Source organism: Populus alba, chromosome 8 (genome assembly GCF_005239225.2).
Source record: "Populus alba chromosome 8, ASM523922v2, whole genome shotgun sequence".
Taxonomy (NCBI): domain Eukaryota; kingdom Viridiplantae; phylum Streptophyta; class Magnoliopsida; order Malpighiales; family Salicaceae; genus Populus; species Populus alba.
Genome location: NC_133291.1, coordinates 3,579,892 through 3,701,787, shown reverse-complemented (window position 1 = coordinate 3,701,787; position 121,896 = coordinate 3,579,892). Strand labels below are relative to the sequence as shown.

General features: G+C 35.4%; 13 protein-coding genes and 3 pseudogenes across 19 annotated transcripts; 9 read left to right on the top strand and 7 right to left on the bottom strand.

Moving 5' to 3' along the window:
* Positions 1-286: 286 nt before the first annotated feature.
* On the bottom strand, positions 287-4,771 carry LOC118052263 (BTB/POZ and MATH domain-containing protein 3). Its single transcript, XM_035063182.2, has 4 exons — positions 4,009-4,771; positions 2,338-2,686; positions 1,808-2,084; positions 287-671 (listed from the first exon to the last, which is right to left on the bottom strand). Exons 1-4 carry the CDS (start codon positions 4,389-4,391, stop codon positions 457-459), a joined length of 1,224 nt encoding a protein of 407 aa, XP_034919073.1. The 5' UTR covers positions 4,392-4,771; the 3' UTR covers positions 287-456.
* Positions 4,772-6,834: 2,063 nt separating this feature from the next.
* LOC118052264 (probable methyltransferase PMT11) lies at positions 6,835-13,853 on the top strand. Its single transcript, XM_035063183.2, has 9 exons — positions 6,835-7,677; positions 8,211-8,360; positions 8,453-8,723; positions 9,309-9,419; positions 9,847-10,006; positions 12,270-12,527; positions 12,623-12,745; positions 13,017-13,094; positions 13,209-13,853. The coding sequence occupies exons 1-9, from the start codon at positions 7,042-7,044 to the stop codon at positions 13,414-13,416; spliced, it is 1,995 nt and encodes a 664-aa protein (XP_034919074.1). The 5' UTR covers positions 6,835-7,041; the 3' UTR covers positions 13,417-13,853.
* An 841-nt stretch (positions 13,854-14,694) lies between these two features.
* On the top strand, positions 14,695-17,017 carry LOC118052265 (large ribosomal subunit protein eL33w). Its single transcript, XM_035063184.2, has 5 exons — positions 14,695-14,838; positions 14,969-15,004; positions 15,491-15,719; positions 15,810-15,852; positions 16,770-17,017. Exons 1-4 carry the CDS (start codon positions 14,807-14,809, stop codon positions 15,849-15,851), a joined length of 339 nt encoding a protein of 112 aa, XP_034919075.1. The 5' UTR covers positions 14,695-14,806; the 3' UTR covers position 15,852; positions 16,770-17,017.
* Positions 17,018-20,357: 3,340 nt separating this feature from the next.
* On the bottom strand, positions 20,358-22,472 carry LOC118052266 (protein phosphatase 2C 37). The gene is made up of 4 exons (XM_035063185.2): positions 21,903-22,472; positions 21,476-21,799; positions 21,065-21,170; positions 20,358-20,969 (listed from the first exon to the last, which is right to left on the bottom strand). Exons 1-4 carry the CDS (start codon positions 22,326-22,328, stop codon positions 20,653-20,655), a joined length of 1,173 nt encoding a protein of 390 aa, XP_034919076.1. The 5' UTR covers positions 22,329-22,472; the 3' UTR covers positions 20,358-20,652.
* Positions 22,473-30,191: 7,719 nt separating this feature from the next.
* On the bottom strand, positions 30,192-33,406 carry LOC118052267 (tropinone reductase homolog At5g06060). The gene is made up of 5 exons (XM_035063186.2): positions 33,044-33,406; positions 32,716-32,923; positions 31,788-32,004; positions 31,583-31,689; positions 30,192-30,556 (listed from the first exon to the last, which is right to left on the bottom strand). Exons 1-5 carry the CDS (start codon positions 33,127-33,129, stop codon positions 30,374-30,376), a joined length of 801 nt encoding a protein of 266 aa, XP_034919077.1. The 5' UTR covers positions 33,130-33,406; the 3' UTR covers positions 30,192-30,373.
* A 2,270-nt stretch (positions 33,407-35,676) lies between these two features.
* LOC118052268 (uncharacterized) lies at positions 35,677-37,187 on the bottom strand. The gene has a single exon (XM_035063187.2). It carries the CDS (start codon positions 36,946-36,948, stop codon positions 36,034-36,036), a length of 915 nt encoding a protein of 304 aa, XP_034919078.1. The 5' UTR covers positions 36,949-37,187; the 3' UTR covers positions 35,677-36,033.
* Positions 37,188-44,238: 7,051 nt separating this feature from the next.
* On the bottom strand, positions 44,239-46,751 carry LOC118052269 (thylakoid lumenal 15 kDa protein 1, chloroplastic). The gene is made up of 8 exons (XM_035063189.2): positions 46,564-46,751; positions 46,387-46,491; positions 46,076-46,171; positions 45,875-45,947; positions 45,401-45,462; positions 44,947-45,028; positions 44,580-44,640; positions 44,239-44,496 (listed from the first exon to the last, which is right to left on the bottom strand). Exons 1-8 carry the CDS (start codon positions 46,687-46,689, stop codon positions 44,445-44,447), a joined length of 657 nt encoding a protein of 218 aa, XP_034919080.1. The 5' UTR covers positions 46,690-46,751; the 3' UTR covers positions 44,239-44,444.
* Positions 46,752-50,557: 3,806 nt separating this feature from the next.
* LOC118052270 (AT-hook motif nuclear-localized protein 15) lies at positions 50,558-52,684 on the top strand. Its single transcript, XM_035063190.2, has 2 exons — positions 50,558-50,766; positions 50,872-52,684. The coding sequence occupies exon 2, from the start codon at positions 51,468-51,470 to the stop codon at positions 52,473-52,475; it is 1,008 nt and encodes a 335-aa protein (XP_034919081.1). The 5' UTR covers positions 50,558-50,766; positions 50,872-51,467; the 3' UTR covers positions 52,476-52,684.
* A 7,331-nt stretch (positions 52,685-60,015) lies between these two features.
* LOC118052271 (probable phosphoribosylformylglycinamidine synthase, chloroplastic/mitochondrial) lies at positions 60,016-64,683 on the top strand (annotated as a pseudogene).
* A 4,529-nt stretch (positions 64,684-69,212) lies between these two features.
* Positions 69,213-72,200, top strand: LOC118052272 (ribulose bisphosphate carboxylase/oxygenase activase, chloroplastic). Of its 2 annotated transcripts, none has more exons than XM_035063191.2 (7): positions 69,213-69,373; positions 69,971-70,293; positions 70,426-70,531; positions 70,653-70,738; positions 70,864-71,339; positions 71,488-71,769; positions 71,896-72,200. In XM_035063191.2, exons 1-7 carry the CDS (start codon positions 69,329-69,331, stop codon positions 72,003-72,005), a joined length of 1,428 nt encoding a protein of 475 aa, XP_034919082.1. In that variant the 5' UTR covers positions 69,213-69,328; the 3' UTR covers positions 72,006-72,200. The 2 variants fall into 2 exon arrangements, with proteins under 2 accessions (XP_034919082.1, XP_034919083.1); XM_035063192.2 differs by having other exon boundaries at positions 71,488-71,803.
* Positions 72,201-76,645: 4,445 nt separating this feature from the next.
* Positions 76,646-79,169, top strand: LOC118052273 (L-type lectin-domain containing receptor kinase S.4-like; annotated as a pseudogene).
* Positions 79,170-83,064: 3,895 nt separating this feature from the next.
* Positions 83,065-87,938, bottom strand: LOC118052274 (uncharacterized). Of its 4 annotated transcripts, none has more exons than XR_012170485.1 (4): positions 86,304-87,938; positions 85,854-86,236; positions 85,234-85,435; positions 83,065-85,138 (listed from the first exon to the last, which is right to left on the bottom strand). XR_012170485.1 is itself a non-coding variant. In XM_073410814.1 (4 exons), exons 1-4 carry the CDS (start codon positions 85,885-85,887, stop codon positions 84,785-84,787), a joined length of 477 nt encoding a protein of 158 aa, XP_073266915.1. In that variant the 5' UTR covers positions 85,888-87,937; the 3' UTR covers positions 83,065-84,784. The 4 variants fall into 4 exon arrangements, 1 of the variants encoding a protein (XP_073266915.1); XR_012170484.1 differs by having other exon boundaries at positions 85,854-86,378; positions 86,642-87,938; XM_073410814.1 differs by having other exon boundaries at positions 83,065-84,834; positions 84,948-85,138; positions 85,854-87,937.
* Positions 87,939-88,866: 928 nt separating this feature from the next.
* On the top strand, positions 88,867-89,671 carry LOC118052383 (thaumatin-like protein; annotated as a pseudogene).
* A 1,913-nt stretch (positions 89,672-91,584) lies between these two features.
* LOC118052275 (pumilio homolog 1) lies at positions 91,585-99,388 on the bottom strand. Of its 3 annotated transcripts, none has more exons than XM_035063194.2 (9): positions 98,279-99,386; positions 95,470-96,860; positions 95,216-95,357; positions 94,939-95,046; positions 94,411-94,623; positions 94,188-94,298; positions 93,231-93,425; positions 92,713-92,887; positions 91,585-92,042 (listed from the first exon to the last, which is right to left on the bottom strand). In XM_035063194.2, the coding sequence occupies exons 1-9, from the start codon at positions 98,882-98,884 to the stop codon at positions 91,999-92,001; spliced, it is 2,985 nt and encodes a 994-aa protein (XP_034919085.1). In that variant the 5' UTR covers positions 98,885-99,386; the 3' UTR covers positions 91,585-91,998. The 3 variants fall into 3 exon arrangements, 2 of the variants coding, with proteins under 2 accessions (XP_034919085.1, XP_073266878.1); XM_073410777.1 differs by having other exon boundaries at positions 95,470-97,056; positions 98,279-98,416; XR_012170468.1 differs by lacking the exons at positions 91,585-92,042; positions 92,713-92,887 and adding an exon at positions 93,942-94,024 and having other exon boundaries at positions 93,285-93,425; positions 98,279-99,388.
* Positions 99,389-110,509: 11,121 nt separating this feature from the next.
* Positions 110,510-112,905, top strand: LOC118052276 (glycerol-3-phosphate acyltransferase 5). Its single transcript, XM_035063195.2, has 2 exons — positions 110,510-111,241; positions 111,771-112,905. The coding sequence occupies exons 1-2, from the start codon at positions 110,693-110,695 to the stop codon at positions 112,686-112,688; spliced, it is 1,467 nt and encodes a 488-aa protein (XP_034919086.1). The 5' UTR covers positions 110,510-110,692; the 3' UTR covers positions 112,689-112,905.
* A 4,866-nt stretch (positions 112,906-117,771) lies between these two features.
* LOC118052277 (probable E3 ubiquitin-protein ligase RHC2A) lies at positions 117,772-119,578 on the top strand. Its single transcript, XM_035063196.2, has 2 exons — positions 117,772-119,121; positions 119,178-119,578. Exons 1-2 carry the CDS (start codon positions 117,917-117,919, stop codon positions 119,341-119,343), a joined length of 1,371 nt encoding a protein of 456 aa, XP_034919087.1. The 5' UTR covers positions 117,772-117,916; the 3' UTR covers positions 119,344-119,578.
* Positions 119,579-121,896: the final 2,318 nt, after the last annotated feature.

The window sequence follows — 121,896 nt, the reverse complement described above, 5'->3', positions numbered from 1 at the left end:
AAAAGGACTGGAAGCCTGCCACGATGGGCAGTTGGTTTTTTATTTTATTATTCTTTTATCTTTCCCATTTTTCACTGACTATCATCCATCGAAAGCTTTCCAGCAGTCATGACAGCATAAAGGACGAACAAAATGTGCGGTTTTTCAGAAGTAACCAAGCTAGGCAGCAAGAAAGAGACCAGTTCCTAGTTAAAATAGATCCAAGACAATGGGCAAGCTCAAGGGTTCTAGGAGGGCTATAGTCTGGTCATCTGTCTTAAAGAGGAGAGAGAGGGAAAAGAACACGTTATAAAAACAAAACCAACAAGCATTTTCTAGCAAAACTTGCAACTACCAACACTTTTGATCATACACCATACAGGAATCAGGACGAAATTTCGATGTCAGTCACACCTATCGCTAGATCACATTCCATAGAGGACGACAGAATTACAATTTGCAAGCAACTATCTACATCTAAAACCGCCTCCTCAAACGCCTGCCATTGGGATTTGCTGATTCTGCAGGAGCCCCATCCGCTAGATCAACCCCAAGTAAACTGCTGCCACTCCTCTTCCTACCTGACAGAAGACTTGAGTTCTCATCTCCGGAAGCAAGTGTCTTCAGCAACTCACATAGCATTGACGGGCAGCTCTCCTCCAAGTGTCGGAACCCTTCTGACTGCATTACAGCTGCAGAAGAGAAACAATGATGATAAAATTTTCAGCAAAACATAGAAATGTGCAAATGAGAAACCAATAAGATAAAATGATCGGTTTCATTCCTGCTTTATGGGCAAATGCACTCGAGTAAGAATGTAATAAATTAATAGCAAAAGGGTTCCTTTTTTGGAATGGTATACTGTTTGGCTAGTGCTCTTTCATAAGACAGAATGACTTAGATTAAAAGGAAAACTGTGAGCCATCCAACATGATCAACGTGGAAGTTATTGGTGGATTCTATCAATCCAACGACTTATAATGTTCTTGTCATACATTCTTCTTGTTTTTTCTTGTCACACAGCAAGAACTGTCATGAACATATGCTTCCAACTGTGGCAAAACTTTGGCCAAGCAATTCTGTCCAGACCAGAAAACTGAGTAATTACATATTTTCCACACCCAACCATGCAAAAACAAAATCCTCCAAAACAATGATGCTCTAATGCATCTCCCTGGGCATTTAGAACATAAAATTCAATGAAAAGAAATGGCTGACGTGGACAGTTTTAGTACACCTGATGCTAAAAAGAAAATAAAAAAATTGACCAAAGGTTCAGCCATATGATAAAACTCCTATAATCTCAGATAGCCCTGCTATTTTATCTCAAGCATGCACTGCATTATATAATGAAATGATAAATGATATATGATATATGGAACTTCCAGGATTCAACTAGTATTTCAATCAATAGAGAAAATTTAGCATCTAAAAAAATCATCTAGAGGAAAACACATACACAAGCATATGCACCTAAAGAAATTATCCACCAATAATTGCATCAAGGCTCTCAGAAATGGAATGCCCAGGTCAGTTTAGGCATAAAGGAGGAAAAAGAAATCATGTACAAGTTACTTTAACGTAAAGGCATTGCAATGACGCAGTTGCATTGTTAAGATCTAAGCATGATGCAACTAAACATATTTCTATTTCAAGGAGCAAACATCACAAACATTTAAAACTTTCAAGGTGCTCTATTCCTGGGGTGCTAAGCATCTTAAAATTTTAGATAATGAAAATCTTTGTATTTTTATCCAGATAAGACGCAAAACCATAAAACTGATACAATTTGAATTTGCACCACTCATAACCTACAAACAACACGCACCTCCCAAGTTCACTGGATTTGCTGCAAATTTCAAACAGATGGCCTTCAGTTGCATGCACTGATGCTGCTCAGCCAATGCCAGTGTTGTTGCCACATTCTCAGCACTGAGATCCTCACACAACTTTGCTTCACATAACAATTTCAATCGATCTAAATTGTAAAGGTCAGAGACAGCCAACAGATGCTGCACCATATTGGTGGATGTGCACATTGATGTCGAACCAGTTATTTCATGTGCATCAGGAAGTTTGTCTGTGTATATAAACAGAAGCATTGCCTGAAAACACAGAAGAGCCCAATCAAGTCATACCTGCTACTTTTAAACAAGTGACCAGAACAGTGTTCAAGAAATTTGTATAAAGAATAAAATCAAAGTTGGGGAATAATAACATAGGTCTAGAATGCAATATTTCGATATGGTGAATTTAACAGGAAAAAAAGAGAGTTATCCTTTTCTTTAGACACATAAAAATGCATCCTGTTCTCTTTCTTCAAATGGTGATAGATAGGAATTAGGACAGGATCCTTACCTTGAATATCAAGGGATCAACATCCTTCACTACTACTTTATCCATGTTAGGATCCCCGACAAGTCCAAAAAATTGAGCTCTGAAAACAGGTGAACGAGCAGCAAGGATCAGCTTGTGAGCTCTAAATGTTTCGTCACCAACCTGGAAATCTATGTCACAACCAGATTCAGACTCCAGTAGTTCTTTAAAACCCCGACCCATGTCTGAAGGTGGAACTGAAATGGAGTACTGTTTTGGTCCTTCAAGACGAGTTCTGACAACTCCAACAGTGCAGTTCATGATAAGGCAGTCATCCTTCAGATAATCAGAAGTTTCCAAGGTTGTCCTTCGGAAGAAACGTTTGTAACCCCTGAAATGCCAACAAAGTGTCATGAGTGAAAATATTGAGGTGTTTGGTGCACTCCCAGCCCAATGCCGCCCAACTCCCCAAAAGAAAAGGACAAAGAAGAGATGAGAGTGCACTGATTAAACTTCTATATGACATTTACAGGCACTAAAAGCAAGCAATCAAATTTTATAAAAGCATAATGTAAATAATTCTAATTAAGCTCCAAAACTACTGAAATTACAAGAAACCAATAGAGTAACACCACATGGATATCTCCTCAATCCCAGTGTCACAGGCATGGATCAATATACAGGTTTGAGGAATGCAATACATTGAAGGCCAAAACTCATCTGCTCACTTAACAATGTACAATTGCAATGCCCAAAGTAAAATTCCAAACCACCTGCAGGTTAAAGGTTCAAAGCTACAGGCATCTGCATGTGAAAGTGGGAATCTTGGCATTTAGCTTAATAGTGAGAGGTATGCGAATTTGTAAGGTAGCACTTCTGGATGTTTTCAGTTATAGTACTGTATTATTCTTCGTCTGTCCATGTGTAAACCTTCTAGGTATGGGAGATATAGGTTCTTTTTTCTTAGAACTTAGGATCTTAATTTCCAGTGCATGTTATTATAGATTAATTGGGATCTGTCAAGGAGAGCAACAAAAGAGCTACAAGGAAATGAACAATATATTCTATCTTGACTCTGACTGCTATCGGCCGCAACAAAATCTTTCATAATTCGATTTTGCTTTTGAGAGGAGGAATCATATGCCACCTGTTTGAAGGACAAGAAGATTAATACCATATGTAATTGGACATCAGATCTTTCATAATTCTAAACTCGGCCACAACAGTAGCGGCAGCACTATTGCATGCTATTTTTCAGTAAGCAGAGCTGTCATTTTGCAATAGCAGCAGTCATTTACTAACACACGATATCATAGGACACGACATGCTTTGACTAGCATACCACATTCCTACACTGGCACCACGTTCAAACACATAGCAGTATCTGATAGAACCAAAATTACTGATTAGATCAACTATGTAAGCATAAGATCCAAACTTTCATCTACCATCCATCAAACTCTGGGAGTATCTTATTCGCACTACCTAGAACAAGCTCGTATCGACAGGCATAATTTTTTATTATTATTCTCTTTACATCATTAACTCCCGAGCCAAAAGTCCAAAATCCCATCTTTTAACCCGCAAACTACAGGTACATTAATCAAAATCCAGTAATACTTAATCAAATATATAAAACATAATAAAACCAAGATTAACCAACCTAAACAAAGGAAACAGAACCGAACAAAATTAGAAAAAGGAAAACACTACCACATGCTGCCTCTGTACTTCAATGAATAAGGTCCACTCTCCAACGCACGATCGAAATGACTATGTACTTTATGCTTCCCTTTCCCACTCTGATCCACCAGCGTCAACTCGAACAAAGCCCTAACATCCGTTCCTTCGCTCGCTAACGCAATAAAAACTGACACATACATCGAGCTATCCTCAGGGTTTTTCCCATCTGGGTAAAAATAAATCGCCCAATCATAACCACCCACGTTGAAAACATCACTCGGTATGCATCTCCCAGCTCCCATTCCTTTCGCTAATGAATACCCTTTTATCGTAAACTGGTGAGACCCATTCACCGTCTCGTTTATTGACTTCGAACACGACTCCTTGTCTACATCTCCCTTGAAATCGTCCATGATTTCATCGAAATAGAGCAACCATGGATACAGTTACGATTTTTAGCCGTGAAGTCAGGCGAATTGAATCAATTGATAGCAAAATACGGACTTTAAAGGGAGGAATTGTAGGGTATTCAACAAACTGTGCTGTTTGTTGAAGGTTAGGGCAAACCCTAGAATTAATTGATGGTGAAATTAGGTTATTGTTTTTTTTTTTTAGGATTCGAGGAGAAGGAGACGGTGGGGGGGTGTTGAAGAGAGATAGGGGAAATCAATTGAAGGGAATTGGGAGAGGTGAACGGTGAATTTAGCCGAAGAGCAGGTGGTTGCCAGATCGATGGAGGTCTGTTAATGAGAGGGAGTGAAAATAGAAAAAGGTGAAAATGTAGATTCCGTTGTTAAAGCTTGGAATTTAAGAGAGAGAGAGAGAGAGAGACGTGGCGAGTTTGAATTTGTGGTCGGGTGTTTTTTTTTTTTTCGTGCGGGTCGGGTGGGGCAGGGCGGGGTCAAAGTTTCTACTCTCAAAAAATTTGTTGAAAAGGAATTTATAAATTCCTTTTCGACGTTGGGCCGTGTCCGTGGGCCCTTTTTCCTTTCTCGGCCTTTTCTTGTGTGTGGATCAGCGCCCCAGCGGCCTAGATCGGTTGCTACTATATAAGTAATCAAATGTCATTAGATACTCCTTACGCGCCATAAAAACCTCTCGTTGAAACTAATTCCATTTTTAGTTGCTTTTAGTTATCATTTATATCCAAATTGATGTGCTGTCCTTGTATTTTTCTATAGCTTTCTTTCTATGTAAATCATATATACATTTAAATTGTAAGACGTTAATTTCCTCGTTTTCTAAAAATATATATAATTAATATATTTTTTTTTGAAATAGCGACATGTTTTTCTTCTTCTTCTTTTTTTTCCTTTCCTTTTCTCTCTCTCTTTTTTTTTTGTAGTATTTTTTCATATCTTGATACTGGTTTTGCTAATGATTGAACTTATTTATTTATTTATTATATATAAAGCTATTATATACTGAAAAAAATATCTTAATATTAAGTTTGTATTTATTTTCATGATATTCAAAAAAAAGTTTGTATCATTCTGATAAAATAGAGCCTATTATATATTTATTTTTTTTGTTTTTACCCGAGTACCCTCACACTCTTTTAAAATGTGAGACTAATCGAGTTCGGATTTTATGGATGCTCATTCTAATAAGTGCGCTTTCTAAGGATCGAACTTATGTTCTTACCTTTGCAGGGACATAGCAGTGCCTTAACCGCTAGACCAACACTTCATTGGTAAAATAGCTTATTATATTGTTAAATAAAGAATAGTTATGAAAAAAATTATTATAATCTAGACTTCGTAATTTATTTTGAACTTTTTTATATTGACATCATGACTTTTAAAAAATATCCCAATATTAAGTTAATGCTTAGTTTTTTTAGGCATTTGTTTGTAATGTCATTAAATACAAATATGTTTTTTTTTTTTTAATAATCACTAAGAGATAGATCTCATGATTTATTTTGATTTAATTCACTTGTGATTATTATAGTCTCATAAAAACACATAATATTAAGTTGATGTTCAATTTTGTAATTATTTATTATTTATTATGTAATTAAATAAAAACAACTTTAAAAAATAAAGCTAATAAATTTATTAGAGTTCGTGACATAATTCATAGACTTAACATGTTATTTTAGGTTAATTCAATTGTTATTGTTTTATTTTTTTAAAAAAATAATGTCATCTTAACAATATTTTAAAAGTTAAATCATATTTTTACTAATTGTTCAAGTTTGTTTTTTTTTAACTCGTCAAGTCGTGTAGGTCACATGAAAATATTTTTTATATAGTTAATTACAAAATTGAACATCAACTTAATATTATGTGTTTTTAATTCAATTGTCATTGTTTTATTTTTTTTAAAAAAATAATGTCATCTTAATAATATTTTAAAAGTTAAATCATATTTTTACCAATTGTTCAAGTTTGTTTTTTTTTAACTCATCAAGTTGTGTAGGTCACATGAAAATATTTTTTATATAGTTTAATTTAAATTTTGAGCTAGATAATAAATATAGTAGAGAGATTTTAGATTTGATCCAATAAATAAAGTTTAACAATACTATCAAAAGATTTATATATATATATAAATTCTTGTCTCATGAAAACGTAGCGTGGGAAATTTCTTATCATAACCTAATCTCCATTGTCCAACAAAATTGATTAATTAAATTTAAAATTACTTAACAATCCTATGTCAAATATTCTCAATCCAGTAGCGTTTTGTTACAAAAACGATTTATTTCCAAATTAATTTGAATCTTATATATTTTCTTACAATTTATTTTCTCTCACATAGAAATAGAAAAAAATTAAAAAATAACAACAGGAAACTAACTGAAGGACCAAAGTTATATTTTTCTAGCACTTGCAGTTGCACGCAATCACTTTCAATCATCTCGATCGATTAAACAAGCACTTGCAACTTGCAAGCTCACTCTTCTTCCTGTACCTCATCTTATTCACAACCTGTCACTAGATCACTGACCTATTCTCGCCAGCTCACCCTCGCACCAGTGCGGGCTCAGCGCGCTCGCATTCTCAGATCCTATAAAAACCGCCGCCGCCGCCGCCGCCGCCAACACATCAATTAATCATGAAACCACTCGCCAATACAGATCTCATTAAAACCCCGCTAATCCTAAAAATCACAGCCTTCACTTTAATCTCAATCACATTTTTCTACCTTGGCAAACACTGGTCCAACGGTGGCTACCAGCAGCTCCTCTTCTTCTCCACACCACAAAACTCCATTTCCATCTCTCCTAACAACGACAGGCCGTTCAACATTACCCCTCTAGTTTCCCTAAACCAATCTGATCAACCCCTTACAGATCAAGCCACAACTATTTCTCCACCTCCCGATGAATCTCCACTACCCGATCCCAATCGGACGTCTGGGATCATTGATTCTGATGGAAAAATGAGTGATGATTTTGAAGCTGGGGAGTTTGATCCGGACATCGCGGAGAATTGGGGGAACGGGAGTGAAATTGAGAGTGGAAGTAAGGATATTAGGTTCAGGGCTGAGAGATATGAGTTGTGTCCAGTGAGTATGAGAGAGTATATACCTTGTCTGGATAATGTGAAGGCTATTCAGAGGTTGAAATCGACGGAGAAAGGGGAGAGATTCGAAAGGCATTGCCCGGAGAAGGGGAACGAACTGAATTGCTTGGTTCCCCCTCCTAAAGGATACCGGCCACCAATTCCATGGCCGCAGAGCCGTGATGAGGTATTGGAATCGAACTGGGTTTGTTTTGTTGTAGAGAAAATGGAAAGAAAAAAAGTATTTTTTTCCCCTTTTGTTTTGATGTCCTCCAGTTTTCGTTATTAACCGTGTACAAATTGAGGGGTCGTTCTTTCGTGTTTGCCAAGACAGTGAAGCAAAATGAAAGAGCATGGGAAGTTGTTGATCAAATTTCTTGATCCTATCCAATTTTTACAGTGCGATTGCTGACTGTTCATGCACTAGCTCTTTTTATGAACTTAGCGCAAGTAAACAAGTGGTTATTTAGGGTAGCTACACCACTCTTTTTGTAAATTTATTACAGTAGAAAGCAATTTTGTTTACATTGTGATGAGCCGTGTGGAATATATGGAGTTGTGTTCTATTTCTAATGTGATATACTTTACTGCATTTCCTGATTCAAGACAGTCAGTCTGTTCTGGGGGGTTTTGTTTGAAAACACCCTGATGCGCAATAGCTAGGACTGATATATTTTTGTTTTCACCGGAGATTCTTAATTAAATGCCACTTCCCTACAGGTATGGTATAGCAATGTTCCTCATTCGCGATTAGTTGAAGATAAAGGGGGCCAAAACTGGATTTCTAAAGCGAAAGACAAGTTTACGTTTCCTGGCGGTGGTACACAGTTCATACATGGGGCGGATAAATATTTGGACCAGATTTCTGAGGTATGCCAATTTTTTTATCCTTTTTTTTTTTGGGAAGGAAATAATATTCATATCCTGCCCATCTGTTGTTTATGATATTGCTCTATTTGTAGATGGTTCCAGACATTGCATTTGGTCGTCATACTCGAGTGGTTCTAGATGTTGGGTGTGGCGTGGCAAGTTTTGGTGCCTATCTGCTATCACGGAATGTTATGACTATGTCTATTGCTCCCAAAGATGTTCACGAGAATCAAATTCAATTTGCTCTTGAGCGTGGTGTACCTGCAATGGTGGCTGCATTTGCAACTCACCGTCTTCCATATCCGAGTCAAGCATTTGAATTGATACATTGTTCAAGATGCAGAATCAATTGGACTCGGGATGGTATATAGCTTCTGTTTTGACTAGTTTTGGTCACAAAATTGTTTCAATGAACTCATAGAATAAGAGAAGAAGCATTGTTTGTATCTACGTTTCAAAAGTTTTTTGAAAAATTTTGAAAATTTTTTATTTTTTTATTTACTTCAAATTAATATGTTTTTAGTGTTTTAAAATCATTTTGATGTGCTGATGTCAAAAATGATTTTAAAAAAAATGATAAAACATCATTGGCATATATTTTGACACGAAAATTTATTTGAATAGCAACCGCAACCACGCTGTCAAACAAGCTTGAACATGTTTGAAATGCCACCCACAACTTTCCAACATAATTTTAAAATCAACTGCAGTTTTATATGCACTTGCTCTACACTCCTCTGACTATGTGAAGTTCTCCCATTCCCTTGCTGTTTTATTCCTCCCCAGGCCAATTGTGTACATATTGTGTGAGGTTATTGTATTTCTTAACGAGTTTGTGTTGCTAATGCACATCTCATGCTTTTAAGGTTTTGTACCTTTAAAAAATTTGCATTTTTCATCTTCGTTCTGGAATTCTGATAGTCTTTATTTTCAAACATTATGATGAAGATGGAATTTTGCTCCTCGAGGTCAATAGGATGCTTCGGGCAGGAGGATACTTTGCTTGGGCAGCACAACCAGTTTATAAGCACGAACAAGTCCTAGAGGAACAATGGGAAGGTATCTATTTAGTTTCTCACTTTGAAATTGCATGTTAAAAAATCAAAGGTTTTGCATTCTTGATGACCTCTTTTGTTTCCCTTCAGATAATCCACACGAGTTTTGTTTTCCCCTCCTGTTCTGTGTCTGTAATCTAAATGTACTGAATTAATTTAATTTTTGATTTCTTTATGTGACAGGCTAGTTTTTTTGAATAACGAACTTTGTCCAATCCAAAAAAACAGCATAACAACCTCAAACAGAAATATGTGTCGTGGGAGGGTTGAAACTACATAAGTAATGAATGCATATAATTACTAAAGAATGGCGGGATGATGTTTGACTACATATTGGTTGAACTAGTTTATTAGATATGTTGTGCCCTCATGCCATTGATAGGTTGTTATATAACTGTATTTAACTACGTTATGTCTTTCTATATTTTCAGAGATGCTTAATCTTACCACTCGTCTTTGCTGGGAGCTTGTTAAGAAGGAGGGGTATATTGCAATATGGCGAAAACCCTTAAACAACAGCTGCTATCTAAGCCGTGACACTGGAGCAAAACCTCACTTGTGTGATTCAGATGATGACCCTGATAATGTTTGGTAAACTTGTTTCACCTAGAACTGCTTTTATTGTTTTCATAGCATAGAGAATATTTAGCTTGGCTGGAAAAACTGTTGTTATACAGGTAGATAGCCTGAGATAATCTGACCTTTGCTGCCATGGTAGTATAAAAACAGAAATTGGAGAGGAAGAAAACACAAACATTTACTGGATTAAAAAATTAATGGAAGAGTAGAAAAACAAAACTCGCAACTCTTATTTGGAATGCAATTGGCTGTGGTCTTGGATATTTTAATTTCCTTGGTTACCCTTACCTGGGAAGAATTCTTTTGGAAAGGTGCCATATGTACTTGTATCTTACTCCTACTCTTCTACTTCCCCTTAGCCCTTGAAGAGTGAGTTTTCTTTATTGTTTTAACAGCGATGCTTAACCTCATGTCAACTCTTTTTTGATCATTTAGAGCAAGTTTCTACTGAGAAATCACTTGCAAGTGGATATCATCTTTATACTTTTCACATTGCTTTGTTCAAACTAAAAAACCCTGGTGATCTCTTTCATGAAAGATCTCCTGCAATTCTCTCTTTTCAAATGATGAATTTGTTAATAACGTGAAGAATTTAACTAAATATTAAGTTCGAAAAGATGCAGCAATGACTTTCTGTTGAAGCTCTTCCACAATGATTTTTTGGGTTAAAATTCTCCAACTCCTTTACTAGGGATGTGCTGTTCACTGTCCGAAGAAGTTTCAAATTCTCGTTATGTGGCTTAGATAGTATAACTATCTCTTCACTTTATCATGTGAACTACATATAGTGTGTTATTGTAGTGACTATTTTGCCATTTAGGTGATTAAAAGATTTAGGCGCACAGGAGGCTTTTTTAGCAGTATAAATGAGACATCCCTTTTAGAAACTAGAGCTTTCATTTCGTGTCCCATTACTCTCCAATTTTTCCATTGAATACACTAAGAGGAAGAATGGAGGTGATTTATTGCCATTTAAAAAAAAGGTGATACAGCTCTTTGAAAGAAAACGAGGTAAGATTATCAGGCATGTTGCTCACTTTCTTATTTTTATTTTCCATAACTGTCATACTGACAAACCTAATTCATTCAAAGAAGAAACTGGTTTCCCTGTAAAAATCTTCTTGGTGAAATGATGAGTTTGTCAGAATGAATCTCATAAACAAATGTTAGTTCATGCAGTCAATGAAAGAGAAGTTTAGTTTGTCACTTATTCTGTACAATTTAGTTTATTGCAAACCTAATCTTTTTAGGAACTATCGTACTTGAGAATTTTACTACTAGTTATAAATCTTAGTATACTCAAGAAAGTAAATATCAATTAGGGCTTCCTATTATTTATGGTTTTCCTTTTCCTAAGTAGTTAAAACTGCTAGTACTTTTGATGCCTATTAAAGAAGCACCAATTCTGTGTAGAGTAATGCTACCAATAACAATACTTATGTTCCTAACAATGTGTCTATCTGCAATAGCTACTCCAAAAATGGGAAAAACTACATTAAATTGTGGATCAACCTCTTCATAATTTTAAAACTTTCTTATGTTATAGATGCCACATCTATGAATGCCATACATTGCAAGGACATGTTAGCATACCTAACATTACTCTTCTATGTAATACGGAGCACCTCAATATGTATTTTTTTTCTTGCTACAGTAAAAATCTCATTCTTCCTAATTTCAAATTTTCCTGCCTGCCTCATTGTGAATCCTTTTTTGGTCACAGGCCTAATTTATCCTGTGTCACTAATGAAGGAAGCATTTTCTTGAATTAGATGAGTTTGTCTGAATGAAACTCGTACAAATGCTAGTGAAGGAGAGGTTCATTTATTCCTGGTTGCTGTCTTCATTTCTTCATTCTGAATGAAATAATTCAGCCTTAACTGATTTCTAACCTGGATAGTTGCCTGTACCTTCTGGTTGTCTCTTATCATGATGGCAGACTTGCATCTAGTTTGGTTGTTGTTGATAGATGTAATTTACTTGATGCAAATTACAGCTGTTAAAGTTTTTTGTTTTCTTTCTGTGGTTTGGGGGAATATATCTTTAGGAAAAACTAGAGAGAACATGTTTAGAACTGTTAATTTTTCTTGACAGATGTTACGTATTTAGAACTGTTAGCCGAGCAGCTGAGCCCCTTGGGCCCATCGGTTAGGGTAGCTGCTGTTAAAAAATTGATGAAGAATTTTATACAATCGTTCTTGCGTAAAAGTTAATTTGCTTATTCTTCTGAGTTATCCATTTATCATCTCTTATAGCTTTCATTGTATGATGTTAGGTATGTTGATCTGAAGGCATGTATTAGTCGACTTCCAGAGAATGGATATGGAGCAAATGTTTCCATGTGGCCTTCCCGCTTGCACACTCCACCTGATAGACTCCAGAGCATACAATACGAGTCATTCATAGCCAGAAAAGAGCTATTAAAGGCAGAAAATAAGTTTTGGTCTGAAACAATAGCTGGCTATGTCCGTGCTTGGCACTGGAAGAAGTTTAAACTAAGAAATGTAATGGACATGAAAGCTGGCTTTGGAGGGTATCCCATCTACTATTCATCTCATCTTACACTGTTCCATTACAAAAGGTTATTTTAATTTGTCATATTTATGCTTTGATTGTTGATTTTGTTAGATTTGCGGCTGCATTGATTGAGCAAGAATTTGATTGCTGGGTTTTGAACGTGGTTCCAGTAAGCGGGTCCAACACCTTGCCTGTTTTATATGACCGTGGACTCCTAGGAGTTATGCACGATTGGTACTGTTCTAAACTGTCAGAGTAGCTGATGCATATAGTTTATTGGATCCTCATTTTGGAAACCATTTCTTGATCGTTTTCGTAAATATTAACATCTGAAAATAATGATGCATGCCTTTGACTGTTCCTCCTTTCCTATTGAATTATCCCCCTTCACTGATAAGAAATGCATGCAATGTTGAATTGATTTTGTTTAAAAGTTTGTTCACAATTTATACTTCTTGAACTTTTTCAAATGAGCTTCTGTTGCTCATGATGTTTCATATATCAGGTGTGAACCATTCGATACGTACCCAAGAACCTATGATTTATTGCATGCAGCTGGCCTCTTTTCTGTTGAAAGGAAAAGGTATGCCTTATTCTTTGCTCAATTTGTGACTTGCCCAAGATCTTATAATCGAGGTTAAGCAGGGGGTTTTTCCTTCTCCTTCTCTTTTTTACGTGGTTTGTTTCTTTGACTCAGATGTAATATGTCTACAATCATGCTTGAGATGGATCGCATGCTCAGACCTGGTGGTCGAGCATACATTCGTGACTCTCTTGATGTCATGGATGAACTTCAACAGATAGCTAGAGTCATGGGCTGGGAAGCAACTGTGCGTGACACATCTGAGGGTCCTCATGCAAGTTACAGGATCTTGACATGTGACAAGCGCCTTTTGCGTCCTTGAATAAATGTAATCTAAAAGCTAACAGTGATTTCTGGAGGTAGCTGTAAAGGATCAGATCAACCCCATGTCTCACTGGAGAAAGATGGCTAAGAAAGGCTGGATTTCCAAGGAGGAAGGATTGTTTTTATTTTACAGTGATTAGGACTGTGGGCGGCTGAGATTCATTGACTTCACCCCTTGTTGTTTGAGGACTTGCCCTGTTGTGATCCTGCTATCAGAACATGGTACCCGGTTCATCCTGCCAAGAAGGGGAGCCCACTGTCTGCGTGTCTAGTGTAATTGTTGCAAAACACAATGTCTATAGTAGCAGAAGACCTTCTGAAGTCAAAACCAGCTGTATTATCTATTCTTTACTAACATTTGCTGTAGAAATATACACAAATACTCAATCTCTAACTTCATCCCCTTTTGGAATTGTAATTTTTTTGTCAGTGTTCTATGCTTTTCTTAAAATCCGATGATGAAAAAGGAAGGTTACTGAGCAACCAATTTTTTTGTCAGTTCGTTCCCCTTTTCTTAAACATTTGTTGTAGAAATATACACAAATCATTCGTGAGGTTTTAAAAAAAAGGGCCACTGCAAACACAAAGCATTATCCATGGCCGCTTTCCCAGAGGTATCCTTCTCTTTTAAGAGAATTTGGGGCAAATCAAGCCTCGATAAGATTCCTCATTTTACATTAATTAAATTAAACTACAAGCTCCGTCGCTTCCCATTTGTCATCATAAAGGGTTCAGTCTTGGAATAGATGTAGCGTTAAAAGATGCCTTGTCCAATTTCCTTCCTGTCATATCTCTTCACAGAATCACACACACTCTTTTTTGTCAGGAAAAAAAAAAACTACATATCCTGAAATAAATCTGTTCCCGTGGAGCTTTATTTTTTATCAACTCCTGCGCGACCAATTCCCTGGAATAAAAATAAAATGCCTTGGGACATAAAGAACTTATTTGTTTTTTAACAAAAAATAAATTTTTTTAATTTTATTTTGTTTCAAATTAATTTTTTTAAAGTTTTCAAATTATTTGGATATGCTGATACCAAAAATAAATTTTAAATAATTAAAAAATATATTATTTTAATATATTTTAAAATAAAAAATAATTTAAAAAATAACACTGGACTCCAAATGCCCCATTACAAATGATTTTTGTTTCTTACAAAGGGCCACGGGAAAAAAAATCATATTAGCCCACTGGAAAAAGGACACCATAAGCCCATTAAGATTATTTCTTGAGTTAATGTTCGATCTAAACTCTAAAGGCCCAACCACGTGTTTGCGCTTTATAGAAACAGCAGCTATTAGGGTTTTACGTTTCCACTTCCCAACAGCTTCACAGTTTAAGCCACTTTTAGCGAGAGAGGGAGCGCATAGACTCGGAGTTGCAAAATGGTGAAGGGACGCCAAGGAGAGCGAGTCAGGTTTGCGATACTTTCTTTAATGTTTTAACACGAAAAGAATCAAAATTTTAATTTTCAGTTAATAATTTGTTATTTAAGCTAATAAACAATTGCATTTTTTTTTAACACTCTATATTTTCTTTTTCTTTAGGCTTTATGTCAGAGGCACAATCTTGGGTTACAAGAGGTAATAACTATAGCTTAGCTTTTATATTCTGTGAATTTATTATGTGTGTTTTCTTGATGTGTATTTTATTCACTCTGTTTGCTTACGGAGAAATCTGAATAAGAAAAGAAAGTTAAGGGCATTTAGGTTACGGGATTGGTTGTTTAGAAGCTATCATGTTTGATTTTGTTGTGTTAAATGAAATATTGGCATCAGGTTTGATGCCAAGTAAGTGCTGGCATTTTCTAGTTTATAGAGAATGTTTTGATCTTCTTTTGAAAGATAAGCAAAATAAAACATGTTTTATCAGTTCAAGATTAGTGGTTTTAGCTATAACTATATTTGCAGCAATTTGAATTGACTAAGTACAGTAAAGAATAGGATGGATTCATTGGAATTATTTCATTCAAGTTTCAGAAATTGAATATAGTTTAACAGAAATGGAATTAGGATTTTGTTTTTGTTGTGTGGATTAGTCTGAGATTAAAATATTGTTTTGATGGCTAGGTCGAAGTCCAACCAATATCCCAACACATCACTGATCCAGATTGAGGGAGTCAACACCAAGGAAGAAGTTGCATGGTATGCTGGTAAGCGCATGGCATACATCTACAAGGCCAAGGTGAAGAAGCAAGGATCCCATTATCGCTGCATTTGGGGCAAGGTCACAAGGCCTCATGGAAACAGCGGTGTTGTCAGAGCTAAGTTCAAGTCTAACCTGCCTCCAAAGTCCATGGTATTTTTTTTAAAATAGCTGTTGTGATTGGTATGTCATAGTTTCTGGGTACTTGGCTTTTTGTGTATTAAATATGTGTTTCATTTGCAGGGAACTCGTGTTAGAGTTTTCATGTATCCGAGCAACATTTGAGGTACAGATAACTTTATATCATCATTATGACTCTCTTTGTACGTGTTAATCTAGATGAGTAGTTCTAGTATAGCTTTGCATGAATTTGAGTGCTTTTGTTATCCATGTTTTTTATTACTGTAATGTCTTGTTTCTTCATTTGAATTTTCCTCTTAAGGTCAGTGTCTAACTTAAAAGTTTGATGGTAACGTACCTAATAACACTTGGTCTGCTTTTGGTTGTTTTGTGGGGAATGATTTTGAAGATTGGATATGGTTATCAACTTGAAATATGATTTTCTCACAATGAATCTATTGGCTTTTGGAGATGGATTGTAATGCTCTAATGATTCTTCATTGCAAATGCATCTCTTTGGGAAGTGAATGGGGTGGGTTAAATCGTATCCTAAACACACCAGTGCTTCATTATCCACCAAAACTGTCAAAATGTGCTTCTGTTCTATCCAATTGGTACTGTACACAATCTTATTACATGGTTGTCCAATGTTGCGTTGCAGGTGTATTGTAGTGTGAGCATTTTACATGCATATACATAATATAAGATGATCAAAGGGCTCTAGTTTTTTTCTGCCTCTCTGTTGGTCACCCGAGTCTTGTCAAACTTGTACTGTTTGATCATACCTTTCTAGTAGTATATTAATTTCATTCTTTTATAAATGGACGTGGTTTCAGGACACTGTTGTCATGTGTGCGATACTGATAGAGCTCAGCTTATGTTATTCTTTTGGATTCATTTTATTCCATTGCTAACCATGCTCGGATAACATAAGAAACGTGTGTATTTTAATCCCCCGTATAGCGAGTCCACTTTTTAGTTTTATGCCGTGATTAGTTAGTGCTCGCTTTAGTTTCATTAACGTGATGGTGTTGCGGCGTCAAATACCATGGTTCTGATGTCCATTATTTTTTCTTCTTGCAGTTCCTCAGGCGTTTTGGCAGGTAGCAGCGTGGGCTCGTTTGTCGTCTTGTATTACTTATTATAAGTTTAAATATCGCTCGAGTTAAGAATGATGGGTGGACTTTGTTGCTAATTCCAGTCTCTGTTTTCCACCATTTTGTTCTTGATGAGAGTGGTTTTGTTATCACCATTAGGCTTTACCTCGATTCACACATCAAGTTCTTTGATATGATGAACAAATATGAGGCGCGCATTTATTTCCTTGATAATTTCTTATGTTATAACACAATTTCGTAGGGCCAAAGTGGTCAAGTTCTGAGAATGGACAAAAGCATGGCACATATTTTGCAAGGAAGCACAAAAAAAAAAAAAAAAAAAAAAAACCAAGGGATGCCAATTGTTATAATCTAATTTTGATACCTTTTGTTTTTATAATAATTTTTAAAGGGAGGTTAAATTTGGAATTAAATGATTGATTATTAATTTTGATCAACAGAAGTGATTTTTATCTTTTTTTATCTTTAATTTTAATATGAAATGATCAAACTGCATTAAACTAAAATCAATTTTTAATATAAACTGCTATTGTCACGTTGTCGTCATCATAATCGATCAATTTTTAATATAAACTATTATTGTCACTTCATCGCCATAATTCTTCATCAATATTTCATTACAAACTTTATTGTTATATTCTTTACATCACTACTAGTTGAATGATGTAAAAAAGATTTCGAAATAAATTTATTTTATATAAAACAAACGTCTCCTAAAAGAGTTAATTTTGAAAGTAAAAAATATTGGCTGAATTTTCCAACCACGTTTTGATTTCAAACCGAAGGTCATTTATAGCAAAAATACATCTTTTTTTTATCAGAAATTAAAAAAAAAATGATAACTACAAATAAATTCATAAAAGTTCTACAAAACATAAACTCTATCAAACGACACACAAGCTAACTATAGATATCTGTGAAAGTAGGGGACGAAAAACAAAGCAATTAGAAGCTTATTATTATTGAATTTCATCTTCATTTTGCTTTTGCCTGCTGTTATCCCCCAATTGTTGTCGGGTTGGTTGCAGGAAAGACATCAACAACAAGAATCGATCGTTCGCTCTCATAAGATGTATCAGGAGTTTTTGCTCTTCGATGAAATGCATTTATTACTAGAATCTGATGCTCCATAATTCACTTCTTAGATCGTTCAAATGCTTATTCCCCGTACAAGTTCACAGCATTGTCTATCCATAAGAAGCATGAACTTTTATCCCGAGTAGCATAAAACTAAAGTAGTTAAGCTCAACATGTCAATTCCAGCACAAACCTGTTACGATTGTGGTCAGAATTCATGACAAGAGGCTTCAGAAATTTGACATCGTTTCATCTGATGTCTTAAATTTGATTTCCTTTTCCTTTTCTCCCCTTTGAGAATCAGAACATGCTGTCTTTGGGGAATGGGACACGATTCTGTTCAAAAATCAAACCCTCCTGGATGAATTGACAGTACAGTCGCTGTCTTTCGCAAACTGATCTTATCAGAATATCCGGTGCGGACAAGGACTACAGAGTATAGAGGATTAAAAGCGTCAAAGAGATACAAAGCTGAGGCAAGCAACAAGCAAACGGCAAGAGAAATATTGAGAACCTTCTTTCTACCGAACAACAGTGTAAAGAAGGAATGATGCCATATTCCATGGCTTATGAAAATCTTGGACTGCGTTTTTGCGTTCGTTCGTTCTTTCTTTCTTTTCTTTTATTTTTGATGAATCAGAAGACAGTATTATTGGAAAAGCTTAAAGAAAACAACAATGGCCCGGAGTGTGCTCCTGATTTTAGCACGGTACAAGGAAATCCAAAACTCAAATGCTAATCTCAGAAAAAACGTGATATCTTGTATTTACTTATGCAGGAGATTAAGCTAAGGGCTCGATTGGTATTATACGTGTTTTTATTTTATCTATATGTTTTCGTATTAAAAACAGATTATTTTTTTGTTTTGATAAAACATGTAAAATGTCCACCGTCTGCTGTCAGGGTTTTTTAAACACCAGAATAAAGCCATCTTCAGAACAGGAAGAAAGTTTTATGTTTCAAAGTTCTCAGAAGTTAAAAAACAAGGAAAACGGCAAATAATACCAAGCAACCTCTTGAGTAATCCTGCTATTTGATGTTCAATTCAGCACAGTCACAACATGCTCATTGTTTCTCTTGAGCACCGAATCCACAAAACTTTACTCGTTCAGATTTGTTCTTATTTTAGTTCGTCGGCCTGGAGAGGAAACCAGGGGCGTCCACCACAGAAACATCATACAAGTAGTTGAACAGCAACCACATCTCTGATGTCGGGCATTCCTTTTTGATTGTGTTCATTACTGGAAACTTTCGTGTGTGTGTGTGTGTGTCATTGGCAGATCAGTTTGTCACTTAGGCAGAGAAAGGTGGCCGAACGTTGACCTCTCCTCCTGAGGTCTGGCTTTATAGTGACTGGCCACGAACTAGTGTTCTGAATGATAGTAATGCCATGAAAATGAGCAATAGCGTCCCGTTATGGCCAACTTCCAGATGCCAAAGAGTGTACTCTGAGTCATCCAAAACCAGGCAAATGGCTGACCACTGACAGGTCTCCTCTCAAACAATAAGCTCTGTACCATCATGTTTCCAAAGTGCAGAGACGCGATGGAGACCCATTTAGCTAGCTAGCTTGTCATTGGATCGGGATTTACTGTTCTCCGAGTGCAATTTTTAAAATATAAAAAAAAATATATATTAAAATAATATTTTTTTCATGATTTTTTTCATTTTTACACTATAAAATATATTAATTTAATTGTTTTTTCAAAAAAATTCAAAAAAAAAAAAAAAGTGCAAGCACCACCCTAAACCGCCGTACTAAAATAAATGGCCCAGACTCATGCCGCACATCATGCGCTTGATTCACTGATCGAGTCAAAATAATTTACTTTTTGGGAAGTAAATTTACTTGCAAGAAATCAATTACGGAATGAGTGTCTTCAAGACAGGTTGTGCCATCATCATCAAATCAAAACCAAATCTAGGACAGCAGAGAGAACCGAGACAAAATGCTACGTGTCTGCTGATGATTGTATGTCCAGGTGAGCCCCCCACATCTTGTCAAGAATTTAGAATCAAATAATGGAACACGATATCCACCCTTCCATGTACCCCAAGAGGAACTTAATTATCATCTATCCATCCACAACATCCGCATTATCTCCAAAGTGACCCCCTCCTCCTCTCTCATGTTAATTTTCCTTTCCGAAGTTAAAAGGAGCATAATCAATCATAATTAACGGGGGATTATTTTAAACCAACAACCGCACAAGAGGAAACTTGCCGGTTTCCGGCGGTAGCAATCGACAGAAGCAGAGTTACATGCATGCAACATCATTTTTAATCGCATGAGTGTTTTTCCTTGGATCAAGAAATAACCATATTTTTCATAAGGTCATCCCCGCCTCCTCATTTCTCCGACGTGGGGGGAAACAGTAAGCATTTTCACAGAAACTCCTGGACATTTATAGGATATGATCAGACGTGGAACACTGGCACCGGGAATTTACAATCATGGAACAGAGAAGGAAAACTGTTAAGGAAAAAAACTGATTGATTCATCGAGGAATAAAGAGTCCCCCTTAGTTCTTATACACAATTTAGAACCACATTCCCCGCCTCCTCAACCATATTCATATTCCTGCAAGTTTTTGCAGCCTATTAATAAAACTAAACATTCGCGTCAAGCTCAGGAGAAAAACCCATGTAAGATTTCCTTTTCCCTTCGAAAAAGGAAACTAGAAAATACAATAAAAAACCGAATGGCACTGCCCTCCGTATTTTTCTTTAATTGATCTAAATTACATTTTTTTTTATCTACTATTGTGCTGTTAATGTTGATTTCTTCTCAAATCCACAACAACAACACTTATATTGTCCGTGCTGTGCCTAGCCAAGGCCAACTTAGTCAACAGAGCTGACGCATCTGAGCAGGCCTTATCAGAGCTCCCAAGGGCGCCATTAGAACCTGGTGGTGAAGGTGGCTTTTGGGCACGGAGGCACATTCGCACAACCCCACAAGCAGTGTCATTTGACACCACATCCCAGAGTCCATCACTTGCCAATATCAAACACTCATCCTCCTCCATCCGTTCCGTCACAGTCACTTCCGGTTCCGGTATGACGTAGGGCTTCAAGTAATTATCACCTGATGACAAGCCAACAAAACATGAGTACATGAATCAAACAGAAACCAGCCACAATTTGACGGGGGTGTAATAAATCCACTGCAATGTTAATTACCTATGGCTCTAGACATGGCCAAAACACCAAGAACTCTGGGGCCATCCCAGTAAATTACACGCCCACCAGCTTCTTGGATTCGAAGCAATTCATCTGGTCGATCAGGCTGTAATTACAGATATAAACAGAAGTTGGCAAAATAAAATCGAAATAAAACCTACATCATGATTAACAATAATATTATAATCAGGTCCTAAGAATTAAAAATGTGTTCGGCACACGCCGATTCCTAAAAAGTTCCTTGCTATCAACAATCAACAAAGCTAAAGCTCAAACCTTGACCCACATCCGCACGCCTAATTCTTTTAGTGGAAACAACATTTCTACTTGTTCTTTAACATGGTTCATAAATAAGCACTCCAAAGAAAAACTAAAAGCATGGATCAATTTAAAGGAAATGATTAACCTCACCTTGTGATCAGAGGAGAGAGGAATAGCGACACCGTTTCGACAAAGCACGGCACGAGAATCGCCACAGTTGGAGACAATAATCTTCTCAGGCGTCACCACAGCAACCACAGCAGTAGATCCAACGGCGTCGCCTTGTGGCGTCTGTAACCCACACCTACAACTAGAACTATTTTCTCCTTCAACGCACCAATTACCCACTTCTTTATCCATCTTTACAAAACTTCTCTCCATAGTTTCCTTCCATTCTACACTTTCTTCTTCTTTAAAACCTTCAACTTCTTGTTTTACTATCTCATGCAACCGATCTCTACACTTCATCGCCACCTAAATTAAAAATAACGCACCAAAATCAGCACCATAAAATAACATGATAAAAAAAGAAAAAAGGAGACTGGAAAGCAATTTGAGGGAGGAAGTTCGCTCTTACATGTGAGCAACCATGACCGTCGAAAACACCAAAATACGAAGTGTTTTTTGTAGTATAAGAAGTGTGTATCGAAACGGCGTCTTCCATATCTCTTCTTCTACCACAAACAGAAGTCATGCCGAATTTAAGAGCTTCTTTCAAATTCACAGATTCTGGTTTACTTGAATCCGAGATGCTATTGTTTTTATTTTCTTCAATTCTTTTGCAGTTTTCTACTGCGTTACCACAATCACGTGAGATGGGAATGGGAAACAACTCGGGTTTCTTCCTTTTCGCCGGAGCGATATCCAAAATCGTTGACGGTGGAACAGACACGTCGGAAACCAACCGGAGTTCTAATCTCCTGCGTCTTGATGCTCGTGACCTTGACTCAACTGCTGCAGCTGCTTCATTCTCAGCAACAACTCCACAGCAAATCCCGGCCATTAGTTCAAATTCACAGGCAATAAAAATACTTAATGAGCAAAAACAAATCAACTATCTCCAAAATCCTCAAGTAATAATTAAGTAAGGGGGCTAACAGAGAGAAATGAAAAGAGACGATAGATCTTTCTTGCACAGAGAGAGGAGCTATAAAATGGAGGAGGGACTTAAAAAGCGAGATGTTTTCACCTGGGGGCCACAATGACATGACGGGCAGGACTGCCCGTCACCGTCACGGGCAAGAAGGATCCGACATGTACAGATGGCATGACATTGATCTACTGAATACGAAGGTGCTGATCTTCACCGTCCATTTTTCTCTTTCCTTGTAGTAATTCACCACGTGTTCACCTTTCTATCGAAATATTGACGTGTCCCAATAGAATACGAACACACGTTGTTGCAGCTACCTTTGTTTCCTGACACGCATGTGGTCCTGAAATCTTATTTTAAGTATGATTTTGTTTATTTTAATAAATTTAGTTTGGTACTGTTTAAACGGAGGTCTCGTTTTCTAATTGCACAGTCTCCGAAGATATCACCACGTGGCAGAGATCTTCGAATACGAGATTCGTGTCTGATTACTCTCTCTGCACACGCGCTCCGCGGGTTACGAGTAAGGACACAGGTAATAAGTGCACGGCCTTTTTTACGTTATTGCAATTTGCTGTCTTGGTGCCCTGCACTTGGTTTTAGATCATGAGCCATGATCCCATGCGGCCACCGAAAAGAAGACGATGCTCTCGTGTTGTAGAAAACTTCCCACGTGACACATGGGTGATATTTTCATGGTTGTCCATATTTTATTAGATCATCTTGTGTAATTAAAATTCTTAAATTATACAGGACCGTATTTACAGCAACAGTCAGCTTCTAGTATAAGAAACAAATTTGCTCCAGTGAAATTCATCTAATTTCAAAAATCATCAAAAAATTTAGGTGTCAGTGCATTTTTATAATCAAATTTAAATTAATTTAATATATTAAAAATATTGTTACGATTATTTTTTAAAAATATTTTTCATTAAAAAATATATTAAAATTATATTTTTTAAAAATATATTTTTAACAGCAACACATCAAAATAATCTAAAAATATAAAAAATTATTAATTTAAAATAAAAAATATATATTAAAATTTAATTTTTTTAAAAAATACTTTTAAAACATAAAAACAAATAATAATGTATTTTTTTTTCCAGCAGGAGGTTGTAAAATTAGAATGCAAACATTTTTACATTTCATCAATAATTAAAAACATAAAAATAATATTTTGAGCTTAAATATTTATATCATGTGTTGATTTGATTAATTGAGAGAACAAAGTTTGTGATTGTAATCAAGTTTTTTTGTATTTAGATACCAAGGCTTGAATACATGAAAAGTAAGATTTATAATAAATCACAATGTGAGGGAGTGGATTTTTTTTTAATCGAATAAGCAAATGAATCTTGTCTTGTCTTAGAAATAAAAGTTGTATTTTGTTGTGAATAAAAAAATATTGATTTTGTATTGGAATTTATATTTTTAACACTCACAAACTTCATATCTGGATAGCATAATAATTCTATGATATATATATATATATAAAGCAATTTCATACAAAATTTGTTAAGAAGTTCTGGCATTCTATTAAAAAAAAATTAGAATAATAATGAATTACTTGAATATAAGAATGGGGCACTGATGATGATGATTCACTTATTAAAAAATGATATTTTTTTGAAAGTATGATAGTATTTTTTTTTTAAAGTGTTTATTTAAAAAAAAAATTATTAAAATAATATATTTTTAATTTTTTAAAAAATTATTTTAATATCATCATTTCAAAATAATTTAAAAAATAAAATTAACCGATCTTTATCTGTACCACACTCCTAATTTGTGGCAAAGTGTTTTTTTTTTCCTGGAAAGTAATAATTACCGGTATCTTTGTCACAGCAGAGGTAAACTGGTGGGGATGATATGCTCCCCTGCCTGCTCTTGTGCTGTCTAATAGAGCGTGATACAACGCGCGAGATGGTGCATCGACCAGTGATCAATCTGGTGTAATCGCTTTATTCTGGTTGTTACAGTTGTTCGATGAAGGGGTCTACAAAACGAGGGAGATTTGGACACGTAATGTGCTGCATGTCAACATCAATTGACTCTCCGTTTTTGCAGAATATCTTAATGTTTGGTAACTGTATAGCAAGACACGTGTCTATCAAATGACGTGGAGCTGAAGGGGAAACGCCCCTCGGTTTTTGAGCATAGACATGTCTCCAGCGTTCACGCTTGCCTTTCCATTAAATTTTGCCGTCCTCGACCAAATTTTGGATAGGTACCCACCTTCCAAGTTTTATAATCACAGTTTTGAAATCTGCCTGATTTGGCAGGTTGATTCGGACTCAATCATCTTGAAATAAAAACTGAGTTGGTTGAAAGAAAAAAAAATTATATAATTTGGTAGGTTAATTTGATAACTTGATTAAAATTGTAGTTATAATTTATTGATTTTTTTTATTAAAATAATATTTTTTTGATTAAAAAAAAAATAACCTAAACATCTGACCTGATCCAAACCCGGAACTTGGATCTTGAATTGGCCGGCTACATGTCTAAAAATTATGTTTATAAATGTTTCCACCTTCTAAAAGATAAATAGAGACATTAAAAAATAAAAAAAAAATAAAAATTGGAGTCAGGTATAGCTTCAAAATTATCCTTTTCAAGTTGGAACAATTATAACGTTACGTGAGTTTTCGAATTTGATTCTTGTTCGAGCAAAAAAATAAGATGCGTCCTTGTATTGATTTGTCATGCCGTGATTCATGTCACGAGGGAAAATAAATAGAAGGAAGAGTTTTATTATTATTATTATTATTATTATTATTATTATTAATAATGTGGATATTTAATTAGTTTGTATATATTTTAATTAAATTTTGGATTATAAAGTTAATAACTATGTAAATCTTTAATAGCTCTTAAATTTATAAAAATTAAACCGATAATTCTAAAAAAATAAATCTAAAATTTAACTAATTAAATTATACTTCTTAATATTAATAGAATGAAGAGTTTCTGTACTGTTGATGCAAAATATCTCATATTATGATGGGATATCCTCCATCATACTCTCTTGTGTTTGTATTTTTTTTTTTACTATTATTAATATAAATATTTGAATTAATTTATGTGTGTTATAATTATCGCACGGATTTTAAAATTAATAATTTTTAAAAAATAAATCTAAAATCTAACTAAATAAATTACATCCCTTAAAATTTATGCTTCCTTTTCTTTCATTTTCCGTGGCCCGTTGATTGTTGCAACAAAGCAATAACTTCTGACCCTATATTATGAACAAGAGGCGGTGTTATATGCTTTTTGTATGAATTTTTTTTTTAGTGTTTTTTTTATAATTTTAATATAATAATACTATAAAAAATATTTTTTAATATATTTTTAATACAAAAGATATTTTTATAAAAATATACGGTACCATTACCGAACATCTTTTGACTGGCATCCTTGATTTTTCGAAACTCCGTGACAATTAATGTATTTGAACTCGCAGAAAAATCCCTGATAAAAATAACTTTTAGAATTTAATTTACCAAACATTATTTTATTAGATTTTAGATAAGAAAAAAAAACCTCGGAAACTTATAAAAAAAACTTGCTTGCCAAACAAGCTCTCGATCCATATAGCCAGGAAAAAGCCTCGATCTTAAATCGTGTATGCCTGTGTTGCCGAGGAAGCCGCGAGAGGACCCGAGACAAGTCCTCGCACCATCCATAAATTAAATTATTTATGTAAATACAAACCATTTGGTGCCGACCACCGTGCACGGGACATGGGCACCGGAGAATTTCTGATAAGGGACGGCCTCGATCTGTGATTTATATAATTGTTTACATTTCTTTAAATCCATCTGCTTTCTTTGTCTAGATCTATCAGAACTTCAGCTAATCGATCGAGATATGAAAAATTGATGCATCTCAGTAGATTGAGGTCTCATCTATAAAAATATAAAGATATAATTTTTTTAAAAAATAGCATGTGCATGTGCATTAAATTTTCAGAAGACGAGTTAAAACGTGACATCCACTAAAATAGGTCCGTCATGACACTCCCTCTGCATCTCAGTTTCAACGACTCTCTCGAGTTTTCAAAAGATCGATTTTTAAACATATTTTTTTGATTAATTTTTCGAACCAGATAAAGATCTTAAAACAATAGCTTTAAAAAATATAAACTTTAATCTTTCTAAAACTTAATTCTTTATTGTTTTTTTTTCGATCATTAAAGTCAGTCATTGCTTAATTAAAGTTTAATGTCTCTGTTTACTTTTCAAAACTAACGATTAGGATTATAAACTTTCGCTATAAGTCATGAGCAAAAAAATTAGAAAGAATCGAACAAGATTTGGAGATGGATTACGACAATTGTGTAATTTGAAATCTGAGATCCCATCAACCCACAGTAATTATTCACACCAGCCCTTGAAAAAACAAAAGAAGCACCTGGTATTTAAAGAAAAAAAATACATTAGTTTAATTAATTAATTTATCTGTTGTTCTTATTGGACTTACGGTATATAATTACTGCATTACACCTGTCCTACGTTCATTAAAAAATATAAGCAATGTTTTTTCCTTGCTTGCATGTTATAAAATACTTCAAATAATGATTAAAAATTCAATTAGTGTATTTGGATAAATTAATTAATCACTATAAACATTAATAAATGAAAAAAAGAAGAAGTTTGTATGGCTTGTTTGACAAAGCAAGCAAATAGTAAACTGGCCCCGTAACTTGAATGGTCATCTAGTTTTTTTTTTTTAAATCATTTATCATTTTAGTCTTGTCTAGCTATGCCTTGAATGTGAAAATAAAGAATTGCCGAATGATTAAACTGGAAAAAAAGAGAGTTGAGGGAGCTTAAAACAACAAACTGGTTGCATGATTTCAATGGTGATCTGTTTATATATATATATAAAAAAAACTCATTTGTCATTTTAGTCCTCTAATTCTGGTTTAAATGTGAACATAAATAACTGCCAGAGAATTTTTTTTTTTTAAAAAAAAAGAGGAAGCTTAAAACAATAAATTAACTACCTCACTTGAATGGTGATCTGTTTCTTTAAAAAAAAAAAAAAAACTCGTTTGTCATTATTGTTTTATATAATTATAGCTTATTGTAAAAATAAAAAACCATCGAATGATTAAACTATAAAAAAATAAAGGGGTGAAGTGAAAAAAAAAAATGAACTATTATAATTGGGGTAATAAACACTATTATAGTCAGTTAACCCTATTCCATAATTTTTCTTTTTCCTTTTCTTTCCTTGTTCTCTTCCTGACTTGACCTTATTGGGTCTTGGTCAACCACAAATGAGATTAAATCTATAATCAATTTTAGAACTATAGCTTTGTGAAATAATTTAAATTGAAACTATACAAATATGTCATACTATATTGATCACATTAAACTTTAATCAACAAATAAAATTTAGAATCCAAGTCAAAATATGATCCAACTCATACATATTTTTTCTAAGCTAATATAGTGCCATGACCAGTCAAATCAACAATTCACACCAAGGGCCCAGTGAGGTCTGATAATTTATTTTAATAAATTTATTTTTGCATCTTGATATAGACTAAAAATAATTGTAAAGAAAAACCCTCAAAAAGCTCAGGTGTGCGGGCCTAGCGACGAGCACATCTGGGCAAATGAAAAAAAAGCTGAAGTTCGCATGCTTAGACCTTGTATTTTTTTTTAATTTTTTTAATAGGTGGGTGAAAGCCTTAGGCCTTGTACATTAAAAAAAAAAACAATTTAAGGGATAGATGGCATGGATATTTTATTTTAAAAAATAATAATTAAATGATGTGTCGTTTGTCTATTCAAAATCTAGTCATCACGTTGATGGCCAGAAAAATCATGGCAATGATACTTGTGTCTGAAAATATTTTTTTTCCAACCTTTTTTTAACTAAGAAGTACCTTGTAAACACCCTCACAACACCTATAAATGAATTTATCAACCAAATAAACTAAAAGACAGCCTAGATTCATTAAATTAAATCAAGTTATATTTTTCTTCCTTGATCTTGATCTAATTTTTTGAGGTAATATCAAAGTTTGAAACAACAACTAATCTAACTCCTTTCATCAGATATAATATGTGGACACCAACATCAATCAATTTGATGGTCAAATATGTAAAAATAACTTTTTTTTTCTGTGTAGAAATTTGATAAAAATTTGTTTCTCCCTAAAACTAGGGACTTAAAAACAATTAAAATGAAGTTGTGTATCAAAATTGAATTTAGAAAAGTATAAAGAACCAAAAACTAGGGATTAAAGAATATTTTTTTATGCCAACTTTAAACACATCGTCCATTTTAAGTGTTTTTTTCTAAGTTGGTCCCATGTTTTTTGATTTTTTTCCTAGCTAATAAATTTGATGCAATTGGATGCTAATTTTACAATTAAAGAAAACAACTGAGAAGAAAAAAAAAAAACCAAAGTGAAAAAAATTGAAATGGCAGCACTTTCGAAAACACCCTTCTAATTTAATATATTTAGTTATTTTACTTACCCGTGAGTTCTCTGACAAGCTCACCTTAATTAATTTTTTCATGTAGTTGCTGATGAAAATTATGATTGTTTTCTAATTTTTACTTTAAAAATTTATTTTAAAATCGTATATTAAAATAATTTAAAAATAAAAAATGAAAAATAAAATATCTCGAACTCTTCACAGAAAAACAAACAGTGCCGAAAACCACCGTGAAAACCGTGGTCCAGGGTGGTACAATCACTCACCATCAAAAAATTGCCACGCACAACATAAAAGCTGTCAAGCATGATCCTCAACACTCTGCGAGGGGTGACGCAACACAAACCGGCTGGCAGGTGATTGAGAAAGCATGCATGACTAGCCAACCACTAACTTTTTTATAAACAGAAACCGGCACGGACCTCTGGCTTGCTTTAGCCATGATTGGCATTGCCGCCCAACTGTTTTATGATTTTTTTTTTTGTTATTTTTATTGATTTTTTCAGATTATTTTAAAAATAAAAAATATTTTAAAAATCAATTTATATCTTACTCCCGAAGGTACTGTCTTAATTTCTTTACATAACCAATGTTAACGTAAGAAAGCACCCAATGCCCTCGAGCACAAAAGTACGTAAAAGCAAGAGAATTGTGCTATTTCAAGACACGTACGTGTGATGCGTGCTTGAATACTATAGGGCATTTCAAGCTTTAGGTTGGCCTTGCAATTTACGTAGGTGTGTTATACGGTGAGATAAATTAAATCATATATGGCTCGGAACTTCTTGAAGCTAACCAAGAATAAATTGAGGTTTTTTCCAATGTATCTGACTAAAGGTATTGGTGTCAGTTTAGAAAGATATTTGGTAGCTTTCGTGGCAGTAACATTGTTAATTACCTAATTGATGTATCTAGAGCTCGAGTACACAAGAAGGTTTTGGAAAATATCAGAATCCATTTTTTATTACAAGAATGCAAGGGTGATTCGTTGATTTTAATTGCTTTCTTGCTCTTTTTCTTTCTTTTTATATATATTTTTTCCATGTCACTGAATATCTGGGTCATGTGGGGAATTCAGCTTGTAAAATTTTACAGATAAAAATTTAACAATAAAAAAATATAAAAATTTCAAATAAAAAATACTTTAAAAAACTAATCAGTAAAGAAAAAGCTTTAATCTTGGATTCAAACCCAGAGAAAAGGCTACCTGAATGCGTAGCCCAAATATTTTGGGCCCTCGTCTTTTTTTTAAAAATAAAAATCGAAGACCGCATATCTTAATCGCAATGCCGAAAAATCTAGGGGCAAATTTTGAGCAAAGTTAATCACCACCATTTATCAGAGAAGGCTGAGAGCTGAAAATATAACACGAGTCCATACAAAAGGTCCTGATTAAACAGAAACACAAGGAAGTGACAGATGTGCTGTGCGATAGAATGCTACACATGCATCGCTGTTCGAGGAAAATGGTTGTTTCTCTCTTAATCTTGTCTATACCGGGTTAAATCCATTCACAGTAAATCCCCCATCAACAGAAATAACTTGTCCGGTGATGTAAGCAGCAGCAGGCAGGCAAAGGAATCCCACCAGGGATGAGACTTCCTTTGGATCCCCAACGCGCTGGAGAGGGGTTCGAGAGATTATTTTGTCTAGAAACACCTTGTCATCGAGCAACTGGAAAAAGAAGGAACCATATGATAGTTAGAAGAGTCTCTGTAAAACCATCCATTCGGATCATGTGTGTGTGTGTGCAAACACCATCCCCTCACAAGACTATGCAAAACTGAAGATAGTTTTATGGCTTGTTTCGTAGAAATGACTAATGAGTAACTCATGAAATGTTGTCACAAAAACGATGTTGAGTGGATAATAAAGCTAGAAAAACTGAATTTCTGACGCAGCCCTCGCAGTGGGATCTATGGATCAAAATGTGCGCAATATCAGGTCTAAAGATCACATAATTTAGTTCGATTACTGCTTGGTAGATGTTGCCAGACAGACCGATGGAACTCTAGGTAACTAAGATGCTCGATCATAATAGATCTGAACCATCCAGACAATAATCTTGAGTTTAGCATCAGATGTTTGAATATTTATTTAGTGATTGAGGTACACGGGCCCCTTAAAAAACCTGTCTAATCCATGATACTCGAGTAGAGATCTATCAACAAGGGTTAACGCGAGGACATTCAGTTCAAGAGGCATCATGACTTGAGGAACCGCTAGGGAAATAATTGGGATTCTTAAGAGTAATAGGTGGTTTTCGGAAATTATGTGTTTCCAAAGATCATCAAAAAGCTAGGTTTATAATTCCTACAAATATATATGCTGTTGCTAGATATTGACTGCAATTTAACTTAGCTAGCAATAAAAATAAGTTTGACAAAACGTATTTTTAACAGGAATCAGATGCCTGCTTGCTGCTTACCAATCTCCATTTACTAACTTCAGACCAATCCAGGACCGAATTAAATATATTCATTTGGATCTGGTGACTTCCACTACTTGCAGCATAAAACAATGCCAGTAGTCTTAGATGGTAATACTTCAAAAGGATAATAACATAGAATTACTAGGAAAGTTCCATCCACGTGCATAAAAAATGTTCCCAAAGAGATTTTGTTGACAAGCCTTTCAAGTTTATTATCTTAAAGGTTGAGGATAAGTAAACAGTACTGTAGGCAGGTTAGAAAATCGTACATTTTTCACAAGCGAGGTTTTGATATACCAGGGTGCAACACAGTTGGTCCTGATATTGTCTTTTGCCCACTCACAAGCCAGATTTTTTGTAAGTTGATTTATTGCACCTGAGAAAAAGAAAAATGGAAGAGAACACTTTTAACTCCACAACCACCAAGATCTCACTCAAACTTAGTGTGAACACTAGCTTTCAACAGCCACTCACCTTTACTTGCTCCATAAATTGATCCGCTACCTATATGCAAAAGACCTGCAACAGAGGAAATGAACACAATGCTTCCTGCTCCAGATGCTTTTAAAAAAGGATGTGCAATTTGAGACAAATGGTATGCAGATTCAAAGTTGGTTGCTAAGAGTTTTGAAAATTCCTCAGCAGAATAACCAGTGGTTGGCTTCCTGATATTTGTACCAACATTGTTTACCTAAACATAATACATCGCGCATATTAAATCTCTGAGAAAAAGAAGAAAATAATAACAAGCTTTGCAATGATTCTTACACATGATAAGAGCGGATAATTATCTACTGGCTTCTATAAAAATGGGATTCAAAACATGGCATTGGAAAGCCAAGGAAGTGAAAACATGAACAGGCCGAAGAATTAGAACATCATCACAATATCATGGGTCGTGAAGCAGCATTCATTTATTAAAAGTACAATAAACATTTGGAATAGGATTCGGGACCGTTGTGGTTTATTTCTCTTGGAAGCAGAAACTATGCCTTTCAAGAATCCAAAATACAGTTGAACAGTAAAGCCTTGACCTGACCGCTAGCCCCACACAATAGCACGAGAATTGGGCAGACATATAACACAAAATCAATCCTATGTGATTTAAACAATGGAATTTATTCATAAAATTAACGATCTAAATTCATATGCTTCCCATTTACTAGCCACCTTAAATTCAAAACGGGTGAAATATAAATCTCGCCAAAGAGGCAAGGAGGCGATGGATGCCTAAAGGCAAGGTGCCGCTTTTACCTACCCCTTTAAAACAATACAGCTAATGAGTCTAATCGTTGTCAAACCACAAGCCTAAATGATGTCTCAAACAGTTCACTGACAACATCCAATTTCAACAGAAATTGCAAACCAATTTCACAGATCTGGTTTTAACGGGGTTACCTACCAGAATGTTGAGTTTGCCATGAAAAACAGAACCAACTTCCTCGATAAGCTTCTCTCTCTGGACACGAGAAGATGCATCACAAACTGAACCAGTAACCACAAAACCTTTAGCCTCCCATTCTTTCAAGCACTTATTGAGCTCTTCCTCGTTTCTTGAACACGTATGCACCCTCGCTCCAAACCCTGCAAGTTCCTCCACTGTTGCATTCCTAGTAAAAAACACAGATAATACAGTTCAAAGACTAAAAAAGAAGACTTCGAAATCCATGACGTGAGAAATAATGAGAATTTGAAACTTTGTTATTGGAGATAGATAGATTGAGAGAGACCCGATTCCACGAGTGCCACCAGTGACAAGAGCAGTCATTCCATGGAGAGACCATCTCGAGTCTTTGAATCTGCTGCTCTCTGCCATTGCAATTGATTTTCCCTCTCTCTGTTTGACAGTGTCTTTATGGATTAGGAAACCTTCGATCGTACAGCGTCAATCGAAAGGGGATGATTTTTTTTTGTTTTACAAAATCAATCAGTATATAAAAATATTTAAAAATACTAAAAAGTTTAATTTAAAACAGATACAAAAAATAATTTTTTAAAATTAAAAAGAATAACACCAACTCTATATGTCACAGTGAGCATTTGCATGAATAATTCAAAGGAATTGGCCTATAGGTTAAGAAATTATGCTTTATTTTTCTGACATTTTGGACTCAAATCTCAATGTCAATATCCGAAAGATTTTATTAAAGAGGTGTGCTTGTAAGATCCTCCGAGGAAAAAAAAAACTAATCTTAATTAACAGGTAAATTAATTAGAAAATACCCTTTCAAGTTTTTTTAAAAAATAGAAAAATAAAAGGATATGGTTCGATGAATCAGGCAAGGGTCGCTTTAGCGGCTGCGAGTACCAAGTCAAACTCATCCGCCCAACAGTTATTCGATGAGATTCTGACACGTGGAGCCCCATAAAAATATGGACCGGGCTCTGCTAGGTGAACTGAGAGGCTAGACCGCAGTCGTAACCATGGCAGGGCTGGACGAGCCAGGCTGAAATCAAACACAATATACAATTAAATAAAATTGGGCCAACCATGTCCCGTCCAACCAAATCTGACGCACAAGCCTCTTAGATGTCCACATCAGCAAATGGGCCATGGAGTCATTAACAGAATGACAGCCCTTTGCATTGCCATGCACGTGTATCCTGGAGCCACCAGCCACAGGTCCCCCAGCTGGCGGGGTTGCTGTCTGGATAAATTCTCTGTTGAGAGACTGCCACGTACTCCCTGTTCAATGTTCCGTAAATTGCATAAAAATGAGATTTACAGTGTCTAATAAAATTTTCCTTCTTGAAAATACCCGACCATTCGAAGACCTAGGCACTTCCTCCGTTCCATGACATTTGTTTGTATGCAATATATGAAAAAAAATATTTTATTTTACAAATACATATATAGAGCAATAAAATTGCAGTACCAATTATAGAGAATAAAATTCTACAAATTAATTTTAATTTAACATGGAGTAGAGGTTTAATTTTATCAAGTATTTTTTTTTTATGCGTTTTAAAAGTATTTCTTTTTTAAATTAACTTTCTATTGTTTTTAGATTTATGTTAGTATTAAAAATAAAATAAATATTATTTTTAAATATTTTTAACTAGAAAATTATCAAAGAAAGCAACTAGACCGGAAAAGATAGTACTCTCAGTTATCACAGACTCCAAGCCAGCAGACTAGAGTAGAACCTGCAATATATCCAATAGGAAATGCTGTCAAGGGACATAAAAGGACACTAAATTAACAGCACAGGATGACCAAAGGAGCAAGCCATGCATAGGGTTTTTGAACACTAAATAGCTCTTCCAAGAATCCTACACAAAGTAAGCTAAGCTCTGAGAGAGAGAGAGAGAGAGAGAGAGAGAGAGAGAGAGAGAGAGAGAGAGAGATCCCATTCCTTTCTATACATTCCTATAGTGAATCTCTGAAAGCAACAGAGAAGCAGACATCATACGCCCATGTGCACCTCTCTGAAGCCTGGTTTATGGCTAGGCAACTTCTTTCAGCTCCACGCCAGACAAAACTCTCAACCAATCCTCTTAACCAGCTGCTACTTCATAGAAACCCAACCCAAACTTTTGCTGTGCTGCCATTGCTTTACTGAATTCCTATCCTAGAATCAACCCGCAGACAGGTCTAGCATAGGGTTTTATTTAAAAGAATGATAACTTCCTAGACAATTTTAGGCTTCTATAGGGTTTGGTCGTTGATTGTGAATAAATACAACAGCAACAGGTACATACAAAACAAAAGGAACGTATAAATAGTGTTTTCCTGATGTGACATAGACATGTCGTAGTAGTAGTAGCAAACTAGCAATTCCCTTTGATTTCTCGTTTTTTTTTCCTTGTCTGTTTGACTAGACGGGCAATACCCTATATTCTATTCAATTTAATTTGACTCTAAGGGAATCGGTTCAAGTTTTTGGACTTTGTTTTTTGAGATTTTCGAGAGGAAAGAATAAGAAGACAGGAGGTGTGTGGATTGAATACAGGGACGGGGCAAAAAGGTGCTGGTGTAATAGCTGGTTTTTTGGTGAAGGTAGAAATTATAAAGGTGAAAAGGGAAATCATGTCCCCTGATGTTAATCCAATGGTATGTAGCTGAAGTGACTTAACTGTCAGTTCCTTTTCCCCTTTAAAAACCCACAGTTAAGGTCATTTCTCTATCTCTCTTTATTCTCTGCTCTGAAATTGCAGTTAACGTCTAATTGTATTTAGTGTGCAAAAGAAGATTCACCCTGGTTTCCTTACAATCTTGGTTAAACTTTTCAGACAGGACCACGCTGAGAAAATGAATTCCAAATTAATGACCAGCATATACGTTTACAAGGTGGGTGGGTTCCATAAGGCAGAAACCCTAAAACAAATAATGTCGCGGAGAATAGGAATTAAATGGAAGTGCAAGGCACTTAAGAGAGATTATCTCAATTCTTTCTTTCGTTTTTACTGATAGGCAAAAACCCATGAATTGGAACTGATAGAAAACAAAAGATAAACATATCAGATATGAGATGTAAAAGAAAGGCTTTTCATTCCTTTCAAATTCGATATGATCAGTACTACAAGAGTTGTTTCAAATTTGATATTAGCACAAGAGTTGTTCGCTTATAAATGATTAGATAATAGCTAGCAAAGCCAGCTAGAGAAAAGGGGAAAAAGAGGAAGTGCCAAATTAAGAAACACTGTTTTCTTAAATTTCTTCTCATGTTAACATGTTTATGTGCCCTTCAACCCGTACAATTGCACTCTACTACCACCACTACTTCACCTTTGGCGGCTCACCGAGCCGGAGCTCAAGATCTATGTCCTCCATGGAGCTAGAATTCGGTCCGATTGCCTCTGATTGAGTATATCCATCATATGGACGTGGCTTCATCAACAGCGAGAGCACTGAAACATTGGTTTTAGGCCCTTTGCAACTGATTGCCTCGTTACCACAAGAATCAGGAGATGATAAACTCTGGCTATTAGTAGCAGAACTCAAGCCCATAAATAAATCAGTTGCAGCGAAATTATGATGTCTCGAGCATGTAGAATCTAATTTACCTTGATTCTTTTCTGCATCAGGTTTTGATTCTGAATCATTCAGAAGTCTAACTGCCAAAGAATGATCCGACCCTGATAAATTATTATGGAGATGAGGATACCCTTTATGCTTTTCTTGTTCGAAGTAAGAAGAAAAGGGAGAAACAAAGGCATGATCACTTAAATTTTCATGAGGGGACAAAGCTGAAAACCTAGAAGAGGAAAGAGTTGATGCGATATTAATAGTTCCAGAGACAGAAAGTTTAGGGTCAAGATCATAATTATCTAAAGTGCAAACCTCAGTTGGGAAATGAGATCCCAGTGATTTAAGTGACCTTCGGATATGATTCTGATGTCGAAAAACATCATTATGAGGACCAGGAGTAAGAGATTGCTTAAGCCTAGCCCTATCCCTCCTATGAACATTCATGTGACCACCTAGGGCTTGAGCTGACCTGAATTCTCTTTTACAAAAACTGCAAGAATAAGATCTTGGAGGCCATATGCAACCACCAAGATGCCCAGATGCATCTTCTGCAAAAGCTTTCTCTTCCAACGAACATTTGGAATTGGAGTCCGTTGCTGCTTCAAGCTGTGACTTCAGAAGTTGTTTCCTCTTCATCCACAACCAGTATTGAGCTTGCTCCATGGTGATTTCACAAAAAATATTGAATGGATCAGACTGAAAGGAAAATAAGAGGTGGCTAGGTTCTGAATAGAAGCTTTAATACAAGACAAGAGGTTATAATGGAAAAAAACACAACTAGAACTGCAATTCTGTACTCACTTACTATTGAATACATGAAAGCTACTTGAGAATCTATTAAAAGCTTACAAGCTGAAAAGTCTTCTTTTTCTAGGTTATGACAGTGGGTTGCTCCTCTCATTTGGCTCTTCCATTGAAGTTATACTGTTGTTTTTTGGCTAGTATATATATATAATACAGTCACTGTTAGTGGGTATTATTTTTGCAATTTTTTGAAATTTGACATTTAAGTACCTGTTCAACATATTTTTTTCACACGCGTACGTAGAATAACTACCGGTCATTAATAATAGAGAGGAGAGATTAAATTATAACATTGGCTACAATAATATATACTACCTAGCTCTATCTGTTTCTTTTTTTTCAGTATTTGGGAGTTTTTTTTCTTCTAGAGAATCTAAAAAAAAAAAAATTTACGGAGGAAAAAGGGTTGCGAATTAAGACGTGGTCCAACGAACCACAATATCCAGACAATTGGATCGTTTCGATGAGGGTTCGTACGAGAAGAAATGGTAGGGAATAGGAATTTCTTCAGTGCACTCAACGTATTGCTGTGCTTCTTCGCGTGCGCTCTGATCTGTTCACATCGATCATTTAAGAAATTACCAGAGAGCTTCTCGTGAATTTGAGATGGAATTGTCCAACGCCTTAAAGCGTTTTACTGTTAATGATTTTGACTTTTGCAACCCAGTACTCCTCCGATCCTCAACTGGCATTAAGTTTAAATTTTTTTGATGCTATACGGTTTTGTAAACGGAAGACCACATTCCGCTCTTTTTTATTTTCTTAAATTGATAAAACCAACTATTATAAAAGTTTTTTTTAATTGAAAATATTCATTGTTAGAATCATAAAGTAGAAGCTAAGCTTAGAAAGCATCCAAATAAGAAATCATCTTGGTGAGACAATCTGTACTCATATATGAGTAAATTTTCTTAACAGAATATGAAGCCAAGGAATTCCGTAGACTAACGTTCTTCATCCTCATTCTGATTTGATTGAATGTGGCGTGCAGACATCCTTGTCGGTGCGATTGCATATATATATATATCGTTCTTGAGATTGTGGCAGGCTCTCTACTGAAGTAGATTTTGATCTCGACAGCATTGTTGGAGTGGCGCTGTATGTTAACAATGCCTTGGAATTACTTCATCAGATACTCTTGTGAAGCTCATTCCAAAAGGAGTGATATCTGTGTTTTTCTTGTTATGTTTATGGAGGTAAATTGTAGCAGAATAACTCTGGATCCCCAAACAGTGATGAATTAGCTTCTTCATTTTAGCTAGGTTGGAGACGAATATTTCAAGAGAGTTAGAAATTCAACATGACATGCCATGTTTTATGCGTTTCCACTCCAGTTTGCGGAGAGATTCATATGGACTGCTTGTGCTTAAACATTATACGTGACAAATCATTTCAAAAGAGCTGATCTATGGTTGATTAATAAGCTGCGGTTCCAAGAAATGGCTATATATTAGAGATCATTGTGTGGCTTTTAATTTTCATGGAGCTACCTGCTTTCGTCTTTTTCATATGGTCTGCGCGCGCTTAAATCAAGAAACATATCATGAAACATATATAGTATCTTGCAATTCTATTTAGTACGAGTTAACTGCATAAACATCAAGCATTTTCGTGAATTACTTGGCAGACATCCATGTATAACATCAAGCTCACCGATCATTGGACCAAGAGTTAGATTTTCACTGTTGTTTTGGGAGTCACTTATATTCGGTCTCTTCTCATAGCCTCTTCCCCCTACTCTATATGCAGAAGAACCTGGGGAGACTCAGGTGCCAGCATGTCGACCATCTGATATATATATTGTGGGTGTCATCAAGTCGCAGAACGATCGAGAGAAGAAAGGATCGATGAGAATTGAGGCAATGAAAATCTGGCTTGCTCTTTATTAAATATTGTAACGTTTTAAAATAATTTTATTTGTTTGCTTGCTTGAATGTGTGATGTAAAAAAGCTATGAGAATGTTACAATATTTATTTAGTAGTATGGTTGTGATTGTTTTTTAAATAATTTTTTATGTTAAAATACATGTCAATAATATATTTTTTATTTTTAAAAAAATCATTTTTGATATCAGCACATTAAAATAATTTGAAAACAACAAAAACATATTAATTTAAAATTAATAAAAAAATAAAAAAATTTTAATTTTTTTTAAAACTATTTTTGAAATACAAAAATAAATAAAAATAGCTTAGGATTTCAAATCCATCATCAAATAACAAAAACCCATCATTTAATGGTTACTACTCTCCAAGCCTTGCAACTCACTATATGAAACCGAACAGTTTTTGTCGGTTTCATTATACGTGAACTAACAGTCAAAGAAAGCTCTATCTCCATTGGGACTAAACCAGCAGTGATAATAATAATAAAAATAAAAAATCAAACGAATCTGGATTTAATTTAAATGGGGTTATAAACAGGACATTTGAGAGCTGACAAGCCACCAAATTAAAGTATTGGGCGGATCATTTTGCTAATATCCACAGGGGTCGATTAGAAAATATCAAGTGGGTTTTTTTGGCATTATTTCATCCCGAGTAAATTGAGTGAGTTGCCTTAAACGAAATCGAAAGTTTATTATGACAACGGTGCTGATCGAGACCAGTAAGCATGCATGTAATAGCGTTTATATATACCAGTAGGAGCATTTTCTTTCTTTTTTTTACTTGGATTTTTCCAATCGAGCTTAATGCGACTGGATGCTCGGATTTGTCACGGATTGGCATCGAATTATATAGCCCTAGCTAGCTACTTATATTTTGGTTAGGGCACACGTATTATTAAACACGGAGGACCTATTCAAGCTACTAGATTTTTAAATTGTCGACATGTTATTTCATTATAAATTATGAAAGGAATTCGGGAACTCTGAAGACTAGTTATCTCCTGAAACATTGCCTTGGTGAGACAACTTGCGTGAGGGAGAATTCCCTGCTATAATATACAGTCATACCCCATCTCAAAACACTTGTCTTTCTTTATTTTTTGTCCAAGTCAAGACTGCGAAATTCCGATAGCTTAATCAAAGGGTGAATGGACATGCATTGACGTGTGACAATGTGCAATCATTGACTATAGAATATAAGACTACTGCTTCAGTAAAATACTCGTAAGATTGTCTTTGTATATAGTAGATATGTGCTTGCTACCTAAAATGTCTTGATTCTCAACTTGTGGAAGAAGTCATCGTAATAAAATACATTCATAATTTGTCTTCAAAATCATGTCTTGATTGCAAAACAACAAATAGAGATGGCTTAAAATAGACTTTTTTTTAGATAAATATAATTTTGAAATGATAATGAAGCTGAAACCATAAAAATATATAAAAAATCGCCGACTGATAGCAGAGTCGTGAATGGTGTCTGGTGTGTGACATGACACTCGATGAAAAAGCAAGTGATAACTCATTAGTTTGGTGGGCTTTTCTTTCAGCAAAGGTTCTCAAATTAAAGAAGTCTTTTTGGGCTAGAGATTAATCGACAAAGTAAATTTGCTCACATAAATACAACTTAAATTCAAAACCTTTATCTTATGTCGATATTGATATGGAGAAATTAGTGGGAAGATGTTCTCTATGTATAATGCCTAATGAATTCGTGTCTAAATTTATTTCAATTCCTTTCAGAAGGCTTGCTGCATGCAGAAATGGACATGTAGGGTGGCTATCTTTGCGATGTTTTAAGTCTCGCTTGTTTCGGCCTTAATTTGGCCTCTCGCTGCATGCCCAGAAGTTGAGATTTTTTTTTGTCTTGAAGCAGAACTGCAACTATTCTTTTCTTTTCTTGTCTTCGTATTCTCTTCATATTTCAAAATTAATTTAAAAAAATCACGTCAACCAATCAAGATTATAAAAGAGGAGGAAAGGAACGACTTTTTGTACGAACCTCGACTCATCTGCAGTGACAAGCTTGTGGGCTTGTGAGATGGATAGGCTTTGCCTGGAATCTTGGGCTTAATATTACGTTGCAATTTTTCAGGTGTTCCAGTCACATGGGCTATGGGCCCCGTGTCTTTTGGGATTCCCTTGTGCCAGGCTGGACCTTGCCATCTTCATCTCCAGTTGCCAACAGCGGAGATAAGATCCCAGGATGTGCATTCTGTACGGTCCAGCAAGGCTGCAACAATCTAATTCATTGTTTTTTTAGATTAATGTAGATGTTGCGTCAGCTTGTGTGCATCTTAATTAATTTTACAGGTTCTGAAGTTAATATTTATATAAGTCACTAGTGGCTCTAAAATTTGTGATACTTAAACTAGTAATTTTTAAAAAGCAAATTCAGAGCCTGATCAATTGAGTTACATCTTTTAGAGTTAATCTAATTCAGTTAATTTAATAAATAATTGATTAAATGTTTAGTCTATCATTTTAAATAATTGAGATTAGATTTACACATTTATAATTAAATTTTATCGTGGAAGAGTATTTATCAAGAATATTATGGTAAAAATCCTCAAGAGTCATTGGAAATTCCATGGAAATTAAACCTCCTGATTTCAGCAAAATATGTCGACAATGACTAAATTGCCTTAACGAGACTAATTATCTTTTGATATTATTATTGATCAGTAAGTGCCTGTCACTAGAAAAGTTGGTTAATCTAAATCAAATTAAGGATGTTTAGATTATTATTATAATTATTTTTTAAAGTATTTTTTATTTATAAATATATTAAAATAATAATTTTTTATTTGTTTAAATTTTTTTTAGGTGATGAGTTTTTTCAATATCTCTATCATATCCAATCCACTAAATCTCAGCATAAACTCCCACGAAGAATAGTTTTTACTTTAATTACCCGCGCGATGCCGCGGATCAATTATTTTTTAGGATCTTTTAAAAGTTAGAGTCTCAAATTTTGTTGCATCGCCTCATTAAATTTAGGTTAATCCTTATATCCCTTCGAATCATGTATACTTGAATTCGCATCATGAAAGTTTGATAATTAAAAAGAAAAAAAATAAACTAATGGGTTAACCCAGAAGGGTTAACTTGTCAAACCAAGGTTAACCTGTCATCCGTGTATTAAATAGAAAGGCATTTCAAAGACATAAAAACAATAAAAAAAAAAATAAAGGCATCACTAAATTAATTAAAAAGAAAAAATAAAGAAAAACTCTAAGAAAAACTAAATAGAAAGAAATTTAACATTAACCGGGAAAAAAAAAAAAAAAAAAATTTCATTAACTCGTCAAAACCAAGTTAACAATCCGTGTCATAAATTTTGGTAACCAAATAAAAAAAAAATGAACACCTAGGATCTGTGTCATGAAAGTCTGATAACTAAATAAAAAATATTTAACATTAACAAACTAAATTAAACATTTATGAAAATAATAATAAAAAAATTGACCAACCGAAATTAATTGGGTTCACTCGTGAAACCAGGTTAACCCGTTCGGATATATGTCATGAAAGTCTAATAACTAAATAGAAAAAATTTAACATTACAAACTAAACTAAACAAAAAAAATTATTAAAAAGAATAAAAAGCAAAAAAAATAAATTCTATTTTAACTTGTCAAAGGTTAACCCGTTAAATCCGGTAAACGTGTCATAAAAATCTGACAACTAAATAAAAAATGTTTCGGACAACTTTGTTTTACTGTGGACTGCAAAAAAAAATTTGAGTGTTAAACTTAGAATGCGTGTTATAAAAATCATTAACAAATAAAAAAAAATAAAAAATGAAGAAAAAGAAAAGCAAAAAGTAAAAAAAAAAAATCTGAATTAATTGGGTAACCCTCAAACAAGTTAACCCGTCAAATCTGGAATTCGCGTCATGAAAATTATATAACTGCATAGAAAAAAAATTTAACGGGTTAACCCACATATTTTAATTAAAAGAAAATTATATAAAAAAAATAATTTGGTAACCCGTTAAACCCGAAATGCGTGTTATAAAAGTTTGAGATACTAAAAATCAGCTCAGTTACTTAAAAAAAAAAAAAAGGGATAGCTCAGCTTTTACTGTGGACTGCACTGTGCAGTCCACAGTAAAAGACTGATGCGTTTTAGTTATATTTCAATTTGATTATGTAAACTTAGATTTGAAACATATTGGCACCTGAAGTTAAAATAAGATTATACTGTCAATTCTGGAAACAGAGAAAAATGTACCTTCACGGACATTAATTCTCGCCACTCTTAGTAAAGTTTCTCTGGGTGCTTTATCTAGCCGTATTATTCTCTCCAGTTGCCACGTATGATTTAGAATATGAAACCCAGTAATAAAGTATTAACAGGTCGTCATTAGAGCACGGCCAAAAGATTTTTTTCAAAGATTTCGTATGTCACATGGAAGTGTCATGCTGTAAACACTTAGACATCGAAATCTTTACACTTGTTCGTTTTACGAGGTCTATTCTTTTCAGTTAGAATTTGGACAGTTCTACCTTCACAGGGAATGTCTGGCTGATGATTGCCTGGCAACCTTTTCAATTCAACATGGAAGTGATTATCATGCATTCCGACTTAAATTACATGAAAGAATTTTGAATAGAGCAGTAGCTTCGTTTTCCTTTCTGGATTGTTTGGAAATGGCGATTCAAACCTTGGTGTTGTGGTGCGAGATTTCCACAGAACCTAAGGATAAAATATAAGATTCTGCACCAGCTCCATTCCTAAAAGTCATCAACATGATCAATTGAAGAATTCTTCTGACGTGGAACGATACAAAATGCTTCATGTGGGTGGAGCTTCCACTCTACACGAGGCAGAGAAGGACTAATTGGAATTCATTTGAATGCAGCTGAATATGCTAAGAACCACCGAAGGGAGATAAAAGGTGAAAGGAAAGCATTTAGCAACTTTTCAATGATTTAAAGTTGAATATAAATGCCACTAGGTGACTTGTGTAATAATCGGATTGAAACATATCTCGAGATGGTGACTGCCAGAGTCCTCCGGTGCCATACTGTGCAAATTCCTCAAATTTGGTAGCGCCATTTTCACGTTCAATTTATCATTGGAACACCATGAACCTTGTCTAGAAATCTTGGTTTCTTTCCATAACAAGAGGTTTCATTGCGAACAATTGTTAAGTGGGTGTTTTCTTTAAACAATTTCATGGCAAACAATAAATGATCACACAAACATGCTTGATTTATAGAATCCTCAATTACTGGCAAAGACTCCATTGAGGTGACAAAAGAATCCGATATATTATAGATGTTTAATTCATTATACAGATACATGTATACCTCTTATATAGATGAGAATAAAAGCAAGGCTATAGATATTTTACATACAACGAAGTTATTGCAAACCTGAGCTCAAACGAAAATTGCAGCTGTTACAGATGCAGTGAAGCCGCTCCCCTGTGTTTCATTTCTTCAGTATGAAAAGAAACTAGTTGCAAAGCAATGTATCGCGTGTTGCATTTCCAGTAGTTGGATTCACCCTGATGAGAAATGGATGTATTTAATGTGGATCTATTCAAAATTGTTAGACAACTTGATTTTTCAAGCAATACATAGGTCTTACCCATCTGCAAATTTACACAAGTATTCACGTTGGTCCTCTCTTAAGGGCACATCTGTGAAATCTGATCACACATGAAGTCAATCAAACAATAGAAACATACCAGTTATCACACTCAGAGTCTCTCCCCTGGGGCACATTTAATCTCTAATGGGCATCTTAGGATGGTCATAGAAAGACAAACTTTAGAGCTAGCGTTTATCACCCAAGCATGATTTTTTGGTTCCTAGCAAGTGTTTGGCTCCTAAAGAGATGACATAAGGCACAAATAGATTTTGCTTTGCTGCTAAAGAGAAGACTCGACTTTTATATCATGACCTCTTCAACAGATAGAAGTTCTTGATATTAAAACCAGTGGTGCTACACCTACCAGCTCCTGTTATATTTGATCCTCTAAAAGATGTGTTGCCAGTAGCAAGTGCACCTTCCAAGTTAGCATTGCTCAAATTTGCCTGCAGAAAGAGGTGGAATCAGCATTAAGACATCACCAAAGCATGCATGAAATTATAGAATTAAACTAAATTCTTTAAGCTTCAACAAATTATTCTAGACTGCATCAGCTACTACAAGGCCTGCAGGCTGGTGCTGTCCAGTAAATTGAATGTGCATCTGAAAACACATTTACATCGTAAGGCACCCAAAGAAAGTTGCTGAAAAGGCATTCTATCCCTAAGATAACACGTAGTTGGATAAATAACGGCATGATACCACTTTTGTCCTGTTACTGTTTCAGAACATTCTCTATCCGTATATGCTGAAATACTTCTCGTATTGTTATTAGACATCTAAGTTAATAGCTTTCAGAAGCTGTATAAAATGACCACCTTTGTCACATTTGCCAATGAGAAATCTGCACTTCTAAGGTCAGCATCTGAGAGATCAGCCCCTGTATGACACACCAAAACAGAAAAAAGCAACAAGAAACCATTATCCAGGAAGCATAAGAACAAAATTATATCTTCCAAACCAGCTGCATTATGCATTAGCTAAATTTGACGAGTTCTGAATAGCAGTAGCCACATCATACTTAACATATCTTGAAGGCCAGAGTTATCTATTTGAACGTATAAGAAAAAATTTCTTCGTCCACCCAAAACAGAATACGCATACATTTCATACTGATAACACCCGCTGACCATCCATTTATGTTAAAACATTCTAAGAAGGCATGTAGATGCAAAACTTCCTTCCAGCCTATGTTTACATCATGGTTTGGAATATGCAATGTCTATCAATAAGTTTTCAATCCCCAACCATAGAATCCTAAAATAGAACCAGTATAGAAGGTTAAGAAAAACCTGTTAAATCAGCATCGAAAAAACTAGCTCCCAACAATTTTGCACCTTTGAAATTTGCTTGTCTTAGTATGGACTGAAACGGACAAAAAATTAAAAACTCGATCATTCCATTAGGAAGAAATTAACCAATAACAAACTCACTTAAATTTGAATATACAAGTAAAAAGAGAAGGAAATAAAAAATCTAACTAAATCATATACCGTCTTAAAATCTTGCTTAATCAAAGTCCTGCCACTAAAATCCTTGCCAGTAAGATCCTGACCCCTCGTAACTTCAGAACCATACGGTCCTCCTCCCTTTACATAGCTCCACAAATTGTCAAATCAATAATTTAAAAAAATAGCAGCAATCAGTTCTATTTCTTTTCTGGGTCCCCTTTAATTAACGAAAAAGACCAGCAAATAAGTTAAAGTTCTTTTATTTACAACAAATTTCTCATCAACTAAAGAAACACTAAAAAGCAAACAGAGTTAGACAAATAAAGAAACCATGAATCTCCCAACTTCGTTACCTTGAATGCAAGTGCAGGATCAGTAAAAAAGAGAGAAGCAGAGAGGATAGCAAGGAATCCTGTCTTTGCAAAAACTTCCACCAGCTTCTTGTTTGGTATCAATGCCTGTTGTTGAAGAAACAATGAGAAAGTGTGGAACCGAAAAAGAAAAGGATGAAGAAGAAGAGTGTAATGTACCTGTGGCTTATCACAGAGAGAGAAGGATAGAGAAGGCAAGTGTGGGATTGAGAGGGGAGGTTTGGTTAGTGAGAGATAGGGTTTCGGTGGGATTTTTGTACATAAAATGACGTTAAGAAGAGCCATTTCCTTTTTTGATCTCGTAATTTCTGTTGTCTGCTAAGAAGGCAAGTCCATGCTCTATTTTGTTCTGTTCTGATTGATGGATATGGATAACGAGAATAATGGGATTGGATGTAAGGATATCTTCTGGTGTGATAACTTTTGCAAAACCATTCTGTATACTTAAGCACTAATCTTTAGCCACGTAGTTCTTTCTTTTCTTTTTGGGCTAAAAGTTCACAAATCTCTAGGCAAGGTGAGAGGGCGTTTAGTTATTGAAACAACCCTCCTGTTTTGGCCCATAGCTATAGAACCAGCCAAGATTTGTAAAGGATTTGCAGTGGGCTGGTTTATCTGTTATGCGTAAGGCCCAATGGGCTTATTTTGATCACGATCGTTGAAAGTCATTTTTAAAGTATGCCTGGGTTCACAAAGGGCCATGCACCCTCTCTAACCACTCGATGGAATATAAGCCTCCATTTGTGCCTCTTATTTTAATATTTTCAGCATAGAGCACATTTTGTATCGTGGTGTTTTTCATTTAGAAAATATTTTTTATAAAAAAAATATTTTTTAAAATTTATTTTTGAGAGTCTAAAAATACTAAAATAATCTAAATTAAAACAAAAAAATTAATTTTTTTGAAACATTAAAACAAAACGCCTCTTCAAAAAGACACTATGTGTTATTATAATTGTGAATTAGAAAGCCAGGGAAAAATATGGACATCTTATGTGTGTATAAAATGGCAGCTACCCATTTATTTTTATCATTATTAAAGTAGTAGGTATTTGGACTAGCTTATATATATCTTAATTAATTTTATAAATTTTAAAATTAATGACAATATAAACTTTTAATAACTTTAAAATTTATAAAATTCAAACTAATAATTTTAAAAAATAAATTTAAAGCATGATAAATTAAACCACCCTCGTCAGAGTTATAGCTACCGACTTTACTATTTACTTGAAAAGGAGATCAAATCATCAAACCCAATCTGATATTTTTTTTTGGTTGGGTGAGAACAGGTATACAGAAAGGACAGTGTCATGAATTAATAGAAATGATAAGGAAACACTGTTGTAACAAAATTCTGGAGCGCAAGGAAGTACCAAATTCCATCCTAATTTTGGACGTCCATCATTACTCAAGTTGAGAAGCAGGAAAACGGCTCCGATGAGTCTAATAAAAGGTGGTCACAGACAGAGCAGAACTTTAATTGAAATGGGCCCAGTCGAGAATCAAGTTGCGACCTTTGCTTATCACTTTGGGAACACAACCGGAAGGAAACCTTCCAAAAAAAAACAAACAAAAATTAAGACTGCTAGACACGTGTGCACCGCTTTTGCAAAAGATAAAGGGAGCGATTAACGTGTAAAATACAAGCAAATGGCGAAAAGACACGTCAACAAAAGCTGTGATGAAATATTATATTTTGTTATTATATTTTAATTGATGTTGTGTTTTTATATTTATAACATCTATTCAAATTTAGGGTTTTACCCGATAGCGTTTAATTAAAACGGTTGATTGGTTAGTGAGGAAAATCAACATTGTCAAAACTGCCGAAATTAAGGTTTCAGGACAAGAATTTTTAAATATAAAGATTTAACAGCTTGAAATAGCAATTCCATTTTACTTTAAGAAAATATCTTATGAAAAAATCATGTAAATTTTTCAGCATAATCCTAAAGATTTAATAAAATATTACAGTTTTTTTTTAAATTATTATTTTAAAAAAATATATTTATAAAATATTTTATTAATTTATAAATATATTTATAAGTAATTCACATAATTTTATCTGAGGAATATAACATTTAATTTGAGACAAATTTTTACTTAATTGTTTAGAATTACATGTAAAAAATATTGTGTGAATAATAATTTTTTAAGATTTTAATTGAAGTTAGTTTTTTATATTTACAAGTTTTACAAAAATTATATTTTTTTACTCGTAAAATATTTTTTTAAAATATAATTTTCATGTAGAATACTTGACCGGTTATAACTATATCCAACTAGCCAACCTTATTTATTTAAAAATCTTCCTTCTGAAATATGATAGTTATCTTTTACGTGTTTGAGAATAGGAAATTTTAGTAGTGACATTGCAATAAAAGCATTACTTCGCTATTTTTTTTTAAAGTAATATCATGACGTCAAAAATCATAATTTAATGTACTAATTTTAAAAAAAATCCACTGATAAGGGGGTTAAATTACACAGATTAGATAGTTAAGTATACCTATGGGTAGTCGAGCCATGTTCCTAGCCCTGGCATTCGATTCCTAGTCGGGACTTGTAGACAATGACGTGTTCCCACTCGCCACCAAACTTTCTCGGCTCTCGCACTTCACCCATCGCACCCTCACCAGACAAAACCCACCTCTTAAGAAGTGCTAGGAGCCACCATCAAAAACTAGCCTTACCTCCCCTCCCCTGTCCTCTTCCTCGCCATAATTACACTCTGCTTTCTTCTTCTTCTTCTTTTCTTCGGTTTCCGTGTTTGAACAATTGAGCGTGTTGTGCCATCATTGTAGTTTCAGGTTGGTATTTTTGTGCAGTGTTTGAATAAGCTGGAAATATTTTTTGTATTATTTTTTTTTAATTAGTGAGTATTCATATTAATTTATATTTTAATAAATTTTATAAACTTTAAAATTAATAACTATATTAATATTCAATAACACTGAAATTTAAAAAGATTTGAAATAAATAAATCTAAAATCTTACCGGTTGAGCTATACCCATATTAATAATCTTTTATATTATTGATTGTTGGAGTACTAAAATATTAAAAATTAAACTCGCATTATAACATATTATTTTAATTCTCTCTATCTCTCTTTTTCATGCTTGCAAAACAATTTTTTACAGTTAAGTTTAAGGATTTTTATATAATTTTATAAGCTGCTCGCATTAATTATCTATCCATTTAGAAATTAAACTTTTCTGTCATGTAAAATCCGCAATTAAGTGTTTCACACTCCGTATTTATTTTAATTGTTCAAGCTAGTTTCTTACAATATATAAGACTGCTTGGTATTTTTTATTTTGTATTTTTATTGTTTAAATCAAACTCGAATTAACATCAAACTTTGATTGTTTCATGCACATGGGTATAAGATAGCTATCATTTTTGTATTTTTTATAAATGCTAATGCTAGTATAAAAAACCGTTGTGCATGCCATAAAATATATTAATAAAAAAAACACATAAAATGACGTTTCGTTACGTACCTTTCCGCTAATAGATTCATGACCACACGCACATGTATTTGTAGAATTCAATCATTTAAAGTGCCAAAATTATCATAACAAGTTGATTCAAGTGATGAAGAAAACTATAATTCAGATTGTTTATAAACGTGTGAACATAACCTAAACTTTAAAAAAGATAATAAATGTAATTAACACAATCATGTATATGTTTTTTTAAACAACACCACATAAATATAAGGTTGTGTTTTGAAACATGGTTTCTTAAAAATTAATTTTTTTTATATTCTTAAATTATTTTAATATGATAATATCAAAATTAACTTTTTTTTACAAAATATATTATTTTAATATATGTATTTAAAAAAAAATTAAATTATAACTATTTTATATTTATTTGAAAATATGATTGTAGTTATTTTTAAATTAAAAAAATTAAATATTTTTAAAATATAAAAACAAATCCAGAAAACATTGCTATCAAATGAAAATGATGGACAAAAGGAACAAAATGATGAATGTTTCACGTAATGGTACGCTAGTAATTTACCAAGAAACCCGTAATTACTGACCAGTGTGATGCTAGTCACTGGTCCAGCTTTCATGGTAGGCTGTGGGTGGGTGCATAGTATAAAAAGTTATTCAATGAGAAGCTTGAAACTTGTAGTGCACAAAACCGAAAGAACCAGCGAGACAAGAAAACACCAGACTCTGCAAAACCGCTGTTGGATGTAGTGATACGCGTTACACGAATCCTTATCGTACGCCTAAATGAGTTTTTAACGTACACCCACATCTCAGAACTGGCAAAGCAGCGGGCAAAGTACTCCTACCAAATTTGGAGTCTTAGCTGACTTCTGTGTACTTCACAGAGCTGTAAAGTTCTTTTTTTCTTTTTTCTTTTTATTATTTCTTTGACCAATTTCGCACCATACGGTACTCCAGTATACATGAGAGATGAGGTGCGTTTCTTCCATACAGGTGTTTGCTTTCCAAGGCCTTTGAGAAAGGGGAGAATTTTCTGCATGTTTGGCTTCATTTGGAGTTAGATCCTTACAAGTTTCTGGGTTCAGAGAAGTGGGTTTTGTGTTGCTGGATCTGATTCTTATGAATTTGGAAGGTAATGTTTAGGGTTTTGATTTTCGCATGCAAAACAAAGGAAACCCATATGTATCTCTTATGTCTGATTCATTCAACACGGGAAGCTAGTAGTATTTAGTAACCGGGTTAGTGGGTTTGGGTTGAATTCGATCCTTTCTTCTGGTGAGAAGGAATAAAGGATAGGGTTATGGATTATATCTGTTTGGACTTGTTAGCTGATTTCTCTCAATCTGCATCTAGCTTGCTGCAAGCAAACAAATAACAAAGAGGGTAATAAGGCCAAGATACTCTTCCATCTTTCGTTGTTGTGTTCTTGTCGGTTACTGATTCAGAAATGAATTGATATAGAGTGAGACAAGAACACCGAAAAAGAGTTACAATACAACTATAAGCTATCCTTAGCTTATTGTCTCTTGGATTTCTTTTTGTGTTCGAAAGCCTAGGCCTTTCTTGGTTCTATCAAGAATCGATCAAACATGGCAAATCGTTGGTGGGCTGGAAATGTTGCCATGAGCGGTGGAGATCCAGTATCTTCGATTCCATCTCTTCACTTGAGAAATCTTGAAGAAGAGAGTACTCCTCCAGGTTCGAACCGCTTAGGTCCAAGAAGAGAACAGAATTTCATTGACACCAACACCAATAGCCCTAAAACAACCACCACCGCCACACTTTTTAGTGCTCAAAACCAAAGCCAAAACCGAGAAGAGCAAGAGGATAGCAGAGACAACACCAATAACCAAGAATCTGGCGACCACATAACTCATGAAACCATTGAACCAGGCAGTGGTAGCACATCTCGCAGGCCTAGAGGCCGACCTGCCGGTTCGAAGAACAAACCGAAACCCCCCGTCGTCATCACCAAAGAAAGCCCTAATTCTCTCCGAAGCCATGTCTTAGAAATCAGCTCCGGCAGTGACATTGTGGATAGCATCGCCAATTTCTCTCATCGCAGACATCACGGCGTTTCTATCCTTAGTGGAAGTGGCATTGTGGACAATGTTACTCTTAGGCAGCCTGCAGCACCTGGTGGGGTTATCACTCTTCATGGAAGATTCGAGATTTTATCACTTTCCGGTTCGTTTCTGCCTGCCCCATCGCCTCCGGGAGCAACGAGGCTAGCTGTTTATTTGGCAGGCGCACAAGGGCAGGTGGTGGGAGGAACTGTGATGGGGGAGCTAGTAGCAGCAGGGCCGGTTATGGTGATTGCAGCAACGTTTAGTAATGCAACGTATGAAAGATTGCCACTTGAGGAGCAAGAGCAAGAAGGGATGCAATTGCAGCAACAAGTGGATTCGTCAGGGACTAATAATGGCAATGCTGCTGCAGGTGGTGGAGGTAATAATCCCGGGACTCAATCTTCTCAGGGTCTAGGTGAGCATGGTTCAATCCCTGTGTTCAATTTGCCTCCTAATTTGTTACCTAATGGCCAAATGCCACATGATGTGTTTTGGGGTCCCCCTCCTCGTCCTCCCCCCTCTTACTAATAATGCGATATAGAGAAAGAGAACAGCTGTTAGTTTGTATTGGATGACTGATTATGTGCAAAAGTATTTTAGACAGTTTTATGTAAGCATAATGAAGAAGATAGCTAGGACATTTTGGTTTAGTCTGTGTGAACTAGCTGGTTCTAATCGTTAGGTTTTGCTTGTTGTTGAAACTCTTTGATGTTTGATCTGTTGCTTTTCTCTAATCATCCTTTTGTGGAAGAATATTGTATTTTTTGATGAATGTAGGAAAAGAAGAAAAATATACTAGTCAAGAAATGCAATCGGTTGCTAATTAATAGAAATTTGAATGAGACCAGATAACCTTTTTTTCTTTCTTAGGTAAGGCATGTCAATCATATCCTCATATATGTGCATTATTTGGCTTTTCCCTATTTAAAATGGTTTAGAATTTTGCGGAACATTGTCAGATGTGTGAATTGGAGTGGGGGAAAATTTTGGAAGTACTTCATCTTACTCCATCAATGTAACAGTTGATTTTTACTTTTGAATATGAAATGTGGGGTTTGATTGTATGGCATCTACCCTTGCCTTCGAATGGGTCGTTTCATATTCCAAATTGGTCGAGCTTTTGAAAATGGTGGAATTTTTCATCATTAGTGCACGTTGGGATAATATAATTTGCCCCGTGCCCGGAATGTTGGGTTGTCACTCGTAGGGGCATCTGATGATTTGAATACTTTATACTTACTGCTTCGGGGGGCTAATTCCTGGCCAAAGATAGCAAATTGGCTTCTACCCTTGAATTTTCTTTTAGCATCTAGCATCTTCCAGTTAAACTATTATTGCTAAGAAGTGTCTAGGGTTCCAATAACCTACATATTGCAATCCAGTTACGTAGATGCACGCTAAGATCGTCCAGACACACACACACACACACTAGCTTGTTACTCTTATGCATGCGTGGTGGAAGTTCTTAATGTCAAATTAAGAAGAAGAAACCTGGACAAGTCTTAACTATCGGAGCTTATCATCGTTTGGGAAACCCACCCTTGGGTTTTCCCGATATATTACTTCTATAGCAATATTTGCTTCGCTGATAGGCAGCTTAGCAAGTTCTAATTCTGATATGCGATTGCATATAATTAGAATTTTTAGCTTAATGCTTAGAGCTCATCATTGTTTAGGAACTCACCACTTGTTTATTCTTGTATATGTATTCCTTCTATAGCAATGTTGCTTCATTGCTTGGCAGCTTAGGAAGTTCTAATTAATTGGTTTAGCAACTTGAGACTAATCTATTTCAGGATGTCTCTTCTTTGGTTTAGTAACTTGAGACTAATCTATTTCAGTACGTCTCTTCTTTGGTTTAGCAACTTGATACAGTTCGAGTTCTTTTTAATCTTTACTTTTGTCTTGTACAATCATGCAATCACTTTATATAATGTCCTCAAGTTGAGCATGAGCTTTACAACTGGGAAAAAAGTGCACAACCGTTTTCTATATATTGGAAATTGAAGATTGAAGAAACCAGTGTTTGCATTCCCTTGATTATAGCTATCTAGAACTCTGTGCTGGTCTTCTGAGCATGAATTTTCTTTGAATTTTGTTAATTATTGACCGTTTGAATTACTTGAGATGTTAGAACTGAGAGCTTGTCATCACCCTACTTGTGCATGATATGATGTTGGTTATTACTAGTATGGCAAGCTGCCGTGAGGGTTGCGAAAGATTTATTTTGTGCATTTTACACCATTTTATTCAAAGGTAGTTGATGTAATGTTGCGGGCAAGTTTTCAAAGTGGTTGGATAGACATTGAAAAATATGAACAGTTATGTGCTATGTATATATGCGTGTGACATTAACACGAGTAGAGAAGACTTGAGACTTACCTTGGATGGAGGTTAAGTATGGTCGACTATGCATGTGGCACAAACTTAAAGGAAAGAATGTCATCCTTCCGAGAAATAGAGTACCAGAAGGAAAGGTTGCTTTTACGGATTCATGAGAAATGCAAAATTGTCAGTGTTCAACAGGAAATATTTCTTGTACCAACGTTTTCCTGCGACGGACGTACATGGATGTCTTGTAAGCGTGGTGTGTCAAGAATGCAAGGTAACGTGCATGACTAGTGATTGATTCGTTTTTGAGAAAACGAGCCGTTTTGCTATCATCACTCTTAATTTGCTCGAGTCAATATTGTTAACAGCTGGATTAATTGATTTGATAAATTTCCTTTGGCTGCCAGGGGATGAAAATCTCGCGTGCTTGCTTGGTTTGTGTGAGTGAATCTTTTATTTGGAATATTTTGGTCTCGTATTAATTAGCAGTTTAACTCTTGAATCTGGTTCTGCTGCCTCTGCCAAGCCTGAAAAATCAGAATATTGCACCCTCTATAATGCATGATGATAGTGTTTTTAGATTCGATCGGATTCTCATTCCCGATGCTCATTTGATTTGGTCTCATTGGGTTTCTTCCATCATTTCAAATGTACATAATTTTGATTGCACACATGTCCATGTATGCTCGAGTCCGTATTTCATGTTTCAAATTGAACTAGGAAATTCTTACAAGTTGCAAGCTATCCATCATGTCATGTCGGTTAGTGCGCCTTCATCCTTCTTGTTAGGCTGATCTAATATTTGTAAATCTCGACTTTACTTGTAAAATAGCATGTTTTTATGATTTAATATGCATTTAACATGCAAATTTGAATTAAAAATTTGAAAATTAGTAAAATTAGTAAAGCTAAAAAAAGATTTACGCATAATGGTAGTCTTTATTATCATCAGTTTATATTTTTTTTGTTCTTTTGTTTTATGAGAAGATCAAATGGTAAGGCCTAACTGTTCAAGCGTAAATTCTGGGATTAAATGGTTGGCTGAGACAAAGGATCATCCCTTCCCCCCCCCTTCTTTCCATGACAGACATGAGATAAAACTGGTGTTGAACCATTTTGCCTGAAGAAACTGTTATTATGAACCTATATATAGCAGTCTCGACATTTCGAGTGACATGCATATGTTTAGATCCAGTTGTGAACCTCTACTCCATTTTGATGGTTATGGAGGCTTGCTGACAAATAAAGCTTCAAACTGTATTAGAAAACTATTACTTTAGATTTGCGTAGTCCTCTTTCTCACCCATGAAGTCTATCAGTCTCGCAGGATCCACACCTTCACACACATTCTACAGCAGTACTGAAATGGCGAAAGATTGGTGACCATAACTGGCTAGAGATGACATGGCAAGTTCAGTCCCAGTTACATCAAATTACCATCTCGTATTCCTTTTCTTTTTTATTTCTTTCTTTTTGCTTCATCTGCACACATTTGTTGTAAATTAAGACCTGGAACACTTGACTCAAGATGAGATGTTTCTTGTTTGGTCAAGTTGCTGGCATTCCTCTTCCCAGTGTAGCCTAATCCTTCTTTCTTCTCTCTTTTTTACCTTTCTCCTGTATCGATGCAGCGGCTTTTGATATTATTCCATGGAATACCCTACAATATCAAGCAGAAATAAATAGTATCATATATTCATCAAAATAAAAAAAAATAAAAACTTTAAACAAAAGGGTTATTTTTGGTTCATACAAGATTGATGAAAAATGGAACAGAATCTCGTTCTATTTTCTGTTAAATGTTCTTGGCTCTCTAAAATCAATTAGCAAGATCATTCTAATTTCCACCATCAATATTCCTAAGTAAACCAACATTACCTAAAGTAAAAAATATTGAAACTTCATACAAAAGGGTATATTTGGTTCATTCTAGGATTCAAAATGAAATGAAATTTTTTTTTTATTTTTGGTTCATTAACATCATGAATAACAATTCTTTCTCAAAATTCATCTTTCAAAGAATTGTTAATATATAATTAATTAAAAAAAATTATTTACAACTTTACAATTTAAGTTTATATTGCATTTTTCATTTCGTCTTAAAAAAAAGGTTTCTGATAACCCTGGGCTGATGTATTTTGGCTTCTGCAAAAGGTTGCGTCACCGAGCTATTTATGGGTGAACAAGCATCAATTAGATTTGGATATATATTGAACTGGAAACTCTCCTCACATCTTGTATGGCAGTGGTAGTATATTGGCTTCGTTTGTCAACTTTTGCTGGTCTTTGTTGAAAGTTTCAATTGGTAACTCGAACAGCAAATTTGAGCAGTAAATTGACTATTGTAATCAGAAACCATTCCGTCTCCTCTTTCGGGGGTGGAGCTATAAGATTTTCTCTGGAAATTTACTACACCATGTGTAGATTTTATAACCTCGTCTTATTTGAAGCTAGATCCTTGACGTTTTCTGCTTCCTGTTTTCTGGTTAAGTATGAGCTGAAAATCAAGTCCGGTCCTTCTACTTTTAACACACTGCGAATTGAACCTCCCGCGTGTAATCTGATAAAAAAAGAAAAAAAAGAGCACCCCATTGACGGTTAAAATGATCTTAGCCCTTCACTCGTAGGCCGTAGCCATCCGGGTGTTACAACCGGCGGCTAAAGCGTGGTAGTCGGCGCCCTTTCGTGGTCTCCTTTTCTATTTTTTTTTTCCAAGCCGCAATCGAAATCCATTTTCTTTCTAGTAAGCTAGGGCTTAGTAAGCAAATCGAAGGAGGCGTCAAGCTGGGGCAAGTCAAGTTAGTTTTTAGCAGTCCCGGTGAGCCGCTAGGTAAAAGGCTGCTAGGGCTTGAGTTTAGTTTCTTAGCACAGACAGAAAAGGTTAGGGCAGCTGGGGAATTAGTTGAAGTTCAAGCATCTCTTGCCTGTAAAAGGATAATCTCTTCCATTCTATCCAATTGCATAAATCACCGCTTTCTCTCTCTCTTTAAGAACAAGTTCTAAGAAATGGTGATGATCCTGAATTGACTTGATGCATTCCCGTGCGGTCTTAGACCCTTTGTATCGAGGTATCGAGTGAACCCATTAAATTAAAGGAGAGATGAATGAAGGCTTGTCCCAGCCCTTTTCTCTCAATCCAATCTCGTATTTACAGAGAAGAGAGACAGCGCTCCTTTAGAAGCACTGGCTCATGTTTTCCAGGGTTGCAATACCTTATGTGAACAGTATATACAAAGTCAGATTTAGGATTTATAACATCTGTAATCTTTGAATTTAATTCTATTTAAAAGTTTTAATGAAAATATTTTATGTTTAAAATTTTATTGGTGTTAAAATTTAAATATAATTCAATTTCTAAAAATATTATAAAAATAAATTAGGGGTTTATATTTTCAAAAATGATAAATTTAATATTAAAATTAATTTTTCTTAAAAATTGCATGTTGGTATGTACTTGCACTTATTCGTGCATATTTTTTTTTCCTTTTTTTATTAATATAGATGTTTGGGTTAGCTTGCTTGTACCTTGACTAATTTTATGGGCCTCGAAATTAATCACCATGTAAGTCTTCAGTAATCCTGAAAGGACTCGGATTAGAAACTATTGAAAAATAAACTTAAAATTTGACCACTTAAACAATACTTTAGGGTTTGCAATTTTGGTGATAGGGTAAAGTTGTAGTGGGGGGGTTATAATTTTTATTTTAGGCTCCGTTTGTTTGCTGGAAAGTAGTTTCCTTTTGAAAAGTGAATTCCGAGAAAGTATTTTTCGATGTTTGGTAGTGTAATGAAAAATGAGTTGAAATTTTTTTTTCAGTTTTTGGTTATGTTATGAAAAATAAGCTGGCAAATAACTTATTAATATTTTATTTTTCTCAAGTTTATTAAAATAATGAAGAATAAATCTTACAATTTAAAAAGTTGAATGAGAATGAAATTGAAAAAAAAAATATAATTTCATAAATTATCTCAAATAAAATAAATAATAATCAAAATAATAGAGATCAAATCTAAAAAATTAAAAAAAATGAAAGATGAAGAAATTAAAATAATAATAATCAACATTTCATAAATTATTTCAAATAAAATAAGTAATAATCAAAAGAATGAGGACCAAATTTGATAGATAAAAAATTTCAATAAAAATATGATAAGAAAAAAGCAAATAGCAATTATAAAAATAAGGACCAAAGTTAATATAAAAATAAAATTTTAAGAGATGAAATTAAAAAATAAATATTCAAAACAAAATATATATAGCAATCAAAAGTTTGAGGATCAAATTTGATATAATCAGCAAATAATAACACTTTTAAATTTTTCACAATTTTCAGAAGTGTTTTCCCCTAAATTTTTCAGGAAAACACTTTCCTGAAAACCAAGCCAAATTTTCCTTTTACTGGAAAGTGTTTTCTATTGACGAACTATTCTACTGGCAAATAAACATAAGAAAGTTTGGAAAGTGATTTTCCGGAAACCACTTTCCGGAAAACAAACATAGCTAAAGGAAAAACACTTTCCTGAAAACCAAGTTAAATTTTTCTTTGATTGAAATTGATTGGAAATGGTTTTCCGTTGACCAACTTTTTTAATAACAAACAAACACAGAAAAGTTTGAAAAATAGTTTCTCGAAAATTACTTTCTAGAAAACAAACATGGCCTTAGAGACCAAGAGTTGCATGAAAAAAATGAAAAGAGAAAACTTGGTGATTTTTTAGAATTACTGACATGTGCTATAAAAAATGATGTAACATATTATTAATATTGATTGATAGAATCACATTATAATTTATAAAATGTCAGTAATTATATGACTAAAATTATAATCCATACAAGAAGTTCTTCCCAGAGGAGCATCAGGCAGGAGATGCAACACTCCCATACCCGGGGGTGATTACTTGCATGAGTAGCGACGTTTCCCTTGAGCAGTGGTTTTTCTCCCATTTCCAACTACTTGAGGAGGACATTCTATTGAGAATGGCAGTGACTGTGTGGTCTATTTGGATTCATCGCAGTGATCACTTATGGAATAATGGATCAATGCCTTCGCATATAGCAGTCAAGACAGGCCTGGATTTTCTCAACATCTGAACTGGTGCTCAGACCAAATCAACCACACCTTCACGTCAGCATTCTTTCCATAACTGGGAAAAAAGCCACCCCTGGGGTTTCTCAAGTGCAATGTAGATGCTGCTATCTCAAATAATGTTGCAGGTATGGGAGTTGGTTTTTTGCTCAGGGATGGCACCGGTACTGTCTTTTAGTGTGGCTGCTGGCAAACCACAGGTGCTTTCGAACCACGCATGGTAGAGGCATTAGCTCTTGCAGGGGTTTTGGAGAAGCTTCATACACTTGGTTTCAACAATATCATCGTTGAATCAGATGCAAAAGCCCTTGTAGATGGCATTGCCTCTACAAAATTAGCTCACCCTGATATTTTCGAATATGGGTTAGTCCTACAGGGCTGTCGCAGATTGATTGATGGTTCAGCTACTATTAAGATTGTTCATGTCAGCAGAAATGCCAGCTCAATTGCGCATTTTCTTGCTAATTTGTCATTTGATTTTATGAGTGATGTTTCTTGGAGTCACACTCCTGATTTTCTCTGTACTGTACTTTCAAGTGATGCTTAATAATACAGCTACCTTTCTTAAAAAAGAAAGAAAAGGACCACTCTGTCCATTATATCATGCGAGGAAGTACAACTTCGATTCTTTTGTTTTTTTGTTTTTTTTTTTTCTATTTTTGTTTTAAGAAATATTTTGAAAATAGAAAGAGACTCCCTGTCTCTCTCTCTCAACTTTACTCTGAGAGTAGGGTTTACTGACACACACAAAACCCTAAGCCCAAGCACTCTCTCATCCTGCAAATTGTAGCCTCTAGGTTAGCCAATGATTCTTCATGCTCTGCTTTTACACACACACACACACACTCTTTTCCTGTCTTGTCTGTGTTTTTTTTTTTTTTTTTTTTCCCATATAGTTTCGTGAATTTGTGCAGGTCCAGTGTAATGGCGGGTGCCCGAGAAATCACAGCAACAACAGAATTCTTGCTTGTAAGTCCTTTTTTACTATCACTATTCTTGATTGTGATATGAAGGATAAAATTTTCAGTTTAATTTTTCTTGTAGGATTCAATTTCTTGTTAATTGTTCTAGAAATCTTATTTTTTTTGTGATTTGTTTTCTTCCTGGAATTCTATTACAGGGTAACAGTAGGAAAACCCTGTATGCACAGAGAGATTTGCCTATTAATCGACGGAACTAGTTGCTGTTGGGGATGCTTCGTGGTCATAGGCTTGCGTTTGGTGTGTCTAATAAAAGGAGTGTTTCATTGAGGTGTCGTGAGCAATCAAAGCCTAGAGCTTTGTTTTCTGGGGGTGTGACGAGTTCTGTTGATGAGCAATCAAGTTTAATTGAAAAGCCCGCGCAAGAACTGATTCATTTTTATCGCATTCCGTTGATTCAAGAGAGTGCAACTCTTGAATTACTTAAGTCTGTTCAAACGAAAGTTTCAAATAAGATTGTTAGTTTGCGAACTGAGCAGTGCTTTAATATCGGGATTCGGTCTTGGATTTCAAGCCAGAAGCTTGGGGTTCTTAGGTGGCTTCTACAAGAAACTTATGAGCCCGAGAATTTGGGGACTGAGAGCTTTCTCGAGAAGAAGATGAAGGAAGGAGTGAATGCTGTGATAGTCGAGGCTGGACCCAGGTTGTCTTTTACCACAGCTTGGTCTGCGAATGCTGTATCAATTTGTCATGCTTGTGGGTTGACAGAGGTTACTAGACTGGAACGGTCAAGGAGGTACTTACTGTACAGTAAGGGTGTGTTGCAAGATTATCAAATCAATGAGTTTGCTGCAATGGTTCATGATCGGATGACTGAGTGTGTTTATACTCAGAAGCTTTACATCTTTCGAAACCAGTGTAGTTCCGGAGGAAGTTCGATATGTTCCTGTCATGGAGAGGGGTAGAAAAGCATTGGAGGAGATTAATCAGGAGATGGGGCTTGCGTTTGATGAGCAAGATTTACAGTATTATACTAGTTTGTTCAGGGAGGACATCAAGCGGAATCCGACAACTGTGGAATTGTTTGACATTGCACAATCTAATAGCAAGCATAGCAGGCATTGGTTTTTCACTGGGAAGATTATTATAGATGGACAGCCCATGAATAGAACTCTTATGCAGATTGTGAAGAGCACGTTGCAGGCGAATCCAAATAATTATGTGATTGGTTTCAAGGACAACTCGAGTGCAATCAAAGGCTTCCCTGTACAGCAATTGCGGCCAGTTCAGCCCGGCTCAACATGTCCCTTGAATGCAAGCAACCATGACCTTGATATTTTATTTACAGCCGAGACTCATAATTTCCTGTGTGCAGTGGCACCTCACCCTGGGGCAGAGACAGGTGCAGGGGGTCGAATTAGGGATACTCATGCAACAGGTAGAGGGTCATTTGTTGTTGCATCTACAGCTGGTTACTGCGTTGGGAATCTGAATGTTGTGGGTTCTTATGCGCCATGGGAAGATCATTCTTTCACATACCCATCAAACTTGGCATCGCCTTTGCAGATTCTCATTGATGCTAGCAATGGTGCTTCAGATTATGGAAACAAATTTGGGGAGCCCTTGATTCAGGGCTACACTAGAACTTTTGGGATGCGACTTCCTAGTGGGGAGAGGCGGGAATGGTTGAAACCAATTATGTTCAGTGGAGGCATAGGGCAAATTGATCACACCTACATAACGAAAGGGGAACCTGATGTCGGCATGCTGGTTGTAAAGATTGGAGGTCCTGTTTATTGAATTGGAATGGGAGGTGGGGCCGCATCAAGCATGGTGAGTGGCCAGAATGATGCTGATCTTGACTTTAATGCTGTACAGCACGGAGATGCTGAAATGGCACAGAAACTGTATCGTGTTGTTCGTTCCTGCATTGAGATGGGGGAGAACAATCCAATCATTAGTATCCATGATCAGGGAGCAGGTGGTAACTGTAATGTTGTGAAGGAAATTATATATCCAAAGGGTGCTCAAATTGACATCCAGGCAATTGTTGTTGGTGATCACACAATGTCTGTTTTGGAGATATGGGGTGCAGAGTATCAGGAGCAAGATGCAATTTTGGTGAAGGCTGAAAGCCGTGACCTCTTGCAATCAATCTGCAAAAGGGAAAGGGTGTCAATGGCTGTTATCGGAACTATTAGTGGCGAGGGACGTGTTGTCTTGGTTGATAGTTCAGCTATTGAGAAATGTCGTTCAAATGGACTCCCTCCCCCTCCTCCTGCAGTGGATCTTGAGCTTAAGAAAGTTCTCGGGGACATGCCTCAGAAAAGTTTTGAGTTCCACCGGGTGGTTTCTGCACGAGAGCCACTTGATATTGCTCCAGACATCACAGTGACGGATGCTTTAATGAGGGTATTAAGACTTCCATCTGTATGTTCAAAACGATTCTTAACAACAAAAGTGGACAGGTGTGTAACAGGTCTTGTAGCACAGCAGCAAACTGTTGGTCCTCTGCAAATTACACTTGCTGATGTTGCTGTCATTGCTCAGACCTATACTGACTTGACTGGAGGTGCCTGTGCCATTGGGGATTAGCCTATCAAAGGTCTGGTTTATCCAAAGGCTATGGCGAGGTTGGCTGTTGGAGAAGCTCTCACAAATCTGGTTTGGGCAAAGATTACTTCTCTTTCCGATGTTAAGGCAAGCGGGAATTGGATGTATGCTGCCAAGCTGAATGGGGAAGGAGCTGACATGTATGATGCTGCCACAGCTCTTTCAGAAGCTATGATTGAACTTGGCATTGCTATCGAAGGGGGCAAGGACAGTCTCTCCATGGCAGTCCATGCAGGTGGTGAGATTGTTAAGGCCCCAGGAAATCTTGTTATCAGTGCTTATGTCACTTGCCCTGACATAACAAAAACAATTACCCCTGATCTGAAGTTGAGAGATGAGGGTTTACTTCTTCACATTGATCTGGCCAAGGGAAAGAGGCGCTTGGGTGGATCTGCACTTGCTCAGGCTTTTGACCAAGTTGGCGATGACTGCCCAGATCTTGACGATGTTTCTTACCTGAAAAAAACTTTCGAGTTTGTGCAGGATCTTATTACTGAAGAAATAATCTCTTCTGGCCATGATATTAGTGATGGTGGGCTACTGGTATGTGCCCTGGAGATGGCATTTGCTGGGAATTGTGGTATTCTTTTGGACTTGATTTCAAAAGGGGAGAGCCTCTTTGAAACAGTCGTTGCAGAAGAGCTTGGTCTTGTTCTTGAAGTCAGCAGAAAAAACTTGGATATTGTAATGCAAAAGCTCAATAGTGCTGGGGTTTCTGGCGAGATTATTGGGCGAGTGACTGCCTCACCGTTGATAGAATTGAAAGTTGATGGGGTAACTCAATTGAAGGAGGAAACATCTTTCCTTACAGACATTTGGGAGGAAACCAGTTTCCATCTGGAGAAATTTCAGAGATTAGCTTCTTGTGTGGACTTAGAGAAGGAAGGTTTAAAGTCTAGGCTTGAACCTACCTGGAGATTGTCCTACACTCCTACCCTTACTGATGATAAATATATGATCTCAACATCGAAGCCAAAAGTAGCTGTCATTCGAGAGGAAGGCAGCAATGGAGATAGAGAGATGTCTGCAGCTTTTTATGCTGCTGGTTTTGAACCCTGGGATATTACAATGTCAGACCTTCTGAATGGAGTTATCACTATTCGTGATTTCATTGGTATCGTGTTTGTGGGTGGCTTTAGCTATGTCGACGTGCTTGATTCTGCAAAAGGTTGGTCTGCTTCCATACGGTTTAACCAGCCTCTTTTGAATCAATTTCAAGAGTTCTACAAACGACCAGATACTTTTAGTCTTGGTGTTTGCAAAGGGTGTCGGCTCATGGCTCTATTGGGGTGGGTCCCAGGTCCCCAAGTTGGGGATGTGTTTGGTACTGGAGGAGACCCATCACAACCAAGGTTTGTTCACAATGAATCTGGTCGGTTTGAATGCCGCTTTACAAGTGTGACAATAGAGGACTCGCCTGCTATCATGTTCAAAGGAATGGAGGGTAGCACATTGGGTGTGTGGGCGGCTCATGGTGAGGGAAGAGCATATTTCCCTGATGGTGGTGTACTGGATCGTGTGATTCATTCAAATTTGGCCCGAGTAAGATACTGTGATGATGATGGGAATCCAACAGAAGTTTACCCTTTCAACGTCAATGGCTCTCCTTTAGGAGTTGCAGCAATTTGTTCTCCTGATGGGAGGTATCTTGCAATGATGCCTCATCCTGAGCGTTGCTTCTTGATGTGGCAATTCCCTTGGTACCCCACGCATTGGAGTTTGGACAAGAAAGGCCCTAGCCCGTAGTTAAAGATGTTCCAGAATGCCAGAGAATGGTGCTCTTGAGACAGGTTAGTGTCTTTCACAAACATTCTTGTCAGGGTTTTGCTTCAATTGCTTGCTGATACTTTATTTTTATGTTTCAGGCCTGTATCTTGTCTGATGAACAGGGAGGATGGGTTCATTACTAATTAAGGCATCCAGAACTTTTTGAAGTCAGGTGGTGGATTTGCTTCTCTGTTCAAATCTAAGTATCTCCAAGGTTTCAATTTTTTTCCTCAATTTTTTCTGCCAAAAATACACAGAAGTTTGAGTGGATTCGGGGTGCACAACTTTTTTGAGTTTCATGTTGTTCCCTTTACCATGTTCTAGCTTCGTCCTTTTGTACTGTAGCTAAAGTGCTGAATGAGGTAGGCATGAAGAATTTTAACTGTTAATGAAAAAAAAATATTTTTGGCCGTCCCTTGTGATGGATGAGAGGCATAAAGAACTGAGTCCAACTTCTTGCAATGGCCTTCCATTGATTATGCTGATGTGCAAATGAAGAGGTTCCTTTTAACCAGCTTTGAATGAACTGTTTTAGTTATGCAATCCATGAATCATTTTTTTTGAAAGCCAAGTCATTAATATAAGGAAGTGGGGTGCACAACTCTTTTGAGTTTCATGTTGTTCCCTTTACTATGTTTTGGCTTTGTCCTTCGGGGTTGTAGCTTAAGTGCTTAATGAGCTATGCAGGAAGAATTTTAACTGTTAATGAAAAATAAATTTTTTGGACATCCTTTGTGATGGATGAGTGACATAAAGAACTGAGGCCAACTTCTTGCAATGACCCTTTCATTGTTTATGCTGTTGTGCAAATAAAGAGGTTCCTATTTAACCAGCTTGGAATGAACTGTTTTAGTTATGCAATCCATGAATCATTTTTATTGAAAGTCAAGTCGTTAATCCAGGGAAGTGTCAAACAGAGTTGTCAGGGGTGTGTGGCATATGGAATTGAATGAATTTTATGTTCAGTGAATCAGTCAATTCAGGATAACCTCTTTAGTTATTCACGATCTTGAAGAATTATGTGGGTTTCATGTTATGGCCAAACATTATCTGCGTTGCAACCAATTGAACCTGTGCAATTGCGGTACATATTTTGTCATCTTTACAATGACATCTATGTTTCGGTAATCAAGTGTACAGTAGCACACAGAAATAAGATGGTGGCTATTGTCCATCTTTGAAGCCTATAAACCTGATGTTTGTGATTGTGTATTTGGTTATATTTTGCTGTTTACTCCACAAATTTACTTCCCCCTTTCAGGTTTTGATTATTCACCCACTTACGTCCCAAAACAAAAAAGCTTTACTGAGTGAGGTATCAGCCGTGGCCTGAAGGTCATCTAAATTTTTTTACCACAGTTTCTCCACAGAGAAGATTCAATAAATTATACAGCTTGCGTGCCCTATCTTCACGTCTAAAATTGGCTGTATTTTTGTCAAAACCAGAGTGCTTCCAGTTAATTGCGCTTGGTGCTAAATACTCGTCAAACCATCTTAATATATCCGTATTTCCATCTTTCAGTCACGGCATCACTTTTTGGAGGCTTGGTTCATGTTGCATCACCATATCACTTATTCACATCATTGCAGTGAAAATTTATATCCAGGTGACATGGTGCCCATACATTTTACCCAGGCCGAGCCTGTTTAGAATTTCAGTATGATAACATGATATGATATAAAATTATGTAGCCCTGCATCTGTCTTCCTGTCTCAGTATGTTGTCTTTCTTTCTGTTGGTACTTGTGCATGCATATTATGTGCTGCAGGTACTTCATCTGGTTCTGCTCTAGTTTCATCATCCAAATTCTTACAGACTTAATTGATCCGAAAGAAAAGGGTGTTGCATGGTGGGGATTCATTTTGGAATACATCTATGCTTTTATGTTTATAATCATAGTTGTAGTAAAATTACAAAATAGCAACCCAAATTTGTTCCCTGATGGACCAGAAAAATTCTTATGTTATTCAAGCTCGTATGGAAGCCTTATTCGATCCAAAGCTTGGATCTCTCATGGTTGTGCTGTCATTGACAAGTCATGGGCAATGTGCAGAGGCCTCTTCGTTTGCTCCTTCCACAAATCTCTACAATAATTTTGTCTCCGACCTGCAAAACAGTGGATTTACAGAATCTCTCACTGAACACTGTTTTCTCGTTGGTTACGGGCTTACAGCCTGTATGTTGGAGTATATGATCCTGCGAAACTCATGCGTTTAAAAAATAAAAATTTGCAGCCTATGCTCTGCGGAATGCTGCTTGAAAGGGCTTCATTCATCAATAATCTTCATAAATAAACTGATGGGAAATCTAATCATCATTTTCATTGGTTGGGCTTTGAAAATGAGATATAATTGCTATAAAAAGTAATTTATCTTAAAAAAGAAATGCCACCATTCAGGCAAGTACATCAGCCATTTCTTTTTAATTGGTGTTATGAAAAGTTCTTTGCCGAGGAGAACGATTGTAAGAAAAATATAGAAAAAGGATCCTTGAACTTTTGAAACTTGGAATGTGGGCATTTCCATAAATTTTAAGAAACGGGATCCACAAATCTGACTGTCCTTTCGAAATCTCGCTACTTCTTTTGCTGCAGGCGACTGGATTCTATTTCTTTGCTGCTTGCTGTTTGTGAAAATGCAGTCTCAACGAAGCCTTGACTATAGAAGTTGAATCAAATTATGCAGTTCTGACAGTGTTGATCTTATTTGTGATGTGATGCCATCTTAATGATTTTCCTGCTTGCTTTGTGAAGGTTTAATGGAGCTAACGTCTTAGGTTTTATCATGAGATTGTCCGATAAGGGATCTCAGCAGAGCAGTTGCTGAAGAAATCACGACAGGGGCTTCATTAAGTTATAGTAGTTGCTAAATTCCATCGACCTGGAAATATTTGGGTTTGTTTATACGTATGTTTCTCTCGTCGGAATTCATTTCATGAAAAAAAAAAACCACGGAAGTGTCTTCCTCTATCATGGAATTATGATCGATTTATCCATCTGCAAGTGCTAAAGCTTGCTTGATAACTTTTCTCCGTGAACCTATACTTTGCACGTTCAAGAACCTAAATGTTCTACTAATTACTTCATTTAATTTTTTTATTGACCTAAAAAACAGGAAGATAATACAAACTGGATAGAATTATCAGATTTGGAAGAGCATTCACACGCAGACAGTCCCTTTAGGAGTCGCAGTCTTTGAGGCCATTAGAGCATTTGTGGGCCAAATTTGAGGTCCCCATCTTTTCGTTTACTTCCAAAAATGTCAAGACTCAGAACTTCAGAAGAAGAGCCCTGATTCAATAGGAAGAATTTGGGTCCCAAGCTAGGAAGATAATCCTCTACCTGGATATCGTCACCTGTGGCTGTGTTTCAACTTTGAATTCTGTTTGGCAATGAATGGACAAGTCGGTTTGAACAGTCGCCTGGACAAAACCATCGATAATTCTTGCATATGACATTTTGACTCTTCTGATGAGACCCTGATAACCATTTATAATCTCAGAATTATCTTGCAGGGATGTGAGTTGGGGCCCGTAAATAATTAGGGGTTTTTAAAAAAACTAGATCATGTACTCTGTTTATATTATTTGAACCGAATTTATATGTAAAATTAAATCATTTGAATATTATATATGATAATAAATTAAAAAATCTAATTTATGGATATCATGAGTCAAATGATGGTTAGGATTTTTAAAACTCATTTAATTTAACTTAATCCATATAATCTAATGTAAGTAAAATGAGTTTTTAGTATAAATAATATTTTTTTTCTTTTTTTATTTATTGTCTTATATTTACAGCCACCTCTCATTCTTTTAATTTCTTCCCTTTCTTTTTATTCATTTTATATATATATATATATATATATATATAGAAATTATTGTTATTTTTTTAAAATTTTGATCTAATAAAATAACTGTGTATTTTAAGTTTTTAATTTTTTTTTGTTTGGCAACAAAGAGATAATAGGAAAACAAATGAAAACTTCAATTATTCAAATTGATCTCTTCCTATTAGACTATTTTTATATGATATTTCACTCCAACTGTTTGATAAAATATTTAGCTATAATTTTTATTTGTTTTTGTTTTTATATGAAAATTATGATAATTTTTATGTTAATCCTACTATATACTTTTTAAAAGTCTTATTTATTTTTAATAATTGCAATCTGATATTTTTTTAGGATTATTAAATAATAAAAAACTTAATATGTTAAACTCATGGATACATGTTAATCCACTTGTATTAAAAAAAAAACCCATTATATAAAAAAAAAAACCTATTAATAATGATAGAAACAGACAAATAAATAAAAAAAAGAACGAATTGGTAATCAGAAACGAACGGGGGTGGTTCTAGTTTCTAAAGCTTTTGTGGTAATAACACAATTGACAACAATTTGAGTGGCAGAGAGCACCTCAAATTGCTAAACTCTCCAGAGGAACTCAAGCTAGAAACTATTGTCCTAATGCCACGTGGAAGCAATCCAATCTTGATTGTGTGGCCGTTAGGAATTCGAAAACCAATCCTCAAAGACCCCGATTTCCTGTTGCTATAAGTCCCTCACTTCGCACCTCAAAGGCCAAAACTCTGCATTTGCTAGCTAGAAGTCACTCTACCCTTTGCATTACTTTTCAATCAATCACTGCTGTTTGATCATGGCAGCCACCATCTCCACCGTTGGAGCTGTCAACAGAGCACCGGTACTCTAATCTTAATTTCCCGCCATTTTTATGCTTCAACTGACTATCTGCATCATGTGCTTTAAATTTGATACCTTCGCCTATATATAGCTTGTTTTCTTACCCAGTTTTAAGATCGCGGGTTCTTAAACTATCCAACACGGTAACTATTTTGCTGGTCTTTGTGTTGTTGCTTGTTTCTTTTCACTTCTGGGCCTTACATAATTAGCTAAAGAGTAAAATTGCCATGCTTTGTGCTCTTATGTGTGACGCTGCAAGCATATCTATGCTTGTATATGCATGAACTTATGTATGAATGAACCTGTATAATTGTGCGCGCGTGCGTGGGTATGCATGCTTGTGTACTATATAGGTTCAATCGGTTCTTTTATAAAGGGAAAACTTAGTCTTGGATTGCTATACGATCTGGGATTAAAAGCTTTAAGCTGAACTAACTAATTAATGGGTTCAATATTCATAGATGAAGTGACGAAGGGCTTAATTTTGGTTGTGCTATATTGAATGTTAAAAAAAAAAATTTGGAATTTGCGATGAGTTAGTTGGATCTATACATGTGGCTTGTTGGCTCTAAATAGTGTCAAACATAACTTGATGCAGCTGGCCTTGAATAGCTCTGGCGCTGGATCCACAGTCCCAACTTCAGCTTTCTTTGGCAACAGCTTGAAGAAAGTGAGCTCATCAAGGTTCACAAACTCCAAGATTTCATCAGGGAGCTTCAAGGTTGTTGCTGAGGAGTACGACGAGGAGAAGCAGACCGAAAAGGACAGATGGGGAGGCCTTGTTACAGACATGTCTGATGATCAACAAGATATCGCCAGAGGAAAGGGTATGGTGGACTCTCTTTTCCAAGCCCCCCAAGGAACTGGAACTCACAACCCCATTTTGAGTTCTTATGAGTACCTCAGTCAAGGTCTTCGTACGTAAGTAGCGCACTTTTATTTATGGAAATTATTGTAGATTATTCTCTAACACAACCAATACTTATGATTTCCATTTCGCTTGAAGTTGTGGACAAGTTTGATTATGAACATGACTTGGTGACTGTGCTTTAGGTACAACCTGGACAACATGATGGATGGTTACTACATTGCTCCTGCTTTCATGGACAAGATTGTTGTTCACATCTCCAAGAACTTCATGAGCCTGCCTAATATCAAGGTATATATAACAGCCGACTTCTTTTATATAGTCAATTCAGTATATTATTAAATAATCACTTCTATTGGTATATTTGGAAAAAAGAAGAAGAAGAAGAACAATTTCTGTGACTTTGTTGCAGGTTCCTCTCATCTTGGGTATTTGGGGAGGCAAAGGTCAAGGAAAATCCTTCCAGTGTGAGCTGGTCTTTGCCAAGATGGGAATTAGGTGAGTATTTGCTTCCATCAACTTTATTTCTCTGTCTGACAACTTGTACATGTTGAATGTGTTGAGACTGTAGATCATTCTGTTATGCTTGTTGCCATTTCATCTGATGATAACACATATTGCAGCCCAATCATGATGAGTGCCGGAGAATTGGAAAGTGGAAACGCTGGTGAACCTGCAAAACTCATCAGGCAAAGGTACCGTGAGGCGGCTGATATAATCAAGAAGAAGGGAAAGATGTGCTGCCTCTTCATCAATGATCTTGATGCCGGAGCTGGGAGGCTTGGTGGAACTACCCAATACACTGTCAACAACCAGATGGTTAATGCTACCCTCATGAACATTGCTGACAACCCAACAAATGTGCAACTTCCCGGCATGTACAACAAGGAGGATAATCCACGTGTACCCATCATCGTCACTGGTAATGATTTTTCAACATTGTATGCTCCTCTTATCCGTGATGGTCGTATGGAGAAATTCTACTGGGCTCCTACCAGAGAAGATAGGATTGGTGTCTGCATTGGAATATTCAAGAGTGACAATGTTCCCGAGGACGATATTGTCAAGCTTGTTGATACCTTCCCTGGGCAATCTATTGGTAAGCTTCCCTTCTAGAATTTTGAAAGCTTTATTGGTGGCAAGTGTTTCTTAAAACCAAGTTTCACAAAGTAGACGTTAGACTCAACATTCAAAAAGGCCTTGGGTGCATTCTTGTTTGGGGTGGCTAACTTTTAGTACTCGTGCAGATTTCTTTGGTGCTCTCAGGGCCCGAGTTTATGATGATGAGGTGAGGAAGTGGGTCTCAGGTGTTGGTGTTGAGAGCATTGGAAAGAAGCTTGTGAACTCAAGGGAAGGACCCCCAACTTTTGAGCAGCCAGCGATGACAGTCGAGAAGCTCTTTGAGTATGGAAACATGCTTGTCCAGGAGCAAGAGAATGTGAAGAGAGTTCAATTGGCTGACACGTACCTGAGCAACGCCGCTCTCGGTGAAGCCAATCAAGATGCCATTGAGAGAGGAACTTTCTATGGTTAGATCCTACATCCTAGAGGCCTGGATGGGAGGTTTGCGTCTGGCTTCTGTTATAGTTATGGTACATGAAGTTAAAACAGGAGTTTTACTTGACTTGGTGTTCTTCCATTGTTGTTTTTCGCAGGCCAAGCGGCACAGCAAGTAAAGGTGCCTATCCCTGAAGGCTGTACTGACCCAAATGCAGCAAACTTCGATCCAACAGCTAGGAGTGATGATGGAAGCTGCTCTTACTGAATCCTTTTCTAGCTTATTCGGTGCGCGAGGAGCAGCACTTTCTCTAAGTCATGATGTGAGATAACCAAATCATATTGTTCCATTTTCTTAAATGGATATTTTTATCCTCTGATTTTGTGTCGTTATGTACACTGTCCATTATTTACTGGGTGCTATGCTTTTTACCACCATATCCACATATTTTTATTCGTCTCACATTCCACCTACATCAATTCCTCACATGTTTTCTTCTTGTTGCAACTCTCAAGTACCCTATAAATTTACAAATAGTTTTGGCAAAATCATATTTTTTCAAACCCTAACTTTCGGTTTCCCGTATATTTTATAATTGATCAATTGACATGAAAATTGACAAAAAGGTTGGTAATTGACTCCAAAATCAACAAAATATTGCCACTTGGCTTCAATCAATCAACAATCGCTCCTCCCATAAAGGAATTAAATTCACTTTGTAGGAATACTAGAATTAATTTATTGTTTTTTTAAAGAAAAAAAATCCTTAAAAGAGTTTTTAGTATGAGAAATATGTTGTGATGTTATTGGTGGATTGTTTTGTTTACTCGGGATGGTAGGTGGAGGATTAGAGATGACAAATATCGAAATACAAGGAGGGAATTTCCGACAGAAAAAATTGTGATTTAATCTCTATTAAAAAAACTATAAAGAATGCAATTCAGTTCCTTGGAGTTGATTGACCAATATTTTGTCTATTTTTGTGCATATCGACTAGTTTGAAAAAATAGCAGACTGGATAGTAGGTCCGTAATCATTTTTTTTTAATATAAAAATAATATCCTCGTGTTACTTCTGTTTTCTATTTTTTTTAATCATGAGTTCAAAATAGAATATTAAATGAAATATTTAAAAAATATTAATATGATAATATATTAAATTGATTTGAATTAACCTGGTAAATTTTGTAAATTAGATAATAAGATTATAATAATTTTATAAAAAAATAAATCAAAATAAATTATGAAGTTCAATTCTTAATTAATTTAATATTGAAAAAAAAAATTAAAAATATTAAATTAAAAAACAACAAAAAAAAAACTACTCGAGTTAACCTACCCAACATGTGACTTAGTTCATGTGATCAAAATAACTCCAAATAAAACAAATCTAAAAAATATATAAAACTCAATTTTCAATCAATCTAATATTAAATGATAAGATAAAAAAATTAAAAAATAACAAAAAAAATTAAGATTAACTCGAGCTAACCTTTTAAATCCGCAACTCAATCATGAGAACAAAATAACTTTATAAAAAACAAATAAAAAAATTATATTCTTAAAAGATACAATGTTTTACATTGAAATTAAAAATATATAAAAAATTAATTTATAAAATCAAATAACTTCATATAAAATAAATTTAAAAAGCTTACAAAGCTCAATTTTAAATAACCTAATACTAATATTACATGGTAAATTATTTTTATAAATATAAAATTTCGCCTAGATCATTTCTACAACAGATACTTCAGATGGATAAACATAATTGAGAGACATGGACCCGATGGAATTGAATTCCATATATAGTGAGTTCGTCAACGCTATTAAAAAAAGGTGATAACTCTTCTACCTCTTTGATTAACAATAACCAGGCCTTTATAAACTATATTACCTTGAAACAAGTCCAGCAGTAAATCTATATATGCTCATCAAAAAGAAATTAAAACAAAAATAAGTTGATGAAATGGTGGGAAAATCCTCTCCGAAATGGAGAATATTTTACATGCCATCACTATCACTTCATCACCCAACAATTATGTCATCTTATTACATAACATCCATGTCGTCAGGCTCACCATAACACATCCAAAATTTCACCCTATTGTAGCTATTTTTAACGTTCACACACATATATATGTATGTGTGTGTATCTATCTATCTAATATGCTATTATCTCATTCATACACTGTGAGACCAACTTCCCAGTATCCGCCACTATACGCAAGCATTTTGAAGATTGTATGGTGCAGAGTATATATATAGAGCCAACCACCTAAAATTTGTTAAGGCCTCTAAATTCCTAAAAACCTACTACATAGAAAATCCGCAAAAACCTGATTTTGTTAAAGTTGAAGTGACCGTTCAATCCAAGACCTAAAAAACTTAGCTGTAATTTGACTTAGAGCATAAGAATATTGAATAAAAAAGAAAACAAAATTAAAATCATACCATATCCTTCATAATCCTTGACAGATATTGATGAAATTGTTGCAAACCTATATTATAATCGGTCTTCCAAGATGGACAAAACTGAGAGGTTGACAACGCTAAATTTGAGCACCCACAATGCTCGTAAATCAAGTTTTTTTAAGATTTAGAAATCTTTAGATGCTCAAACTAATTTGTGTACGTAGGAGATAAAGATCTTGTAAAACTGTAAGTGTGTGTGTGTTTATTTGCAAAGAAAATATTAGGGTTAGATAAGAGAAAAAAGATGAAGTTTCTAATAATAATAAAAAAAAGAGTCTTATCTCGGGGATCAAGGCTTATATAGTCTTGAACCCACGGAAGTGTGGCCATGCAAAGACAATTAATTAATGTTCAATGTATTTATCATTTACAATTTAGAACTGCTAAGGGATAGAGATCTAGCAATGACAAATGAGCTAAAACTACTTTAATTTTGGGTTGAATATTGAAAAAAAATTTAGGTGATCATACGTGGCTAGAGGCTATACATACTCCCCTTTTATTTAATATGTATGTTTTGTCTGGTTAGTGCTAGATAAACAAAGTTTTATCAAAGAGTGTTATATGCATATAAGTTATACAATGATTCTGATATATTGGGTCTCTTGTGCTTCAGGCCTAAATAGAGACTGATATATCTTGAAAGTGCACTGGGCAACAAGGATAACCCCTGGACTCATGTTTATAGGGTCCTCCATGGAGACTATTGGGTCAGGCACTTTTCATGAAACCAAGATCAAGGTTTACTGAATTTAAAAAGATATAATTTATCTAGTCAAATCTTAAATTTATTTTTTAGAAATCATCAATTTAAGTGTTATAAATTTTAAAATCATTAAAAACTTATATAATTGTTAATTTTATAATCTTGAGGGATTAGTTGAGATATGTATAAGCTAATACAGACATCCACATATAAAAAGAAAAAAGAGGATCAAGGTTAGCTACATCCATATTGTATGAAAGTTTGTGGAATTTGTTCAATACTATCCTCTTGACATACTATGTGGCCAAAATCAATAGTGTCTTCACAAACTATGTGGCCTAAGCGAAAGAGGCTTGAATAAGGAATTTGGTGGCAGTCCACTGATGTAAAGTATGTATTAATATCTTACGAGTCCCAAGACTCTTCACAAATTAAAAGTGAATTACATTTGGAATTAATTAGGATGTCCGTTGAACTTTGTGGACCAACCCTCTTAAGCTTCTTCTATCCACTTACTTTGTCGGTAAACTATTATGAGGAATATTCACGAAATTGAATATTTTTAATTTAAAATTTAGATTTTGAACTCATTAGAATTGTAAACCTTGGGCTGCAAGCAATTTCCACGTAGATATATGGAATTTATTTGGTGCACTGACCGTGACATGAAGCATACCTTCCTAGACTTTCTTAAGCCATTTTTAAGATTGTCGGGGGAATAATTTTTATTTTTATTTTTTAATTTAGAGGCATTCATTTACAAAACCAAATATGAAAAGGAAAAGACATCACATGGTGTGGTCTGGTGCGTCCCCACAAATGTAGCCTCTTTCATAACGTTGCAAAGACCGTATTGTCCACTTCTTTTTAAAGTGCTGTCGTTTCCGACCGATCTTCGATGTCCGCCTTTTCAGTTGGAGGTAAAGAAAAGTGTTCATCGTTTGTAGTTAACAGCTATTTATCATGCAAAGCAGCAGTTGCTAACCTCAATAGCACTGTAGAACGTTCATAATTAAAAAAATAATCATGGCAATATTAAGTTATACTTCAAACTATATGATTCTACGAAAAGTTAGAGATTATGGGTTTAGCAAATGATATATACAATCACCTTGGATGTTAGATTGTGATCATCTTTGATTCCAAGTATTATAAGATATGATTTGCTTAAACGGTATAAAATATATAATCGACCTTTTGACTTTGATACATTTGTAGACACAGAGAATAAGATAGCAGTAGACTCTTCACACGGTGCCTTGTCAAGAATCAAGATTAACTTAAAGAAACAATGAAAACAATTATTTGAATAATCCAAAATGATTGACATAACTCTCTCTTTTTTTATTATTATTATTAATATAAATACATGGATCAGTTTGTATATACTTTAATTAATTTTATAAGTTTTAAAATTAATAATTATGTAAGTTTTCAATGATCTTAAAGATTATAAAATTCAAACTAATAATTTTAAAAAAATAAATTTAAAATTTAACAAGTTAAACTTTACTCTTTAAAATTTAATTGACATAACTCTCGATGCTATCCTGCGTGGTTTCGTTTTTACTTACAAAAAAAAAAAAAAAAAAAAAAAAAAAAAAAAAAAAAAAAAAAAAAAAAAAGGGTCGTCTTCCACAATAGAGCAAGTTGTTCTGGCTCCAAAACACCCACAAATTCCAAATGTTATACTATATAGTTATAATAATATTAATAACCACTGGGTGAAAATCAATAATGACAGTAAATAGGAACGCAAAGTTGTTAAGTCACCATCTTCAATACCATGTGAAACCAAACCATAGTTCCACTTCACCAGCAACCTCTCGGAAATCCCCCCCTCCCTGTTTTTCCTTTCCTTTTCTTCATTTTCAAACCAAATGTCTACATAACATAAACACATTACCAAAACCGTACCTCAATCCTCTTCAACTTCACAGAAAAACCAGAGCATCCTCTGTTTCACAAAGGCCAGCCTTAACTCTCCAACATGTCCCAAAAGCTCGCACTTTTCTTGTTTCTCATTTTCCTTGCAAACCAAAACCATGTTCTTACACAGCTTGATGATCTGTACTTCCAAGGATTCAATCATGTTAGAAACAACATGAGCCTAAATGGTGCTGCTGAGATTGAAAAGAATGGCTTGTTGAGTTTAACAAACCATAGTAAAAGCATACTAGGCCATGCATTTTACTCGCATCCAATCAGGTTCAAGAACTCTACCAATGGAAAAGCATTCTCCTTCTCAACTGCCTTTGTTTTTTCTGTTGTCCCTAAGTATCCAAATCTAGGTGGTCATGGCCTTGCTTTCACTCTCTCTACTTCAAACGAGCTGCCTGGTGCTTTTCCGAGGCAGTATCTGGGTCTCCTCAATAGAACCGTCACTGGTAGCTTCTCCTATCACATTTTTGCAGTTGAATTTGACACACACAAAGATTATGATTTTTTTGATATAAATGATAATCATGTTGGTGTTAATATCAATAGCATGATATCAAACAAATCTGTTCCTGCTGCATATTTTCTTCTTAATTCAGAAAAGGAAGAATTGGATCTCACTAGTGGTCATCCCATTCAAGCATGGGTTGATTATGATTCAGTCAAGAATCAATTAGAGGTTAGGCTTTCACCTTATTCCACAAAACCGATTTATCCTATCTTGTCTATTGATATAGACCTCTCTAGTATTCTCAATGATTCTATGTATGTCGGTTTCTCTTCGTCAACTGGTAAGCTCACAAGCACCCATTATGTTCTTGGATGGAGTTTCAGTGTAAATGGGGAGGCTAAATCTTTCTCTATGTCTTCTCTTCCTTCTCTTCCTGAGACTAAAGATCTCTTGGTACTTGTTGTCTGCGTCTCTGTTGCATCTACTTTTGTCATAATCTTGGGGATTGCTGTATCCTTTTATCTTGTTAGAAAGATTAAAGATGCGGATATGATCGAGGGATGGGAGCTACAAGTTGGTCCCCGCAGATTCTCTTATCAAGAACTCAGGGAAGCAACAAGGGGTTTTAGAGAAAAGGAGCTGCTTGGCTTTGGTGGATTTGGTAAAGTTTACAAAGGAACCCTGCCAAATTCTGGCACTCCAATAGCAGTGAAGAGATTTTGTCACGAATCTAAACAAGGTTTGAAGGAATTTTCGACTGAGATTGCTAGTATTGGCCGTCTCCGCCACAAAAATTTAGTTCGTTTACTAGGATGGTCTCGCCGACGAGGTGAACTGCTGCTTGTGTATGATTTCATGCCTAATGGGAGCTTAGACAAGTACATATTTGAGGAGCCTAAAACCATTCTCAAATGGGAACAAAGGTTCAAGATTGTCAAGGATGTTGCTTCGGGCCTTCTGTATTTGCATGAAGAATGGGAGCAGACTGTGATTCACAGAGACATAAAGGCAGGGAATGTGTTGCTAGATTCCGAACTAAATGGAAGACTTGGCGACTTTGGTCTTGCCAAGTTATATGAGCAAGGCTCAAATCCCATCACCACCAAGGTGGTCGGCACATTGGGTTACTTGGCACCCGAGCTGACAAAAACAGGAAAGCCTTCAACAAGTTCAGATGTGTTTGCCTTTGGTGCACTTTTGCTTGAAGTGATTTGTGGAAGGAGACCTATCGAGCCTAAAGCACTGCCTGAAGAGCTCATTTTGGTAGACTGGGTATGGGATAAGTGGAAAAGTGGTGCAATTCTTGATGTAGTGGACCCGAGATTGAATGGCGAGTTTGACGAGACTGAGGCTGTTCTTCTGCTTAAATTAGGGCTAATGTGTTCTAACTATGTCCCGAAAGCAAGGCCTTTAATGAGAAAGATTGTGAGGTATTTGGAGGGAGAAGTGGCATTGCCTGAGTTGGTTGCTGCCCCAGATGTCTATGATTGGGAAAATGCTGATGCAAATACTGATAGTGGTGATGTGTAAGGATTATATGTATTTTTATCCACAATCATCATAATTGGAGAAGGTCAGCACATGATCTTCTGGTGGCAATTACGCGGATACTCGCTTGCGGATTTAGCTCCTCCATTTTCTGATGGAAATGAAAGCAGGTAGGTAGCCATGGTAAAGAGAACTAAATTAGCCCTTTTTTCTGTTTCACTTTATGTTTGGCGGTGTAGGGTTTTTCTATGCGAGAGATTTAGTTTTCTTTTTTATTGACAAGGATCCCCAAATGCAGGTTGTAAATTTATAAAGCACAGGCATATAGATATTCCCATTGCGATTTGATTTCATAAGAGAATATTTTTCCGCTTCTTTCAGTTTTTAATTTTTTACTATGATGATACATTGAACGTCAAGAAAATATACAAGATTCCCTTCATTCCTTTTATATGTTCACGCAGTTGAATTCACTTAAAACTTTATATAAAATTATAATTCCTACTTGTTGGCTTCAATCCTATTCATACATACGGCTATTCCATGATTCTTGTCTTTTAGCTCGATTACAAAGAAAAAGAAAGGCTGCATTATGCAGAAATCAGTGCAAGTTTTGGATGGAGTCAGAAATTTGTAATGCAAAATACCGATTGTACAACCTTATGGAAAAGGCAGCATTTGATTGTTTAGTTTGGCTAATCACTCTCAAGTTTGCAGAATATAAGCGCTTTAGTTTAGCATTCTGGACATGAAAAATATTGATACGCAGTCTATCAGGAATCTGTGGTCTAAGAACAAGAATAAACTATTGTATGCCAAAACATTATAGTATGTTTCTTGACAGAACAAAAAAACTATAAAAAATAAGTGGATTATGCCCTTAGGTGTTGATTGCCATTAGATTTGTGTCCAAGTATTATCAGATATGTTTTGCTGAAGGTGTCCTCGCATATTCTCCTATCAAGAGCTAAAGAAAGCAAAAGGTGGTTTGAAAGACAGGAGCTACCTGGCTTTGGGGGTTTGGCAGTTTAGAAAGGAACTCTGTTATTTTGCCGAATCTGGGGCTAATGCGTTCTAACAACGTGCCCAAAGCGAGGCCCACAGGGACTCGGAGGAAGGGATGTCTTTGTCCGAGGTGGTTGAGACTTGAAACCCTGGATGATTATGATGTAAAAATTTACAATGGAGATGGTGATTGTAGGAGTGAGCGTCAGGGTTATTTTCGATCATCTGCTGCGTTGACATACTGGGACAAGGTCAGTACGGTCACCTGGAGATGGTCATGGAGATATTGATATTGAACTTGGGTTAACTTAACCTCACGCACTTTCTGGTGGAAATGGAAGCAGGTAGCTATATAGTAAAGAAACTGATAGCCCGCTCTCTCTTTTTTTTGTTATAATTTTCTTTTTGGGGATCTTTATTTTGTTTCATTTGTTCCCCCCCTTGTGATGAGATGTTTAGTTCTCTCCTGTGGCATTCTTCTTCAATCCTTCTTCTCCCGAAGGTAAAATTGTTTGATATAGAAGCAGCGATGCCCTCGCTTCTTGTATTTGGGCGCACTGTTTGAAGATAGAGGACATGGGATAAAGAAAGTCTGTAAGACCGGTGGTAAGGTGGCGTTTTTTCGATCGGAAACGTGTCAACCACCATAGTCAGCATATCCCTTTTACTCTCAGCCATTTGGTAAGAAAATTAAGGCTGTGTTATTCTCTATCTATCTTCACGTCACTCTCAACAAGCAAGAAAATAACTGTCCTATTCACTACATTGTATTATCTTGATTCACTTGAATAATATTACTCTCATCGGAATTATTATTAGGAAGAGTATCAATATCATCGTTCAAATGTAGTACCTTCATGAGGATATGCAATGAGATGGGAAAGGGCTACCGGGAAGTTGGTCGGCCCTCAGCCCTCAGTTCTGCTACCATGAGAGAAACCCTTTCATTACCTGTACTATCAATAAAAATAAAAAACGAGCATCCGTTTCTGTAAGATCTTTATGGATCTCAATCTTTTATAAAGTATATTCCAAAACTGGTCACAAGGCATTTTAGTGGGACGGTGTGTGCGCTAATCAGAGCAGTTCCAAAAGCACCTAGCGACTTGATAGGGATGTTTTACCATAACGTTGGCTTTTATTTTTTCTCCTTGGCGATATATATATAAAGTCAATTGCATGATTAGTGAGTGGGGTAGGGATGGGCAAAACAGTCAGTGCAGATCCAAAATCAACCAGAAACTTGAGTGGGTGAGTTTACTATGCTGTAATGTTGAATAATGTGTAACTAGCATTGAATAAAAAGCTTGAATTTGCAAGTAAAGCAGAATAGTCAATGGCGCGCTGCACGTTGCTTCCGTACATAGATGAATCAAGGAGAACACGTAAAACCAATTTCTATTATTTCACGTGTTCTACAGCACAAAAAGATGAGAAATGTTAAGAGGTTTGATAAGCTTAGTATTCAACCTTTTTCTACAATAATAGAGGCACTGCATACGTTACTGCGTGGAATACCAAAACAAAGCATCCGTAACTGCAGTTTAGGTTAAAGGGGAACTGTCTCAGTCCTCGGACGCAATCACAAAACCAAATCGCCAAGTCAGAGTTACCCTAAATGCCCTGTAATAGCAACCAATACAAAACTAAGAAGACAAAAGCAAGCAAAGGATGGAAAAGTTACCTTCAATATATAGCTGTTGATTGACATTTTGCTTTGTTTCTGTTTCTCTGCGAGCCAGTTAAGCGTCTTTGAAGCTTTTAGACCTGTCGAGTTGCTGGCAACATAGGCACTGCTTATTTACCCAGGAAAGTTGAAGCTGATGCGTTAATTTGGTCCAAGAATATATCATTATCAGGGATAAAAAGGCACACCAAAAGAATGTTGATGTGGAAAATTCTACATGACTGAGAATCAATTTTAAAGAAAATTAAATTAAGGAAAGCATGCAAAGAAACAGACATGAGTTCTTTAATGGCAGCTCATTGAATATCATCATGCGAGCTGCTATTCAAGTTCTCCTGTGGCATGGTCAATTATTGTTCTGCCACGTGAAATGAGCACCCACTATCTGGCCACCAAAAAGGTTGAACAAAGTCCAGCCAAAGGAAAAGGAAAACAGAGCAGACATGGTCTGAATCCAATGGACATGAGTACCAATCTCAAGTGGAGTCTTTTCCCCGAATAGAAATTTGAGTGTTGAAGTTACTTTCAACTGCAACTGTAAAATTAGTATCAAACAAGCCAATCATCACCCATCAAATTCTTCAACATTTCGCCAATTGGACATCGCATAAATCCACTTTACACGGGATCACATTTACTTTGATCGAATTACATAACTCTATACTTTGTGATAGATCACATTTAAAGGTCAAGCCTCCAAAGGAGCACAAAAGAAACCCTCATGGTTTTCACACATCTTCCCTGCTCTTCATCCAAATCTTCCAGGAGTCAGAGTTGGTTCAAGTCCATAATAATGAAGATTGGTAAACACCTTCATCATTTATGTGGTGTGTTTGTTTTCTATAAAGTATTTTTCAAAAAACTACTTTTCAAATTTTTTTATATTTTTTTGTTATTAGAAAAGTTGGTAAACGAAAAAAACTTTCTTAACTTGGTTTCTAGAAAAGTTTTATCCTTTTATTTTGGGTAAAAAATAATTTCCACAAGTTATGAAGAATTTAAAAATATCATATTATTTGATAATTATATCAAATTTGATCCTCAAACTTTTGATTGATATATATATTTTGTTCTAAATATTTGTTTTTCAATTTTGATCCTCATTTTATAATTGATATTTGTTTTTCCCTTATTATTTTTTAATTAGAATTTTTTATCTATCAAATTTGATCCTTATTTTTTTATTAGTACTTATTTTGTATGAAATAATTTATGAAATATTAATTATTATTAATTTAATTTCTTCATCTTTCAATTTTTTTATTTTTTAAATTTAATTTTTATTATTTTAATTATTATTTATTTTATTTAAAATAATTTATAAAATTATATATTTTTTTAATTTCATTCTCATTTAACTTGTTAAACCCATAGTTTTAAAACCCGGACCGGCCCGGCGGGTCGACCCGGGACCCGGGCATGGAACCGGTCCGGGTGAAGGCCAAAACCCGCTTGGGATTTGGCCCGGCCAAACCCGGGTGAGACCCGGTCACTTTTTTTTTATTTTCCCTGTCAATGAAAACGACGTCGTTTTCAGCTTTCTAAAGTGATAAAAGTCACAAAACGCAGAACGGCTGAAGACTAAAGAAAGACTGATGAAGAACGCACCAAAATCATTAAATCAGTAACCTAATTCCTCTTCGAAACCCAACTGAGGAGCTGAGGGGGCAGGGGACGTCGAGCCATGGAATTGGATCGAAGATTCTTGATCAATTCACGAGCAAAAAACTGAAGGTGGATATGGATGTGAAAACGAGCATTGGAATTGGTGTTGAATGGGTGAAGACAGGGTTGCTGGGAGTGGAAGTTCTGTGTGGAGGTGTAACGTTGAAGGAGACCAATAATGAGATGCCAAGATGTATCATAAGTACGCTTAAATGGTAAGTCTTCTATTTCTTTCTGATCTTTATTTTTTAATTTGTTCGGTGAGAGTATCGATTCGATGATCTCATGTTTCTTCTACCTTTCCTTCCCCTATTTTTTAGAATGCACAAATTAAACTTTGGGTTTGGTTTAGGATTTGATTAGATGATTGGTAACTTTGAACTTCAAGCATGATATAGTTATAGATTTTGAGAAACGATAATGGCCACTTCTGTGTGATGATATCTTTGGAACGTGTTGTGAAAGTGGTTACTATGAACTTTGCACAAGAAATACTGGTAGATGAGAACATTATTCTTTCAGGTTATATATGAAGATCTCCCATCAAATTTATGTGCAATTCGAGACTATATTAAGAAAAGGTAATCCAACAACTCTTCGAAAACAGAAGAACATGGACAATATTTGAAGGAATTGGATTCATCCAGAGGTGACACTTATTACGAGCACATTATGGCAGTTCAGCAGGTTTCTGATATCAGTAACCCAAATTCACTTAAACAAAGACCTAGGGTCCTGGGATTGCAACGAGATATTGATGTTCTTAAATCTGAGCTGCTGAAGTTCATTTCAGAACATGAGTAGGAAGGATTTATGCCCATGAGAAAACAACTTCGTTTGCATGGTAGAGTAGATATTGAGAAGGCCATAACACGAAGGGGTGGATTTTGAAGGTGAAGACTCTCAGGATACACATAAATGGCTCATGAAATTTAAAGATTTGGACATTAATTGGGTTGATTAATTATGTAATCTTCTATTAATCTCCCTCTGTTTTTAAGCGTTGTTTTGCCAGAGAATTCCTTTGATAACCAGATATGTGGTCCTTTTTTTCAATGATTTAGGGTAGTGATAGGAACTCCAGAACCAAATCCTTTACCTTGCTCCTCCCTTCACAGCAATTGGAATGTATCTTAAAATTAACTGTTTAACAACTATGGTTACAATAAAAAAAAAAATTTCTATATCTTCTGTTTATATATTTTTTTTTTTATATAGTTTTTTTGGGTTGACCCGGGTTAACCCAAGTCAACCCATCTGACCTGTGACCCGATCACTTGACCGGGTCAATGACCAGGTCGGGTTTCAAAACTATGGTTAAACTTTAAAAATAAATTTATGTATAAACCATATTCGTTCATCTATCAACTGAAATGCACTATTCTCTGACATGAAAACTGTGGCCAATCATATCTTTTTTTCCCTTTCACTCTGATAGAGACCAGTCTTCCCGGTGATTAGTTTTTTACACTTACGATAGTCCTAATCCATTCCATTTTGTAATTGTGTCTAGTTTTGACAACAGACTCAAGTTAGAGATCTCTGCTGGAGTGGCAAACTGGTGATTGTCCTAAATTCTCCAGATAAGACCAGTGTACCTTGGATGCTTTTCTAGTGATCTGCTACATTGATTCAACATTCACCCTTTTTTACTCGATTAAAAATCTCATAATCATGGAACCCTGCAAGTTCACCAAAACAACTACTTTAATTGAAAATAAAGCTTCTTGAGCAACGGTAACTCACTAGAAAACACAGCTTCTTTAGTAGCATTTGGCACATAGTTAGTAAGCACCTGCACCTAAGTCTTCAACTTCACTGTGTGAATTTCCCCAGAGCCTTGCATCATCAGATGGTGGATCAACTGCCATCCAATTCAAGGTTTCAAAGTCATCTGAGCATACTTCGTTTCCCTTAACCCAGTCCTCCAAAATACTATTGCTATCACATGATATAGGAGGATCCTGTTCTTCATTCTTATTGACCCTGTAAGAAAATTGGTAAGCAAGGAATTAGCCTTTTTTTAACCCAATTCTCAGTATCATCTATTAGTATTTAAGGTTTCCATCAGTAAAACTAACATTTTTCTTATTCGCAAGTTGCACTGAACAAACATGAGATCGCTGAGTCGATGACGCTCCAGGCAATTCCTTGTATCATGCAACTGTTCAAACAGAATCTGGCTTCGCTTATGCTCAATCAAACTGCAGGTTTGACTGAGAATACGGATGGCCACACGCACTAAATTTGGGCAACTTCCTCCATATGTTGACCACCATTCAACTATGGCACAGTGCAAAAATCAGATTGCTATATTCCAATAGGATGAAGCACTACATATAACACATAATTGTTTGAAAAGAAAAGAAAAATTAAAATTAAATAAAAGGTAATTCCTGCATCTAACATGACAAGAAGCCATTTGAATCAACTCAATGCATAATGGCCACTAGTTTGGTCTAACAGGTCTGGAAGCCCCCACAGGATACAATATACACAAGGTTCTAGCGATGATCCTGCCTAACATAGAAAGTGATGTATCTAGTGTTTTAATCATATATACCAAATGAGAATCAATATGTGTAGATGTAGGGTGGCTAAAGCAAAATTTTATTCAAACTCAGATGCTTCTGCTCCCAGACTAGAAGATCTGAAAATGCATGTTATCTTACTATCAGAAAACTAACTCCTAAGGACTCACCAGGAAGCATAGTGTCCCTAGCTCTAACAGCCATCTTCCTCCAAAATCACCAGCAGCATTCTTGTAAGAGTTTACCTCTTTGATGATTGTATCTTGGACACTTAAGTCAGGAACGAACTTTTCTATGAAATCATACATCCCAGACCGAATCTCACTGGGAATATCTCCTTCAAAACTATAAGAGAACTTTGGATTAAGGTAGAAACCTGCAACATGAAGAGGGAGATTCCAATGTTGTTGCCACCAATGGTCTATGGTATTCCAGTAGACAATATACTCCTCCCTCTTTATAAGTTCTTTCTTAATTGCTTCTTTAGCACGATAGATTCCTGCATAAATATACCCCATTGCAGGCCTCGTCTTGCTCCCAACTAGTCTCAAAACTTGCAAGAGAGGATTTGTTAAATGGGTTGTTAGAACACATGATGACCAAAATGACTTGTCACTTACCAAATCTAGAATTTCCAGTCCCTCAGGTTTCTTTGAATATGGGCAGTCCACCCACTCCTGTGAAGTAACCATGGCCTGCAGATTATGTTTAAGATCAACCATTCGCTTCAATGTTCCAAAGTTTGTGGAAAAACGATTGATTCCTGGTTCTACAATATCATTTCCAAAAGTAAACCTTTTCATCATATTCAAAACCACACTATGATTGTATACAAATCTTGTAATAGACCTAGCCTGTTCAATTACTGAATTGATCCGCTCAAGTTTTGCAAAATCCTCAAGTATCAAATCTAGACAATGAACTGCACAAGGAGCCCAATAAAGGTTAGGAAAAGTACCAGCCAACCTTCGTCCTGCAAAGATATATTGCTCTTCCATTCTAGTAATAACTTGTAAGACATGTCCTACTCCAATTTCTTCCACTACTTGCTTAAGCAATTCGTAAAGAGCATCAGGCAAATTGATAATATCAGATGCATCTACAGATTTCAAAAACATCACTCCTTCAGGACAATAAACAAAAATGCTTATCAGAGTTCTACCCATTACTGTGTTCCACTGATCAACCAAAACAGAACAGCCAGTCCTTGACTAAGTTGCCATTTGTTTATCAACATCATTCTTCACTTCTTCAACTGAATTCTTCAATACCCAACCTCGAAGGTCATGACATGAGGACAGTACAACCTCTGATCCTCCTAAAGCAATTGCTTCAACCATTGGCTGAAAATAAGCCGAGTTCACAGCGTCCAAAGAGGCCCCAATGTCATACAAAAACCTCCCTATTGCCATATGAATGTGCTCGTTCGTTCTTTAGCCACTAATAACGGCATACCAATACTCGTAACAACAGCTTTAGCATTTGCAACAGAACCTCTGCCTCTCCCCCTCCCCCTCTTCTCCCCACCCTTGTTTCTCGTTCCATTTTCTCCACTATCTGACAAGCTTGAACTAGGGTCAATAGCATCCGAAACCCCAATTAACTCCATTCCAGTATTAACATCATCATCGAAAACCTCCACCTCCCTAGAAACCGGGTTTAAATTCGTTATCTCCTCCGCAATTTGTTGCTTCTTCCTCTTCTTAACTACAACCCCATCTAAACTTTGTTGCATAAGAAGCCTAACATCCGGCGGGACTTGTAAACAAGTTGCAGCATTACCCTTTTGACCAGCTAAATGTTCCTTAATCCTATGGATCCCTCCACCTTTAAATATTTTGCCACAATACACACACTTTAACTGCACTCTCTCTCCATTCTTAAACATTTGACAATGCTTCCATGCCCGGTCGTGTTTTTGTGATGTTATCGGTATTGCCTCCAAATCAGAACCCATTTCAACAAACCTCGATAATCAATTACCACTAAAGCTTAAATCTTTCTATATCTTTATACCTCAAAACTCATAAAAATATGAACTTTCCCCGTGTATCTCCTTAATTTCAACAAGACAAGCTAAATCAACACAAACACTTTTTTCATAGACAAAGATTGTAACATTTAAAGACAAGAACTAAAGACGTGAAACATAGGAAGAGAGGATAATTGATCTTCCTTGTGTTTTGACTGTAGGGTTTTTGTGGGTTTTTTTTTTTTTTTTTTGAGAGAGAGAGAGAGAAAGAACCGAGTGTTGAAATGGTTCTTATATAAACCGAGTATAAGGGTTTTGATGACCGGTTAGGCTTTGGAGGGAGCCGAATTATGTTTTAACTACAATCAGGTCGGTTCTACCAGGTCATCCAGTAAAAAAAAAAAAAAGGAACCGGTTGTGGTAAAGAAAAAGCCGGAAGTCCCACTGTCCCTGCGAGAAAGCCGGAAACGGTTGGAACAAAAGGAAGTGATAAAACTAGACCGACCGGTGAGTGACTCTGGTTCATGTCGGTTACGTTTCTCTGTTTATGAAGTCCACAGGTTTCTCTTCGTTTGTTTGTTTTTTTAATTTTTTGATGGTACAAAAGGTTTCTCCCGAGTTGTATATCGTTCGGTTTCTTTCCTTCTTTTTTGGAATTTAACAGGGGAATTTTCTAGACACAACTTTTCTTATTAGATTTATGAAAATTGTTGGACATTTTTCAAATGCAAGTCTTCCCTGTGAATCTTTTTTTTGTTAAAATATAAATAGCTTAGCTTGGATTGTAGGTTAAAACATTTCTTATATTATTAACCAGAATTCGAGATTGCCATAAAAAAAAGCTAATTAAATAAAAATAATAATTTATGATATCCTTCAATCATCCAATATGGACCTAACCAAAACCAAATTCTCCCATAAAAATAAAGAAGTGGAATCGGACAGCGAGGGACAGAAATCCGCAACAAATTGACCAGTTAGGATTTGAGGCCTCCGTAGCCCCATGTGAAAGTGAATTTTCCATCAAAATTTGAAATTTAATATCCCAATTCATTTGTATCTAGAATTTCTGGGATTTGAAGAGTTGCCGAGTTTTAAGCAACAAATAATTACGCTGTACACTCATACTTGAGAGTGTAAGGTTTACCTACGCTTAGATTATGAGTTATTGATTGGATGCGTTTCGCTTGTTAATTTGCAATTTCGTATCCATGCTTAAACTGAAAACGAAGAGTCAGGTAGCCAAGATTTTTCACCATAAATTAAATTAAACCCTATATGTTTACTGATTCCTTACAGTTTCTGCATTAAAGGAAACCACATTCATTGCTTTCTTGCAGATGGAACTGAACTCATTATAGTAAACAACTGCAAGGACAGCATATGGCTGGAATCCCAGGCAATGCAGGTCATATGACTCCCAGGGAAGGCGGCTTCCATCTCTTCGGAGGAGAACAAGCAGTCATCCAACTCCCTGACGAGTGGTCAGGCAGAATATGGCCGAGAAAAGTTTGCTGTTTTGATGAGAACACTGGCAGTGGTTCATGCAAGACAGGGGACTGACCTGGTCTTTTACAACGTAGAGGCATTGGTGTTGTCTCCCCAGCAACTTTAGTGGAAATGACACTCGGGACTTCAAAATCTGCCTTGCATTACTATTATGAGAGTTTGGTTGATGGATTTAATGTCCCAGTTTCTATGATGCCTGTTGGTGGTGGTGTAGCGTGTAGAATTGCCGCCTGTGAGACGGATTTGAATGTCTGTTGCCCTTCTACATCGGTTGTAAAACGGCAAGGGAAGGTGGCTGGTTGCAAGAGTGCATGTTTGGCTGCAAAAACTGATAGGTATTGCTGTACTGGGGAGTGTGCAAATCCGAAAAGTTGCAAGCTTACTATATTTGGTCATCTTTCCAAGGTAATTTGTCCCAAGGCCTATAGCTTTGCCCTTGATGATGCTTCAGGGCTTAAGACTTGCAAGGCTTCTCGGTATGTCATTACCTTCTGTCCTCCTAATTAAAGAACAGGAATCCATTGGAGGGGAAGCATTGATTATGTATCTTGATCCGTCATTGTTTACTTGATTTCCAGTTATGAATGGTGATTAGAAGTTTGCTTAACAAGAAAACAAGGTGTGAATTAAACACTTGATTGGGACTGATCTACTGATGTAATTTCGGTCTCCCTTTCTATTTCCTCTGCCTCAGCGTTTCCCAGGACGTTCTTCATTTTACATGCTGGTATAGATATCAGTTAATTTCCACAAATCAATCCCGGGTTGGCTATCAACATCCAGAATATTTGATGATCAACCATCGCGCTGTCTTAATCCTTCCCTCCTCCTCCTCCTCCTCCTCCTCCTCCACCACCACCACCAAGAATTTCCATCACCATCCTTTCAAATCATTCACTTTCTAGTCCGAGAACAAAAACCATCCTCCCTCCAATGTTTTCTCTCTCTAAAGTTCGTCTTCAGCACAAGAATGCAATCATTCCAATTGTAAATCCTTTAGCACACATCGAATGCTTGCCACTTCATCAAGATAGTTTGGTAAAGAAAAACAAAACCAAGTGGATGGAAGGATGACTTTTGTCGTAAATTTTGAAAGTTGAAGCTTTAACAGCCTTTTCTAACGTCGCATGATCCATGTGATTAAATCATTGGGTCACGAGGAAGGGTCAACGTGACTTGCTCGTTGAACCACATATAGCAACAGAAGAACTTTTTCTTTTGAGAATTGAAGAGCCGGGAGAAGCATCTTTGCTTTTTTTATTTATTTATTGTTTATGCTAGTTGTTTTTGTTCATCCCTAGTCCAAATTTAGAAAAAGAAAATCTAATTTACATTTATATTGCTTTTGTTTTTTCAGATAATAAATATTGTCGAATCAAATTGTGCATCACTAAAATTAAGAGGGGTGTTTTTAAATGTGAAAACAATTATTTTTTAAAGTATTTTTTGCTCGGAAATATATCAAAATAATATTTTTTTTATTTTTTAAAATTTATTTTTAACATCAACGCATTAAAATGATTAAAAATCACTATAAAAAATTAATTTAAAGTTAAAAAAATCAAAATTTAACCAAAAAACAAGTTGAAATTTAATATCAAACACCCCGTAAATCTTCTTATACAATCTTAAAAACATTCCTCTCAAATGAGCATGATGCATTTTGAATAAATGTGCCTTTTGAACCCAAAAATTCAAGTAAGAAAATATACATCTTCAACCATTTGAAGTTATATACATTTATATAGTTTGAAATACAAGCCATGCACTTAAGAGAGAAGGAGGAAGAAAATAGATTTTGTTCTCTAAATTTACAAGTACTGTCTATCTTTAGAGTATGGAATTTCTCATCATTCTCCTATGATTTTAAAAGGTCTTGATTTTACTTCTAATCATTAAATAGCTAATCAACACTAATAATAAGCTAACTTTTTAATTTCTAAATATTCATATGACATATTAACATATCTATACGAATTCCACAGGCTAAAATGAGAGGAAAAAAATACTTAAAAAGATACAAATTATGAATATTTTGACTTGGTAGTTTAAGAGGCATGTTCAATTTCTTGATTTTTTTAGATTCAAATTTGAGTCAGCACCTTAAATTTATTTGGATGCTGATATAAAAGTGCGCCTTTAAGATAAATTGAAATAAAAAATAAGATTTCATAAAAACAATTTAAAAAATTAACCTTAAATTAATTTTTTTAATATTTTGAATTATTTTGACATGTTCATTTCAAATATAATTTTTTAAAAAATAAAAAACATATATATTATTTTAATACATTTAAAAAAAAAACCTTTAAAAAATTATTTTCCTACTATAAAAATACCCTTTCTCTGACGAGTAAAAAACTCATTAGAGGTTGTACGGGTGACATTATTGAACCATTCGTGTACCAAGCAAGCAGACATCCATGATAAGAGGGGGTAATATTTTAAAATAAGAAAGACAAAACAATCCCATGCATCAGGAAAATTCCGTACTCTCCTAAACACAAAAGCTGTTTCCGCCTGGTAACATTTTTGTACAGTCACGATCATAAATTAATTACCTCCTCCCTTTTTACATACTTAAAAACTTGTACAGTAACTCTTTATCTTCTCTGCAAGGACTCGGCATGCTCACCATCTGAGCCCCAGCTAACCTGATTCTAGGTATATCCTCAAACTAAACATGTACAGTTTTTAGTACAACAGATAGTTCTTATTTTCATGAAGCTCCAATCTATCCAACAAATAGACAGAACCCTTACTAGATATGAAAAGAAATAACAAAGAGAGAGGCGTTCAATACTATCCTCAGTTAGCTGTACAACGCTAGCCATCTATGCGGTGGCTGGATTCAGTGTAAGGAAGCTAATTCTCCTCTCTGCAAACAAAACAAAGAAGAGAGGACTTGTTAGAGTCATTTCTGCACAAGAAATGCAATAAAATGCAACATTAATCTTCCGAGCCTGAAAATCTTGTATGCAGGTAGCATCAGTAAGAGGAAATATAGAATATTAGACAAGGAAATTGATAACGTGAGCCCTTCATGTCATGTAAAAAAGAAAAGGGAAAAGTTGGATATAGAAGAACTCTAAGATCATTTGAAGATATTCCGAAAGCATTCTCTCTTTAATTTAGTGTGAGAAAATGCATTAATATCAAAAGCTTCCTAATTCGTGTATGCGGCATGCCTATGGAATCCAGGCACTTGTGTGGGAAAAGCTTGCTTTTGGCGAACCTCAAAAATTTAATATTTACCTGCATGATTTAAGTACAGAACATAATAGAGTTTTCACTGAATACAGAAACAACAAAACATGACATGAAACATCATTAATCTTCCCACTCTTCTTGCTCATTGAACACCACAAAATGCTCATCCAAACACTAATGTCCTTAATCAACCATCAAACACTGAGCATACAAAATGAGTGGGAAAAAAATCAATGAACCAAAAGTTTGCAGCATTTACAGATGTTTTTCCTTTAGTGCAAAATCAGTTACAGGAGAACCACATGTAAAAAAAGCAGGAAAGGGGAGTCTCTGCTTACCTCCAGCTGCAACAAGTTTCTCTACACGCAGAACTATATGTTTCCCATAAGTATACTTCTTCAGAGCATTTAAGTGAACTTTTATTCGATTGAGTATGAGTCCAAGTTGCTGGTCATCACAAGTTTCCAGCACTTTCTGTACAACATAATTTGCAAATTGATCTTTCATCATGGCCTGCATTTAACAAGAAACAGGAATCGAAACAGGGAATCAAAGACTACAGAGACATCGATACATGAGGATCGCCATTTCAAAACAAATTGCCAAATAAAGTCCCACCAGAATCATATTATATTAGCTAAAGCAGAAGAATGTGCTACTATGAATAGAATTAAAACTTACAATATAGAGAACGAAACCTAATCTTACTAATTAGACAAATAGGAATAAGTAGAAACACACAAGGCAAAGTTAGAGAATGCAATATGGTAATAAGCAAATACATAAGCAGAAACTTTAAATGCTTCTTTGCATGTTTAGTTATTAAGGGAGTACAGTACACAGACAAGTCACAAACCTGTAGAGGCTCATTCTCATCAGTGGTGCCAAGCATCTCATCCACCAGGGCCTGACGTTCTGCAGGAGTGCCAAAAGTTAAGCATTTCTCTATTACATTGGAGGCAAACTTCTGCTGGCTCATTTGAACTATCTGCCCAGTTAATTTCTTTATTATTGCTGAACGCTCATGTGGTTTCCCATGCTCCAGGACATGCTGCAATATTATTTGAAAGTAACTAGGACAGATAAGTTTAAAAGTAAAATGGAACCAAATATGCATTTAGATAGATAGATAGATAGATAGATAGATAGATAGAGAGAGAGAGAGAGAGAGAGAGAGAGATTGCAGTTATTATAATAATCTGCAGAACAGGTTGGTGGACATCAGTATGTCTGTAACAAGGGAAATACAGACATTAGCAGCGAATAATGGCCAAATGCTTCAGGCGCTTATGGTATGGCAGCAATTGAACTTCATGCTAAACTTCACAGGTGATGTTATTGATTAGAAATCCCACAAATTTAGGCAGGTATAAGAGGGTTTGTCCATTATGTTCATTTAACAGGTACAACAGGGTAAGTTTCCACAAAAAATACGACGACTAGATGTTTTCTTGTCAACTGAACAAACTTGAGTCCACAATGGTGAAGAGATCAAACATAATGTTCTTTCATGGAACTATACACAAGTTATCTAGCATTGCTCAATTGTATAATTAAGGGTGGGTACCAGACTACTGCCAGCTTGAAATCAGACATCTCAGCCAGCAGAAAATGCCATAAAGCAGTGATGCTTCAACCTGGGAGCTGGGGCTGTACCCAATATGTCAGATATCAGCACTTCTTTGACACATGGCAGATGCTTGCCAAGCATGTTCAGAACATGAAAATTACACACATGCCCCCACACACTATCCCTAGATCGGTATCCATGCTTAATTAATGTACTTTAAAAAGCATTCATTTATGAACAAACCTGAACGACATAATTTCCATATTGGTCTTGTGCCAACATGCAAACAGATTGCAAAATCTCATCCATCATTATCCGCTGGGTTTTGGTGTCATGGCAGTGCTCCAGCACTCTCTGTCACATAAAATTCATAACTATGTAAAACAACAGTTCGACCTCTAAAATATATTCACAATAAACAAGCATAAAAAGACATTCATAGCAAGTAAAAACAGAGTTTACATACCTGTATCACACGGCACCCATATGGATGAGTGGACAGCGTCACAACTTGATCATAAAATGTAGAAACAATAAACTGTATGGCATCTTCAGGTACACATTCAATACACTTCTGAATGACATGGTTTCCATTCTGATCACGTACACATCGCAAGATATGACCATCAAGCTCTGTAACCATTTTAGTCTGCTGGTCCAGTTCAACCACTTCTATAGCCTTGTTATTAAGATCATAGAGCATCAAACCCAAGAAGTTAGGTTTTAAGCAAAGTCAGACACATCATTCTATATTTAATCAAACATCAGTGCACAAGTAATAGATAAAAAAGGGCTTCGGTAAGATAAGAAGAAAAGTGATTTGGTCATGTCTTCAACTTAGCTTATGGCAAATACTAAACAGACAGAATTATGCAAGCACAAGGCATCACTGCAGATTATAGAAGTGATGTGAAAGAAGATAACCTATCTAAAGAATATTTAAGATGCCTTCACAAATAGTACAGGTTCCATAAGCAAGGTAATTGAAGTGTACCTTTTGGATAACACGACAGCCATACATTTGAAGGCTAAGGGTCAGCACATGGCCAGTTAGCTGATCAGCCAGTTCTCTTATTTGGGATGCAGATCCATGCTCAAAAAACTGAAGACAGAAAGGAAAATTTCTATACGTAACTCATTTTTTTTCCTTCTTAGATGTAGGTGAGGGAATGTGATGAGACTTCAGCACATGATGAGCATAAAAGGACATGGTAGTAACAAAGGCATGCCAAGCACAGCATAAGAAATCAAGTTTTGGGAAGGGAAAATACCTTCTGAATCACATAATTACCAAAAACATCAGTCATTAGTGAAAGGGCTTGGGGCATAATTTCATCAAAAACCATGTTATTCTCTTCTGCCGTGGCAGTCTCAAGCTTCTGTTGAATGAATCGGCTCCCATACTGATCAGCGCTGTGCATTGAAGTTGTGCAAATAAATACATTGAAGTTGTGCAAATAAATAAGTAAATTCCGGAGGCCTAAACTACAAAGATAGAAAAGTTCAATCAGGTTGCTATATATACCTGAACTCAACAACATGACCAGCAATTTCTGACAGTTCAAAACATTTAGTTTTATTGCTTTTGAACTCATCCAGTAAAGAGGAAGGAAAACTTTCATCCAGGTTACTACCAGCTTCTGAATGCCATGATCCCATGACACCCCCAGACAGATTCCTCATCCCAGGAGAAAAACGAATATTCCGTTCACTGTGCCTCACAGGACCACCAGATCCAGCAAGCAAATTTGGAAGAACGGGCCCCCCTAATGGGCTTCCAGAATAGGACATGCCAAGACCAAATCCTGTGTTTCCATAGTAATTATGGTTCAAGCTACCAGATTTGCCAAGGTATGGAACACCATACTGTGACTTTTGAGAGGACAGCAATGTCTCTAATTGAAGCTTTTGGATGAGATCGTATGCATTACCAACATACTCCCTGTCCAGCATGGGGTCATTGAGAGCTGCAAGCTGGGCAGCTGCATACTCATCTGATCTCAAGTACTGAAGATATAATGGGTCCACAAGAGGCACACCTGCAGTTTGATTCCCAAATCTACTAAGATTTTGCAATTCTGCTGTGGAAGCCATTAAGTTCGGCCTTATTGCACCTAGTGCTTGAGAATCCAACCCACTTCCAGCCATTGCAGCAGCAGCAGCATTTCCAAACAAAGGTGGCAGACTCCCATTTGCAAGAGCACTTCCTATCATGGATGGCGATGAAGGATTCACAGGATACCCACTGAAGCCATAGTTAGCATATGGGGAATTCATGTTATCCGCATTCTGGTGATTAGAAGGAGAGCCTCCTCGACCACTCAGAGTCAGAGTTGAGGATAATTTAAGGTTTGAGCTAGCAGATGACTTGTTTAAATATGATTGTTTCTTGACATAGTTTTGATCACCTTGCAAATTGAACAGGTTGTGGCGATCATCAATTTCATGTTGGGTTCGTGACTGCGAGTGGTTCTCTTCATCAACTAAACCATTTGTTGACATCTTCAACCCAGACAATGCAGCTACGAGCTCAGAATCATTGAAGCTTGTTGAGATGCCGTTAAATGAGTGTGAAACACTCACATCTCTTTTATCCATGGAATTGGTCCTACCTCCTCCAATGGGTGGAATGCGAGGGCTAGGAGCCCTCGCTACAAGCTGAGGGTCAGGTGTGGTGCTTCGAGACAAGGTGGCACCTAAAGCAGAAGCATAGGTATGAGAAGCTGATGCACCAATGTTTTGAACTGCAGACATGCCCTGTTTGTTTGAACTGGAGCGTAGAGCATCAAGGGATGCCAAATCACCATGCAGCTGACTAAACTGAGCTTCAGAAGTTTCCATATCATCATCGAATGCATTGCGGCTAGCAGGACGTGAAGGGTGCCTTGAGATGGGGTTTGCATGACCCATATCGTTCTGTATTGCAAAATTAAACAATTAATCTATCATCAAAAAAGCAAGTGAAAGACAAGATTTTCGGTAAAATTTTGAGCAAATACAATAAATCAAGAATAACAGGAATGGAAAAGGGAGAAGCTCCTCCAAAAAGAGATTAGTTTGCTTAAAATGAGTCAATCGCCAAAAACCATCATCTGCAGATTGCATCAAATATCTGCACAAATCAAAAAAATCAGGGAAGAATCTGGTGGTCGACTATAGATATTTTGCAGCAATGAAGCCTTCTGTTTTGTTAGGCTTGCCATAGAAATCATGTATGCTTGAACATACAATAACAAATGCTTGCATAAAGACATTTGTGCATGATTCATGCAACATACATAGGAGCTACAAAAGAGAATAGTGAACACGTCTGATCTAGATACATGTATTTTCAGCACTACAAGTGATCTCAAAGCAAACAATTAGAAATATAAAACAAATAAAAGAAGCACCAGGATCAAATAACAGGTTCTCATTCTCAGAACAACATCAAACTAGATTACCCTAACTTTCCCTTTCTGGAAATAGACAGGTTATCATGGGGAGAGACCTCTGTCCCTCTCCAATGCCGCAACTCACTTCTCAACACATCGGAAGATTGCCATTAAAAAAATAATATCATTAACAGCACAACATGTTCTTCTTTCCAAAGATAATGACAGGCGCATCTTTTAAAAAGCAATATGTAGTTGTCAAAGAAACAAAGCAAGAGGAGCCAAGCTGGGAAGAGCCACAGCTGCCATTGAGAAGAAACAAATGAGCATTAAAAAACAGAAAATTAGATGAATTAACTCTTACCAAAAAAAAAAATGATACTTGGCCGAAGTGGTAAAAGAGGATTAAGCATAAAAAATTCGCAATACCTTATCAAAAAAAAATTGGATTTAACAAAACGGAATGAAGAATAGAGATCCATGTATTTGAATCCAACTAGCTTGGGAATAAGACTTCAGAGATTGTTCTAGTCTTGCAATAAATTCTCACAAGGAAAATAACATACAAACTGGAAATTAAAAATATGAAGAACGTTGTATACCAGTGAGCCGCATACAAACATGTATAAACACCTAAAAAGATCGGTATTGTATAATCATGTCAACTAGTTATAAGAAGAATTGGAGTTTTCATATCATCAATAGTTATACAGATACAATAAAAAGAGACAAAAAAGCATAAGGTGGTTGGATTAGCAAACAAAGAATTTGAATTGCTCTAATGAGTTGACTTTAGGCAACAAAGATCCACATAAAAAGAATGATGGCGTCAAAACTACTGCACCAAATACAGCATAACATCTTTATCAGAAAATGGGAAAGTACAGTACCAACAATCAATCTTCCAAATACCAACACAAACCGAAACCAAAAAAAAAAAAAAAAGTTTTCAGGCTTTACCTGAATGATCTCTGCAATGCTCTTTTGCCTACTTCCCAGACCCAATCCCGGCAACCCAATAAGCCCATCTCCTCCCCACTCCACTCCATTTTCATTCCCATTCTCCTCCGTTCCTCCTCCAAACCCTGGCTGCACTGCAAAAAGTGACCTATGCCCTTCATTTTCGCCGCCTCTACTTCCCCTCCTTCTATCCCCAACCACAGAATTAGAACCACCACCACTTCCATGTAATCGCTGTGCAAATCTCCAGTCCTCCTTTGACAATAATGGAGGAGGCAATCTTGGATTCAAGTTCACATTCGAATAATAATAATTAACATAAGCTGGGTCAGACCTTAGCACCTCTTCACTCAAAAAACCACCTGTATTGCTATTTTTGATACCAGGAATCCCTGTACCATCAAACAAGCCTCCAATAGAACTTAAAGAACCTTCTACTGTAGGCGGGGCTGAACCACTTCGATAAATATTGAGTTCTTTCTCTATTTCACTTGTTGCCTCTTGTTGCAACCTTTGCTCTCTAATTAGCTTGCTCAAATCCTCGTTTTGCAGCATTGATCGCTTTGAGATATCAGGCAAAACCTTTGAATATGTGTCAGTGATCATTAGGTACAAGTGTAAGAATTAAAACTTGGAATTCAATTTTAGCTAAAAAGTGATAAAACAAAACTCAGTTTGGTTGGTTAGGCTCAGATAAGTAGGTTTTGTTGATCAAAACCAAGAACCCATGTGACCTCAAAATTAAAACTTACAGAAAAAGATAAACGAAAACCCAAGTTCTGATTTCGTGTTAGAGTGTGGATTTGAGGTAAAGATTGGAACTTTTGGTTATAAATACCGAGATCAGAGTGAGAGTGGCAGGTGGTCAATGAAGACGGTGGCTTCAGCCATGTCTCTTTTTCTTTTTTTGGAGAGAGAGGGAGAGAGTAGAGTGAAGTGAAGAAAAGGGTGGGTGATAAGCACTAACGGTGGACAGATCTAAACCATTGGATTTGTCAATTAAAGGCAAGGATGGATTCTTCCAAGATTTGTTCTTACAATGAGAGTCTTTTTTAGGGTTTTATATCAGATGATTTTATGCCCGATTACTGATTTTTGTTTTTTCTTTTTATATTTCTGACCGGTATCTTGAGTTTGTTTGGTAATAACAACAATAAAAGTCACGTTTGTTTTCTAATGTTGATAAGGTCGTACTGGGCTCCTAAGTCCTAACCCTTTTTTCCCCCTCTATCTTAGGTGCTAAAGGCTCCCAGTCCCAGCTATCTGTTCGAATTAGCAAAACATGGCGTGGGATTAGTTTAACGGTTCGGATGAGCAATGACCCGGTTGATATTTTTTTTAGTCGTTTTATAACATTTTTATCTCTTTAACTCGGGTGGTTATCACATGTATCTCGATCAAGGTTGCGGATTTGAAACACGCCGGGTTTTATATGGTAAATGATGAGTTTGTTTTAGTATTTTAAAAATAAAACAAAATTTTTTTATTTTTTTATTTACTTTAAATTAATTTTTTTATGTTTTAAAATTGTTTTAATGTACTAGTGTCATAAATAATTTTTAAAAATATATATATTATTTTAATATATTTTAAAACGAAAAATATTTTAAAAAATAATTGCTACCATACTTGTAAACACTGCAACGTCCACCGTATTTATCACTTAGGCTCGCGCATCTCAACTTATTTTTATTGGTTTTTTTTTTTCTTTTTAAATTTTTAAATTTTATTATTTTATATTGTGTTTTTATTGAACTGTATTTTTCAATATTAATTTGATTCTAAATTAGTTTTAATATTTTTTATCGTATAATAAAATAAAAATAATTCAACCTAGTAAAATTTATAACCTAAATTGCAAGTTTCACATGTTTATCAGAGTAAACCTAACCCTTTTTTATCCTTTGAGTTTTTTTCTGGATTTGCCATATTGATAATATTATATCAAAATATTTTTTATATAATTTAATTTAAAATTTAAAATGATTTGAGGGTTTTAAAATTTAAATCAGTGTTCTGAATTTAAAGATAATGTTGAATTTGTTTTACAATCCATGAATTATTTTTTTAAGTTTACAAGAATTCTTGTCTAGCCCACGGGCGTGGAAAATAACAGTCATTTCCTACATGGCTTTACCAAAATTGAAAAAAAAAATTATACTGAGTATGCTCTACAGATAATGCATGGTTTCATTGTTTTGAACTTTTGCCTGTTCTCAGAATTATTAATGTCTCCGTTTTTCTTTAATTATCACAAGGCAAATGTTCACGCACGTATTAATATATAGTATTGTGATAATATTTATTTTTTAAAGTATTATTTGTTTATAAATATATTAAAATAATATTTTTTTAATTTTATAGGATTTATTTTGTATACAATTACAACAAGATGATTTTAAAAAATAATTTAAAACATTTTTTTTTCTTTGAAACACGGCCAGCCATGTAGCAAACGGAATCTTAAGTGTAGCTAAAAACAATATACTTTGGTTGATAATCCCATGTTGGTGTACAGACCTTTAATCAATTGATGGAAGAAATAATATAGAACGTGGGCGAAGCACTCTGGTTTTACAAAGTGTATTGTTTTCATGTGAGTTTTTTTTTTTTTTTTACCAGTGATATTTTTAAAAAATATTTTTTATTTTAAACTATATTAAAATATTAAAAAATATATTTTTATTTTTTAAAAATAAGATATCAAAATTATTTATCAATTTAATATTTTTTCATGTGGCTTTTTTTTTAACCTCAAACCTCTAATATTGAATGTAATTAAGGCTGCACAACTGGTAAAAAATTGTGTCCAGATTGAATTTGATGTTAAATGCTTTTGTTTAGGCTGCGGAAAAATAAGCCCAATTTTCCCTTCGTGATAAATTTTAGCATGCGACAATGTATTAATAGTATAGTACAATGTAATTTATAGTAAATTCACTCATAATAAATAATATCCCATGTTATAATAAAATACTAATCTCTTTTTATTATAATTAATTGTAGTGAATTTCTCTCACCTTTTTTTTACTACAAAAACAAGTGAAATGGATAAAATTTTATTATGATTTTATATCAAGAAAAATCGTTATCTAGAACATACTTGGGCATGTTTTGATACATTGGATTAAAGCAATTATAAAAAGAAAATGGTCAATAATAATAGAATGATTGAGGAATGACATCTGTAATAAAAACTTGATCAAAGACGTGGAGGTATCGGGCTCAAGCCCACTATCTTGATGGCTTGTCCAACTAATTCTCGCGAGTCACCGAATCTTTTTCTACAAAATAAGGACAGGATGGACTTTTGCGTGATTTGACCCAAAAAATCCAGAATTGTCAAACTAGAAATGGTTGTGGGGACCCAGGGACACTAGATGTCAAATAAAAAAATCCAAAAAAAAATTTGTATTTTTAAAGCAATTTAAAAACACCATGATACTAGCTCAGGTCAGGTCATCATCGTCTGGAATAGAAGTACTAAAACAAGTAAACAGCACCGATATCCACCTATGTGGCGCGTCGCTAATGCACAGGTGGCACGCGGCATTTGTCTATACGATGCTTGAGTGCAACTGGTGGGTCCCGTCGCACATTACTAGTGCCCGTGCATGTTCCTAAAATCCTTTTTTATCACCGGAACTTGTCACGTTGAAATGCCCGTGATGGCCACACGAAGATTTTTATTTTTTAGAAAATTTGTTTACTAGCAAAACAATATATATATATATATATGCGCTCGCGCGCGCATAGCCTTTTCGCTTGCAGTTAGATAATTCTTAAAAATAAATCACTAACTTGGCTGATTAAGATAAACTGTAGAAAAGCATTTGAGGGTCTATTTTAGTGATCAATTACAAGGTTTGCCTTACAACTATCTCAAGTTCGATCATTTTTGTGCACTAGCCTGCTATCCTCGCGGTGTCTTACCTGTCTACTGAACTTGCAAGATGTTCAGTAGGTCCAAGAATTAGTCATGGTGCGCGTAAGATAATTAGAACACCCCGAATTACCAAAAAAAACAGAAAAGAAAAACCGTAGGAAATGTGCGTTCTTATTATAGTTTTTATAGAAAATTGGGATTGTGACGGTGAATACAGTTTAAAATTTTTTTATTTAAAATATATTAGGATAATTTTTTTATATTTTTTAAAAAATATTTTTGATACCAATATATCAAAAAAAATACTAAAACAAATAATTTTAAAAAAATTTAATATTTTTATAAATACGTTCCTAAAAAAAATTATAATAAATATAGACTATAAACTTTGAAATTATTCGTTTTAATTGCTGAAATAACTCCTTCTTTTATTTGTTTTTTTTTCCAGCAAGATCCCCTCTTCTCCATGAGCATGTGATGTGAACTAGAAAATCAACAAAATAATTTTTTAAACCAATATTATTTTTTGTGATATTTTTAGATTTAACATGTGGTTTCATTTGTTTTTTTCATCCCAATACTTTTTCTTTGAATTTTATTTTTATATTACAAATCTTACTAGTAACTTATTAAATTGACCATAAAAAAATTCAATGGGGGGGGGACACCAAAACTTTAAATATCACAAAAATCTCACGTCAAGCCAACTAAAATAAATTATCAAATTCAACTCTGGATCAAAACTACTATAAAACAACCAAAATGAAAAGAAAAAAAAAACAAGTAACCAAAAAAAATCAAATACCAAAAAAAATAATTTGAAAGGGTTCAATTGAAAAAAAAAAAGTAAAATTGACTTAGATTCTGCCAAATCAAATATTAACCGAGCTACATATTTATTTCTTGACACTATAAAAATTTTGTATCAAATCAATCAAAATCAATTATAAAAATCAATCTCAAACTAATCTAATATAAACATATCAAATTAAAAATAAAAAAATTAGCGCGGCTCACTGTTCAACAGTGTTTCCCCCCAAGTTTTTATATAAGTATATAAATAATAATCGATAATGTTTTACCTGTTCTCTGCGAGTGACATGCGTGCTTTCTCTGAAAAACAGATTTGCAATCAAACGCTCCTATTCTAGAAAGCTGGATAAAAAAAAAACGTTCAATTTACATGGCCAGACAGGCCCCTCGTCGTTGAAAGATGCTTACCATATGATGGGAAAAAAAAGTGAGTTGACGTTACAAGCACTGTCTGCTCGGGGAGAAATACGTGTTTCATCGTCCGCCAATAGACTCCGTGCACGTATCTTTATCTGTTCATAAATTCTCACTGGCAATACTTCACATGAATTTCAATCGAATAATCAATGCTAGCGGGAGGATGCTACTCTTTAAAGAGTCATCGTCTGTTGAAACTTGAAACCCCGCTTCTTTCTATCCTCTTTCTTTGATTTTAAATTCAAGAAGATACCAGCACAAAATGACTGCTTGATCCAGGTTTGAAATCACTGCATAGAAACAAACTCTGTTTTTAAAGGATCGAATGCATTCCGATAAATTTATTCTTACTCACTGAGTTCAAATAACAATAAGAAGATTGGTAATTTAATTTAAAGTATTAAGTTCAATATTAAAGATCCGAAACTTGTCAACAGGAATGACAATGGATCGAACCTTCAATGGACAAATCCAAAACTTTCAGAGCGAGGACTTATTTGTAGAAAACATTAAATATGAAGACCAGAATAACTTTTTTCAAGCATTAAAAGGACCAAGATGGGTGTTAGTAATCGCCTCTATCTTTTTTATATATTGTTAACATGGATGTTTGGTAGTTTTTGTATATTTTGATTAATTCTATTAATTTTAAAATTAATAATAAATTATTTTAAAATTTATAAAATTTAAATTGATAATTTTGAAAAATCAAACTTAAAACTTATCAGTAGAGCTATACTTGACCATTATAATCGCCTGTATCTTGACTTGACATGCGATTATTATTGGCTATATCTTCACGATAAAAATGCAAGGAGGCTCTTTACATTTTACAGTGGAACGCAGCCCACCCAAACAAAGGGACTCATCGATATGCCTTTGATATTTTTATAACCTTGAACGACAAAAGCGTCCATGTACCGCGCAATCCGCTAGCATTTGTTTTTGGTGGTTACGTCAGCCTTTGCTCCATCGGGTAATGGATAAAAATGATTTTGCAGGCATGTGAGGAGTTCAGATAGTAAAATTATAGATTATGAGGATCACGTGACCTGTCAGTTGGGGTGGAATTATAAATTTTTATTTGTAAGGGCTAAATTCGAGAAACAATTGTAGATGAGTCAGAATTTTAACTGTTTTTATTTTTAAGGATAAAAATCTAATTTACTGAAGAAAGGGACCGAATTTATTTTTTCTTGCAGGTCGCTGCCCCTGCTTGTCCCCCTGCCTGTCAGTCCCTCACCAACCCATCTCTAAAGTCTAAACACGCTCAGAATTGTTGATCTACTTGAAAGATACATCCTGAATACCATGAACAATCTGATTTTCCTGTTTTCAATATATATATATATATATATATATATATTCCCTTCCTGTTAACTTATGTTATCTTCTATCCTAAGGTTTCAGTGCTTTTATTTTACTCTGTCAGTATAAAATGAGTGGGACCAAAAAGGAAAAAATAATAATCTAACTACATGCAAGTGTGTGAATTAAAAATAGTGCATGAGAGGTCAATTAAAGCTTCGAAAATTGGAAGTGCAGACAGCGAGTGCTGGAAAACTCAGGCATGCCGTCGCAAACATGTTCATGAACCTGTGCTCCCATTAATTGCTTTCGGAGATATTTACCTCGCCGAGCACTCCTTGTACACGAATGTTTATTCCTTTCGGGAAAAGCTACCGTAACAAAATGATTTGGTATATATTGATATTTATAAAACATGCAGAAAAAACCCTCCAAAATGAATTAGAAAATTTTCCAATAAAAATAAAACCAATAAAAGAATTAGACACGAGCTACTACACAAGCCCAGCTTTTTTGAAGGCATGGACTCAAGCAAAAAAACCCGAGCTCTCCAACCCTCTTAGTGTTGGATGTGCACCTTAGCACTTCCATGAGCTCACGAACACGTTGTGGACCCAACATACACTAGAAGCTATAAAATAACATGATTTATGAGTTATAAATATATAATAAAATATTCATGATAAAAGTTTTTAATCTCTTCATTCATAGTATTTTTAATATATATATTTTTAAGGTTTATCTTTTTAAAATATCATTTTATTTTCTATCTCTATAAAGTTTTTGATTTTACAATTAAAGAATTTTCATGTCTATTGAATACAACTTTTTACGGGTGCTAGTTACAAACCATCTTAACTTATTAGACACCAAATTAAATTATTAATCATCTTAACTAGGGAAAATGAATGAAATTATCAAGAACAATTGATTTATCGATTATATAATCTGATAGCCATATTTCTAGATTATTTGATTTTTTAAACGTATTATTAGTTATATTATTTAAAATGTTATTTTATGCTACATATTTTTAGAAGCAAAGTGAGTCTGATAACAATGTTGCAATAAATGTTCAGTAAATCAAGATTTAGTTTTTACTTTAAATGAGTTTTCTAATTAATTAATCAGCAGAAAAACTTTGCTGGAATTAATCAGGATGCTTGAGGAACTAATTCACTACAAACTACACAACCATGCAATAAAATATTCCAATCAGAAAAAGGGAAAAATTACTTGGAAAAACAATAAAAGATATTTATACAATCTTGCTTTCCACATCAAAACTTGCAGCAAAAAAAAGAAAGAAAGAAAGAGAAAGGATGATGTAAACCTCAAAATCTAACATGGGAGTTATAATCATTTTCTTGGTTTTTTAAATTTAATTTCTGAGACTAGAACTCATGAAAAATTATTAAAATTTTAAAATGTACTAGGTTAGTGTGGATTATGCATCCTTGATGCTACCTAGGAAAAAAATTCAATCGAGGACAGGGTTGATGAGGATTCATCAAACCTGTCCTTAATTGGTACGAATCTTAAGCCCCGTGCAGCATTATAGTTAAATTGTGTTTTAGAAAATTCTTGATTTTTTTTAAAAATAATTTTTTTATATATATTCAATCATTTAATTTTTTAAAAAATTAAATTTAATCGTTTAAATTTCCTTCCGCGTTGCCCACTCAGTCTTTCTTTTTTTTCTCGTTAAATTCCTTGTTATAAATTTATCTAAGAAACAGATCTGCCCAAAAGCATCCCAGTTTAATGGAGGTGATACGAGGGAAGTGGTGGCAATTTTAACGGCTCAGAAACACAAGAGACCCCTCTACGTTAATATTGTCTCTCGAATCGTGGTATGATGTTTTTAAAAAGTTTTTTTAACTTTTAAAAGGTACAAGTTAATGTTCAAAGGTATAATTTTAATATACTAATATAAAAAAAATATTTTTTAATATATTTTTAAATAAAAATACTTTTAAAAATATTATTTATCACAGTACTAAATACAAAAAATCAGAGCGGCTACTTTCCAACAAAAGGTAATTTCAGCCCCTTCGTGGCTTCATCCGATATTGTTACTATTTAATTGTCTAATGAATGCCACGTGTTATGATGTGATTGAACGGAGAGCTTCAATTTTCCTCTAAACGGAAGTAAAGGAGTTGATATGATAAAAGATAAGGTTTGGTCTGATCAAATCTGCAAATCAGGGGACGACATTCATTTTGAACCCAGTTTAATTTCCGTGAGGCTTTTTTTTGCATTTTAAAAATATTTTTAAATATTTTTGAATATTTTTACTTTAAATTAATATTTTTTAGTATTTTAAAATTATTTTGATGTATTAATATCAAAAATAATTTTTTTTTTAAAAAATATATTTTTAATATATTTTTAAATAAAAAAAGGATATTTAAAAACTCAACCAGTGTATAATTTCCGAGAATTATTAGGCCCTTTAGCACATCGATCTCTCAGCCATACAAAAATGAGATCTACCAAACAAGTTCTCACGATTTCGAGTGCTGCGAGCTGGCAACCAGGATTGATTTGAGCACGCGTCCAAATGGGCAATGGAAACTAGCCCGACGGCACTATTTGACCGAACAAATGGTATGGTCTGAGCTCTCTCTCGCATCATCAATATTCATAAGATAAATCGACAATTTACTGGGGATATATATAATTAGATATTGATGAAGTTATAAAAAAAAATTGACGTCGAAATAAACCCTTTCATGAATAAGTTTTGAATCTAAGCTGTATTGTAAAAACAAGCTGCTCGTGAAACGAAAGATATTTAGATACTTGATTAATTTTAAATTTGGTTATGGGTAAAAATCAAAAACATGAAAAATATATTTATTGTATAGAGATTTGGGTGTTTTTGCCATTTTGAACATTGGTGGTCGTGAGAGAATGGACGAGAATTTTGTGTGGATTAAAGTATTTTTATTTATAAATGTATTAGAATAATATTTTTTTTTATTTTTTAAAAATTATTTTTAATTTTAGTATATTAAAATAATTTAAAAATATAAAAAAAATAATTTTAAATATATTTTTTTAAAAAAACATAATTTGATGTGTGATGTGATGTGATGTGATGTGATGTAAAACACTATCTATTGCTTCTTTTTATTGTTTTAACAAAGTGTTCCGTGAATTACACGTGGTGGGTGATATAGCTTACTTTGTCCAAAGACTTTTTATTAGGGTAGTGATGACATTTAGCATGTAGATAACACTAGCACGTAGGCCTGTGGTGGTACATATATCTAGATAATGCACCGTGCACGTACCACGTAGCACGTAGATGCACACCTGCTGAGCATTGAGAGGATTATTGTAGCAAGCACGTGGCAATAAAAATTACAGGTGCTACACACATTTATTTAGAAAATAAATGTATAGAAAACCCGGAGAGATGAAGGTAAATAAACGGAATAGGCTGGGGTAAAATGGAAAATAATTCAACAGGTGGCGATTTTTTTTATATAATTCAACAGGTGTACGGTGTACCACTACGAAACTTTGGTGTGCTACAAAAGCATAACGAGGATCTGGGCTTAGGCTGAGTGGCTCTCAAACATGTTATGGGGCCTCGGCCAGTTCATGGACCAAGCCCTAATACTAAGTTGTTAGCCCAATCAGAGTCGATACCCACTCAAACCCAACTATGAATTGTCCTGGACATCAAAGATGGACCTGTCTCCCTCAACTCAGAACAATAATTAAATCCCACCATTTAGCAACGAGTTCATCAACACCAACTCGGGAATTTTGGTTTATTTAATTCATGGCAATTCTGCAAGAGATTCTAGCCTGATTAACTTCATAAATTGTACTAAGCCTGTTCCAAAAAGGCCAGAATTTCCTAACAAATTTCCGACCATATTTCCTACCAAACTGACCTAACGTAAAGGAGAAAGATTCATAACAGCCTGAAAGCAAATTAAAATAACAACTAGCATCTTGTAATCACAAGGAGTATTGCCCCAAAGAAGTTGAGCAACCGTAGTCAAAGAAGGCAAGAGCTTTTAAAAACATTTTCTAAATCGCAAGTGTCTTCTGGCAAGCATCCCATGACGACAAGCAAATTACAGCGATTCGGGACATTTTAGGCTGGATAAAGTCGACGCATGGTTTTCTTCATACACGCAATTACTTGCGTATAGCCGAAAAACAACAACTTGGTGATTGTTTACTGTTCAGGGATGAAGCGTCTTAAATAACTCTACTGCCCATCTTGAGCGACTTGTAGTCTTTTTTCCTTCGAACCTATATATATATAAATATAGACACACACACACACACACAAGCAATTGATTTCCGGGCGACTAACTCTATCATTGTTGATTCAGGCATAGGAAATGATGTCATAGATTGGGTAGCCTAACAGGATGGGCTCGGGAAATCTCGGCTAGCAGTTATATATTTTCTTACAGGATGATCCCAAGTAAGGCCGATGCGGTTGCAACTTGCACCAATTAATTTGGTACAAATAGGAAAGATTCTTTCTCGCCGTTGTACATATTCGGAATTAGAAACATGCACTTCAATAAAGTAGCAAGTTCCATGACCATGCAACTTAACCTTCAATTAAGTTCTTGAAGCTGCAAGTGGAAGCTTGAGGGATTAAGTTCGAAAATGTTTCTTCAAAACATCCTAGGACTCTTCCTATTTGATCATAAAAGCATGGCAGGTTGTTTTGAAAAAACTTGATTGCATGTGTATAGTTGTGTGTGTGTACACACACACAAACACTCTACAAAAATAAACGCTGGATATCGCGAAAAAAAATTCCAACCAATTTCCAATCGGAAAGAAATTATATGATAACTGCCATGCAAAATCTTACCAGTCGAAAAAGCAGCTGGGAAAAATTCACCCAGCCAACTTTATCGATTGGAAGCAAATATATATAATATTAAAATTCAATGGGGTTGCAAAGCTGTTATAAATCTACCAGCCAAAAAAAGTCGCTGCTGAGTTGGTCGGTAACTGTCCGTCTTCCAGTGATATTTACATGGGTTGCTAAGTATGTTGGTGTATAACGAGATCCAGTCATAATTTGATTGATCAGTACAGTTTATGAAACATAATCATGGTTCACATATTTTTGTTTGATGTCTTGACCTCCATTTTTGAAAAACATTGACCAATTTGTTTGGCATTTTCCGGAAGGCGTAGTAAAAAATGTTCTCTCTGAAGGAATACAGACATGTACCTTAACTATTCTGTTTCCAACAATAACAATTTGAAGCCCAGCTCGTGATTAGATCACTTCTTTAAAATAGACGAATTAAACTCTGCATATCATCTGTTTTCAATCTCTAAATTCACATAACTTGACACGTTGCTAAATTCAGATCAAGTGTACAGACAGCGGGAGAGAGTTCCAGAAACTACGACAAGAGAGCTCAAAGATAATGTGAAGGGTACTGACTAAAATGCATGTAGCTAAACAATGAAGAAGCAGCAGAGGCTGAAGCCAGCTTGCTAATTCCCATGCAACAACGTGGAAGAGGTTATCACATACTTTGCAAATCATCAGTCGAAGTACATCACAATATATGACACACATTTGTACAAACGGCTCAAGTTATCAGGTTAGTAACCTAATTTTAGGAATACATGGAGCAGTCAACCTGGTACCATTGTTATATATAAAATTACGTAAAGTTGTTGGGGTTAAGTAATCAATCTTTGTATGGTAACGTGGCGTACAATGCTGCATATCCACCTAGGCAAGAGGCAGTGATTAATTATAAAGTATATAAGGAGTAGTTGTAAACTGATAAACCGTCTAATTTCAGCCTTAGAGAGCAGTCAAGCCAACCTCTGTCGTAACCTTTTTAGACCATAAAACCATTGTTACCTCGAGAGCAGATTAAGAACCAAGCTAACATTTTGAACACACAAATATTATCCTCTCTCAAGATAGAAAAATAACAAAACACCAAAAACCCAAGCAAAAGAAAACCCCTATGGATTCAGTTGTTTCGGAGCTCGAGGGAACTCTTCTAAAAGGCCGAGACCCCTTCTCTTATTTCATGCTAGTAGCATTTGAGGCATCAGGTTTGCTTCGTTTTGCCTTGTTATTGATCTTGTGGCCTGTGATTTGGTTAATGGATATGTTAGGGATGGGAGAATATGGGCTCAAGCTAATGGTCTTTGTTGCCATTGCGGGTGTTAGTGAATCGGAGATTGAGTCGGTAGCAAGAGCAGTTTTGCCAAAGTTTTACTTGGATGATATTGACATGGAAGCATGGAAGGTGTTTAGCTCATATGATAAAAGAGTTGTGGTGACTAAGATGCCAAGGATCATGGCTGAGAGGTTTGTGAAGGAGCATCTGCGAGCCGATGAGGTTATTGGAAGTGAACTTGTGATTAGCCGGTTTGGGTTCGCCACAGGATTTGTTAAGGGCAACATTATTGATTCTTATATTTCGAGTCGAGTCGCCAAACTGTTTATTGACGAAAAACCTTGTCTCGGACAAGGAAGGGTTACTTCTTCATTCTTATCTTTATGCAAGGTGAGTATTAGCAACCTCAAGCTAATGTGATTTAAGAATATTAGTTAACTCAGTATCAAAGCTTTCTTGGTTGAAAGATAGTTTAGTTTTTTAAGAACTAAATTTATTTAAGTTATTTGTGCTCAATGCTAACAGAAAGAAGTGCAGTTATTACTATTCCCTAGGATAAAATTTTGAAACTTTTTGTCAGTAGTTGTGTATATGGACGAGTACTTTGTAAAAAAAAAAAAAAAACTAGTTCAATTAAATGAATGTTGAGAGAGGTAATAAAATGATTTTATATTACTTTTTAAAATATTTTTTATGATATTAATTATATTTTAATTAAAAAAACAAAGATGATAAAATTCAAATTTGTAATTGTCTAATATCTATATATTCCAAATTCAAGTTATTTCACACAGTATATATATAATTCAAGCCCGCTAGGCCACCAATTGTATAACAAATTAAGAACTGATCAATATTATTCCAGTTAATTAATTAATTAATTAGAGCTAACCCTCAAATCTATTTCTTGTGCTGTCAGGAACAAATACACACCCCATGCATGACCAATCAAAAGCAGCATGGTCATCAGCTCGTCCGCCCTCTCCCGGTCATCTTTCATGATGGCCGCCTAGTCAAGCGTCCGACACCGTCCATGGCTCTCCTAATCATCCTATGGATGCCTATAGGCATCGTCCTCGCAGCAGTTCGAATTCTAGTGGGACTTATGCTACCGATGTGGGCTAAACCTTACTTGTCCAAGGTGTTGGGTGGCAAAGTTATTGTCAAAGGCAAACCACCACCTCCCGCGTCCAGTGGCAATAGCGGTGTGCTGTTTGTCTGCACCCACCGAACCCTGATGGACCCTGTCGTCTTATCTACGGTGCTAAGACGTAAAATCCCGGCAGTCACATACTCCATTTCAAGATTATCAGAGATCTTATCGCCAATCCCCACCGTCCGATTAACAAGGATTCGCGATGTGGATGCTGATCAAATCAAACGAGAACTGGCCAGAGGTGACCTTGTGGTTTGTCCAGAAGGAACAACTTGTAGAGAGCCATTCCTGTTGAGATTCAGTGCACTCTTTGCTGAATTAACTGACCAAATAGTGCCAGTGGCAATGAACTATAGGGTTGGTTTTTTCCACGCAACTACAGCCAGAGGATGCAAAGCTTTGGACCCAATATTCTTCTTCATGAATCCTAGACCAGTGTACGAGGTGACTTTCTTGAGTCAGTTGCCAGTAGAAGCTACGTGCTCATCTGGTAAAAGCCCACATGATGTTGCAAATCATGTCCAAAGAATCTTAGCAGCTACGTTAGGATTTGAATGCACGAACTTCACCAGGAAGGACAAGTACAGGGTTCTTGCTGGGAATGACGGAACCGTATCGCACACCTCCTTTGCTAATCAACTCAAGAAGGTGGTGAGCACGGTCAAGCCCTTTTTTCACTAGCTATGATGATATATGAAAATAAGATTTGTCTTGTATTCCTGCTTCAATTTATTTATCTCTGGTTCATGTATTCTTTTCTTTCTATTTTTAATTATTGTTTAATTTGTAATTGTTGAATAATGTTCGATGATTAACTAATGTTAATCAGTTGTTTTTATTGTTAACGTTAGCAATCCATATGGACTTGGAATCACAAATATTTTGTTTTATATGCAAATGAGTATGTTAATTTATAATATCATTTTCTTTTTATCTATTTTTACATATTTTTAAATTGCTTCTAGGATAATTTATTATTCATGGAAATCATAAATGAGCTTATTTGGTATTGTAATAACATTTATTTTATAAAAATATTTTAAAAAATATATATTTATTTTTGACACCAATATATTAAAAAGGATGTGAAAATATCAAAACATAATTTATTTAAAATAAAAAATAATTCTTTATAAAAATATTTTTGAAATGTAAAAGCAAACCGGCTATAAATATATTAAAAAAATTTGTATTATTCATATTTATCTATATATACACAGCAGCTTGTCTATGGGTTTTTTTATTTGCTTTAAGCACCTTTCTTTATGAAAAAAATAAATAAAATGAAGTTCCTTTTCGTAAAAAAAAAAAAAAAAAAAACTATTAACGGATATTGAAAAAATCGATAATTAAGAAAGGCTGCCTCCATTTAATGCTCCCTTGAATAAAAATAAGGGAAATGAAAATCAATATCTGCGATGGCTTTTATTTTAAAAGTATTCTGTTGGGCGAACAGGCCAGGCCCTGGTCCATCACACTGGCATCTTATATGGACCACGACATAAGCGGACCCTGATGCAGCAGGCACTGCCTTTCGACGAGGTATTATAATTATTATGGGCAACAGGCCTACAGCACTGCAGTGCCTCGTAAAGCTATACTTGGACCATTCTGTTTGGTCCAGCATCTAACACCTACTTTATTCCCACTCCTACAAGAGAAGATACCATCTATTAATGTAGTTTATTATAATTTGAGTTATTAATTATAATTCCTTTAATACAGGGGGTTGATTTGAAAAAATCATGATTTAAAGTTTGATCCAAATAAAATTTTAAATTGAATTAAAAAATATATTATCCTTATAAAATCTAATTAACCTAACTAGATTGAGTATTGACGTTATTGATTTGACAAATCTAACTCAAATTTGATCAAGATAATTATAAATTTTTTATTTTAAATGAGATTATCTAGATTACCTTTTTTTTTCTATCATGATTTAGTTCAATAAATATGCTTTAGGCATTCTTTGTAAGAATTTTCTGTAAGTTCCAACTTGGAAAGATTAATAAGCCCACACAATAAACAAAACGCTACCCTTTTCTTCCGTCGTCAAGGATTCGTTGCCAACTGAGTTTTTGATATTGACCATAATAATTATGGTCCCCAGATATGTTTGTGGCATAACTTTGCCTCTTCAATTCTATGCTCGAATTAACCAGTCGAATAAATAACTTCAACGTCCACGAGAATCTTTGCCTCCTCGATTCGGTGGGCGGATTGGAAATTCATCTGTTCTGGGCTGTTTGATTTCAATTGTTTGGTGAGGCAGTTTTGACATTTTCAATTGCCCATGGAGAAACCAGAAATGGCTATGGCGACCAATTAAGCCTACTGATTGGCTGTTGTATTTTAAGGCTTGATGGGCATTCTTACAGGCACTCCAAACTTACAACTTTATTTATTATTATTATTATCTATTCTTACAGGCACATCACTGTCTGGGATAGAGAAATCATTGTTTACAGAGTAGAGGAAGGGTCTCTAACTATACAGAAGCTTTATCAAAGGTGATCTTCCCTGTCGTGAAAAGGCAAGTGATCTTTATACGTGAACAACGCCTCATGTTTGCATATATTCCGGTCAAGGTCGTAAAGCGGTCAATATAAATATTACAGGGGAAGAATACGTGAAGCGTTCTAAAGGGTTGTGGGAGCTTAGTTTGAAGATAGGGAGTTGGTGGCAAGAGACCCTAGTAGAGAATCAAGGATATTTAATTTTGAAGAAGGAAAGACCAGAGAAGACTAGCTCTCTTGTAAGCCAGGTGCTAGTGGAAGCTTCTGTGTTCTCACCTGTCATGGTGAGCTTCGCATTTATCCAGAAGCTCTCGGAGAAAAGAAAATGGAAAGAACGAAAAGAATTGCCGAGCAAATACATCGCAACGACCAGTCCCATTTGCTGTCGTGTGGAGGGATCGCACAAGATTTTTCTACAGAGCATCTATTAAATCTTTTTTTTTTAAGGCCAATTGTAAGGCCAAACACGCTACATGGGAAATACAATGTTTTTTTTTTTTTTTCCCAATGCTATCATTGTTTCTATAAAAAGAAAAAGAAAAGGTCAACGACACCTCATACATGTCATGAGAGAAGGGAACATCAATTTACAAAATTCAATACTTGTCGTTCATCTTACACTACGCGAATTGTTTAATTTCCTTAAAACGAAATTTACGCGAATTTGTAATTTTCATAGTGGAAAGGGGGAGTTCTGGATTTTTATTGTAGATCAGCTGACACGTGGAAACTCCCAAGGTTTCTTTTTCGACATTTAAAGTCTTGTCGGCAACTTGCAAGTTTTGGGAAGGCTTTGACTGGACAAAGAAGTAATCTACTGTTTTAACACTTGAGCGTGCACAGAGGGGGAGAGGATGCTCTTAAATTAATATTAATAATGGCTAGGATTTGATGAAAGGTCCTAATCTTCCACAATAATTGTTCCGATTCGCATCATTGATGACGATTCCCCCATGTGTGATCATGCCGATAGAAATCAAGCCAGGTCAGAGAACCACCACAGCTGATCAACCGATATTCTATTTTATTGATTAATTCGACCCAGCTATTTATTAAAACCGTATAATATAAACCATCTTTTAGGTCTAGTAATAAAAATTTAAAATTAAAAAATTTATTTTACGTGTGATTTCAGATTTGAGTTTTGTGATTTTTAATATAATAGATATTGAAAGCTTACATAATCGTTAAGGCCCATAGAATTAGTTGACAAACATCCATATTAATAAAAAATATATATATAATATGCAGAGCTATGTGGTTGGTGTCTTCTTCTACGTTTATAATAAAAAAAAACTTACTTCCAAGGATTAATAATGCAACCATTTACAAATTGCAGGCACCAGGATTAGAATTTTTCTAAAAATCAAGGGTTTTTTATATCATTTATGTTTTAGATGTGTTCAGAAAAAAAAATAATTTTTTTTTAGATTGTTTTGATGTGTTATATCAAAAATAAATTTTTTAAAATTAAAAATATTATTTAATATATTTTTAAATAAAAAATACTTTATAAAATAACAAATACCACAGTAACAAAGAAGCTATTAATAATAGATAAAATTTTACGCAGCAGAAGAAACCAACCAAACGCAGCCTTGCGAAAGGGAACATGAATTCATGCTATGTAGGTAGACGGTGACGTGTCATGGAAAAGACGGGTCCATCTTCTCTCCGATCATGACTCAGCAATGCCGCGGGTGCCACGTTTCGTGGCCTATAAACGCGCGTGAAACGCACGGGTTTGAAGTAGTTGGATATTCAATTCAACCCCCCAGCTTTCAATTGATATGCAATTTCTACCCCGTAATTTTACAAGAATGGCAAGTAATATTTATCCGTAAAAATATCATACCTCGAAATGAACAAGGGAACCTCGAATGAGTGATGATGCCATTCAGCGTTCTCCACGTGTTGCACGTAGGAATATCTTTTAATATGCTCTGATTCTCATTCGCACCTGCGAAATGGATTTTTCGTGATGGATCGTATAGAAACATGGTTTCTTTAAATTTTCTCTCCGTTATCGTGGACTTCCAACTATTGTAGTTTTGCTTGAAGTTTTTTTTTTTTTTAAAAAAAAGGAATTACGCCACGTTTCTAGTGTATCAATCTCGATGCAAAAACTCCACGAAAAAGGAAGCTTTTTGTGTTCATACAATGAAGAGGATAAAATATTTTTCATGCTCTCAACGTGGTCATGTCCATCTTCTCTGGAGAATGAACTTGGGATTTTTACTTGTGCAAACGAATCTAGAAAAAAATCTACACGAAAAAAATAAACCACGTAGATTTTAGGTGGCGTCCAAGCATGTAATTCTCGGTTTAAACATCCATTTCCCTTGTGTTTTACCTTTTTTTTCTTACAATTACGATAACATTGGATGTTGTGAAGTCTTTTTTGGTAGGGAATAATTGCTAAACGCAAAGGTCTCGGACATGCATTCATTGTTAGCCAATATGACCCGAAAAGCTAACATAGCAAATAGTGGAATGTCGGAGGATTTACATTATTAATGCAGCTGTTCTATGAAGATGGCTTGCTCCGGCGAAAGAGGCAACAAAATGTCATGTCTACAACTGTAGATCAACCATAAAGCTTGACGTTCTAGAATTCTTTTGATATCACTCATTTTTCCCTTTTTTTTTTGTTTTTGTTAACAAAAACCAACATTCAATTGTAAATAAAATAAAATCAAACACGGTGAAAGCATGCAAGTGATTGTTGGGTTTTGATTATTTTTTTTTGAAGTGAAAAAGGTTAAGAACAAAATTTTGAATTAAGAATAAGATAGTAAGTTGTTAATTCAATTAATTTCTATATGCATTTCAAATAGTGTGATTAAATTAAATTATTTTATTTTAATTATAATATTTATAATAAATTGATAATTCAATTCAAATCAATTTATATTTTATATATTGAGTTTAATTTAATATGTGCTTGATTGGGCTGTAACCTAAAATATACCAAAACCTTCCCTGGAAGAATTCCAAAAAAAGAAAAAGAAAAAAAAGGAGCGTTCCTTACAAAACCCACCTTCCTTTGTTGTACAATAATCAAATAGAAAAAAGAAAAAGAAAAAAAAAAAAAAAAGAGCAAACCGAATCAAATCTGACTAGACGAACCAAGAAATCCCACTAAACGTCCGTTTATATGTCACCAATCATCACACTCCACGTGTCGCGTTATAACTACGCTAACTCCGTTTACTCGTCTTAGCCGTTAAATTACCCCCTCCACTCATGTAATCTCATCCCCTCCCATTTTTCTCTTTTAAAATAAAAACCCCAAATTTTCCCTTCAATTTTCTCTCCAGCCAAACCCCAAAAAGCTCTAATCTTTCACCAGATCTGATCCAAAATAAGTTTTGGATTTGTTTCAATTTGATGTCATCTCCAACCACGCCGTCGTATTGGTGCTATACATGCAGCCGTTTCGTTCAGGTCTGGAGACAAGACTCGTTAACTTGTGCAGAATGTGAATCCGGGTTCATTGAAGAAATCGAAAACCCACCGCACGTAATTCAAACAGAAATATCGAGTGAGCGACACCGCAGGTTTTCTCCCGCTGCCGGAACCATGTTCATGATCGGTAACCGCTCAAACCCCCATAACCGGAACCGACGGGGTGGTGGCGCCGGAAGCGGAGACCGGTCTCCGATTAATCCTGTGATCTTGCTTCGTGGTGGGGCTGGAGGGGCGGCGGAGGACGTGGTGGGAGACGACGGTGGCCGAGGTGGTGGTGGGTTTGAGCTTTATTATGATGACGGTGGTGGGTCCGGGTTGAGGCCTTTGCCGCCGAGCATGTCGGAGTTTTTGTTGGGATCAGGGTTTGAGAGAATGCTAGATCAGTTAGCACAGATTGAAATAAATGGAGGGTTTGGTCGGTATGAGAATCAGCATCCACCGGCCTCGAAATCCGCGATTGAATCGATGCCTACGGTAATTGTTAATGAATCTCATATTTTTACTGAATCTCATTGTGCTGTTTGTAAAGAGGCTTTTGAATTAGAATCCGAAGCACGGGAGATGCCTTGTAAACATATTTATCATACTGATTGTATACTTCCTTGGTTATCTATTCGTAATTCTTGCCCTGTTTGTCGACGTGAGTTGCCTTCTGGTGATGATGGTGGCGGCGATGGTGATAATGGGGTTGTGAGTCCGTTGCCTGAAGCGGGGAATGGGCAGGGAAATAACGAGGAGGAGGCAGTTGGATTGACGATATGGAGGTTACCCGGAGGAGGGTATGCGGTGGGGAGGTTTACAGGGGCGAGGAGGGGAGAAAGGGAGTTGCCTGTGGTTTATACAGAGATGGATGGTGCCTTTAACAATGGTGGATTGCCGAGGAGGATATCTTTGGGGTCTAGAGGGGGTGGAAGGAGGGAAAATGGTGGTGGGGGTAATGGTGGTAATAGGCGGCTTGGTTTTGGGAGAGTTTTGAGGCACTGGTTTGCTTGTTTTGGCACGGGGCAGAGTTCAAATTCGGATTCCAGAGTTACAGGGAGCAGTAGGCCCTTTTCAGTTTTTAGCAGTTCCTCTTCAATGAGGAGAAGAGACTGGGCTAGAGAGATTAACAGTGCAAGGAGACGGTGAGAATAAATTAACAGGAGTTGAACAAATGAATGATCTGTTTTTGGCTTCTAAGGTGCTTGTTACTGAAATGTATATATGGAGATTTAAGAATGACTCCAATTGCGAGTTCACTTCATAATCTATCGAAAACTGATGGTTTGATGAATTGTGGAACAATGCAATCTCAACAAATGACCTGTGAAGAAGCATTAGGACCAAGGTACCTGAAAGATGTTTAGGGTCTGGCATTTGGAGAGAAACATTTTGGAGCAAGAAGGTACCTAATTATATTGAAGTGTCTTTAGCTAGTTTTCATGTAGTGAACTGTAGGCCCTGTAATTTATTTTTTTCTGTTTCTTTTTTAATTTTTCGTTATTTGGTATTTGTAAGTTAGTATCAGACCAGCAGTTGTTTTCCTCCTGTCATTCTTTTTCCAAGAAATCTATAAATTCTAGCACCTCTCAGTTTCAAGCATGTTGCTTTGTTTGGGATTGCTTCTCTATGTTTATCTTGCTCAACCCTTGTGTTGAATCTTCTTGGAGTACTGGTTAGGAGGACATACTTCTCACCCTTGCAAGAATATAGAGGAGTAATCTTGGGACTGATTTCACTTTTGTCTCAACCTAAAGGGTGCTGAACTCAACTGAACTCTTCATGAAACCTGTGTCGCCGCAGTTTGAGGGGCTGTTTGGCAAGTGGGGTTTACATGATGGTTTTTAAAAGTTATTTTCAATTAAAAATATATTAAAATAAAAATTTTTAGATTTTATTAAAATGTTAAATATTAACATATTAAAATCATTTAAAAATTTTAAAAATACCATTTTGATTTTTAGGTGAAAGCACTTTGAAAAAGTTTAAACTTGCAAAAACAAACTCACTCGATGATAGAACAAATCGCATCAAGTGATCAATGATTTTTTTTTTGCTTTATGGACAAACATGTACTGTCAAAGTTGAGCCTGGAATTCCGAATTCTAATCTCTCTTGCTCAGCTAGAGTTGCAATAAAAAAGAATAAAAATGTGATGAACTATGGAGGGTGGCAATCAGATATCATATGATATTGTCAGGAATGCTAAAAATTCTTGTGAGATTTTGTCCATTGGAACGCTTTACAGTTTTCTTTCCAACAAATCGCTGGCCTCCTGAGCTGGCAAACCAAGTTGTATACGTCGTGTATACTCTTGGGACAAACTAGGACAGAAAAGCAGTGAGATACACTTAAAATCATGCCTTAGACGAGTGAAAGTTTTGCAAGCACCTTACTTTGGAAAGAAATGATGACACGAGTATGAATAACGAAAATTATTCCATTTCAATTTTGCCGCTCGAGAATTTGCAATATATTAGAACTTTCAGTTGCCAGCTTCTTACACATCTGATCTGCAGTGAGCCCAAGATTATCTGCAAGGCATGTGCTACAAGATTTCATCCTATCTCTACTTCACGTTTTATCTGATTTCACGGGAGAATCCTTGCATCTGGCTGTGGCAGACGCCCATTTCTTGGTAGAAGTACATTTCCTACATAAGAAGAAGATACGATCAAACGTTCTGTACAATGTCTGAATTTTGAACCATTCATTAAAACCCACGAGTATCATGTCAGCCTCCTTGTACATATCAACTTGGATGTTTTTTTATGCCTTGTTCGAAACCCACACTAGATCCTAACATGTGGGATGTGTTGCGTATGTACACCGACAATGAGTAACATGCCGTCTAGACGGCAAATCAATTTGGGGCCTGCTGATTGTTCGACCTCTAACCCGTTTATTTTCTCTGGCTGCTAGTGTGGGTTTCGAACTTTCTGAACCCGGCCACATGGTAAAGAGTATATGCCTATATCGAGATAAAAACCCTAAAACGACCAGGGAGGCTTTGCATTCTAAGATAGACTCCTTGGTGATTGTTATATCTCCATTGCATTGCAACGTCGGCAATGTTGCCTGTTCATAGAACGCATTTCCATCGCCATCTTCAAGATGTGAATCCCTTTGAACCACCAATTAAGTTGAGCCTTTGGCAAAGCCTTTGCTCTGATTAAATTGCTCTTCCTCAAGTTTTCTCCAGACAAGAGCCAAGATTTCTACCCAGCTTTGCCCAGATGTTTCAAGCCATTTTCAGATAAAGCTGCGAGTAAAAAATTTCCTTTTTCAGTAAAAATGACTTTTAACTAATCAGAAGAGTTTGTGCCTGTGTCTGTGTATGCATTATGTGATGATTTTGGCCCAATCATGCATATGAGTTGTATATTTTATGTTTTTGCTACCTTACAGTTGTTTCCCACATTTATTTAATTTAAGATAACTCTAATCCTTGATTAGAATTCAACTGTTTAGATTTATTAAACACTATCTTCCATGATCTTTCATGCTACTAATAACATAGGAGGAGTGTGAAATTGAAGTACTTCATCTTTGAGATTAAGCAAGCCTTATGACCAGGGGGGAGGCAGGGGACCCTGCAAATCTTTTTTCCCCATTTCTCTCCCTTGAATCATTATAAATCTTAGCCATAAAATTAGTAAATTTTAACTTTCAGCTACTCCTAAAAGTTTTTTTTTTTTTTCTAATTTGCCTCCAAACCTCATGTCCCGGCTGCAAGTGACAGTTGTAAGATCTGATTTGAGGATATACTCAATTTAAAGCTTGAGTCATGGGTTGGAAAATTGATCGCGGATTAATTTAATATTTAACTTTTTTTAGTAAAAAAAAACTTAAAATGTTGTTTTGATAAAAATAAAAATAAAAATTCCACCAACTTTGTTCAGGCTAGATTCTAGGTCAAC

Coding starts and splice junctions, on each gene's coding strand:
- LOC118052263 (XM_035063182.2), bottom strand. CDS start 4,391: ATGGACGATTTCAAGGGAGATGTAGACAAGGAGTCGTGTTCGAAGTCA. Junction 2,687..4,008: donor AAGTACAGAGGCAGCATGTG/GTAGTGTTTTCC, acceptor TTGGCATTTCAG/GGGTTACAAACGTTTCTTCC. Junction 672..1,807: donor AAATCCAGTGAACTTGGGAG/GTGCGTGTTGTT, acceptor TCTCTTCTGCAG/CTGTAATGCAGTCAGAAGGG.
- LOC118052264 (XM_035063183.2), top strand. CDS start 7,042: ATGAAACCACTCGCCAATACAGATCTCATTAAAACCCCGCTAATCCTA. Junction 8,724..9,308: donor AATCAATTGGACTCGGGATG/GTATATAGCTTC, acceptor ATTATGATGAAG/ATGGAATTTTGCTCCTCGAG. Junction 10,007..12,269: donor GATGACCCTGATAATGTTTG/GTAAACTTGTTT, acceptor GTATGATGTTAG/GTATGTTGATCTGAAGGCAT.
- LOC118052265 (XM_035063184.2), top strand. CDS start 14,807: ATGGTGAAGGGACGCCAAGGAGAGCGAGTCAG. Junction 15,005..15,490: donor ACAATCTTGGGTTACAAGAG/GTAATAACTATA, acceptor TTTGATGGCTAG/GTCGAAGTCCAACCAATATC. Junction 15,720..15,809: donor ACCTGCCTCCAAAGTCCATG/GTATTTTTTTTA, acceptor TTTCATTTGCAG/GGAACTCGTGTTAGAGTTTT.
- LOC118052266 (XM_035063185.2), bottom strand. CDS start 22,328: ATGGCCGGGATTTGCTGTGGAGTTGTTGCTGAGAATGAAGCAGCTGCA. Junction 21,800..21,902: donor ACGGTCATGGTTGCTCACAT/GTAAGAGCGAAC, acceptor TTTTTAATTTAG/GTGGCGATGAAGTGTAGAGA. Junction 20,970..21,064: donor GGCCATGTCTAGAGCCATAG/GTAATTAACATT, acceptor GCTTGTCATCAG/GTGATAATTACTTGAAGCCC.
- LOC118052267 (XM_035063186.2), bottom strand. CDS start 33,129: ATGGCAGAGAGCAGCAGATTCAAAGACTCGAGATGGTCTCTCCATGGA. Junction 32,005..32,715: donor ATGGCAAACTCAACATTCTG/GTAGGTAACCCC, acceptor TATTATGTTTAG/GTAAACAATGTTGGTACAAA. Junction 30,557..31,582: donor AAACCTCGCTTGTGAAAAAT/GTACGATTTTCT, acceptor TTCTTTTTCCAG/TTGCTCGATGACAAGGTGTT.
- LOC118052268 (XM_035063187.2), bottom strand. CDS start 36,948: ATGGAGCAAGCTCAATACTGGTTGTGGATGAAGAGGAAACAACTTCTG.
- LOC118052269 (XM_035063189.2), bottom strand. CDS start 46,689: ATGGCTCTTCTTAACGTCATTTTATGTACAAAAATCCCACCGAAACCC. Junction 45,463..45,874: donor TTTCGATGCTGATTTAACAG/GTTTTTCTTAAC, acceptor TGTGTCATACAG/GGGCTGATCTCTCAGATGCT. Junction 44,497..44,579: donor TTGTGTAAATTTGCAGATGG/GTAAGACCTATG, acceptor ATTTCTCATCAG/GGTGAATCCAACTACTGGAA.
- LOC118052270 (XM_035063190.2), top strand. CDS start 51,468: ATGGCAAATCGTTGGTGGGCTGGAAATGTTGCCATGAGCGGTGGAGAT.
- LOC118052272 (XM_035063191.2), top strand. CDS start 69,329: ATGGCAGCCACCATCTCCACCGTTGGAGCTGTCAACAGAGCACCG. Junction 69,374..69,970: donor GAGCTGTCAACAGAGCACCG/GTACTCTAATCT, acceptor AACTTGATGCAG/CTGGCCTTGAATAGCTCTGG. Junction 70,294..70,425: donor CTCAGTCAAGGTCTTCGTAC/GTAAGTAGCGCA, acceptor ACTGTGCTTTAG/GTACAACCTGGACAACATGA.
- LOC118052274 (XM_073410814.1), bottom strand. CDS start 85,887: ATGGCTGTTAGAGCTAGGGACACTATGCTTCCTG. Junction 85,436..85,853: donor TAGGGACACTATGCTTCCTG/GTGAGTCCTTAG, acceptor ACTGTGCCATAG/TTGAATGGTGGTCAACATAT. Junction 85,139..85,233: donor AACTTGCGAATAAGAAAAAT/GTTAGTTTTACT, acceptor ATTTTCTTACAG/GGTCAATAAGAATGAAGAAC.
- LOC118052275 (XM_035063194.2), bottom strand. CDS start 98,884: ATGATCACTGACACATATTCAAAGGTTTTGCCTGATATCTCAAAGCGA. Junction 96,861..98,278: donor GCATTGCAGAGATCATTCAG/GTAAAGCCTGAA, acceptor TTTGCAATACAG/AACGATATGGGTCATGCAAA. Junction 94,624..94,938: donor GCTGTCGTGTTATCCAAAAG/GTACACTTCAAT, acceptor CTTAATAACAAG/GCTATAGAAGTGGTTGAACT.
- LOC118052276 (XM_035063195.2), top strand. CDS start 110,693: ATGGATTCAGTTGTTTCGGAGCTCGAGGGAACTCTTCTAAAAGGCCGA. Junction 111,242..111,770: donor CATTCTTATCTTTATGCAAG/GTGAGTATTAGC, acceptor TTGTGCTGTCAG/GAACAAATACACACCCCATG.
- LOC118052277 (XM_035063196.2), top strand. CDS start 117,917: ATGTCATCTCCAACCACGCCGTCGTATTGGTGCTATACATGCAGCCGT. Junction 119,122..119,177: donor ATTAACAGTGCAAGGAGACG/GTGAGAATAAAT, acceptor TTGGCTTCTAAG/GTGCTTGTTACTGAAATGTA.